At 40.7% G+C, this 144,179-nt stretch overlaps 3 protein-coding genes across 5 annotated transcripts in view; all 3 read right to left on the bottom strand.

The window, feature by feature from the left end:
* Window positions 1-24,131: 24,131 nt before the first annotated feature.
* stxbp6 (syntaxin binding protein 6 (amisyn)) lies at window positions 24,132-79,246 on the bottom strand. Of its 2 annotated transcripts, XM_030775097.1 has the most exons (7): window positions 78,995-79,246; window positions 74,468-74,576; window positions 71,719-71,923; window positions 38,033-38,163; window positions 37,395-37,560; window positions 27,768-27,925; window positions 24,132-25,503 (listed from the first exon to the last, which is right to left on the bottom strand). In XM_030775097.1, exons 3-7 carry the CDS (start codon window positions 71,870-71,872, stop codon window positions 25,480-25,482), a joined length of 633 nt encoding a protein of 210 aa, XP_030630957.1. In that variant the 5' UTR covers window positions 71,873-71,923; window positions 74,468-74,576; window positions 78,995-79,246; the 3' UTR covers window positions 24,132-25,479. The 2 variants fall into 2 exon arrangements, with proteins under 2 accessions (XP_030630957.1, XP_030630965.1); XM_030775105.1 differs by lacking the exon at window positions 74,468-74,576.
* Window positions 79,247-87,088: 7,842 nt separating this feature from the next.
* Window positions 87,089-124,041, bottom strand: fermt2 (FERM domain containing kindlin 2). 2 transcript variants are annotated; one of them, XM_030770645.1, is made up of 16 exons: window positions 123,853-124,041; window positions 122,958-123,115; window positions 110,266-110,499; window positions 102,645-102,773; window positions 98,111-98,336; window positions 97,888-97,990; window positions 97,263-97,370; window positions 94,665-94,799; window positions 94,126-94,175; window positions 93,268-93,392; window positions 92,939-93,045; window positions 92,462-92,683; window positions 90,235-90,255; window positions 89,528-89,652; window positions 89,079-89,220; window positions 87,089-88,387 (listed from the first exon to the last, which is right to left on the bottom strand). In XM_030770645.1, the coding sequence occupies exons 2-16, from the start codon at window positions 123,112-123,114 to the stop codon at window positions 88,214-88,216; spliced, it is 2,058 nt and encodes a 685-aa protein (XP_030626505.1). In that variant the 5' UTR covers window position 123,115; window positions 123,853-124,041; the 3' UTR covers window positions 87,089-88,213. The 2 variants fall into 2 exon arrangements, with proteins under 2 accessions (XP_030626505.1, XP_030626497.1); XM_030770637.1 differs by lacking the exon at window positions 90,235-90,255.
* A 6,273-nt stretch (window positions 124,042-130,314) lies between these two features.
* ddhd1a (DDHD domain containing 1a) overlaps window positions 130,315-144,179 on the bottom strand; it is a 23,809-nt gene continuing 9,944 nt past the window's right edge. The window contains exons 5-15 of the mRNA XM_030784023.1: window positions 142,182-142,310; window positions 140,881-141,028; window positions 135,773-135,882; window positions 135,176-135,282; window positions 134,775-135,034; window positions 134,362-134,437; window positions 133,531-133,680; window positions 133,307-133,371; window positions 132,277-132,449; window positions 131,004-131,177; window positions 130,315-130,499 (exon numbers count right to left, since the gene is read on the bottom strand). Of these exons, the coding sequence (XP_030639883.1) occupies window positions 130,315-130,499; window positions 131,004-131,177; window positions 132,277-132,449; window positions 133,307-133,371; window positions 133,531-133,680; window positions 134,362-134,437; window positions 134,775-135,034; window positions 135,176-135,282; window positions 135,773-135,882; window positions 140,881-141,028; window positions 142,182-142,310 (1,577 nt within the window). The remainder of the gene's footprint in view (window positions 130,500-131,003; window positions 131,178-132,276; window positions 132,450-133,306; window positions 133,372-133,530; window positions 133,681-134,361; window positions 134,438-134,774; window positions 135,035-135,175; window positions 135,283-135,772; window positions 135,883-140,880; window positions 141,029-142,181; window positions 142,311-144,179) is intronic.

Below are 144,179 nucleotides of genomic sequence, written 5' to 3'. Positions count from 1 at the left end.
TAGAGCTTTCTCTTCAAGGCTTTTTATTGACATATACATATACTGTAACCATTTGTGTGTGTAGTTGTGTTACTGTACTCATGAAATCTAAGTGCCTATACAAAAATAGGAATATGTCAAAAACCTTGAAAGCCATGACATTTAGCTTTTAACAAAGGCACACTAGATATTTCGAAAACCATTATTATTATATTATGATTGCTGGTCATGGTTAGGGTGAATCTTTTCTGTCTTTACTTATAGAAACACAAGGTCCTCACTTAGAATGCAGTGGAATTAAAAGTGGATGTTCTGTCTTTAGAAGGCCTTAAAACACTATAACCACAGTCACAGCAAAAGAGAGAATTGATAAGTTGTTAGTGTGTGTGCACGTGTGTGTGTGAGTGTGTGTGTGTGTGTTTGCGTGAAAAGTTAGTTATTGTGCAACTGTTCTCTCTCAAATCAGCATTTCACCCTATCTGGTGCTATTATCAAACAGGTGTTGGGATCTATCCATCACACATTGTCAGACAATATGTGTGTGTGTGTTTCTGTCTATGCCTATGAAAGAGTATGAACCATGGCGAAAAGGGTGTGGACAACTGCTTGTTGAGCATCTCATTCCAGAATTGAGAGCATTAATATGGGGTTTGTCTTCCCTTTGCCTCTGTTACAGCCTCCACTCCTCTGGAAGGGCTTTCCGCTAGACATTGCAAAATTGATGCAGGGATTTGCATCCATGCATTCACGGGAGCATTAGTCAGGTCGGGCAGTGATGTTGGGTGACGAGGCCTGGCTTGCAGCCCGCGTTCCGATTCATCCCAAAGATGTTCGATGAGGTTCAAGTCAGGACTCTGTGTTGGCCAGTCAAGTTCCTCCACACTGTTCTCGACAAACCATTTCTATATGGACTTTACCTTGAGCACACGTATGGTGGTCTTAGGCTTGTGTGCAGCTGCTGTCATGGAGATGCATTTCATGAAACCATGCAGCTGAGGACAGAGGATTTTTAATGTACTACACATGTCCGCATTCAGCGGTCCTGTTATGTTAGCTTGCATGGCCTACCTAGCTGCTTTTGTTACTTGACAGTTCCACTTCATAATAGCAGCATCTACAGTGGATCGGGGAAGCTCTAACTGGGCAGATTTTTTTTAAGGTAGCATGCTACGACAGTACCACATTGACAGTCATTGAGCGCTTCAGTACAGCCCATGTTACTGCTAATGTTTGTCTATAGAGACTGCATGATGTTATACACCTGGCTGCAATGGGTGGAGCTGGGAGAGCCAAAGCCACCAATTAGAGGGGGTGGCCATGTACTTTTGGCCATATTGAATATACATGTATCTGTATCTGTCTGTGTCTGTATACTTGAAAGCATAATTGCATGTGCACATGAAAGGGTGCGTGTGTCACTTCATATGTCTGGATTAGTGGATATGTGGCAGCTGTCTGCTTGTGTGTGTGTGTGTGTGTGTGTATGTGTGTGTGTGTGTGTGTGCTGAGGTAGAAATCAGCATCTGCAGACATACTGACAGACACCAGAGCTTAATTCAGGGCTGACACATAGGCACAAGCCCAGTGCAACACAATTACATTTAACCCATGCTTTAAGATTACAGGGCTAAGTCTAGCCCCAGGCCAGAGTTTAACTGTAACTATACCTCTAAAGCCATCTTTCATCCCATCCAAAATACAGCAGATGTAAGAGGGAGTAAACATGGGATTTGTCCTCTGTAAATGGCCCAAATACACAGCCTCAGGCATCAACGCTGCCCTGCCCTCCTGCAGATACACACATTCACCTACAGCCTATTCACCTTCAGCTGTCCTCTTTCTTTCACACTGTCTTCTCTTTCTCTCTCTCTCTCTCTTTCTCTCTCTCTCTTTATGTGATATTCTCTTACCTTGGTTGCACTGCATTGGGAATTCAGCTGAACTGATGCTTTGACTGTCTGTGCCACAGAGTTCATTCCAAATTCTGCTTTCATTCAATTCAGTTTAATTCAAGCAGTATGGAGGGTGGGGGTGGGAGCGTATCATATATTAAAGGTCAGATATGAAGAAGAACAAAGACGTGAGCTTGCCTTTTCTCTCTGGATCAGAAGCAAGAGCGTGCCAGTGTCTGTTTTATATGTACACAGCTGTGTCAACAAAAAAATACTGACAGCCACTGCAGTAAAATGATACAGCCTGGGTGTGTGTGTGTGTGTGTGTGTGTGTGTGCGTGTATATGTCTGCGCAAGTGTATGTGTGTGTGTGTGTGTGTGTGTGTGAATTAGTGTCTACGCATATGAATCTCTGTGCACACCTCAGTGTGCTTTTGTGTAAGTACATGTGTGTGCGTGTGTGCGTGTGTGCATGCGTGCGTGGATGCATATTTACAGTATGCAAATTGTGAAGCTGCATGGGAGCAGGTTTGTCAGGCGGAGAACGATAAGTGAAGGCTTAATGGGTGCCAGGCCATTTGATGCTGGGCTAGAGCCATATGTGATGGACAGCGCTTCTCTCACAGACACAGAGATGCAGAGATTCCTGTGTGTTTACAGGGCGGCTCCATACACAGCTCATATACAGCATAGACTCTATTAGGTCGCCCTCTTTTTATTCTTAAACGCAACTGTAATACTCAAACAAAAACAAAGATCAGAACAACTGTACTTCTAATTTCTAAGAACAACCATTAATTCTTTCTTTTTCATGATTTAGGAGGGGATGTATATTTGATGGGATCTTGTTTTTTTCTTTTAGTATAATGATTATTATTATTATAATTATGGTAATGGAGCACCAACAAAAAGGGCTCCACACCTGCCCAAAATGTCTTCCCTTTTCCCTCCCACAGAAATAACTAAATACATGAAATTATTATTACATTATTACAGTAAATCTGTAATAACCTTAATTCCTCAATTTTAATTTCCTGACAGAGGACCAGAAAAATCCTTTTGAAGTGAAACCATTTTTTTGGGGGGGGGGGGGGGTGTTGTCCGGTTGTTGTTTTTTTTAACATCATAAACCTGAAACGGTCTCCAAAAATCCCAAATCTACATATCATACTTGTCTGACCACAAAAAGCAACTTACTCAGTAGCATTAATTACATTTCAGAAATGCATTTTTGGATGAGTTTGTAACATTTACACGTCTTACAACTCACTTCTTAAATGAAGTGCGTGCAAATCCAGGAAATCTGACACTAAAACACTAACACTCAGTAATGTCCCATGAGAACATGAAAACAAATGAGGCATTTGCTCCCTCCTGAATGTATCTCATTTTAGCCATGAATACACCGCAGCTCCTGCAAAAACCTGTCTTCAGTTTGACTGAATGTCTTGATGGGTAACTGACCAGGAAAGTCAGGTCGCAGTCGTGGCGATATGTTTTCTACTCCAACATGATTGTCAGTGCACGTTGAAAAGTCATGTAGTGAGACATGGTCTCATTATTGTAAAAGCTTAGAGGGGCAAAATATCGAATTAAAACCAGAATCACTCCAGTACCACACCAGACCTTTTCATTAAAATGTCCCACCAATTATACTAATTAGACTGCGCAAAGGAAAAATCAAAAGTCATTTTTCATCCACAACAGTATCGCACAAACATAAACATATGATTTATTTATGAGTGTTTTTGAGAACATAAACCCCTATATGGACACACATAAAGTTACTAATGAATTAAACCTATAAAACACAAAACCATGGATCTAAGATCAAAGGTTTTAAATAGAATTGTTTTCTTCAAACATGTGGTAGGTTTTAACTGCCAATTAAGATGTTTAATGATAATGATAAAGGTCACGTATTGATTGTAGTTGAGAATCATGAGGTCAAATATTGGATTAGGTGAGAACCAAAACTATAGCCCCTTTAGATATTCAGGATAATTCTCCCTGTGACCTGACCCTGCCTGACCTCAGTCCTTTATATAGAGTTTAGGAAAAAAGAGGAGAGGTAGAGAGAGGGGAAAGAGAAGTGTGCTTGTGTCTATTTTAATCTTGCTATTGTGTATGTGTGAGTGTGTGTTCACAGAAATGTGTTTCTAATAAGATCCCAGTGGGGTTTCTCAGGAGCTTCTTACAGAAAGAGATTACATTGTCAGCAATGACAGAGGACTGAAAAGAGAAGAGAACAGTACACACACACACACACACACACAAACACACACACACACACACACACGCACACACCAATCTTCCCTGGAAAACAGTACTTTCAACCAAATTTATTTTTATTTCTTCACCCTTTTATTCATACAACCACCAAAATATACACCCAACATTATAATGCCCATTTATATCTACAAACCATTTTATCATGTCCCACCATGACATGAATATCCCAAAATATCACACTCCATCAACTTCTGTATGAGTGCATTAACGAGTCTTGATACTGCAGTCTAAATTTTCCTAGAGTAGCACAGACTCAGTGACAAGAGATCTAAAAGGCTTCTGTTTTCATGGTAACAGTTACTGAGGGATTTACATACAAACGTGGTTTACATAAATACTTATCCTCACACTAACTGCTGACTTTGCAGTATTTTTAATGCTACTCTAACTTTTGTTAGGATGCTCGCTGTTAGAGGAAATTCAACCTACATATGGAGAGAGAGAATATGTCATAGCAAACACACACACAGCCTTACATAAATGACCAAGTAAAAATCTCTGTATACTCAGAGAAGCTAGAGAAATGCTACTGAGGTAATTATGGTGAAAAAAATAGCTCCAAAATGTCTTGTTGCTTTCATTCTACATAATAATACGGTTTAAACAGTTCAAAGAGCAAATAGTGAACGTTTTCCAGGGCCTGATTGTGACCTGAAGCAAAAAGGTCATAGGAAAGAGCAGCAGTCGGTGCCCCTCTACCCAAATGCATTAGTGCTGTGAATACAGCCCACCCTAACTCCACAGTGACTCACTCAAACTGTCATCTGAGCTTGTCTATGAGGTGTACCCTGCCAAGGACAAGCAGAAGAGCATGATTACACATCGCTGTTACCAAGGGCTAGACACTCATCACACGCACACACACTTTGATAGTACATATATACATACTGACACATATACACACATACAAAACACAAACACACACACACACTTTCCCGAAACAAACACATACATGCACAAACATTCCCATAACAAATGTATAGATACACACACACAGGCTCCTGTACCAGCAACAAAGCGAATGTATATTAGTCATCGACAAAATGGTACAGGCTCATAGAAACACACCGACACACTCCTACACAACAAAATCAAACTGTCAGATTAACTTTTGTTCTCACTCTATCTTTCCCTATCTTCCAAACGCTCCTGACTGCGAGGGACACACTCATCGGTACGTTATCTTGCGGCTGGCTGTGTCTACCCCACAATCTTTACCACAGAGAGGTCACTAAGGTACAGAGCACGTTGCCAAGGCTGCTCCCTCCTCAGAATCTGATTGGCTGATTATGTGCATCTCACCAGCATGCATGTGGATCTACAGCAGCAGTGTCTCAAAAAGAGGCTGCAATCGTTACCCGCTGCTTCATATCTACTGCTTTCCCCCACACTGTCTTCTGCCACACCGCAAAACCGGCGGGTGTTACTTTCTCAGCGTAAAATCTTCTGGAATTCCAGAGAATATTGTTATGTTCCATTAACACCCTCACTGTTACAATTCTCATGAATATTTTTTTCGCTCTCGTGAATGTTTTTGTTTAAGTACTCAAAAACAGTATTCACTCTAGCGAATGCAGATTATTTAAACATAAAAAAAAAGAATTTCACAATCAACAGTTATCATTAATGAATTTTCTGCGTGAAAACAACGTAAACAAAACAGCAGAAGAGCAGCAGAATGCATGAGATTAAGAAAAGAGAATTCACGAAGAGAGTCAGAGATTTACATTCACGTATATGGAACAGGAGTGTCCAAGGTCATAAGAAGGAAAACAACGCTGGCCCTGAACGAACTGGGAAGGAAAAGGAGTGTCATCTGTTCTCAAAAATCTGCATTCCCTGTTTTCTGATTTTATTTAATTGTTTTGCTTTTTCTTTGGCCAGGGATTACAGAGCTTAGAGAAAAAAAAAAGAATGAGGGAGTAAGATGAGGAGAAGAGAACGAGCCAGCCAGACGTTCCCGTCTGACAGATGCCCACGCTCGGCAGCCGGCCAGGGATTGCAGTCTTAAGGTGAGAAGAAGTGCCATTGTAGGGCAGGAAATTGATAATGCCATATGGGCTATTCTACAAGGCAGTGGATTCCGGTCACGGAACACCGTCGCAGGAATAATCTGCAGCCTGCCTGGCGGGACATCATCATTTTAGCGCTGTTGTCTCAGATTGTTTTTCAGTAAATGTGTGTTCAGAAGGATGTGTGTGTGTGTGTGTGTGTGTGTGTGTGTGTGTGTGCAGGGTTGGGGTGGGGTGCTACTGCAGCAACATCTGCATCTTCTGTGATTTCTCCTTTCATCTGACACATCTTCTACTTATGCTGCATTTGTCTCTGTTTCATGTTACAGCGTTACAGTGAAACACACCCTCTCAAATAGCAGAGATATTGGAGCCCTCCTTTGAGGGGAGGAGATTACATATGTGTCTTGTGCCCTGTGCGATGTGTATGAGGTGGGAGACACTGTGCCAGGCCGGGGGGTGGGGGGGGGGGGTGTTGGGGGGTGTACCTCTCGCGGTGAAACACTATTAAATTCAGGAGCGATCAGTCAGGGGGTTGGGCTTAAATGGACTGCGGATGACTGGAGGGGAGCGGCTTTAATTGTTTGATTGATTGGCTGTGCTACCAGGCATATTTCTGAGATCGTTCTTCGCCGATCAATGAGTCAATGAATGCTTTGCAGAATGGATCAGTTTCTTGGGACCTGAATTCAATTAAAGTCAGAGCCCTTCTGTCCCTGGCCTGGAGTCTATCACATCTTCAGAGAGTGTAACCCATGCCACACACGCACGCACACACACACACACACACACACTACCCGACCACCCCACAAAACAATCACATGCCGTAAGTGAGTCAGAAATCGAGATACACCGAAAGGAGCACCCTCACCATGCAGGGAGGTGAAGGTGGGGAGAAGGTGGAAGCAGCTTTATTAGATTGGTAACACTACATGGTGTATCGGCCACAAATCGAGTTAGCCTCTTAATCTGTCATTTAAACAAATTATCCCTGGCCTCCATGCATCAGCAGTATTGCTCACCTCGCTCCCGAAGGGGTGGGGGTGCGGATGTAGAGAGAGAAGGGAGAGCGAGGGAGTGAGGGGGGAGGGAGAGAGAGAAAGGGAGGGTCGGCGCTAATAGAGACACAGGAGAGACTGACGGTTTGGCAGGCTGCAAGCGCGGCTGGGAGTGAAGTAGAGAAAGGGGAGGGGGGGGGGGATTATCAGGGATGTGACAGCCAAGGTGAGGCAGTGAGGAAGCAGGAGACTGAGCTCTTACCCAGCTTTTTAAATCGAAGACAAGAGTAAGAATAAAACTGCAAAGTGGGAAATCAATTGTCCTCTCCAACAGCTCTTGGATCAAAGCACTGGACATAACCCAGCGAGAGAGAGAGAGAGAGAGAGAGAGAGAGAGAGAGAGAGAGAGAGTGTGAAAGGACACACGCTTTGGCCTTTAACAGCAGCCAGCTGGAGAGCTGGATAATGGTGTTATAAGGGCAAACACAAATGTGCGATGGAAAGGGGTTTGAGTCAGGGTCAGGGATATTAACACAGCTGATGTAGCCTAAATCAGGCAATAAAGACATCCACTTCACAGCAAAACCATTTCAAAAGAACCCCAGTGACTATCAACAGCTCGAAAATATATCAAACGTCCATATTCTAGCTAGGACCTTGCTCTGCAGATTCCATTTCAAAGTGAAGGACACCTCGTAACTCCATTCAATACCTGGTGGTATGACCTCAACCCTACACTTGAACAACAAAAGCCACAAACCCACTACAAACATGAAAACTGCAGGTGGTGCACATTTTTGTCAGTTCATTTAATTTGTCTACTATTTGTTCCATTTCTATGTATATGGGTGTGAGGTGTTAAATATATTGGTAATTTCCAAAAGAATGGAAACATTTAACTAAAAGGTGTCACACCCAGGTTACAGAAAACAAGTGCTTCCACACTGATATGCTACCTGAGTTAATTAAGCCTAGGACCACTGTATTGATAAAAACACTGGCCAGAGGCAGCGACCTGTTCTTTGGTTACCATGGCTAGAGTTCAGGTTGCCATGGCCAGGGATCTTGGTGAAAGAGAGATGATTGTTGGTTTACATCTGACATGAGTCTACTATATCTGCACATTTGTGAATAAAATGGAGAAATGACAGACGGTGGTTTTTCAAGCGGCAAAAAAAAAAAAAAGAATGTTGCAGGTCTGATTACTCATTCATTCATTAATCTGTTCTCAACAAGAGGACAAATACATGTGTAAAGTTTGCAAAGAGAAGCCCATAAGCCTGAGTGCTCGCGTTCCGTGGTGAAGGGTTGAGGCAGCTCAGATACTGTGTGAGGTGCATTTTCCTGCCATGATTTAAGGTCATATGAATCTGTAGAGGGCGAGGAAAAAGGCAATAAATCTACTGCCATTCTGAGCCATCGCCCTCATCCTACGGCGGAACGTTTACATTTTCATGGGCGTGGTCTCCTCCAGGGTCCCTACTCACATCCTCTGGCACTGCTCTTCTGGTTGCCACCCTCAGACCAGACACCAAACGATGTCATTTTGTAATGGATGAATGGTATCACATCCCTGTAACAGTTGCAGTCCCATGGTAAATCTGTGGCAAAGGACTACCACCCTCCTCTGATACACTGTGATAATAAGACAATTCAAGACATTCATGCTTCCTCCTTTTGGCAGTTACCTGTACGTGTTTTTTCTATTCTTTGTCTTCTGTTGTCATCTTTGCCCCTGTAATTCACTTTGAAGTACAGTGCATCTTTGTATGAAAGAACAAAATACATGAACGAAATTGATTGATAAAGACATATTATAGGCATTAAATGTGTCTGTGTGTTAAAGTAACAAGAACCTGCGGTTACGCCATCGAGGTGAATACTGCAGAGGGGGAGCTGATTACAGGAGACTGCTCTTTATCTGATTCATAACCCCAATCCCACACACACACTTCAAAGGGGGGTTCCCACCACGTCTTGGATCCCACATGGGCTTATTCAAGTAATGGCCCTGCACACAAAACACACACACGAGAGGATAATTGGAAATGTGGGTGGCTAAATGTGAGCTATTCCTATACTGCATAAACAATCTTTTATTCCAACAAACAAATCGTAACTCTCAGGAGAGAGAAAGACAAAAGAGCAGGAGTGTGTGTGTGTGTGTGAGACAGAGAGAGAGGGAGAGAGAGAGAGAGAGCGCAAAGAGATGTGTGTGTGTGTCTGTGTGAAAGAGAGTGAAAAATGGAGTCTTGGTATGGAAAGTGACAGAGAAAGACAGAGAAAATGTGAGAGAAGAGAGATGGCTTTCCATGTGTTCATTTGACAGGTTCAGATATGAAATATGACTGACAGCTAACTGTGTTCTAAAGGAAACCTAAATGCAAATGGAACAGTGGGATGGGGAACCGGAGGCTTGCTTTGCATGCTGGGTGCTACTGGGAAAAACTTGGCTGCTGCAATTGTGCCAATGAGTAGTTAACCCATAGTTTCTTGAGGGGTGAAACATAGTACCTCTGTCTCCTTTGCTTCATCACCCTGGATGGTGTCCTTCAGAAAGAGCAGTTGTACTCTTTGGCCATGCTGTAGTTGAATAAATGAAGGATTTTTTAAAAAAAAAATCCCACAACAGCAGCTTTTGGCAAGATTTCAGATTCACCAAGTTTAGTTTTTCACTAAGTTGCTCTAAGTATTAAAGCATAGCTTCAGTTTTTCAACTTTTCAGTCTTATGACCTCCACTGATTCCAGCCAAACAGAAACCAGCCAGTAGAACACAACAAACTACCATCAGCAAACTTACTGTACTGTAAGAGTGAAATAGTCGTAACAATATTTTTAGCCTGTTCTTTTAAGCACTATGCCAAAAATTAGCAAGCAACTACTACAGCTACTGTTCTGCACTCTAATATATTTAAGTTCATGTCCTTCACTTGAGTGTCTCTGTCCGAGAAGGCATTTATTCCTCTACATCCTGCTACCTGCATCAAACTCTTTCAACGTTCCTGTCAAAGCCAAAGAGTTGACTCAAGGTTTACCTAACACACCACTTCAGACTATTGATTTCTATCAGATATGTGTTAGAGTTAGCCTCTGCTAAAACTGCTGAGCAGAGAGCAGCTCTCCATCACTCGGGGGAGACAGAAGAGCATCAGCATGTCAGTTCAGAGAACAGGGAAACATGCAGACTTCACGCTTTAAATACACTTTTTTAATGCAAGTCTTGAAATATTAATGGTAGCATTTAAGGCATGGGGAAGCTTTATATCTGAAAGAGTTTAATACTTAGAGGCATGGAAAAATGGATTTATTTCCTTCCAAAATATTGTCACCCTCCAAAAAAAAAAAAAAAAAAGGTCAACATGAGAGACAGATGTGAAGAAAACAGATGAGAAGAGCAGTGACTATTTGACCCAGGGCTTTCTCTTCCTGTGAATCACTCAGTGAAAGTATCTGTTGGTGAAGTACCATGTTCGGTAAAGCCTCTGCCCGTGTAGTCTTCTGCCACACTTCTCACTCAGTGTAACAAATATTTTACCATCCAGCACATTTCACGGTCGTGGAAAGTATAACAACAGACACATCTCCGTCTGTGAGAACAAGATGAGACAGCAGAAGAAAATGGGGAAAAAAAAAACCTAAAAACACTTATCTGATGGAATAAAACAGATGTATAAAACAACAAAGTAAATTTGCTGGCGCTGATTTTCCCCGATGTAAAATAATCTGCAGTTGCAAAGAGTTTATCTAAGAGATATTTACATCTCTATTAGGGCTTTGTTACAACTGCGTGTACCACAGCTTGCATTTGAGCGTTCTCATAATTCCATTTATTCCGGTAAGTGTGGATTAAAAAACTATTTACATAATCCACGTTAAATACTGTTAGAGCTCATTTAGAACTGATGAATTTGATATGTAGGTGGTGTTCCTAGAGGTATTCCAATGTGAAATACCACTAAATACCACAGCATTAAACACACATGCAGAGAGAGAGAGAGGGGGGGGGGCAATAAAGCAAAGACATAATGCACATTGCGTTATCCGCAATATCATTCTAGGTGCTGCTATTTACACAAACACAGAGAGAGAGAGAGAGAGAGAGAGAGAGAGAGAGAGAGAGAGAGAGAGAGAGAGAGAGGGAGGGAGAGAGAGAGAGAAAGAGAGAGAGGTGGAAACAAAGCAACACAAATATGATGTGCAAACAGAATCAATTACACTTGGGAAAAGAGACTGTTTGTTTTTTCTTTTAGTGCATTACAGCACACACTCAAACACAGACACACACACACCATTTTGAGAGCATCTGGCACAAACTGTACAATGACATTAAATAACGACCAGGGAGTATGAATTCTGTGGCACTGAACAACACTGCCGATAACAAAATGTTTCTTATGTCAGGACAATAATATGTAGAGGACAGAATGACATGACTTCATTTGAAATTATGATGAAATTCATACCCCCCCCAAAAACCATCACTACCACGACCACTTCAACAGTCAGCTTCATGTTTGCAAGTTCGTCTACTGCATTTTTCCTAAAGACCAATGCCTTGTTCTCATCTCTCCATCTCTCGCTCTCCGTCTCTCTCCATCGCAATGCAATCCCTGCCTTTCACCACCTCACTGCTCCATAATCTCCGTAATGTGACAGCAGGGGAGTTTAGGGTGGTCCCTCTGGGTTGTTTGTCTGTTTCCTCCCTCTCTTATGTGATGTGTGTGTATAGAACTACTGGTTTATCCGCTTCTGAAAACTGAAAATTATTTCTATTACTGAAGTTGCATCATCCAACGATCATTTAACAAACATTACCCCTCTATCATCCCATGAGGACTTTCTGAAATTCTGAAAGTAATATCTGATAGCAAGAAACATCCTTTTATCCTCCGGACATGCTTTGATCTTCTATCTTCCATTGCAACATACCTCAGGGATCCAAATGTTGTGTTCACCCAATATCACACAAACAACGAGTCATATTTTCAAGTTGTTTGAACAACTATTCAAACATGAGTATATTTGCTTTTCAAAACTACGAAGTTCTCAGGCTGTAATCGGTTTCCTAAAAATGTCACTTTCATGATACCAACCAAAACAAGAGAAAAGGGAGAAACAAGTGTGTTTGAACTCCTCGCTACGAGAACCGGCACAAATTTGCAATGTCATAATATCTATGACTTATCCCCCTGCCTCTACAGCTGGGATGGGATGGGTGGGTGTGGGTGAGGGGGTGGATGGCAGTCTGCTACAGATGCATAAAAATCTCATTTATCTTAATTGCTGGAGATTTATCTCCACATCCAATAAATAAAACATATCAAGTCCCGGATAATACTCAGGGATGTTCATGGCTAAATTTCAGCTATGATAAACATACAAGTCACACCAGGTATTCAGAACTATTTCACATTATGCCGTGATTAGATTGCATGCTACACGGAGCATTAAGAGGAACCATGCACATCCCCCCCCCCTCCCACTCACCCCATCCCCCTCCCCAAAGGCTGAATGCCTAATGTAATATTAATGACTGTAAAACTGCCCGACTAACCATATCACACTGCATCAGTGGGCTAGCAGGACATTACCATCTCGCTGTGAACCCCAAGAACCGAGGTCCTGTCATAAAGTGAATTTGGAAATGTCACAGATTGCCTATTATTTTCACTTTTATCACTCAGTGAGAGATGATTAGCATGAAACTGAACTGTCAAAGTTCAGTTTCATGCTAATCACTGTGGTGTGACAAAAGATTTTTTTTTTTTTCCTTTTTTTTTTCTTTTCAAGATTGCGTGACAGTGGACAGCTGATCTTTGCTTATTTTAGTCAGGTAAACCTGGGATTAATCGGATATTTCTGTCTCTCTTTCCACTCACCCCTTTGTTCTTCTTCAGTCAAAGTCATAAAAATGTTCTGTTCTTTCCCCTCTGCAGACTCCGCTATAATCAAAGTCAGATAGAATATCAATAGACTGTCTGGGACTTAAGATGTGCCCTCAAAGACAAGATTATATATATATAAATACATTTTGCATTGACATCCAAAGGGCTTTGGATGAGGTTTATTTTCACCTGCTGAACCAAAGCTCCATTGCTCTGAAAGTGCAGCCCTGTTAAGCCATGAGTAGAGCTCACTCAGAATGGAAAACACCTGTCTGCAGTTGAAAAAAAAAAAAACCCTCAGATACCTTTAGACAACAGTTTGGCTCTCAGTCATATAACACTGTCGTATCACATTGAGTCTCTGCGCGTGTGTGTTGGGGTGGGTAGGGGAGTTGCGGGGGTTTGCAGATTTTCTTAAAGCTCACAGAAAAACAACATTACCTCATTATCCTTTATTGTATGTGTGTGTGTGTGTGTGTGTGTGTGAGAGAGAGAGAGAGAAGACAGAGAAACACATTTTTAAAGCCATAAGATGTGAAGCTGTTATAAGGCATTATAAGACTTTTAGAGGCAGTTATAATATCAGTTATAATGATAATAGTATATTCTCAGTTTGTCATAATCGGTCAATCCTTCATCTTGAGTGAACTGAAATATGAAGAATCCAGGACATTAAGCACAACTGATAATGCATAACGAGTTATGAGGTAAAGAGATAATATAGCGTACAAAAATATTACAAAAAAATCTTCATGAGGACAAAGTTGATCATACAGCTTACAAACGTGAAAACATTTATCTGACCAATAAAAAACTCCATTTGTACAGTTCTCTAACATGCTCTGAATCTCTGGGAGTCAGGGAATATTCCAAAGCTGTCTCAATAAAAAAAAAAAAAAAGAAGCAAAAGAAAAAAGTTCTTCTCTGAAGGTCTGAGCTAAGGAACGGATCTGAAACCAATCTCCTTTTGAGAAGTCTGTGAAAGGCCATCAAAAGGCCCGGAGATCACAGCAGAAAGTGGGGTCCACAGCGCCCAAACCAAAATCCCAACTCTCCAGCTATTGGCCTTTGGGAAGCAGTTCCTACACCATGCTGCATATTGTTAAAGTGAAAACTGAAAAGTAAACCTGCATTGCAGTGGTCCCTCAGATACACACACACACACAAATACACACACACGCACACACACACATACTCAGTGGACTGCTTTAAGTTAAAGACAGCCGCTGCGGATACACACACACTACTCCAGAATGGAGGAGAAAAGGGAGCACCAGTATTTATTGTGGACTGGCTGTCATTACTTATCCTTTGCTTCCATGTTCAATTAGTGAGGACCGAAGAACAAGGTGTGATAATTAGCTCCCAACACCATTAAAGGGAGTGTCTGAAGGCATAGCTCATTGACTTGACGACGGAACATTGTTAATCCATTACTCATAATCGTTAGGCCTGATTAAAACCAACCCCTTCCTTGTTAACACAGGGAAACACTTTCTACGGTCAAATTCATTCTTAACCTCCATCAGGTAAGGTAAACGCCATCGCTTTGGGGACGGGCAGCCCAGAGAGGATGGCCCATAAACATAATTTAGAGATGAAACTGTCTGTGTCGCTCAGACGTCTGTCATGCAGATTTAGCTTGGGACTCGGACACCCAGAGACATAAGTTATATAGACCCTCCTCCTCCTGCCCCACTTTTCCCTGCCTGTGACTATGTGACCCACCACGGAGCGCGCCTGGCCCTAATCCGCCACCTGAGACTGACACCAATTCAACCCCCTCAAACACATGGGAGGTTTTTACGTAACGGATGGTTCACAGTATCTCACTGTGTGACTGTATTTCTCTGTGAGGGAGGTCATGTATGTGTTTTTCTGTTGTTGTGATGATTGTGGGGGGAGCGCAGGGGGTGGGGGGGGGGTGTAAACAAGGCAAAGAGAAGAAACAGGGATAATCTCTCAGAGTGGTTACATCAGCATTGGGACAGGAGCAATTTAACCCACATAAAGTATCCCAAAATGCAACACTCTCTGAGTCTGCTAATAGGGTACAGTCATAATCAGTTTTCTTTGACTAAGGCACAAACATTCACACGCGCACACACACACGCGCGCGCACACACACACACACACACACACACACACGCACACACACACACACACACAGACACACACACACACAAACACACACACACACAGACACACACAGACACACACACACACACACACACACACAGAGACAGACACAGAGCTAAGTAAGGTTAACTTTAAGATTTTCTTGCATCCCTTTTGCTGGATGTGCACGTTGTTGTTTCTCCTTGTTAGCAGAAGCACACCCTGCCATGTCTTCGAAGCACTACATCCTACACGGTCCATTAGGAAGGGTCGATCCAAGTTTACCACAGACTCAATTCAACAACAGCTGTCAATACAGCCTTCTCCCTGCCTGTGACATTCATCCATTTTCATGAGATGGCTACAGCACCCTGTCACTGCACATACAGCTGCTCTCCAGCTTTAACCGACATGTTTGACGCAATGAATAATTATATCCACAGCTCTAGGGATAAGGGGAACGCAAAGCTCCTGGGAGGAGATGGGAGGAGTAGAAAAGCATTGCGAGGAGCTGTTCACCGACCGGGCTCCTTCTCTACTTCTCCAGGCTGCTGCTATCCCTGGAGATGAGATTCCAACCCTGTTCCAAACTTTCTCTCACTTCAGATCTCTGGGTTTAAGGATGTGCTGTAGCATGAGGAGTGTGTATGCCGCAACTCGTCTGGACGAGTGACAGAGTTACAAGGGGGTGCAGACGTTCCCAAAAAGCTTCTGTTAATTTCACTCATACAACAAACTGCAGTTAACCAGGAGAGAGAGGAGAGAAGTGGATGAGACAGACTGCAGAGCTTCAGTGTGTGTGAGTGTGTGTGTGTGTGTGTGTGTATTTGTGGGTAGAAGGGGGATAGGGGTGACTCAGAAACTCTTTAAAAACAAATAACCAAAGTGCGAATTAGGTCCCAAGTGCATCTATCGGATTCTGACAAATGCAGAATTAATGTGGATTAAATTGGGAGGAGGAATATCAAATTGAATCGGAATGAAACTCTCGGAGGCGCCGTTCACGTCAGAGCTCTGAGGGGGAAGAAAAAAAAAAAAGGAGGGAAATAGTACGTGAGGAGAAAACAAGACAACTCAGCTCATTTCTACACCCTGTCAACTTTCTGGCATTTGTACTTGAGTCACAGCCACAATTCTGATACGCATTTGCTCCAAAAATTTACACCCTAGTCTGCAGAATTACTTGGTTGAGCGTTAGTGCCCCTCAGTGGTAGCCTGTGGAAATGCAAAAGAAAAAAAAAAAAAAACACCTTCACCTGAACAGCATCCTGATTAAATTCATTTCACATCTCCTTCGTACACAGAGGGGGCAGCATGTGGGTGACAAATAAAAGCTTTTTTCTTGGTACCTGTGACTGAACAAAAAATGGAACGAATAGGATTCTAACTGTCAGATAATGAAGTTTAGCCCAAGGTCAGGTCAACGCATCTTGGACGAATGTGAACAGCAGAGCAGAGACGGACCTGACTGATGTGTGATCAATCGTCCTTAAGGGCGGTGACGACAGGGACACAAAGTTACTTATCGACGCGCAGTCTTTCCTCACGGCCACGGCATACTGAAATAAATCTCCCAGTATGATACCAGTAACACGCGATGTCGGCTACGGTGATTACCCAAGGCAACGAACAGCCAAAGTAATCACCTCCCTCATTAAAAACTGAAGCCATACCAGAGCTATATCCCTGACTAATCAAACACACTGCCTTAAAATTATGCATCCATCTTTGCATACACTGGTTAAATCCTGCTTCCCTGAGCAGCTTCTGAGTCCTATAAAACTGCTAAAGAGCTTATAAATATTTAATATGATGGTAGATGAAGGTGATTTAAGGACAATATTTATGGGCTTCACTCACAAACAGACACACATGCATCTGTAAAAGACCTCCATCAGTTCAAAGATATTTTAAATGTATGAATCACGAGGCAAGCGGTTAGATTTGGTGTGTGAATTCCTGTACTGCACTGGTGTACTGTCATAAATATATATATAAAAAAAGAAAAAAGTGCTGTTGACTGTTGATCTTTTTGTTGTTGTTTGTTTGTTTAAAATATGTTCACTCTAAGACTCCAATTCCTCATCTACCCACAGTTCCGTAACACAACTGTCCCTTCCTCTTTGTGACATCACACACAGTCATGAATGCGTGTCCCAGGTCAGGGCCAGAGCCCAGGTTGGGTAAACTATTTCTGCCCGCCTGTCAACAGTACAAGGCCACAACTTAATCAAAACCAGCACCAGAAACCTTGTAACCATGGATGGACCTCTGTTATGAGACCTGGGTTTTAGTACACCATAAATATGTCAGTATTAAACAGCCCTTAAGAGTATTAAATGGAAATTATACCACCACTTCTTTGTCTTTTTTGATTTTTTTTACTTAACAGAGTAAATCTACTTATGAAAGGGTAAGAAAACAGTGTCATTTGATGACTATCTGTATCACAGTAAGTGCTAATGGAATGTGATATATAACCCCCATATAACCCAAGGAATTTTTATAGCGGAAAAGACGCACTTGAAAAATAGTTTATATTCTATGGGTTTTGGAGGAATGTTTGGCAATCCTTTCTTCTGTCCTCATGCGGGCAAGTATCTCTCTGTCCAGACAGAGGTTTAGAGGGGGTTTGGGGAGCTAAGGGTGGAGTCCACTCCATTCTGCCTCAAAGCACACCGGGACCTCAAGTGGGTCACTGCAGGACTGGTTCTGGTGTCTCCTACTCCAAGACTGCAGCTTATATTTATCTGTTCAAATGATCTACATCACACACACACACACACACATTTACCCTACAAGACAAAAAATAACTCAGGATTATTTATAGGAAATCTATTTTTGAGCTCTAGTGCCCCCCTCCCCCGCACACTTCCTAATACACAAATACACACTTGGAATATCAAGAGAAATGCACACGTGCACACACAACCACACACATTTACAAGTACATCGGCACAGAAAACTCTCACACTCACAAACACACACACAGTCTCTCTGCATTGAGCAGTGGGGAGCATGTGTATATGAGAGAGAGAGAGAGAGAGAGAGTGAGAGATAATGAATGATTACTCTAGCGTGGCTGACATTGCTCTCTGTAAGAAGCCAAAGGCAGTGTGGAGGATCCATAGCCAGCTTTAGAGGGAACAGCTGCTCATCCTCTATACCTTCACTCACATCTGCCAAGTCATCCTGGGTATCACTTTGAAATGACTCCAGGACCAGATCTGCATTGCCACAGACACACACACACACACACACACACACACACACACACGTGCAGGAATATATACCCCGAGAGACACTCAGACACACACAAACAGACACCAGGACAGGATTAGTTGTTTTAATCAAAGCTCTAGGCTTCATATATCAGCGAAGATGTTATTAGATATTAAAAACACATTAAATTTTTTTTTTTTTACTCCGCAAAGAAAAGAACATTAAAGACCACTCTATATGGTTATCTTACAGTTTCCCCTTGCCTCTGTTCAAACTGAATGTGTATTTAACAACATGTAAGACACAGATCCAAAAATAGCAATGTTTTCACTACAAAAAAAAAGAAATAAAAACAGCAAAAAAAGCAAGCATAAAAAGTAGAAGGGATAACAGGACTCATCTGAGGAAGATTAATCACTTTTGGGCAGAAGATCTCTCCTCTGTAGCGACTTTGGGAAATGAGAACGGGGGGGGGGGGGGGGGGGGGTATGAGGGGAGCAGTCATTTGGGAAAAGGGCCAGCAGAGGTAACAAGGAACAGAGTCCTAAATGTAATAGCTCTCTCACCTGACAGCCCTTCTCTGTAATCACATATCTGGAATAAGAGAAAAGGGATTAGAGATTCAAATCCTCAGACCCTAAGAACATCAGTTTGCCTCTAACCTTGGTCCGTTGGCTTCCAGTCCTCACTGAAGGTCACTTCTCCCCGAGCGACACACTCACCTCAACGTCTCAGCTTACAGCACACGGTCAATACTAAACCGCTAAGAGGATGTTTGCATTCCCCACGGAAAGAGAGTTCATTCAAAATGTAGCCAGCCGGTAAGAGAGAACATATAATACACGTACGCCGAAAACAAAACATAAGCCTATTTTTAAAAAGACATTTTGCGTAGGATAGATAGATGACTGCGAGTATTTTCTAGCATGGGTGTTATGTATTACAAAGGCCACCATGAACGTTTTATTTTCTCAGATACTAAAATTTATCTATTCATATTTCCCTTTATTTTTGGAGCAACCCTAATTTGCCAACCTTTTTTGACAAAGCAGCAATTGCATGGTGATTATTACAGTATTCTTTTGTTTGATGTACTTCAGATAATAGAAGAGTTGGGCCATATACACTCAAATTTCAAAAGGGCAGTGATTTCACACACACCTTTGCTGATTTATGTGGATACATGACCTGCTGAATTGCTAAGAAGATGGTTCTGTAGATGCTGCAGTTTTTCAGGACCCTCGCTCTAACCAGCCAACACATTTTCTAGAAAGCTTTTGCGCCCTCTAGTGGTTTGTTCTAATACTATCTTAAATGGACCTCACTGGCCCACCTATGGGATAGTAGCAATGTGCATCTCAAAAAAAAAAAATTTAAAAAAAAAAGGAGAGAGACAGAGACAGAGACAGAGAGATGACAGCATTCACCCTGTGAATAAGTACTTTTTTTCTTTCTACCTGGATGAGGAGTACTCAGTACTCAGGCTAAGTCGCAAAGAAAACAGAGGCATGATTGAGAGGCTGGCTCAAGAGTTATGATACATGCCTGAAGTATTTCATGCAGCTTTCAGTTACCCACCCAAGCAAATGAGATAAATCATGGATCTCAGAGTCTCCTTCATACAGCTCCCCTGAGGTATCAAAGTGAGTATGTCATTAATTAATACGTGAAAGTGACATTAGAGTTGGGAAAGACCAGCAGGATGAGACAACCACGGGGACAAAAAGTCATTGCGGCACATCGGCATCCACTCAGTTAAACCGTAGTCTTCCTCCTATGTCTCAGCCAGCGTTTGCTGCTACAGAGCTAATGCATACACTACTATGGCAGTCTGATACTATGAGATCAAACTGCACGATGCGACAGAAGCACTAAAAATAGAAGAAATTCAAAACTGCATTTATAGTGGCAAAACACTGCCCTGCACAGTATGATGGCTAAGACATTGTTATCCTCCAGTAATTTATATTTTACAAATAGGCCTCCTGCTCATTATGCGCACAGAAAAAGAAAAGTCCATATGTGTACACATGAACTTTCAGAAAAGGAGACAGTGACAGGAGTGAGCGATAGAGAATGAGGTGATAGATGTGGTATAAACCATTACTCATTTGTTAGGCTCATGATGTGTCATTTACACGCAACAGTAACATTAGCTGATACTTAATGGTGTCTACCTTTCACCCCAGAAAAACACAACAGGCAATGGAAAGGGTCGTTTATAGACTTTAATTTACATTGTGTTATTGGCAGAGAGAGAAAGTTTTACTGGTCACAGACAAATCAAACAGCACACATACCGCTTAGGACAGGCAACAGAGTCACTGTCACACGAAAGAAAAAATGGAAAATAACAGAGAAAGCTTTCAGATACCTGAACACTGTATACTAGGCGTAGTGGCAGTGTGAGAGGGAAAAGGTGTGTGTGTGTGTGTGTGTTAGTTTGTTTAAAAAAATAGCTGCTTAATTGGAACTGCACATTTGAAGGGACATCCACACATAAGAATTTGTAATGTATGTACGACTTTCATGGTTAAAACATTTTCAGAAGCATGATGTAAAAGACAAGCACCAACAAAGAGCTTCAGAAGATTTTTATGTTGTTACCGTTAACAGTGACATTCTATGACTGCAAAATTCAATGTGCTTGTTCTGGGTAAGTGCTATTACTAAGCGACGCCAACATCCCGATGGAATGAACACCAGCTCCACACAACCCAAAGCAGTGGTTAATCTGGAGTGTTGAATTATTTTGTGGAAAATGATCAAATTAATGAATGGTTGGATACACTCCAGTTACAATCCAATTAGTCCACATTAGATTTATTGCATTTTGTGTAAAAGTGTAAAATGCTTCCAATCGCAACCTATGTTCAAATGAATAACATTAATTCACCGTCTGAGTTGGGAATGGGAAAAAAATTAAAAATCATAAAAATGAAATTACTATGAGACCACGACCACTGTAATCAAATGAAATTCAAGTCAATCAGATGACTGTCACAATGGCTTACTGGTAACAATTTTTGATGATGCTCCACTCACAATTCAAATGCAAAAAACTCCAGTGAATATACATTTTAGTTCCAATTTGCTGAATATCCAATCCAAAGAAGACATCACAGAGAGCTGGGCCTGGTTGGACAGTTAAAAGAGAGTCAAGATGACAGTCATAGATGGACACAAAAAAAAAAAAAAGGAGAGAGATGCAAGAAGTGACTGCACTGACACTATATTTTTAACTGTCACATGTTCCTTGACGCCTCTGTCTCTCAAAGAATAAGCCTCATGTGCAGACAAACTTGGGCTCAGCAGAGTCATTTGAAACTTGGAGTAGCATAACAAAACCACAGGAGAAAAAGAACTGTTCATACTCTTGAGATGAAACTGTGAAATAACACAGTTACCAGAGTTTACATAAGGACAGAGCTCTTACTCCATGTGTACACCATTAGGAGAGAAATGTGTTTGTTCACTTGGTACAATAAAAACAACTTAAAAAGTCATAAGAGAAGGTCCCAGAAATGTCAGACAAAGCCCGTTGCTACCAAGCAACGAAAGTGAAAATGATGTTTTAAGTGTACTTGAATGGATTCATTAATTAACTGAAAATTGTTTGAGCTGCATCACTGAAAACGAAGTTGAATTTTTTCCTTCTCCTTTTTGTGGGTCAAGAAAAAAAAAAAAACGCTTGCCATTAATGTAAATTCATTAACCCGCACAATGCAGTACGAGTCATTACAATGAGTCAACAATATAAATAACATACAAAAAGCATAGACATTTAATGTGAGTATGGTAATTCAATACACTGAGTACCTCATGAGCAGACACTGAAAACGCACACAGAACACACAGACATGTGTAAGTGATTATACACAGTGAACACAAGACAGTGACAACCAGAACACACATGGCCGGTCAAGTGAACAATGCTAACAGAGAGAACAGGCTCTGGACAGCGTACAACATGACACTAAATTATTTCAATTTTAGTAGATACACAGCTAAGAAGATCTATAGAAAAAAAAAAAGATCCTTTCAACAACAGATGTGTTACTGTTAGAACTGACCTTACACTCAAACCATAAAGAGAAGAAGAAACTGGGGATGGAGATTTTGGTGTCGGTTGGGCTAGGAAAGATTCTCTCACTGTGTGTCCATCTTACCTACAGTGCACCTAAATCTACAACTGTCATCCAATGGCTTTCACTCAAAGCAGAGGAGACATCTAAACACTCAATGGAGGCTCCCATGTGGGAAATTTTGACAAAAAGACAAACTTTGTAAAAAGAAGGAATGTAATAAGATATGATTCGTTAGTTAATGTTGACACAAATTTTCAACAGACTTCATAGACTGAGAGTGAAATGTATGTCTCTTCAGGTCTGTGGGAAACCAATTTTACAAAGTACGGAGGCGTCTGCAGAACATTCAAGCAAGATGCTCGACGAGGGGATCTTTTTTTATCTACATGATCTGATTATTGTCTATGAGCAGATTGTTAGTAGACAAAAGTGTGACCAGTGAAACAGACCATGCGTAGACTCACTATAAACATAAAATGTGTAATAAATAAGTAAATAAAACCACACCTGGTATGACACTCACCACTCACTTTAATTTAGTAATAGCTAGCATTACCCTGCACTGCCATGCATGTATTTTAAACATACTTATTCAAAAAGAATACAAACTATAAATCAGTTTTTGTTTTGCTTTTTTTTGTTGTTGTTTTTTTTTTTTTGTAAAGGCACTGACTTTTAATCATTGCACGCACTTTTAAGAATTCTGTAAGCCAGACAATGAAAAGGAGAACAAAACTGTGAGCCGAAAGGCAAACGTCTTAGACTGCCAAAAACAGAATTACAAACATAAGTACTAATCTAAATAACTGCAACATTCATATTTACAAGGAATGTTTCAGAATCAGTCACTACATGGTCTGTGCACATGTATAACTATACACTGCAATACATACGTTGAACAACAGAAAATAATTACTGGTTTGCCACTGGGTCAATAAGAGTGACTTTATAAAGAGTTACTGTTGTGTTCAGTTGAGCAACAAAGATCAATTACAAGATGTAAAAATGATAAATGTTGACAAAAGTAGGATGTAAAGACACATACAGCTTCTGCAATTCAAAATATAACAAAAGTTCAAATTCATAATGACACAACATCAACAAGGTACATTACACGTTTCAACATTTTATTACAATAATGAACATCCAAAAATATAGAACATAAACCTTTGAAGAAAGAGGCAACCAGTTTTAGAGCTCTTTGGGGAATAGTGCTCCTCAGGATTCAGTCAGTGCATTGCAACATCATAAAATGTTAAATCATAGAATAAGAAGATAGAAAGAGGGAAAAAAATATGTATATATATTGAATGTTTGCTTCTTATTTTTGTGAAAGCGAACATTAGGTGGTGAGTTACATGTGCTGACGTGATTAAAGCCACAGAATGTTGTTGCCAGTAAAAAGAGTTAGTTCATCTAGTACAACATTTACAAACATGGATACCAAATTCTAAAAGTCTGTCTAATTCTACGAGTACTAATTTTATCGTAAGATATTCATGTCTTTAGTGCTTTAGCTTGTTCCAAAGACAAAATTAAAGATTTAAACAGAAAAAAAGATGTAAACAGAATATATATATATATATATATATATATATATATATATATATATATAAAAAATGATCCACTATAAGAAACCAAAGCATGTGACACTACATACCGTATCTGATCTGAGAACAGAGTTATCATTTTCAGCCACTAACATCCATTTAAAATGGCAGTATAGCATGGTAATTATTTTACAGTTAGTCACTTCAGAACTCTAGTCCCTTATGGTATCTTTCACATATATGTTTTTCTATACTTCCGGCTCATATATCATTACACCCAATTTCAGCATGTCAAATGCTGACTCTAGTGAAATTGAAGGATCTGAGGAGGCAAAGCAATGACTGGCATTTTTTCAGAACAAAAGGAAAGCAAAAAACAGAAAAAAGAAAAAGTGTTGGTTTTAACTATCTATTTACATGTATCAAGTATTCATATTTGGCTCATTAACATGTGAAGTCAACAAAAAAAACACACACTTTACAGCTCTTTTGGTTTCAAAGAAGGATGAAAATGTCTAACATTGATAAGAACATCTCTTTCAATTATACGAGTAATTACTGTAAGACACTTACTGTATCCCTTAATAACATGGCTGTTACTGGTTTCTCTCATTTCTACTAAAATGTTATCACCTGAACTTCATTAGTAACTAGCAGAATGAATTAGATGTCTTAGGGACTATGATGCAGTTTGATATTTTGTCCATGGTGGATTGAAATGCAAGCAGCCTACAACACAAAACCATGGATGGTATTCACTATGTCACTCCATCCTTTCATGTCAGTGTCCATATTAGACAACAGAATCAATTCTCAGTCAAACTAGAGAGGGGATTTTAGTCGGGACCCTTTCTGAGAAATAAAGCACATCTGTTAATGAACACATCCCTCCAGATGTACACAATGTTCACCAACTGTCCCCCTCTTCACACTCATCATACAACCTTCGAAAGCGTATTTGAAAATACTAGTCTGAAATGAAGCAGACAGACAGTTGGTCCTAGCCTAGTTCCCTTCAACAAGAATGAAACTGCCACACATGTGACAAAGAATGAGAAAGGAACACTTGTCTGTCTGAAGGAAATTCTGTCTGATGGCTCACTAACACAGTGCGCCATCTTCCCAACCCACAGCGTCACAGTCCCTCCCAAGACTTCCCCGATATTTGGTGCTTGACGAGAGGCAGAAAGGAGAGATGATCTCAGTAAACTCAAGGCTCTGTAGAATAGACTATTTCTTTCTCTCTTCAGCGCATTCAAATCTTCAGTGCTCGAGGGCACAGATATCTCAGGTGGACCACAAAATTGACAACAGTTGTTAGTTAAAATACTGATCTTGTTAAAACCTTAAAACATTTTAAAAAAGAACGATAAAATGTGAAATTCGGGCCACTGTACAAGTGGAAGGCGCCGTTGGCAGATCTTCCAGGATATGGCAATGGTTTAACACTTGTGTTTCATGGCCAACTGCAGAAAGAGAAAAAAAGAGAAAGAGAGAGAGAGAAGGGTGTGAGTATACTGGAGGTCATCCAAAGCCTATGTGTGACTGACACATTGGTGAAAAGGTGCACAATCAGTCTTTAGTTCAGTGACGCAAAGCTAAACCTATGTTGTCCTGTAAGAAATGTTCAAAGGACAGCAGATACTGAAAAAAGGACATTAAGACAGAGTAGTGAGAGTGAGATTAAAACAGGAATACCACTCTGGTCTGCTCTGGTGTCATGTTCTCAGAGGAAGATTCATTTTTTTCTTTTCATTAATCTAACTAATGAAAGTATTAACGGGCTCAGTGGGAAGCTTATTAGATAAAGGTCAGGAAAACCATTTTTGATCAAAAATCAGTGAACGATAGAGGAGTGAACCTTCACTGGTCTCACAATTCGATTACGATTCAAAGGGTAGCGACTCGATTACAGAACTCGATTACTTGCTCAAATATATGCACTTTGAATCTCTGGCTGTTGGATAAATTCCTCTGCCATGTTTCCAATCACACTAGGCACATGTGTGTGTGTGTGTGTGTGTGTGTGTGTGTGTGTGGGGGGGGGGGGGGGGGTCGTGGGAGGTGTACTTTTTAGTTACTTAGCCTTCCTAATTTACAATAAAAACAGAACGCTGGCATGTAGGTTATTTAATTACAATTTTTATAAATTGATTATTTTCTTTTTCTGCATCGATGCGGAATCCTTCACTTTCGCAACACGATGCATCGTAAAAATGATTATTCTCCCCAGCTCTAGTGAACCGGTTGGTATCTTTCTCTCCACTGACAGAATAATTTTTCATTGCACTGAGATACACATAGCCGACAACTGGGGGCAGCAAAACAGCATAAACAGGCTGTACAGTAAAACAATTCATTCAACAGCCCTTCAAAAGGATAGCATTAGATGGAATAACACTGCTGAACACAAAACATCCCACAGCCAGTGAAAGGGTTACAGTCCCAGGATCTTTTGTCAAAGATAACTGTTTAGACTCTAGAAAGTGTATGCTCCAAAGGGCCTAGTCCAAAAAAGCATAGCCCAACTGTCTTACTTGTCTCTTTGCAATTTATGGGATGAGTTCTCAGTTAAATGATTTATCCTTTTTCAGAACTAAACTGCCAACTGAAGCATTTGTCCCTTATAAACTGCAATTTAGTCAAAAGAACAATTTTAATCCTTCACTGGAAAATCGACCCAATAAATTTTGGTTCTGAACTGCAACATAACTTGTGTGGGTAATACTAAGACCAATTATTAAAAAAAATCTTTCAAGAGCAAACTAAGTTATTAGCTGGCCAATGAAAAATTAATTCCTACATAATTTCCTCTGAAGGTTATCCAGCCGTGAGTCTATTTGGTTGTTTTGGAAGTGCTTGAAAAATCCTTGAGAGGAACTGCAAGCTGAACAATTACAGAAAGCAGGCTGAAAGAAAAAGTCAAGCAGTCAGTAGTTGGACGGAAATGAGAATTAAATTGAGTGGAGGGCACCACTGTGAGGTTTTCATGGTCATGCCCCTGTGTGGTTAAAAAGTTCACACTTTTCTGCATTCGACTCTTTAGTTTCCCTCTGTGAGAGCGTCACGAGGGAGCAATGAGAGTTTGCTTCAATTGGATTTAATTACGCTCCTATTATGTTGAAGTATTATTCATTTATGAAGTCATATTTCATAGGGGAGATGTGAATGTGGACTGCTTTATAAATACTTTAATTAAAATTCCCTGTTGTGGCGCACGTCGGCTGGCCATGCATGTCATTTTTAATGACACAGTGCACCAGGTGAGGACAGCATGGTTTTTTTTTTCTCTTTTTTTCTTTTTTTTTTTTTATGGACCAAAGGGGTTAGAGTCAGGTGGAAAAAGTTATTAAAAGTTAGAAAAAGGAAATACATAGATAGCAGCCTTCGTGGTAGACAGGGTCTTTCCATCCTATTAGAACAGGAAAAACAAATTAAGCTAATGTGTTTATGTGATATGCAATTAGTATGGATGGATGCACAGATGTGACACCTGAGGCCTTTTAATACAAAGACATTGCTCCTGTGGTGAAGGGAATAACCAAACAAAGCTATACACTAAAGGCCATTTCTAATACACTTGTACTTAGTCATAAAGTTTTGCCCCACGTTTTTTTTTTAGAGTGTTCATTAGCAGGATTATTCTCTCATTAGTGACCGTCCAGACGCACCGTGTCAAACCGAGGGCACTACGGTCTGAGTGTGTTGTTAGCAGGCTTAGCTTGTGTACCTTGTGTGCCGTATCTGCAAACTGCTGAGCGCTGTTCATCATGTCGCCGGTCTTCTCCTCCACGCGACCCAAGCGTTCGCCGCGTTCGTTGAGGGCCTGACTGGCTTTTTGCACAGCACTGCTCACACTGTCAGCTGCAGAGTGTAGGATGCTGTTACCTGGGGGTACACACAGAGACAAGTCAGTGTCTACAGCATTTTTTCAAGAAACCGAACCAAGGCGGAACGGACAGTAAAAAAAGACAGAGCCCTCCTCTCCCAGCTTTACCATCGCCAGTTCGCGAGTGTTGATTTTACAGCGTCAGATGTCTCGGAGTGCCATTGCTATTTTGCATTTAATTAACAACTGCAGTGTTACAGTTATTCATGAGAGGGCGCTGTTGGAGCTGTCCAATAATTTCATTTATTCTAGTGAGTGCGCGTCATGTGAGCATAATAAAAGTTTTTCATAATCAACAATTAACACAATTAGACCTCATTAAGCACAAGAGAATTAAATGCGTGCACACAGGGAACTTTCAAGGACAGTTACAGAGGGTCCCTGTTTCACTGCCATATAAGGAGATTTACATGTTCATATCTGCCCTGGAGAGGATGGAAAAGGAAACGCTGCAATTTATCAGGAGTTTAACTAAAGTAAAAACCAACCAACCAACCAAACCACCACCAACAACAACAAATTATATATATATATATATATATATATATATATATATATTCACACATGCACGCACGCACACACACACACACACACACATTATGATTTTAGGTTAGCATTATATGCAAGCCCACTTCCCTTGAGAAATACATAACCCTGATTTCTTTAACTGCCACTAGACATAGTTTGCATTAAAGTGCCTTTTTACTTTGCACATTTACAGTAGTTCAGTGCCCAAGCACCTTAATTCAGTTGCAGCAAACTGAGGAGGATAAAAAAAATGTGTAATTTGGATGCATTCCACGAACACTGTGTTTTTCTTCCAGCTACTTTTCCAGTTTGCTGCCCCTTTTTTTTCACCCATCTCGTAAATGTGAGTGGGAACAAATGGAAAAGGATGTTCCCGAAGTTCATCAGGCCAGCTGTACTGCTCCAAAGAGAGAGAGAGAGAGAGAGAGAATGAACACACACTCTTCCGCTGATAGCCAGAACCCTACGGATGTTTCCACTGGCAACCTATTAATCTGAACCTCTTTTTCAGGAGAGCTACTGCTGCTTTGCTAACTATCAGGCCTATGCAAGGGACTGCAATCCCTCTGTGCATTCACTTCAGAGTCATCCGTGGGCATGAAGCCAGAGTGTTCTAATCCATCCCCTTATTCTTTTCCGAAGGCGGCGTGCCACTTTCCACGGACACTCTTGCTTTGTTTTTCTAAAAACCCGGTTCCATTGTTACCATCAGCGGCCTATAAACGCTCCAAAAAAAAAAAAAGAAAAAAAGAAAAGGCTTGTTCTATCAGGGTCGCAAAGTTGTAAAACAAACCCATTCTTTAGGAGGATAAGGGCACAGAGACACCAGAATGATCCATCAACACGACGGAAAAAAAACTGCCAAAGAGGACAATATACACTTTTCAGAGAGCTGGGGAGAGGGACGGGGGAGAAGAGCAATATCATTTATATAAAAAGTCACCAGACCAAGGTAGAAGTGAAGGCTAAAACATGACATTTTCTCTCTAATGGCTTGAGTCCAAGGTGTTTGGAAAAGACAAAATTTGGGAAGAAAATGACAACCCAGCGACTGCAGAAACTTCACCGCTGGACTTCCCTGATGATGCATCTCTTTTTCCTTTTTATCAAAGTTTTTCAATTTTCAGCAGAACAGCTTTTTCCACACAGGAGGTCCATCGATTAAACACAGTGAGGTGCGGACAGGTAATCTGAATGTTTGGGAGAAGCGGCGGACGACCACTGTGGGGTGTATGACAGCACAGCCGGGGGCATCGAGCCCTTTTCATCTCTCCTTCAAACCAAGTTAACTTGATAAAGTCAAAGCAATCAGCCAACAGCCTCCGTCTGGTTATCTGGTGCTGTTCTCTTGATTCTGAAGACAGAGCCAAATTAGATAGTGCCAGCGGTGTGTGCTCTCTCAGAAAGCTCTGGGCACACTTCTCAGTTACAGCACATGAATGTCAGTCAAACAGGTGAATCGACCTTTCTTGTGATGGGAAAATTGATAATTGCACATGTTTGTGATAGTAGACGTTCTGTGAACATTTCTATGGAAGAGACATTAAAAAAACAAAAAAAAAACCACACACACCTTTCCTGCTAATTTGTAGTAACATATTTCCAACATATGTGTGCATACCGGTATATTCGAGAGAGAGAGAGAGAGAGAGAGAGAGAGAGAGAGAGAGGGGAAGAGAGAGAGAGAGAGAGAGAGAGAGAGAGGAAGAGAGAGGCAGTAGAACGTCTCCTTGTACTTTCTACAGAGAAAAAAAAAGGCAGAACACTTCTGTCAGCACAAAGTGAGTTTAGCCTTTTCTCCTCTCTAATCCTTCCTTGGGGTGAGCTGCCATAATACCCCATCACCACACAAAACATACACACACACACACACACACACACACACACACACACACACACACACTCACTCACACGCTGCCTCCCACGCACACAGCCCTCCAATTTTCGTTCTCTCTCCCTGCTCCAGTGGGATGCAGGTCTTGCCCATAGTGGGAGTAATTAAAGCATAAAACTAGCTAGACTCTGACCAGCGCGATGACCTGTTGGGCCACACAGTGGGTTTGATTCAGGTGCACTGAGGGCGGCTGGGGGATTTGTGGGAGGGAAGCGATACAATGTACAAGCCTCTCCCTGAGTCCCCGATGAGAAGTTTTATCTTTGAGGAATGTATGAGGCTGCTCAGTCTTCTAAACAACAGACACTCCCTCTTTCACCAAAGTCAATGGCGTCTCTTCAGGCTTTGCCTCTTTGCACGTTTTTCGAAAATGTGTCTAAACCAAATTTAAAGAAAGAAAGAAAGAAAGAAAGAAAAAAAAACACCCATATTTTAGACGTGAGGCTTGACATTCATTATGCTAATGCAGTTTTATTTTCCAGAAATCAAAACAGCAACAAAAAATTTTGTACTGATTTTGTGCCTGTTGCTACAAAAGAGTGTGACCTTTTTACTATGCATCCCACAGTGGAGCTTACACAGTGAAAAGCCATTCAACTTTGGTCTCAGAGTTTCAGGAAGAGGCTGTGACAGCATCCCCCCACCTTTCCCCTCTATCAATACAACTAGGGCGTTTCTTTGAAACAAAAGGCTAGGAGCGCTTCTGGCAAGAGAAAACAGAAAACAGAGCAATATCCTAATGTGAACCTCTTTTATGAAAAAGAAAAAAAAAAACGAGATCGTGCAAACTGGCTCTTTTGAAGTATTCTAACGAGCATTAATTACTGGGAATAACGCTCGGCAAATATCCATCTTAAATAACTGTCATCTAACAGTTAAGGAGATGACATAGTAATTCAGTGTAAAAGCCAAGACAAATGTCTTGGCAGGTGGAGCACACGCAAAAACACAACAACACACACAAAAGATTTCTGAGGAAAATTTCTTTAAATATGTAACAGAAATTAAAGTCTTGTGTTAGCATATCTCCCTGAGGCACCCTCTTTAAAAGGCTTTCAAAGGGAACAACCTGAATATGTATGGTATTATTTTGAATGTGGTTTAAATATTTAATAAGCTATTACAGTTGCAAAGGTTGTTCTTTCTGTTTATCAAAAATCCCCAAAACGACAGCTAGACAAAATAAACAACTGCAGCTTTTTAAACATTGTAGAATGTCCAAAATCGGTAACAAATCAGAATTTAAAAAAAATAAAACTTGACTATTTGGCTGAGGTTACTGACTAGACACCTGACTGAGGAGAAATATATATACTAAAAAAAACACTTTGGTTCTGCAATTTCTCACTTCTGCTCTCAAATTACTCTGTAAGTGTGTGAGACTGTCTGTTCTTTTCATTCTATATACACATGAGATACAGAAACAGTCAGGATATCGTTGGCTGAGCATCATACATTCAAAACAAAAAAAAAGATCTGCACCAGAGCATACGCAAAGCATTCAAGTCCATTAGATACAGAACAGTGCATGAAACAAATCAATGCATATCAAATTCTTCTATGGTCAGCTACAGTACCCTTCCCATTCTCTCGAGCCTCACAAAAGGAACCTCAAACCCAACTGCTCAGCAGAGAGAGACTGATTGTCACGGGTCACGGCTAATGTCGGAACAATCGCACGCCCTTGAAATGGTGTTCTCTTCAACAGGCCGACAGTCCAGAGACAGATGCATCTGTGACCATAGCCCTGCTTAAATATGCTAGGCCCAACTGTCAAACAACAAGTCCTTCTATACTTGGCTGATTAGGACACAAGAGTGTACCACGTCCCCCGTGCTCAAAGACTCCTCTCTGTCACTCTCTCTCTGTTGCTCTCGCTCTGTCGCTCTCTCTCTCTCCGTCGGTCTCTCTCTCTCTCTGTCTCTCTCTCTCTCTGTCTCTCTCTCTCTCTGTCTCTCTCTCTCTGCATTTAATTCATGTAAATCTTGACATTATATTATCTTTAAATAAGAACTGTCGGCAGTCTTTCAGATTTTGTGGTAGGGTTTAACATAGCTGTTAACTGTTGTTTTACATCTGGAAGTGGTCTGCAGGTGTTCTGTTTTTTGGGGGCTTTTTTTCGTTCCTCGACCCTGACGATAACTAAAGCAAAAGACAGAATTCTTTTCTGACATTTCAACATGATAAAGATGTCGACCTTGCTTGTAGCCTTGCCCTTTTGTTTTGCGTTTCGATAGCAACTACGCTAATGGAAAGTACGTAATAAACAGATGACATTAATGTATTCAAAACTTTCCTCGTGGCAAGAGCACTAAGTGAATTTTTGTGCTAATTTTGGTTAAAATTAGCACAAAAATGGTTAAAAAGTTTAAAATATGAAAACATTTAGAGGAAAAAGTTGAACAGCCATTGAACAACCCTCAAATTTCTGAGACCGTATTTACATAGCTCACCTCCTGTATTTAAAAAAAAAAAAAAAAAAAAAGTGAAGGGCATTTGCTGAAAACTTTGGTTTCTTTTTGATTTTGGTGTATATCTGGGCTATAATTTAAAAAGAGAACTGAGTCCAGTGTCCAATATTGAGGCTTAAAGTAATTCTCTGGGATTTACACTGTGACAGTATTGTGGTTATCTACTGCATGTGGTGCTACATGATAGGGTTCCATCTTACATATGAAAAGATTGTTAAGATCTTGTTTTGAGAGAGGGGGTGGAGGGGCCTTTGTTTCTCCTGCTTACCTGCATGGAGTAGAGCCCCTGGGTCAGACACAACCATCTTCCTCATTCTGTTCAAAAAGATCTTGCAACGCAAAACGACTGAATTTACTGACTGATCTTCTGCTACAGAAAACAAAGAGAATGACTTAAATTTTATGGCTGCTTTAAAGGCATTGTTTTAACCATTTTCTGTTAATTCCACCCAAGAAGCCTAGAAGTTTGCACCTTGCGCCAGATTCACCAAAGTAACATTAAAAGAACTGGCGAACAAGAACCCTTAAGAACGACCAACTGGTCTGACTGCTAAATAGTCAACATGTTTGAAATTGTAAATAGATGAATCTGTTCATTAAAATTTAAGCTTAAGATCTTGATTTTTCTTCCATCATGGTGAGCTATGCATGATTCAGCAGCTTAATTAATTGCTTCATCATCTTCACAGCCATTTTAGAAAGCTGGCCATATGGTAAATCTGGCCAAAAGTGTCATTTTAAAACTGGCATGCACAGACTTATTATAAAACCACTCTGCGTGTTAACTAGAGTTAATCCTTTAGCTCAACGTCAAAGTTAACTCGGGGAGAAAATGAATGTTTTAGGCTTAAGTTTGATTAGGAATGTTAGTGGGTAGGTTTAATATATTGCCTTTATAGTGCGTTCTCTACATATCTTTCTGAACAGGTATCTTACATAATTCATTGACTAAATTAATTCACTGCTAATTCACAACTTGAGGATTTTCCAGTAACTACTATTAAAATTGAGACCGCAAGAGAAGCCACAGAGATCATTAGCATGTGATCGTGATAGCATATCTTTCTACTAAAAACTTCATTCTTTCCCTGCTAGTGCTGCACATTACAGAACCATGCCATTCATGATGAAGCATTCAAAATGCAGTAAAGTTACCGCACCAGACAAGTTTTTAAGCCAGAACTAGGTCACAGTTTGGGAAGCTAGTTACCATGATCTATAGGTCATATGTAAAATGAATTATACATACCCACTGTTTCTAGGTCAAAGAATTTCCCATTTTAGGTAATATCACTAAAAGCAAAAACTGTCCCATTATCATCTATTTTACACTCCATTTAAGCCTTTTCACACTAAAGCAAGCAGCCCATGACGTGCATTCAATGTACCAAGTGTTATGTCTCTGCAAATGGCAGATGACAAACCAATTATCAAATTAGCAGAGTAGCGTCCCTTCCACTCTAGCCCCCTTATAAAGTACCACAAAACAAAAAGCTTACTCTGTATTTGTGAACAGCTTGTGAGTATTTCACAAGTGTTTGAGGTGAGCAGTGAAATATATTTTCAGTTTCTTTGTAATAAAAAAAAAAAACAAATTAGAAAATGATGTTTTTGATGTTCAGAAAATATTAAGTAAGAAAAACAGCATTGCTTCCTTCCCATCAGAAACACAGCATGAATTCAAGTTAAAACTGAACAATATCATCAATCACAATGGATAACAACATTTTGGGAAATCTGATCTGTGCTTTAGAGCAAATGTAATGGAAGAATACTATGAACAGGCTAGGGAGAAACCTCTTCGAACACTTCTGACCTTGAAATGTCAAAGCTTTAAAATCTTTACACTGCTCTGCCTGAGACTGGCAATTAATACTGTATCAGCCCTGTCGCTCTGCACTAGGGGATGACATGGACATACAATATGCATTACTTACATTCAGCCTACAAAAAGCTCATCTACTCACTAGCAATAACCTCACTCTGTGGTTAATATCTTTTTGAGAGAATCCTCTCAGATGCTGGCTTTTGTGGAAAAAAAAAAACACCACCACTGTAGGCGTAATACATGTCTATAATACACAACATGGCAGCTCTCTAAAGAGTCATTAAGACCCAAGCTGTTGTCTCGTACCTTTCCATTGACTCAAAGCATACTCTTGTAGCCACAAAGGCTGAAAGACAGGATGGACATCCTTCAATTTTTCCATATTTATTACACCATGAAGCCCAACATAGGTACTAGCATTAAAACGGACACATTTGACAATAACTGCGCTCTCATGGCAATTTAACTGAGCCAAATGCCATCCTGGTAATTCTCTGTTTCATTGAGAGCCTATAAACTGCAGTGCTGTACATTTACAAGGCATCTAATGAAATTAGTCTCTACTATTCTGCAGGATACAAGCACAATCACATGACTTGGTGGCTTAATTTAAGGTACGCGTGTTAAATGCATGTCTGGCCCTGGCCACATTGGATAAAGATAAAAGTGATTTCCAGTTTTCCTCAGGGGGGGTATGTGCGCGTGTGAACGGATATAAAACAACATTCTCTGGGCCTCTTTTATGGTAACCCGTTTCCAGCAGCTCATGAATGCAGTTCTATCAAGTTCATATCTAATGACACCATGGTCAAGCTCAGTACTAGCTATTATTTCCTACAATAATTAGATCCAGTCCACTGAGATCATTTCACATCCTGGCAAAAGGTCCCAAGCTAAAACATACTGGGGTAACATTCCTTTCATGATCTTCCCCACCTGCTGTTGCACTAATGAAGGCATTTCCACTCCACCAACAAAGGAACAGTACTCTGATTTTCCTTGTGGATAACCCTTATTGATAATACTCGCACAGAACAGCGTATCTTAATCAGTCTTTGTCTAAGAATCCGTTTAGTTCATTTAAATGAATCTCCAGAGTCTCCCCTCCGTGCGGTACACTTAGAGTCTGGTCTCATAGGTCTTTTTATATGGCTAATAATGGAGTTGCTTAATACTGACCCATGACAGGGATCAGAGAAGCAGTGCAGTGAAGTGGTCTCCGGAGTCATTCTGAGGACGTGTCCCGCACAGTTATTGTCCCACACCTGAGCAGCTTCATAATATTTGTTTTGCACTGGTGTGAGACTTAGACTGGAGGGGACAGAGTGAAACCTCCTCCTTCTTCAGCACGTCAAGGCAGGATTAAGAAATACAGTACCTTCGTCTTCTATAAAATCGCACATTTCACATCCAGATCTCCAGACGAGACTCTATGCAGCTAATCGATAGTAAAACTTGGGATCACAGGCAGGTGGATATAGCAGCGATTATGGAGGCACAAACCCACTTCATGCTTTATGTATAAAACAGATACCACAGCACAGCTGTTTCAGCTCTGTGGATTTAAGAATCCTAATAACATTCGAAGTCCACATATACACACGCCAAAAATCTCTATCTTTCAGGGGGCCCTCTGAGGAAAACATGAAAAAAAAGGAGAGGAGTCCAAGTAACATGGCTGTAGTTTACTGAGTGAGAGTCAGGTTACGACATGGTGGTAGACAGAGAGCAAACACCCCGAGGGCACCTGAGTATAGAGAAAATCATGTGAGATCCTAGAATGCCTAGGATTACACTTCCATTTTTAATCAGTGCCCAGGTTGGCTCCTCAAGGACCAGAATCTTGCTGTTTTTTGATCTCATCCCATAATTAGAGGCTGACCAGACACAAGTACTTTTTTTTTTTTTTTTTTTTTGGACACATACGAAATCAAGCATGCAAGTAAACATGTGCTGGCAGGAAACAGCAGGTTTAGGACACAGAATTTGATAATATTACTCTTCCCACTGATTAACTGGTTGCGCCTCTGAGCTAATATGACCAAATATCTAATCCAAAAACAGCTTCATAAATAATAAATAAGCCCAGCTATTGCTCACAGCAGAGACGGGGGGTAAACAGATCAATAAAAAGGTGAGGATTCTTAGACTCCTCCATTCTAAATCGGAAACCCATTGAGAGGAAAGCTTTTGTATCCTGTGGAACGCTGTGGGTTTTCCATACTGGCCCCACGGGACTTCCGAGAAGTACTCAAACATCAGTACCCCCATGTTTTTCAATTAATGGCCACTGGTGAGAATTTAATTCTGTATAAACTTTTAAGTTGCACTGTTAGAAATGGCATGCATTAATATTCTTTGGTTGGAAAGTCGTTAATTGCAAACAGGCTGGTTTTTCAAACACAGTCAAAGTAATGACCTTTTGCGATACTGTCTTTCATTCTAACAAGCAGTGTTTCAATCTTAAACAAACCCACATAAACAGAATAAGCCTTGAATGCTCTAGGCATTACTGAGCAGTTTTTAAATTTATGCGCATCAAAATATTTGAGTATGTGAAAAATTTGCATTAATGACAAAAAACAAATCAGTTAATGATTTCTCTGAGGTTTCGTCAAGTTGGAGATTTTTTTTTGTTTTGTTTTGTTTTTGTTTTTTAGATCATGCAGAAAAAAACAGCCTGAAAGGGTTTTCAAGGGATTCTGGGGCAACAGATAGCAAGGATATGTTATGGACAGATTTCTCACCTCCAAGCAGTTTGGACTGACAGTTGACAAATTCTGGCTTCCTGTCTGTGCTATGCCGCTGGCAGGTGTGGTGAAGGACCTGAACGAATGTGCATTTCTCACCGGCGGAGCCTGCGACCCACTGGTCAAAGGCGTTGTCAAACATGAGGTCGAACTCGGGACAATCCTTTGACAGTCCAAAAAAAAAAAAAAAAGGGGGGGGGTGAGAAAAAGGGGGGCAAGAGAAAGAGAAGAACAGAGATGACAATAACACAACATCTTCATGTACACCACAGTAGCTAAACACGTTAAAAAGTAACTAAAACAGGTTCAAAAAAGTAATTAAGTTGGGGGAAAAAATGGTTCGAAACCAATGTGAGCAGTGACGGGACCCAACAAAGCTGGAAAAAAGGGAATAAAGGGCAGAAGATCAGGGATGGGGATTGGGGATAAACATGACAGGAACCTACAGGGAGTTGAGTTTCAGGAGACAGCCCACCACTGAGAATAAAAGATCACAGAGATCAATCAGCCCATCCCCCTTGCCCTGTTATCCGGACCCCCCCCCCCCCCCCCCCCCCCCCCCCCCCCCCCCCCCCCCCCCCCCCATTACAGAGACAGAGCTCCCCCCTACAAAGACAGGATACAGAGACACTCACTCGATTCGGGTCGATGCCGTTCACCTGTCGAAGTTGGTCGATGCTCCACTGCGATCTCCGGACAAAAGACGAAGAACCTTCAAACTGTTTGACCTTCGTGATAGACACCTGGGAGGGTTTCTTGTTGGTCACTGGAATAAGAGAAAGAAAAGGGGTTAAAAAAAGGGTACTTGATATGGGTGTCAGGTGCCTTACTTGTTAGGATTAATGACTGGGACCAAAATGGTCACTATTTCAATAGCAAAGTGCACAGGCCTGCAGGTCTTAAACGAGACAAACCAATAAGTTTGTTATTAGTCCTCTCCCACCCCCCAGGCAGTCACTGCAAAGCCAGTTCATTAAAACTAAAATGAATTTCTTTTTCCATAGCTAACTGTCTGAGGTTGGGAGGTCATTTTCTGTGACTATGTGCGAAGAATTTTTTGGACTGAGTTTCAATGTTTTAGAGAGCACATGCTTTGACCACAGTCATGAGAACTAAAACAATGGGAATGACCAGCTTCCTCCTGCATGAGTCACAGAAACGGAAATGATTCTGGTACAGCAGAGCTTTCATTTCACAGCTTATGAAAACCTCACAAGTTTACAGGAAATCTCAGACATGAGACGGCAATCCAAATGTCACCAGACTGAATGCCATCCAGAGTTTACGCGGGCCATTCTCATGATACCACAGCCTTAAGGCAATATTAGCTTGTAGTCTCTTAATACAAATGGGTACTTGAAAGAATTTATACAATAAACGGCTAAATCAAACAGAGCTGTAAAAACACACACACACACACACACACACACACACACATACACACACGCATACACATAAATCCATGGAACATAAGACCTCATACAGTCTAAGCAAAAGTCTTATGGTGTGCCAGTCATCTCTCTACATTCTTCTTCTCTCTAAGTTTGTACATTCCAGAACATTCCATTTTGGTGAGGGGATCAAAGAACAGTGTTTACAGATCACACTGCTCCCAGTTCCGCTGTGGGGCCACAGACCCACTGTGGCTTCTCAGAGAGAGAGTTCTGCTTCTGTGCTGTTTACATAGCCCTGTGGGCTCTTCACTGTTTCCACTTTGTCTCTCTCTCTCACATGGGCCGGGTCAGCCCTGCCTAGGACATCTGTGCTATGAGCCACACTCTTACACAAAAACAGGTCTGCCTGTTTTGCTTATCATTACATAAAGCTCTTCACTGGAATCCCAAACCAAACCCTTTCTCATAATGGCTCCCATGTTCTTCAGAGAGGACAGTGTGAGATATCAGCATTTGCAGGGCCCCTGTATCTTGTGACCTAAGCAGAGCACAGTGTTACCCGTCTTTGTTAAGAAGTACCTTATACTCTCATATAATCCTGCAACTTCAGTGCACTTGTATGTGTGTATTACAGCACTGCAGAGGTAGCCTATTAACTAATCCCTTCTCCTGCTAGAATCGGTGGGAAATGACTAGCTGGTGTAATGTGTCTGTATGAACCTCAACACTGTACCTGCCCAGGAATCAGGTATGGATCTCTAACGCCTTGATAGAAATTGATTTTATTTTATGTTATCACAAGTGTAAAATGAAAGAAAGAAAAGAAAGATGAACTTCTGTCTGACCTTGGAGGCAGTGTACATATACAGCGGCTTCATAAATCAACAACACAGAAAGAACGAAAGAGAGAGAGAACAATTTTCAAGAAAACAAACCAACCATGCCATTACTTTACAGCACTGCACAGACCCTGCCTGATGAGGCTTAGTGTGAGAGGATTCAGTGACAAAGAGATGGATAGAGAGATCAGAAAAAGAGATGGGGGGGGGGCAAGAATGCTTTTGCTGGAAATGAAAACACTAGTGGTTCTACCGACTCTCCTCTGGATACAGTGGCAATGAGTTGCTGAGCATGATGAAATCTGTGACCTGCCTGTTGATGAGTCACCGCCAGACACGACACAGCGCTGCCACTTACAATGTTCTCCAAATATTTATCGCCTGGATTTAAACTGCCTTGACAGAGCATGGACTGTGGCAAGAACTAAACGGTAACATATAACACATACTGCCAGGCATGAACTTTTTTTAAAAGAGTTATTTCATTTGAGGAAAACAACATGACTGAACAATGTAATTATTCTTGGGCTCTACGGACAGTTCTACAGATAGAGCGTGTTGTCAGCTTTGACTGACTCAACACCATATTCCCACAGATTGGCAGTATATAACCACAGGATTTCTTGGAAAGCTATTTCTTCAAAATATTCAGCCTGATGCCAGGGTCTGAACAGCACTTACAGAACACCAAGAAAAAAAAATGGAAAGCAGAGACAGCATTAGGGGGGTGGGGAGGGGGGGGACATCTTTAATTACCCATCTGAGAGGTGAGACACACTTGAGCCGTCTGTACTGTTTTTGTCTTTAAATGGAGAGCAGGCTACGAATTTCCAACCCCTCATTTAGGTGAGTCACAGTTAACCACTCAGCTCTCTGGTACAGGCTGTCTCTTTTTATGCACTAACACGCTTATCTGAAAATGCTCAAACACTTAAGTTTAAAAGTTTACCAAAAAACATCATACCAACACCACTTTGTCTGATCTAATCAAATCATCTCAGAGAGAGAGAGAGAGAGAGAATTTTATAGACAATTAAACAATTTCAAATACTCATATTTCTTGCAAAGAATGAAAACAACTCATCATATCTGATTTACCACTAATTGTGAACAGATGCAGTCCGCATGTACTATGTCTATCATGTCTACGATGAGGTAAGGGCTAGTAACTGTAGTGTGAACACTGCTGGAACCATTTTGTCTTCAATGCAAAGTCAGTGAATGGGTATGTGCTCGGATGACACCATTTCATTTCTTCGGCAAGGCCACCTGGCTGTTACACACAGACACACACACACACACACACACTCACACACACACACACACACACACACACACACAGCTTTTCCAACACTTCTCTCTCTGACAAAATATTATCATAGTGGAGATTTATAAGAAAGGAATATGAGGAGCAAATGGCCAAGAATATAAAAACAATTAAAGGACAGAAATTATTTTTACTTGTAATGTAACAAAGGTCCACATATTTCATAAGGGTAAGTGGACAACAGCAAACAAAGCAGCAGAGAGGAGGAACCAACACAGAGCTACGAGCCAAGCTAAATCAAAGCAAACCCAACAACAGGCCTAAAAACAACAACAAAGTGAACCAGCCTAATTTAAAAAGACAGATTGTTTTTTTCTGTTGTGTATTTTTTTTTCTGTGCATTGGGGACCACCAACACAAGTGTGAGATGGAGGAGCACACTGATTCCATTAGATCATTTGACTGGCTCTCAGGAGTCCTTAACCCCCCACCCCCACTCACGAACACACACACACACACACACACACACACACACACACACATGCACACATTCACACACACGCAAATACACACACACACAGACACACGCATACACACACAGACACACGCACAGACACACACACAAGCGCATACACACACACACAGACACACGCATATATACACACACACAGAGACACACGCATACACACACACACACAGAGACACACGCATATACACACAGAGACACACTTACAGTACAAGGCTTCTGTTCAAAAGCAAAAAAAACCCCAGAAATCTCAGCATGGCTTTGCCAGTACACATGCTCAAAACCAAGCACATAAATGAACCAACATTACTAATATTTTTTTGCTGCTGTCTTCTGACACTGTCTCACATAACTGCTTGAATCCCTGGACCCTGTTACACTACATCTGCTTTGGATGTCCAGAAAGGATCATCTCATAAGATAACTGACTTTCAGAGACAATAACAACAGACTAATAATGACAAAGAGGCGCCATTCAATCTGCACTATGCTTTTTCACAGTTGTGAGACTGTGTCTGCCCTCTGGCAGAGGTCAAGCCAGACACAAGTCTTGACCCAGACTCAAACCCCTACTAACTCATCAGCAACACTTCATGTATCAGCTTCTATCAGCTTTCCCCACCAGACGAAAGGTGAACCACTTTAAGCCCCCTGGTTAACAGCTCTTTTCAAGTTTAAGACAAGATGTTTGAACTGTTGTAAGATTTAAAAAGCTTAATGACTTCCTACCATCCTGAGTAACAGTAAACTCAATGTAATGTCAGTCAAACAGAGGAGCAATCCCAACTCACGACTCACACACTGTAGCAATATTAATTCTACAACTGACATGCCCTACCCAGACCAGAATCCAGTAGCCACTGTGTTGTAAAACTCTCACTGCCCTGTGTGTGTGTGTGTATATGTGTGTTTTTGTGAGGAGGGGCCGTGGGGGGTCATTTGGTCCGTTTATCAGTGCAGAGGGAACGGCAGACTGGCAGACAAGAGGGAGAGAGAGATGAAAGAGCTTTTTGATTTGAGCAGCTCAGCTCTTTCTCCAGCCCAGCATGTTGAATTTCAAAGCAATTCCACCGCCAGGTGTGGCAGAAGCCCTCTCGAGAAATCAGACCCCACAGAGATACCCCTCTCAAGGCTGGCACCGGCGCTGGGTTGCCATGGTAATCTCATCAGCATTGCAATAAAAACACCTGTTTAAAGGGGCTGCTGCCTGATACAATAATGGCAGGAAGATCACGTCACACGTGTTTACCCAGACATCAACCTCAGGCTTTGAAAAACTCCCTTTTCACTTTATAAATGGAATTCTCTTACTGAAGTTAATGCGCAGAACTCAACACTCCACACGTCTGGATGATCAACATCCCAATGCCCTTCTCTTTTCTCCCTGAACAGCCAGATGAAAGACACCAACTCTATTCTGTATAACATCATGATACCTATCCTCATCATAGCTTAACAAATAAAAAATCAGGCAAAAGCAATCAAAACTATTTAAAGCGTAAAATGTTAAAAGATGGCAAACATTTCAAAATATAGATGAGCAAGCTGCAGTTTCCGTTTTGGATTTGGCCTACCCTATTTTTTATAGTGTTTTTGGTAACGAGTTTGTTTTTTCCTCTTCTTTTGGTCACTTAATGATGTGGATGTTGCAGGCAGGACATCCTTTCTACCAACAAAACCTAATTCCCCTCCAGAAATCAGTAGCTGATTATCTATCATATTCTCTTTGATGCACCAAAAATCACATTTAAACAATTTTTTTCCCCCGTGAAATATGTGAGTCAAGCAAATGTCACATCACAAGAATTCCAACACTTTGACCTCAAACATCTCATTAATCTTGTTTTTACTTTTTTATTTTTACTTTTTCTTCTGGCAAAATGAGTGTTTTGCAGTAGAGTCCATCGTGGGGTGGTTCTGTCAGCGAAACAGGAGTAACTGATGCTATGACATCAATCTATATGTCCATGAAAAAGAACTCTCACACAAGTTGGATATTTATTATGCTATCTGTGTACAATTATTACTGTTTTTTATGCATTTGAGAGTCACAAATCAGCTTTTACGGAATACTAAGACTGACCTCTCTTACTGTTGGTGATCATCTCAAATTTTTAGTTTGTGCAAAGCAGATAGTACCTTTTGGACAACAGAATACAGCTGAGGTGAGCACAAGAACAGAGAGGATGAAAGAATTGAAATGAAACAGGATGAAGGACAGGATGATCTCCACTCAGTTAAACCCAGAGGCCTTGAACAGACATGCCTGTTCGCTTCCAGAGCCGTTATTAGACCAGACTGTGCTTTCCCTCTTGTAAACACTTTTCCAATCACACTTTCTTTCTCTCTCTCTCTCTCTCTCGTTCTCTCTTTCCTTTTTCTCTCTCTGGCTGAGTCTGTAATTACAGATCTGTTATAAATGATGGTCTCTCAGGCAGCAAAGGAACACTAAGTGATTCTTTAACCGGATTTGTTGGTAGGGGGTGGGGAAGGGACTTTGTTGCCGTTGGCTAAACCACCCAGAAAACAATCGCGTACAGTTGATTCTCTTTCTCACACACACACAGACACACACACACACTAACAATTGGGGGTGGGGGGGCTCACAGCATCCAGGCACATGACCACAAGAGAATGGGCAGATGAGCAGAAGCCTTTTGGTTTAGGAGGGGGGAAGACAATGACTCACTCAGTTGTCGTTTGACCGAAAAAGAGCAAATAAATCACATGGGGCATATAGATCAGAGCCTCAATAGGACAAACAGTCTTACATGACTAGGTCCTGCTTGTCTATGGCTGTCAAGTCCACCATGGGTTCATTCATTCAGACAATTTTCATATTAATCACTCCAATGCCAAACAAATGGATCAGGCGATGAAAGGACGACTGGAAACAAGACACATACTCAGAAGTCACCCAAGCATGTTTGCTTTGATTTTTTTTTTCTTTTTATCTGCTGAGAACACTCAAACAATGACACATTCAAGGTTATTTTTACATTCTGCAAAGCTCCTGCCATTGAAAAGGCATATAATCTTGTGAAATGGAAATTAACTGAGAGCTTCTGACCAAAAGTCTTGTTTTATCTTCAGAAATGTCATTCTTTTTGTTATTCAAATAAGGCACATCCTAACTTGCAACAAGGTGCCCAAGACCAGGATATAATGACATATTACATTTTAATATTAATGACTTCTACTGTTTCTTTGGACCAGTTACATCTCCTTTAATAAGAAAACATTCCTTGACAGTTTGACAGTGTCACCATTAGACGGGGAATATAAAAGCCTACATCCCGCTCCTAATTGATGTATAGGTCAGTTTTCCATTTTCTTGAGCAATATGATTTTTCTACCCAATTACCCACATGCAAAATATCAATTATACAACCGGGCTAATTGCTTTTAAGAAGCGCATGTGGCAGCCAAAACACATACTACAATGACAACAAACCATTTACAATAAAGTAATACCGGAACATTTTGGGGTTTAATTGTGTGAAACCAATTTCATTTAGCATGCACAGTATGACAACCTCACAGGGGAATTCTTCAAAACATTCCAAAAGTTGACATTATATAAACTTCTTAATGTTCCTATGAGGGGAACTAAAAAATATCTAAACAGAATGCAACAGTTAGGCTGACTTGAAGACTGTAACAGCAACACAAATAACTGACAACTATTTCTTACACAAAAGATGTAAGATGTATGTATTTTAGTTAGAAAGGCAAACTCTCTCAATTCCTTTAAAACAAAACTAAAGACTTATCCATTTTCTCGAACTAATGCATGATATAATTTTGATTTGACTTTGTTATAGACATGTAAAGCCCTTTGAGACTATAAATAGTGATATTGGGCTCTAAATAAATATTATTATTATTATTATTATTATTATTATTATTATTATTATTAAAAGATGCAGAGAACACCCTTCAAGACTCTAGTATTTCTTACCCTGAGGGCAATTTTCACCTTGTGACTGGTTCCAAAATATACAAAAATGGGATTATAAAAGTACTATATTCATTAAATGTCTAGTACTAGTAGTAGCAGTAGTAGTAGTAGTTTTGTAGTAGTAAAAACAAATCTAATTAAAGCCTCTCTCGACCAACAGGACACTAAAGAGACTGAAAGTTATTGGGAAATGATGTACAGCAGCAGCCTTTTACATGAATAGGGCAGTCCTAAAGTCGGACGCCTAGAATACATAACTACAGAGAGTCCTCTAGAAAAGACCTAAAGCCTTCATGAATAAAAAAAGAGGCTGTTTAAACCCTTTATGACGTGTAATGCAGTGAGGGTGTCACTGCTACTGATTAGCACTTAATCAGAGACGGTGTTGATGAAGTCGAGAAAGCACATGGGAGGCAGGTAGGAGGAATAAAACAAGACATGGCGGTCTGAATTTTTATTGAGTCTGCCCTGAACACCCACGATGGACCAAGGACATTGTAAAGAACACTTTCCGCTCCAAAAACAAGCAATGAAGTGTTTAAGAGAGCCTAAGCCTGTTAAGGAAGAAAGCGGAAAAGTGAGAATCAAACCATTATACTGTCAAGAGTGTCATTAAAACAACACAAAAAGCAATTTCTGCAGCAAAAACTGTTACCAAGGCACTCAGACTTGATTCCTCTTATCCGTTGTCTGGCAAATTTACACAGCACATAAAAGCTGTCCTCCAAGACTCCAAATGTGCTATGCAATCTAAGCACGAGGTTATGCTTTACCTGAAAAGCAAACTTTTCTATGTAAAATTAGCAAAAAGGGATTTAATGAAGGATTAAATTGCTCATATAGAAATTCTTTAATTATGTTCTCCTGGTACAGTTGAGACGTTTGCGTCAAATCAGACACACTTTTTAAAGGACCTTTTTGTGTTTCAAGTTCAATGCAAAATATCTTGCAGTGTGAAAGATTGTGGCATGTAAAGTGCTTTGGTCAGCACAGACTCAGTAAACTGTAAGAGCATGTGTATTCAGTCAGATGAATAGTCTGTTGATGTCTAGTACATTTCAGGCCATTTCATTATCTCTTTTGTATTACCACAGCAGGGGACAAGTCTGTGAGAATTTAGCTGGACAGGGCTCATAACAAGACAGTTTGTTAGGTTCATAGAACAACTGTAATCCATCAAACACCAGGCTGACACTACCCACAAGAGTATTCATCTAGAGCACGGCTTCCCAACCGCGTCTGTCAACTGAATCTCTTCAACCAAGATTATTTTCCTAAACCACTCCCTCGAGTTTTGATTTATTAAAATGCATATTAAAAATAAATTTAATCTGACAAAAAATGAATCATATGTGGGGTAGAGTAAAAAGTAAACAGAATAAACTTGATGCATTAGTCAACACCAAAATATGGGGAAAAACACAAAGACTTCAGCTCTTCCCAAACATATGCAAGCAAAACATTGAAAAATGTCATGAAAGAACCATTACCAGGCAGAAGACCACAGAGCTACACTGTGGGAACAGAGCTTAAGACATTTGGAACAGGAGAAAAAAAGTTAAATATATATTTATATATAAGAAAGTAGGAAAGGAAAAAAGAATTTAGCTGTGACTCAGTAATTCATCAGGGGATTGCTGGGTCCCTTACCTCTCATTTTTTCCCCCTAAGTTTTCTTTCTGTTCAAAATGAAACAAAAGCTTTACTGTGCAGCCCCTGACAGAAAACCAAGGACCTGCTGTTCATTTATCAAATGCTGCACCATGCAGCACTTCATAATAAAGCCATTCAGCTCCAGTCGTTGCTGGAATCTGAGTGTTCCTCCTGAGTCACTGAATATAGCATCAAATAAGCCTTCAATACCCACAGAGCACCGGTACCCCTCCATCTGCCACTTGTCTTGTTGATTTGTCTTAGAGCTGCAGTTCTCTTCAGCAAAAAAAAAAAAAAAGGAAGCAGTGATTAAAGTAACCTCAAGATGCTAAACTGTATAAAGTCTGGGATAAGTGATATTTGCATAAAACTTCTAAGGTAATTCAGTATGCTGCAATAAATAATCACATTTTTGCAGACATAAACAGAGATTAAAGCTATTCTGTTAACTTCCTTGACAATGAAATGAGAGAGAGAAGAATTTACTTATGCTATGTCACAGAAGTTGACGTGAAGTGTATTTGTATTTGAAAAATACTGACATAATTTCCGACACACCACCTGTCATTCATTGTAAAAACAACACACACACACACACACACACACATACACACATGTATTTCATCAACTAACTGTCTCTCAGAAAATTCCGGGACAACGTTAAAAGATTATGATCACTGATGAATTCCAAGAAACTTCATGATGGCTAATATTACAGGCCGTGCCACATCATGAGAATGATCCAAACAGAGATTTTTAAATAAGCAGATCTGCACAAACACCAACAGTTTGGCAAGAATACCACAGACTCCACAAACTCTAAAAGCTCTCCAATATGAGACAAAGTCTTTTTTTTCTTTTCCCCACCATGATTTCAATGAGACACCCGTTCCTAAAAAGTAGGCCCCAGATGGGGCCTGGCAGATGTGCCTGGACCGATTTCAAATACAGTCTTAACCTCCAAACGTCATTCCGACATGTGTTTGTTAACCAAGAAACCTTCAGTGATTACTTCATCAAAGAGTCGCAGCATCGCCCGCAGGATGGACAAATGTTCAAAGCCAAGAGGCTGAACAGAAAAAGCACAAGAAGACAAGTGTGTGTGTGTGTGTGTGTGTGTGTGTGTGTGTGTGTGTATACAACAGAGACAAATATGTGCAGCACAGTACCTGTCCAGAGTTCAGTCTTACAACGTAAAAACACACACGCAACCATTTAACGTTTCTCTAAGAAAATTCCAAAAGGATGAATTCCAGGAGACGTCCAGGAAAGTATCTTAGCAACACTGTTTCATTTCAAACACACACTACCGAGTTTCATGGGGCTGATATCACTCTTTTTGATCATCTGTTTCTTTCAGTTCAAGTAGTGAAATTTTCAAGGTTAGACGTATAAAGAGGAGCTGGATGTTCAGCAATGACTGGGATTTTGATAAGCAAAAACCCTTCTCCTATTCATATGGTGCAATACTAGACACTGAATGACACGGACTATCAAGAATAATTATCTTGTCAGGAAACATTCACCTAAAAAAAACCCCCCTGGCCTAACACATAACAATGTTTTGATTTATCGCAGACCAGAAAACCTAAGCATGCAAAAAAAAATACGGAAATAAAGATTTGCTTAGAAAATTTCACTTAAGACAAAGGAAGAAACAACGGTCAAAGCTCAAAATGATCAAAGTAACTGCGATGGAGTGTACTTTCCGTTCTGCTTAAAAATTTAATAAACTCATTGTAAACTCTTTCATGAATTATTTGATCTCAATTTTCCACACCCTACTGAAAATATTTATGAATTTGGAAAGGGCAACCTGATTTCCCTTCAGTATATTAAACTCTAAAGGGACGGGGGGGGGGGGGGGTGAGCAAAATTAGTTTTGCTTGAGCAACAAATGATAGCGATGAATATCTACACACAAAATGAACAAAGGTTTTTGAGTTTGACAGTTTCTGCCATATACCCCCACATGAGAGCCAAGAAAGCCACCATTTTTTGACCACAAAAAGCTGCTATAGGAACAATCTTACAGCCTGTTTCAAATTATGGGCAGATTATTTCCCACGTGATGAAAAATGCTCTGCTTTAGGGTCTTCACGCAGTCTGTGTTACATTTGGGACACCAAGCATTACAGAGATCTGCCTGTCTCAAAGCTCTATTCTCAATAGCTCCAGTTCTAACACTCTTTGAAGACCAAAGAGCCAATGAAATGTTCACTAATGAGGCACAAATCTATCCAAAAATCAAAACACCGTTCAAAGCTCTGAGACTATACCCTTTGGATATCACTTGTGGCTGAAGTGCACACAATGCAAAATTTCTTTCTTCATACAATATCATGACTCACCAGTTTTTTTAATGACATCCCAACCAGACACTTTATTTAAAACAACCAAAAAAAGTCTGACGAGTCATGAATCCTAAACAAGGACCACCACTCTCTCCATCAATTCCTTCACCATCTTTCTCTCCCTGCCTCAACAGGGACTGGTTGTCTAGCTAGCTCCACTTTTTCAGCATTACGCCGAATAATTAGAGAAACTAATCCCTGAGTTGCCTATCACGCACAATGACTGGAATAAAGGAATGAAGGAATAAGGTAGAAGTTCAGTCATGTACCCTCTGACGCTCTTCTCCCTCCCTACAGGCAGATCAATACTTATTTCAAGTGTCCAATTAGCACTGCCCATGCCCCCCAAGAAAAACTTCATCCCTCTCACTGACACATTACCATGAGCACTGAGGTCGCAGGGAATCATGGGAGAGTCCCTGGAAACAAAAAGAGTTGATGTGACAATATGTCACGGCTCCAACTTTTTGAAATGCCCTTTGACATTTTCCCTGGAGTCAGCTCACATCAAGAATGGCAGTCCGCTGGTGTTTCCCTGTACTGAGTAGGAGGTAAAATCAGCAGGAGAGCCTCTGAAACAGAACGGGCTGATAGCTAATATGTCCCTAGACATGGCTCCCCGTGTCGCTCTCACACACGCACACACAGCCAGAGACAGGCAAAATGTCCTTGGATAGAGGTCGGACAGCTACCGTGACAATGTGGTTGATTAGTTTAATGTAGTCCTTTTTTCTTTTTTGACTCCTTGTCTCTCTGTGCACTATTTCTTCATGACATGGAGAACAGTCATTAAAGAAAAGGAGGAAGGACAGGGAAGGAAGCTCCTTGAAAGTATTTCCTTCCTTGGAGCAAATGACTGAATTGAAATCAAAGGTGGATTATGTAACATGGTAAAAAATGAGAATAAATCAGAGGCAAATGATTACACAAAGGGGTTACAGTGACAAGGTGAGTTTTTTTTTTTTTAAATTGTCCACTATACATGCTGCACTGATAAAGCACAAAACACTGAAGTGCTTTTTCTAACTGAAGTATAGTCTCACAAGTCCGTCTATATTTTTGTCATCGTTTTCCTACTTTAAAGCAATAGGATCATGAAGCAGAGAAATACCTGGTTCTTAACCACGCCGGATTTCAGTCATACCCAAACGGTTTCCGGCAAAAAGGGAGCTAATGACGGCAATTTGAAGTTTTCATTTTAATTTCTAAAAAGCCAATGAAATGTATCAACCCCTCATCTATATTTGTTTTAAAGTAAGAACACAACTGTGAAAAGATAAAAAAAAAAAACAAGCAAAAGAAAACAAAATCACAAGGTGCAAAGAAAAAGTAGAAAAAATACTCTCAGATATATTGTAGCTGCTTGCGAAGCAGACAGATGAATGGATACTGCTGTGGCACAGACGTTGCTTTGTAATACCAAACAGATGATCTGACCATCAGCAGTTCACTACAATGTTTGGCTGCTCTAACACTTGAGCAGCAATTCATCTGCTGACACTGAAATTCCAGCAAGATAGAAAATCAATACACAGAGGCTCACACCCGCATCTCAACATTTTGGACAAGTAACAAGAGGGGGAAGAGAGGAAAAAAAAATCATCCTATAATTTCAATCACAAATGTCATAATGGTGCAGAAGATAGAAGAGAGCAAAATCCCTACATCCTGTGGAATGGATCTCAAATCTCTTCGGTCATGTCATATTAAACAAAATATGCACTTTTAATACATTGGAAACGACTGTGTGCTATGGTAGGATGTTGGAATAAGCCTGTATAGATCATGTCACAGTCCTTGGTGAGAAATGCCAAGGCCAGAAATAAGGCGGCACACACCAGGACACAGGGAGAGGAAGAGAAATGTCTGACATCCTGTGGCGTCCTGACAGCAGTCGAAATCTAAACAGGAGCTTTCACTGAGGGAGAAACGCCTGTCTTAATCCCGTCTAACCTTTACCAGCGACGCGCCTGTCAAAGACAGGCCGGCGGCCTGGGCAGCTGTCCGGGGGAGGCACGGGGCAGTGTTCTGAGGGACTCTTTTCTCTGACACCAGTGCTATGTGGGCTGGGACACGCATTCCATCTGTATGTCATTGCCTGGTCTGCACCTCCACATGGAGCAAGGTGGTCCTCACATATTAAGACACTCAGACACACACACACACACACAGACTCACACAAACAAACCTCTCAGTGCTTAAAAACAATAAAGATCTCAGGGAGACTTGATATGGTTAAATAAGGGTCATTATCAATATTATTATTACTATTATCATTATTGAAAATCCCACCCCTACTTTTCTAATTTTTTTTTTTTTTAAACTTTTTGTACTCCTTAAATAAACATAATATACATAACAAAGGCAACATATACAACTATAATTAGAACAAAGACAAAACTTTGCTCTAAACGTACAGCCTAAAGGGTTTTGATGGTACAGCTTTCAAGTTGTAGTTAATTAGCGCGGTCATGTCTGAGCCCGGCTTGTGTGTGTCTTTGTGCTGAGGTGCTATGAGTGTGGGGTGGGAACATATGGCATTTTGAGGACCCTGGTGGGCTGAAGCTCCAGTCCCAGCCCTCCTGCAGTGTCTGTGTGGAGACAGAGAGAGGAGGACCAGCTGCTACTCAGGGTGACCTTCATTCACACAATTAACACTGGCATCAGTCAAGCGCTTTAAAAAACTGCATGCAGACCGCATGCAGTTTCAAAACAGCCAGCTTGAAGCTTACGACTGCGCCAACACACTCACCTCAAGTAGATAAAAAAAAAAAAAAAAAAAACACAGGTTCTTTCTAGCGTTGGCAACTTTTGATTACTCTGATTCCTGAGCCTGAAAAGTAATACCCTGTTCACACTTAAAGCTTATCTGTGGAAAGGAGGCAATGGACTCACATGTAATGCCAAACATTCTGTATGATATCTAAAAGGAAGAGACATAGAAGAGTGGATTTGTTTCTGTAGTCCATGCACCAGATGCACTGAAATTGGCTGTCAGGCACTGAAAGTAACGCATAAACTCACATAACTGACGGCACTGCTCGACAGCTCTGGCAGAAAGACAATGTGAAGAGGGCTTCACTATAAGCGACTGGGAGAAATCTCAAGTATTGCAAATCAGCTTTGGAAGGATATTACCATATCCTTTCTATTTCTTTATTGCTTTAAGCTATTCAGAAGGATCTTTATCATACTGTGAAGAAAGGGTAGGAAAGGTTGACAAGTGATGTCTGGATGCTTGATCAGTCGCTTTAACAGGGAGAATGCATCAAGGAGAGGGCCTTCCTGACACAGACAACCCGCTTTTGATTAATCAAATGAAATGTCAGCCTTTATAAAATTCCATCTCTTCACAGTTCACTAAATTAGCCTGTGACTGTTATACCAATAGACTGATGTAATCTCAAGCTCTCCAGTCAGTATCGGACTGGAAATGAAATACAATTAATCACATTATTCCCGACGGGAATATCATAGGATAACATTCCATGCAACTGTTACAGTGCGATTTGGCTTCTAAATTGTTATTTACAAGTTAAAGGTTCATTGGCTACATAGAACGAACATAAACATAGCTTTGCCTAACTGGGCTTTAAATGACCTTGTTTCGTGAAGGAAGGAGAGAGATGAGGGGAGAATGTTTAGCCAGTAAATACGATGCATATCAGCTCTCAAAATCAATCTCACAGTCCAACAGGCTGAGAGTGAGGAACTTGCTAGAAAGAGAACTTTGTGGGAAAGAGCAGATGTAGGCATGGGAAGTAAAATGACATGCAGGAGATGGGTATGATGCAGTTTGGTTTCAGAAAGGAAACATCCCTGATGGAAGTGAGAGTGCGTGTTGTGTGCGACAATGTCACCAACATCCTCTTCTTTAGGTATGGACACAAGCATCCACCAACTGTGGCGGCCACAGGTTAGACTATAAGGGACTAAGATGTCAAACAAATCTATTCCTTCTGTAACCACCAAAAAATAAAATGAAATAAAATAAAATAAAATAAAATCAAATCAAATATGCGCCGGAGAACAGCTAGGATACCTTGTATGCTATCGATGTCCTCTTAAGCAAATCTGCATCTCCACAGATATAATACAGACAAAGGAGTCAGACACGAGCCAGGAAACAAAGTTCTGTGGCAAAATGGATAATTTTGTAAAAAGCGCACTCTAAGGACAGACGAGCATTAACACAAACATAGATAAATCAATTAAGCCCAAGTGCAGATCAACATAAACTAGTATTTGTCTGTTGAAATACCTTCCTTAAAATAAAAGGGATTGTATTTTTGATAGGATAAGGCTGTTCTGTAAACATGAAGAGTAAAGATAGATTTTAGCAGAGTCGCTCCTCCAAATCCATTCTTCCTCGGAGAAGTCACGACCAACGTGACGGCGAATCTTATTTACCGGTCTGTTTAATAAATGGGAGACAACCTTTTAAAAGCCGCACTACACTGGTCTTTGCCCCAGGTCCATTTTGAGGTTTACTCTCAGTTCTAAAGGCAACATCTGCTTACATCTCCTGACATCGTGGGAGTTTAACCAAGCTGTGGCCTGGAGCTTGATAAGAGACGGGGACACAAAAGGTATAATCTGGGGGAAATACTGCTGCTCTGCCACTGTGGCTCCTTTTCTATGAGGTGTTGGGCACAGATACCCCACATGACACTTCCATCATCCACATGACCCTCCTAATTTCCTATTCCTTCCTATGGGGTTAGGAAAGAGTGTAGGACAAATAAATTTGGATAATTTCATCTGCTCACTTCACGATCTCGGTGGGTGGCATATTATATATAATCCGTCCAAAGACTAAATGATACGAAAATTTTTAATAGATGCATTCTGTGAGATATCCGTACAAGGGAACTGGCTGTCCAAACAACGAGATGATTTATAAAGAGCCATGTGTTTACATTGCTGGAACATGGGTGCGATGAGTAACACTATGTCTTCACACTAGCTTCACAGCCTGGCTATCAAGAGCATGCTCAGAATTTCCCGCCCCAGGATATGAAAAATTAGTGCTTGAGTTTTCATCCTTCTTCATTAGTTCTTACTGTTCTATGCGACTAATCATGTAATATTGTACTTGGAAGGCACTCTGAAGAAGAGGGACAAGTTCCCTTTCATGATATTGCTCATGGGTGGGTGGTGGATTGACATCAACAACTTGTTCTTCACTAGAACAGCATCAGATTTCAGATACTGCTGTACATAAGGCTCCAACGCCTACCTCACAGATTAAGTAATTTACTGGATCACCATGACCAATTTCCTGTCAAACTTTGTCCTATATTTCTCTGTTTTTCTCACCATGCAGAAGGGGTTTTTGTTTTCAGAGGGGGGAGAGGGATTTGCTGGTATGTATGATGTGACACACTGCAGAAAATTTAGTGTTGTGCAGTTGTAAAAAGTTCTGAATATTTTATGAGCTAAGCGGTTCACCCTCCCCTACACCCCCCCAATAATTTTCCCTTGAGAAGAGGAGACAGGCTTAAATCAAGTCAACCACACTCATAAAATCTAAATCAGTCAAGAGCTCTGTCAGGAGAACAAAGATGGGTGGATTTAATAATATCAGCTCTGGCTAAAATTCCTGCTTTCCAGGTCAAAGGTCTCAAAACAGTGGAAAACACTAAAGAACCTGAGGTCAGACTTCGACAAACATCAGAAAAATACATCTCTGAGTCACTATGACATTGTCTCCAAATAAATCACGACACTCTGATGTAACTGTTTAAAACGAGTGACTAATTTAGCTGCCTTTTGATGTCAATGGCATGCAAAGCACAAAAACTCTGCTATTAATTACATTTGGCCCTCTTAATGATTGGGCTGGATATTGCGGCACAACAACAGAGAGCAACTGGGAACAAATCACTGTCTACTAAGGCTGCTGGGAAAAAAAAAAAAAAAGAAACATGAAACTTCGAGGAAAGACAAACAATTTGCTGGAAAATGCACGGAACAATCTGAGGAAAAAATTCTAAGAACAATGAAAGGAAAGAAAAAACAAATCTGCTATCTAGATCAGAAAAAAAGGAATGACATACAAGATATAGAGGACAATACATGTTAAAATTTGTTTCTAACAACTCAGGAACAAAGTAATGAAGTAAACAATACAACCTCTTGTTTTTTTAAACAAAAGAGATGACATTTAAAGATAAATTCAGTATAAATGTCACTGTCCAATGGGAGGTCTTTGGATCTCTTTAGTTTCTTGCCAAGTTACATGGTTAACATCATAACACAGCTAATTATGCCCTAACCCGATATGTCTCCAACAGAGTTGAAAACTAGCTCTACTCCACCAGCCAACAATTCAAAATTAAACATAATAACAGCAAATAACCACTAACCATGGGTTATGGGATGGAATTTTAGCTCTATCTAAAAAAAAAAAAAAAAAAAAATGTTTACAATCTGCTCCTAAAAGACCAATTACGCAGCCCCTCAATATTCACAGCAAACAGATTCCATCAGTTGAGAACCACAGCTTGGGGCTGGAGCAGTCACCAAACCCCAGCTGTGGAACTTCTTTAGAGGATCCACAGGGGAAACTCCAAACGCCACACATACGACCTGCACGAGGACCGGCGTCTCGCTGCAGCTGACAGGGACTTGGATTAAGAGCAGCGACCAGATCTGACACTTATAAAGCAGAGCCAAGACTAAGACAGCTGTGCATACTGCTGCACGTCTGTCTCTTACTGGACTGAAGGTTTTATTGCAGAGCCTGCCTACTGGACGTGTCCCAGCCAAGGCCGTGATCCATGGAGGCTCTGGAGCACAGCCGAGATTTGTAAGTAAGCATTCCTGGTATTTACATCCAAAAAGGACTCAACAATACACATGGAAGGTTTCTGTGGAAACCATGATATTTCACAGAAACCCCTCCCACTGAGGTTACTGGCAGGTCACCCAGTATATGCTCGAAGTGTTTAATGAAATAGCCTTTCAAAATGACTCTCATTAAGATGTGCAATATGAAACTTAGTAGAATCTCTATGGCCGACAAAAAAAAAAAAACATGATAAAACAGTTTCCTTGGCACTGTTCACTGTGAGAAATGGAACTTAGATTTTGCTTTACTTGTTTAGAGAGCGGTGAGGTGAACTTCGATAAGACTGTAAAAGAGAGCAGAAAATGCTCATCAGAACATCTATACACTTAGATCACAAGATGACTTGCTTCATGTTCACCCCACCATCATAAAACATAGGTATATATCCAAACTAACAGCACAATCTTTAACAAGTTGTAGATAATCAATACTACAAAGTGACTTTAGACTTAAGTAATGCTTATAAAGTTACCTTGCACAGCTTCATACAACATGCGATAAAGCTTGGAATCATCAAATTGTGCTTATTTGGACTAATAGAGTTCACTACCAAAGGCCTGATTCAGCAACTCCACGCGTGCTTGGTTGTCGAGAATCAATGCAGCTTCAAATGATATAAGCCTCACCTGAACAGCACACGTCACCTGAATGTGACAGGGCTGGAATTAATTACACATCTCAGAATATCAATCCAAGCATCCCATTTAAATGTCCACGCTGGAGCTCTATTCCACTGCAGAGCTTTAAATTTTCTGTGTCTGTAATAGAAGGAACTGAGGGATCGCAGTGACAGACTGCCATAAACCCAGCAGAGAGACATTAACGGGGGGGGGGGGGGGGGGGGGGGCAAAAAATAGGCAACAAACTGAGGATGATACAGCATTCATACCTTAGATGTATTTCATTTTTACTACAGCGTCCTCCAAAAGCATCACCTTTTTAGTTGTTTCTTTTTACCCCTTTATCTTTTATGCTGCATCCTATTCTGCACACAACGGAGCTGTTGACGTCTAGACGTGACTGAGGTGTTTTGATGTGTTGTACCTGAGTACGTCAGCAAAAAAAACAATAAGAATAGTCTAAGACTGAAAGAAAGACCATTTTGAAGATGAGTGACTAGAAAATCACAAAAATAAATAAATAAGTAAAGTTGGTAAGACTTCTGGCATTACCATATCAACAATTTGGATTGTTTTTTTAGAATAAAGAAGAACCGGAGAAGTCATGTCTAGGTGGAAAATAAATTCTTCAAAAAAGAAAAGAACTATGAATGACAGAAAAATGTTTTTCTCTGAGGAGAAAGATTCAGTGAATAATAAAAGCAACAAAAGCGCATAATGCAAATAATAAGGAGCATAATCTGAGGACGTCTTGAGAGGCTGTACAGCGAGATGAAAACACAGAGCAGTAAGGGCAGACTAGCACCTAAATACAGAGGAGCCACAGGAGTACTGTGTTAAGGCTCTAGAGACCTATAAGATCACACCAAATACACACTGATGTGAAAGAGAGGCAAAGTGTGGAGAAAAACAAGAACTGCTCATGTTCATAAATACACCACCTCATTGGTAGAGCATCATAGTCAGACTTATCATGTCATGGACATAGCTTTGCTGCTGCCGAAACGGATCCAGGGCTTAACCCAAGATGGCATCAGTGACGTGCCAGACTTTCAGATTAGGCCTGATATAAGTTATAGGATTTTCATTTGGCTGTTATGAATTTTTGGTGTCAACTGTGCAGTTCACCTGAATGTCATGTGCCATCATGCTTAACTTAATTCAACTACGTTCAATGATGAGTTCATTAATTGGTGCTGATGTTCAAGACCACTGCTCTTAAAAAGCCTAATTCACTTATGCTGAAAATAATGTCAATAATGATTGCAGCAATAACAATTATGAGAAACCAGGCACACCACCAAAAAAAAATTTAAATAGTCAGTTGCTTTAAACGTTTACTTCTATAATGAATTGGTTAAATCTGTCTCCTTCTCCTCAAAATAGGAAAGACTGCATCACGCAAAGTCGAAAGCCTCACAGAACTTTCTGGATTACATTAGCTGTCTTGCCACATGGCACACACACGCGGCAAGATGTATTAATGGCACCTCATGGTTGCAGGTGATAACAAATGAATAAAATAAACAAGTTGTTTTAACCCCAAATAGTCTTCCAAACCCAAACAGTCTTCTTGCAATCCTCCATGAATATTTGAGAAGAGATTTCCAAATAAGGAATTGTTATACGATGAGGCCAGTGTGCGGTCTGTGTGGCTCGTATTTTTTGTGTATTGGGAATCCAAAGCATGTGTTCAGTGAAAAAAAAAATTGTAACAGAGCACACACATGATAAGCTCTGTATGTTTGTTTGTCTTCTGGTGATAGGAACCCACAGCGTATGGAAGTCCAAAGGGAGGCACTGCAGGCATGTAACGGCACCTTTCATGCGTTGGGGTGGCACACTGGAGGAAGACGTGCTTAAGTACTTTTGACGAAGCTGCAGTAATGAATCTGAAATAGCTTAAGCAGATGTCTCGCTGTGCAGAGCAAATGAGTCAAAGAGTGAGGAGCCTGTGGCGTATGAACACAACTGTTTTACTGTAGCAAAGGCAGACCAAAATAATCTGAGTGAGAATGCTTCATAGACTAACTTTTCATAAAATCACCATTTCTGTCTCCAGTAGCAGAGTCAAACAATATTGTAATATTAGAGGCAGGATGCTGCAGTTTATGATAAACTTGACATAAACTATTAAAATATTAGTACTTCACAGATACACAATTCTTGTGAAGACAAACAGTAACACTGAACACCCACTTCCTGGAATTCTTGAACTTTGGCTTTGTAAGTATCCAAATCGTGAATGGCATCATAAAATACCACAAATAACTCTTTTCCAGAGCCTCTATATGTGATCTTTACAAACATATCAAAGTGTTCACAGATCAATAAAAATATAAAGAGAGACTGCTACGCCTGACATCACTAAACCATTCCAAAAACTTGTCTCAATGACCATAGAAAAAAAAAACAAAAAAAAAACCACACAGAACACAGATATGATGACTCAATATGGTAATCAGGTATATCTACTGGCCATAACAGACACAGTATTTGAATGAACTTTAGCAGCTCTCAGACAGCAGAAATGAAATCTCAAACAATACTGGGCCCAGTGCTCCAATTCACCTCGCATTACAGCCCCGGAGCCAGCGAGACTCACATTCCTGCCTGTTTGCCAAGGCAACAAAAAGTGCCTCCCATTTGTTATCTGAGCTCAAGGCCGGACTAAAGGATAGTAAACATTTGGTGAAGGGAGCCCCATCGGATTTTTCAGCAAAGGGCAGATCAATGTTGCAACAGCAAATTGAAATCAGCCAACAAACCCCATTCATACTCCTGAGATACTGGCTCTCTGACCTTCGTACTGATATCCAAGGCAGCGTTTGACAGTTTGGCACCTCAAAAACATCTCTCAGTACAGGACTGCTGCTTTACCTAGCTAAATTAGTATTCTAGGAAGGACTGTGTTCTGTAAATCCATTCGTCTCCGCAACGTTTCCTTCTCCTCTACAAAAACACATTTAGAAGGTAATGGGAGATATCACAGTCCTTTGTTGAATTTGACAAGCACTTTGATGTGAGAGTCTGTCTGAGACTTGAGTGCTTTACTCTTGCCGGCAAGTTTTGAAAAGGGTCGTTTTGGCTGTGATAGAGGGGAGGAGGGGAGAAAGGTGAACGAGAAAACCGAGTGAAGGAGGGTGGGTAGGCTGGGACACAATAAAAATGGGATTGTGAGTAATTCATAGCAGTGTCACTCCATCCTCTCACATCCCTTTTCGGCCTTCCCCTCTCTTGGCCTCGGTCTCTCCCTGCGATTCCATGGTGGAGGCAGGGTGAAGAAAGTGTGTTTGTGAATTGATCGGCTCCTCAAAGCCAGGCAGATGTTTCCTTTATGCAGCTGCAGGGACCTTTTTATATCTCTCTCATCAGATAGAAGGTGTTAAATCAGCTATACATACCAAGAAGTCTCTAAATGATAAACACAGACGTGCCTAAAGTCAAGAACCGACTCAACACACCGCCCCAAACCACTATAAAAACCCATTTAAGATTGTGGCCCGATGATTTGTCAGGGTTGGACCTTGAAATACATTACAAAAAGAAGTTTTCACCTCAAGTAATAATGTTGGTGCGAAATGTAATGAAATCCACCTTTTATCAGTGAAAGATTTTTGGACACAATTTTGCTGTTGCAATTAAAGGTCTACATTAAGAAGTCATTTAAGGTTCTGAGTACTGAGGGCTTGATTCCAAATAGCAGGGAGTACAATGACATCATCAGCATGTGAATGCTCCAGAATGCATACATGACTTTCAAATGGGAGACAAAAACAAAACTTAAATAACAAACTTAATTAAAAGAAGAAAAAAAAATCACGCCATGTTGTACTGAACAAATCATATGGCACAAACAGGAAATAATTTTGAACTCAAGGAACCAAGAGCCAACAAAAAAAAAAAAAGAGTAGACTTTCAAGAAAAACACTTGGGCACTCCCCAATCCTGGTCTCCCCAAAACCCAGTGTGAAACAGCAGGCTGTCCCGCCTTTAGCCGTTTTCACATATGAACTACGGACTACGTCCACAGAATCAGGTTCAGATTTTGTCTGAAGTTGCCCTTTCACACATGTAACACACAACAGGAGACTGTCCACGTCAGAAATGTTCTCACCTACCTGAAATACTCCGTTTGGTTTAGGCAAGGGGTGGCACCAGGGCAGGGCGTGCAGGAGGCAGGACACGACTGCAGAAATCGCAGGGTTTTGTTTACGGCACATCGAAGATGGCAGACCGGGCTACCGACTTTTGTCTGACGATTTCGACGTCAGCCCTCACCCACAGAAGTTCCCGAATCTCGTCGTCTCCCCAGTTAGACATTTTCGTTGGCGTGTTCGTATAGGTGACCCTTCTTCACCCTCGGATGTTTATATTCTTCCGGTTTCGAACACAAGTCGCATGTTGGAGGCGGCATCAGCACACCCACTTGCTCGCTGTGCATTCTCCGGATTACAATCCGCTCTATTCGCACATGGACTCAATCAAACATACAACAGACTTTGTACCAGGGAGCTGGTAGAGTAAAGTCCGTTCAGGGTCCGGTCCGACTGATTCGGACGTTTGCGTTCTCACATACAGCTCCTCCGGTTAGAGTCTAGACTACAGGGTTGCAGTGCATGTCTGAAAGGGGCTTTTGTCACTTATGCATGGCATAGGTTGAGGGGTGAGAGAGGGCACTGAACAACACAATGTGTAAATCCCTTAAAGATGAGCTTAGTATTAAGGGTTTTCAGCAAGCTTCAGCTAAATGAATGATTTCCACCCCTCAGTATTAGACAGGCAATATTAAAACTGAGGGACAGATTTCCCATTGCAGCAATAAGGGATCCAATCAAGAGCACATGTGCCATAAACAAAGCTAGGGCTATTATTGCTGCCTGTTTATTGTTATCTTACTGAATAACACAGATGCCTTGCAGTGGATAGCAAATCATATATTGAAGATAATCACAAGATGGTGATGTGTGTGAGACAGTACCACGTGTTGATCCAGTTTGTGATCTTTGGGGTGTAATAAAATCAAGGGTTTATTTCTTCTTTTAAACAGAAACTGGACTTCTTATATTAAAATATTTAATCAGCATAAACATTACACAATATCTTTGTAATATGCCTTAAATGTCTCTTCATAAACAGTAACACTGTTACACTGACATAACGAAGGCCAGAGAAACTCAAAGTTATTTCCTGAGGGCAGCACATTTTCCCCCTGAGCTTTCTGTCCCTGAAAAACATTTCTGCAGGGATTTGAAAAGCTATAGGTAAAAAATGGATATGAACTTAATTGAAATCTGTAAAAGCAGCATTTTTATTATAACAACCTGTGTGACAAAAAGGAGCACTGGCTAATTATCTGCATGGCTGCCTTTTACAAGAGCCAGGCAGGAACCCTTTCGAACAGCTCTCTCTTTTTCCATTCCAGATTCATTTCTTCCCTTCATTCATTTATTTTTCATCCAGACGCACTCAACATATGGCCCTCGCTTCTTTACCGCAAAAGAAAAAAAAAATTAACAAAAGAAATTTCCTTGGTGCTGTTAAGCATTTAAAATTCATAGGATTTCAGGACAATCGCAATCAGCTTGAATACAAATGACCTGAGTTCACAGGGGGGAGGACTATCATTTTCTCAGAGATGATGTCCAGTTTTTCATTAAATCACCTCATCCTCATTCCAGCCACTACGCTTCCACTTCACCTCCCACCGTACCCACTCCAACCCCTGGCCATCAGTGACTTGTACACGCTAACAGGATCGACGCCCATTAGATGAGCAGAGACAAACCTGTGAAATTCTGACACTCACTGTTGAGTACGCAAAGCAGACCTGTATCCGAGTATGAGCTTTACCTTAGGCTTCAGTGCAAACTGTATCACTGTGACAGCTGGAGCTTGATGACCAATCTGATTATTTTGACTTTAAAGTGGTACTTCAACAAACATTCCTCACCACCAGATCATCAAGATTTGTACAAGATTTGTAGAGAATCAGTCGTGGAGGCGTGGCAATATCAGAATTGTGGCAGTCGATATCAATACCAGTGAAATTCCATGATTCTCTACACCTTATTCAAAAATAGAAATACCATTCAGAATAGGCTGCATTATTACAAAAAAAACTTTATAGCATGTAACTTTCAAGTGTTTAACAGTTAACTGTAGACAGCAGCTTTGAAATATCTCCTTTATTATTCAAGCAAACACTGGCATACAGCCTTCAAAGTAGAAAGAAAAAAAGAGGCATCCTGACACAATATTGATTTAAAATATGAGGAAATGGACCAAATGTGTGGCTGTAACAAGTTTTGCAGGTTTCTTTTCGACGAGTGTTAAATTTTGCGGGGCAATACTTCACAACACTTCTTGTTTCTCATGTTTTTCTTACGTGCCAGTGAGCATGCAGTACTGGTTTTGACTTAGTGTTAACGGTGCTGTAGCAGAACTAACAATGTTACATTTTCTGAATTTTGGCGTTGACATGACATCGAAGTACCGGTTCTTGTGACATCTCTAAATCAGGAATATTTTCTCTCTTTATTTCACAGTCCTCCTCCACTATTTCTCTTCTAGCTACTGTACCCCTAAACCCCTGACTATGTGTTGTTGTACTTAGTGACAGATCATGTCTCAAACATAGTGATATTCACTATGTGAACATATAACCTTACCATTTCCCAACACGAAATCTCCTTAAACATACCACTAGCTCAGTACCAGCCAGGTTTACTTTCTTGTTTTGGGGTGTTACAGCACGGGCTCATTTTCATCAACGCCCACAAAAATATGAAGCCAACTAGTCCTAATTAAGGGCCATCTGTCACATTTAGTGATTTGCTGTGATGAACGTCAAATATTTTTAAAGAAGAACAAAACAGCCCTCCCGATCCTTAAATACCAATAATAACCAAAGCCTAACAAAACCAAAACAGTGAATCTCCACGTTTGTTTGCCACTGCAACGTTTCACAGCTCGTTTCAGGGTTGTTTTACATTCCACCAATTGCATACTGTAGGAGAGGGAATTATAAACAGGGAAAAGCATTTGTGTCATTCAAATTCAGTTCATTTAACACCGGCAAAATTGCTCTATGCAAACTAAGCACCTGGATACATGAGTCTAGCAGAAAGGAAACGGTGGGGAGAGGCAGCCAAAGGGCAAGCCAGAGTGTGTCAGAGAAGGGCGCCCAGTTCAGCACAAGCATTGCAACAGTGCATCCTGTCCAAACAGTGAATTACTGCATCATCAGGGAGATATTCTGATAGGTCTCACCTAGGAGACTCATAAAAACCAGACGCACACTGCGTTCCTTAGCCAAAAGCATGGAAACGCAGACATCCTGAAATGCTCAAAAGTCAAGAACCGTGACAGCACACGGCACAAAAGGGAGAGAGAGAACCAAAGGCAGATCTGGGAGTGAAGGAGAGGAGTGACGGACACAAATGACTGAGAGTCGAGCAGGGGAAAGAGAGAGAGTGGGTCTCTCTGAGGTAAACCACCAGGCTTTCAGAGGCTTGTTTAATGGCTTCTCATCAGTATCCCCTCATCGGGGACAAAACTGAGCAGGCAGCCGCCAGCACACCATACACATATCACAGATCTCCATCTGTGGTGTATTAACACACACCTGTCCCAATCATAGCCACTACACCATTACAGGAGATCAATGGGTTGGACCACTGTGGTAAACACCACCTGCTAGAGCACATCCAAGAGCTATTAGCAGAGAAAAGAGTACTGTGGACCAGATTTCTTACTCTCCCTCTCCATTAGACTCATCCGTTCAGGTCCTTTCCAGGTCAGTCTGATCTTTTTCTGAAAGAGAGGACGAGCCAACGTGGGGTGAGGTGCTTTTTGTGAAATTAAAGGAGTTTTTTTGGCAGGCTTTTTTGTAGTGCGGCAGGAGGGGGTGGAGATGACGACAGCAGATAACTAAAGCTTCAGTCGGAGTTCAGCCTCAGCGACAGGATATACAGTCAGCCAGATTAAGACGAGCAGGAGCATCTGAGGCATACAAATCCCCCGTCTGCAGATTCAGGGAAGGAGCTGGAGGACATCCTCATCTCCTGCTGACGCGGCTGGCAGGGGGGGAAGCTTTCTGTTTGAAACCTCGGTGAATTGTGGCCAACCCCTTGTGCATTGTAGCAACATTCCTTACCACAAACAAGGAAAGGGGGCAAATATGTTGTTAACCTAAAGTGCTAAGTTACATAGTTAGTACATAGTTTATGGCAAATCTGCAACTTGTCAAGTAGTGGATGCACGAGCTGACATAAACGGATACATGACACATAACTACATTACATCAATCCAATTTTCAGTTACATCACATTGCACGTGTGATTAACTCCACAAAATCGTGACGAGTTCAACGTTGACAAGTCTTAGCCAAGTTTAGAAAACAAAACAAAAAGAAAAAACATTTAATTTATGTCATAATGACCACAAGTGAAATGATCTCTGACAACCAAAGCACAGCCAAAAATACAAAAACAACAGACGTAAGGCAACGCTTCTTCTACAATGTGTCTGTTAAGATGTTACTGCTCTTAAACAGAATTTTCCAGGTACTTTCCTAAGGGCAATTTTAATCACTACAGTGAAATGCACCCCCCTTGTCTTTTTCAGCTACATAAATATGCATCTATACCATCCATCTGTGGCTTGTGGGGTCGGTGTGATCTCTGAGGCAGGGTGCATGAATACTGAACATTAGCACTGAGTGATTTATCAGACCACATTCACAAGGTCAGCAATCTTCTCATCTCTCTGTAATGCTAAACAGATTAATCGAACTTCTCCTGGGATCACCCAAGCCATCCATCTGAAGGCTGAGACCCCAATCAATAATTTATAAGTTGAAAGAAGCAGTCACTTTGACCGCCACACGTGGATGTTCACCTACGTGCATAGTGTGGCAATGTGGTTAACATTATGTTGATATGAACTCCATGTTCAGTAGTATTGTATTAATGTTCTACCTCAGATGTAGATTAACTAACTTGGAAGTGTTTGTGTGTGTGTGTGTGTGTGTGTGTGTGTGTGTGTGTGTGTGTGTGTGTGTGTGTGTGTGTGTGTGTGTTTACAAGTGCTGGGGAGCTAGTGGGGACCAGGCCAAATATGCTAAGGCCAATAATAGACTGAAGATGTCCAGGGTCTCAAGTCACTTGACCAACTGGCCCCAAATAAAATGATCCAAATTAACGCCTTTCCATTTCTCTGTGGCTAAAACACTTTGTACATATTAAATTCACAAGAGAATTGAGCGGGCTAGCATAACGGTCAGTGTGGTTATGCTTGGAAGAGTGCTTAGAAGGAAAGGACTGGCTTTGATTACTTTGGGCAGTGTTTCAGAGACTTGGCTGTGCATGTTACTAAGCCAAGCCCTCCCAGGTATGCTGTCTCCTCATTTCCTGAGACTAGGGAACATGAAACCTGTATGTGCATTAGAATGGAGGTGTACTAAAGGAGTGGGTCTGCGCGTGTGTTTTTGACTTACCTTGTACTAAAGGAGGACCAAATGGTGGGAGGTGAAACAAAATGAAAATGCTAAACAAACGAACTTTGTCCAATTATAAGTGTGGCTGAATTTTTTTTTTTTTTTTCCTGGAAATGTTCTTCAGCTTTGAGTGCATATTGTGGTATACAAAGAAGACACGGCAAAAAAAAAAAGAATTAACTGAAGTATACCGTTCTCTTTTGCATTACATTTCCTCTTCATGTGCAGCTTCAAACACTGCAATAAAAGGAGGAATACTCCAACAGCAAAATGAAAAGTAAATGTACTGCCCCTCAGTCTCTGTGTGACCAGCAGAAAATTTGGAGTTTAATGGCTGTGTAAATCAGTTCAGCCATGACCGAGGCTGGCTGGACTGCCACTGGAATCAGAATGAGAAAGGTACTTTGGACTTTTGATGTTGAAAATTGCTGGCTTTCCTCCAGCACATTCTTTCCTGTTCTGACCTCTGTTGCTGTATGTACAATTAAAACACCCAGCCATCTCTGTAATATAGCCAAACTAAGGAATATGTTGTCCTTGCATGATGCAGAGAAGATAGCACATGTATTAAGAACTGCAAGATTAGTAGATTACTGTAACACACTTTTTGCTGCATGACCTGTCATATACATACACAAGCTTCAGTTGGTTCAAAAGGCTGCAACCAGAGTTCTTATAAGAATTACAAGTTGGAGCATGTCAGTCCAATATTATCTAATCTACACTAGTAACCTGTTTGGTTTCATAGAGGTTACAACGTCTGCTTTTAACATACCAGGTCTTAAACAGTCAAGCCCCTAGGGCCTAAGTGACCTGCAAACAATTTATAGTTCATCTCACCAAAATGCATGTCTTCTTTCACTATACAGAAAAGCAAAACCTACAAATGAGGCTAGATGCTTCTCCTATGTTTCTGCTAAATCTTCAGTCTTCAAGCCAGTATCTAGGCTTCAGGCTTACCTATTTACCATAGCCAAAGGGGTAGAGGTGGTAGACCATGGACATGGAGTGTTTTGGTGAACTGAGGCATTGGTGCTATGTGCCCATCAGAGGAGGACGGGTTCCTCCTAATGTCTCTTCCTCTTTTTAAGGTGTTTTCCCTTGCCACTGTTGCCTTGGGCTTGCTCACTAGAGGTTAAGGCACTGATCTATGTAAAGCTGCTTTGAGACAATTGTAAAAATTGTTACAAATAAATACAAATAAATTTCGATGTGAATCTCTCTCAGGTTCCACCCAAAGTGATCTCAGCTAGTCCAGCTACAAAGGCAATGTTGAGGAATCTTCAGACAACAAAATTTGGCCAAATTCACACAGGATCAGAGATCAATGTTATAATTAGAACAAACCCTTTCTAAAATGCCAGCATGAATGACCCAATTTCTTTTTACCCAGAGAGCTATGCAGCAGTTACAGAAAAAAGAAGAGAAGGATAAAAAGGAATAAGACAGAATAACATAATCAAACATTAACTAGAAAAAGAAAAACAGCATATCAAACCAATTATAAACCAAAATTATTTCCGGTCCAAATTTGCACAAAGTACACGACAACTGTTCCTATGAGTAACTAAAGATATCCATTTGTTTTTAAAATGGAGTAGTGCAGGGCTTTCAACCGAAATTATTTCCATTTACTGATCACCGATGCCTTCCCAAGCTGGCTCCCGCTGCCACTGCCACTGCGTGCTTCTGTATTCTGGAGAAAAAATGGTGGAGTCTTACAAAAATGAAGCAAACCAAACGGCACCAGCAGCGACTGTCCGGCTTCATTTGTCTCTGTGATGAATGCCCCAAACAAATCGCCCTAGGAGGACAAAACCCACACACTGGAGACTTCTGCTTTGGAATACTGAGCACACACTGACCTCCACTGAGATAGCTTCACTTGACAATGTGACAAAATAAATAAATTAATACGCAATACAGTTCTTCTTCTTTTTTTTTTTTTCTTTTTTTAAAGGTGTGACTGAAGTCTTCTTGATTCTGGCTGCTGCAGACAACGGGAAACTAAGCAGATAGAGGATATCATACAGCAAAATTCATCAGTCTTAAATGATCTTCTAAGATAGTTAATTAAAGATTACACAAAAGCTTTGTATTCTTTACACAATTCACACTTGCTTGAATAAATGCAATTACAGCAGCATTTGGAATCAAAACCCTCTCATGAGTAAACGTGGTAAAGTAGCTGTTAGTAGCACGTGGCCCTACTCTGAAAGAACATCACTTGTTGATTTGCAATGTCGACCATGAAGTAAAAGGCTGTCTCACTAACCCCATCCCCCACGCAACTGACTCGACAGCGCGGTTTATGAACTCAAGCCTGAGGCTTATTCTGGAATCAAAGACATTATGCCACAATGCCCCTCAGTCTTTGTTTATTGTATTGCGTAACACCCACACCACCCACCCACAGACCTCACTGTTGTCACATGTAAGCCAACAGATTTGGGGAGGGGGGGTTCAAATGCTCTGTTCACGTTTGACTCATATACTAACCAATCACCCTGCTAATGGTACAGCACCTCTACGGTACCCCACAGGTCTCTGGTAGTCCCAAATGAACCATCATTGGGCATAACAAAGTCACAGAGCAGAGTTCAAAGCCAGCAATGTGTATGTGCACAGCATGTATGATATTCAGTGACCCGCGTAGAACTGGAACTCCCATTATTCCCATTCCAAAACCACATCACAGAACAGAGAGTGTCACGATTGTGGCTGAGAGAAAAAAAAAAAAACAAAAAAAAAAAACCCAGTAACTTGGACAGTGTGACTCCTAGATTTGGTCTAGCTTGTGTGTCATGACATGGTTGCTTGTTTAAAAACAAAGGGTTTAAGATCACTAAACAGATTGTTATGCATAAAACTGAGACAGAAAAGAAAAAAAAATTACTCATTCAGGATAACGACCACCTCACCCACTCACACAAACACCAGAGACCAGCAGCTGCTCCCCCACGAGGAGTTATATAAAATGTAAATGAATGGAAAAGAATGAAGAGTACAGAAGGACATGCCTTCTCAACACATTCTTTGTCAGTCACTGACAACAGAAGAGATGCCTCGATCATCACTTCAAGGATGACAAAGTAATAGAACTTTTCATCCTCTTTGTCAACATAATTTTACATCCTTGAAAACATGTACCATATATATCTCAGAATTCAGCGTCTGAAGTATCTATTGCCTGGCATTAATGGTCAGTTCAAGTACTAGCAATTCTGAAAGAGCCCAAAGGAACATCTACAGCATTCTGCAATATTTGGTGGCGTACTAAATCACAGCAAACTGATGTCAAAAATAGAAAAAAAGCAATATTTTAACACAAGGCTGTGGTATTAAAATTTCACTGTTGTTAAAATTTGTACCACCTTCTAAAGTTAATCGAATTCCCCCACATACAAAAGCCCCACCCCCCACCCCCCACCCCGGCCACAGCCTCAGCTCATGGCTTTCCATGGGGCCAGGTACCATGGCCAGAAGATTAGACTTGTTTCACTGAGACTAAAAAGAGGCCTTCAGATGATGAATAACAGGGTAGAGGGGGTTTCAGACAGCCGCAGGGACCAACAAAAGGCTTTCATGTGCAACTTCATTTATTCCTTTTCAGATACAGAGGACAAAGATTGCCTCTGAAGCCACAGAGGTAGTTTGGGGTTTGTTTTTTTTTTCCACTGCACGTGGTTTAAAACCAAATAGTGTTCTTCACCTCATTAAGATTTATAGGCAGAGCCATGGGTGAAAACATTTGACGCGTCATATTCATTTTCCTGTTGCGTCTCAGGATTGTCAAATTTTTTGAGAGGCAGTTAATAAGGCTGTGCTTGAAGAAAATTGCTTGTATATTTGGAGTGGACACCCATGCATCAAGTTTAGGGACAAGAAACGGTTCATAAGATTTTCTCTTTCCTTTGTCATTTTGCTTTTACCTTAAAACAAAAATGGCTTTGACAGCCGAGGTTCAGGATTCTATCGTTAGCATCCTCAGCTAGAAACAATGAAAGTACAAAAGGCCAAGACATGAACAAACCTTTCATGCCAGAGGAGTGCACCCTCCCCCCTTACACAGGGCTGTTTATGATACAAAAGCCTGAGAGTAAAAAGATGAAAGATTGGTGAACCTTCACTTTCCTTGATAGAGTCTGTTTCATCTTTCTTACCATAGCTTTTTCTTAAAAGTCAGTTGTAAATTACTACATACAGCTGACTTCATGGACTTCTAAATCCAATTATTTCTAAAACTGAGAAAGCAATTCATCAATCATTTAACAACTCAATGTTTTCAATATAGTTATCTGACTGAGATAAATCCATTTAAGAGGCATTCCACCCATCCAAGGCATAAATTGGCCTAGTTTACCCTTAAACTGGCATAAAAACCATAAACACAAGCGTCAGCAGCCCGAGGCATAAATGGAGAATTCGGGCTGGCATGTGTTGAAACATGACTGGATTTTCCAGGCTGTTGTTTAGTCATGCACTGATAAGACAGACATGGAGGCAAATCCCCATTAACTTGATTTAATAGCCGCAGGGGGGAAAAAAAACCCTGTGTCCTGTTCCCCCACGGACCACTGATTCTGTTACTCACCAGAACATCACTGACCAATGCTGTAAATGACTATAGATATTTTACTATTAAGATGGGTTTAAAGGGAAGTGGCATAAGTGGAACAAAATTTGCAACATAAGTTTGTAAAAAATTATTCTTTTAGCAGGATTTTGAGGCACTTGGCACACCATGGATTTGTTTACGTTAAATGAATACTGGTCACGTTCACCTAGTTCATACATACAGTTTTAGTGTTAATTTAACACAGGAAAATTAACCGTGTGGTTGTCTTTTGAAGTTAGTGCACAGTATTTTATCAACAGTTCAAGGAACTCATTTCTGTCTGTCTTTCTTTTTTTTTTTTAACCTCAAAAGTTCTCATTTTAATCAGCCATTAACCCTAGGTTAATGTTTCAGTATCCATTAGTACTTTAAGTGTATCTGTCCCTCTTTCCAACAGTCACTTGGCAAGTCAAGGCAAGTGCAGATAGATCATGCTTGCTGCATCACATAAGAAGCTAATCATTGAATTTTTTTTTGCACTGTGAGTTCAGACAAAACATATTGGGAGGAGAACAGCATTTACTTAAAACTACGTGTAACCACATAGGAGTCAGTAATTACTATTCTGCAGCGAGTGTTATCTTGGCCAACACACCCACCGAAGAGAATATGAGCCAGTTTCATTCCTTTGCCATCTGAAAATGTGGCCAAACCATGTGTAAGACCCGTGAGAAAATACAGGGGTTTGCTTAGAGCCAATGAGTGCGCAAATGCAGGGAGTTGAGACTACAGGTTACCTGATAGGCAGATGTAGGTAACGTAATCTCCCTGTCCCCCTGTGGCCAAGAATGGAATCTTCTTCTTGGTCCTTCTTTTCACTTGTACAGCCACAAGCATCTTCTCATCTTGGGGGGTGAAGACCTCCTTGTTGATGGCTGATTTGGCACTCATGGTGGAGAGGTGTCAGGGGCAGGTGCCAGAGTAGATGTGTTCAGCTCTTCACTGGAACAGCAGAAAAAGTATGATCAGTTACTGAGGGGGTGAGGGTGGGGTGGTCACTGTAAAAGTCATGGCAGGATGTTTTGGGCTAGAGGGCATCTTAGACCATCAGATAGGATAGAGATTGGTTCTGCCAGGTACGGGGAGAAAGCATTAGAAGAGCACTGAGTGTGTGGATTTGATAGGCAGCCTAGCAGTGTTTTGAAGTTGTTTTAGATACCCTGCAGTATAACCTGTCAAAATAAAAACACTCAGAACCAATTTCAGAAACTTTTTTTTTGGGGGGCGGTCCGCTGAGAAATGCTCCAAAAAATATATCTAATGATAGATTGCCTAGTGCTGGTGTGCGACGTGACCATCTACCGAGAATGAACAAGAATATCTGTTCAAAATATTTGTTTCATGTCATCATCAAGAATATCTGTTCAAAATATTTGTTTCATGTCATCATCATAATATCTCTCTCGCGACCTTGCTACCATGATTAAATGGCATGCCATAACGATTACACCTCATTCATTTGCATGAAAATGAACTAATCTGCTGTCAGTGAAAGTGGCTCTTGTCAAAGTAATGATACAAACCGTGCTTTTACACAAAAGAGACTAATTGGTTCCAAGCATTTCAATAGGTATCCATTTTTCAAGATGCCAAATTACATGTTTGTGCGATATATGCATTTTTTTTCCCCCATCATAACAAAAGCACAATGAACAAAACAAAGAAATATTAAATGAGACAAGAACACAGCAAAACAAAGCTTTTTACCAGTCTGGGTCTTTAAAATGATTAAGCGTACAGAAATTCATTCTGTGCACAGCAGGATTTTTGATGGCAATCTAGAGAGATATTGAATTGTTACATGGGGGCCAGAAATCTATTCCTACAGACAGAAACTCAACATTCTGCGAAGCAGCAGCTCTTACTCCGAGCTGCTACAAAAGGGATGATGTTGAAATCGGCCTTGAGCGTCATTTCTCTGATTAAATATTTGATATGTTAAAGGACTATCAAGAAAATTCCAGAACGGGGTGGCTGTGAGAAGAAGCCATTCAAACAGACGAGGCACTGACCAGACTGGACTAATTGGCCATGAAATGAGGGGAGTATTCGAGACAGCCTGGTAAAATCTGTCAGCCCTTTTAGATGGCAGCTCTATAACTTGCTTCAGTGTTTAGGATTCTGGATGCTTGTTCTAACACGCTGCTGACCAAAGCTGAATCATTCCACTTGTTATTTGTATACTGTTCTCAAAATTGTTGAACCTTCATCATTAATCTTCATCTAACCGTTTCCCAGACCACAGAATTACTTGGCTGACCAAACATAAACTCACCGAATTATGAATGGCAGTATCTAAATGCTCTAACTTCAACAGTCTGATCCAAATTTCACAGTCCCCTTTTGAGCATTAGTTCTGGGGCATTTTGGGTCACAGAGCTGAACACCTAACTTGACGATGTAAAGAAACATTACTGGTTCAAAATGACAAATATGTTTTATAATGTATGCATCTGAACAATTTTAAAAACATCTGGTTCACAATTAAATGAAAGCTGCTTAGTACACATGAATAAAAACACTAACAGGGGTACCCATTTCTTAAACTCCATCTGAGGAGCAGGGATTGTTTATGTTGCATAGCTAGATGAGAAGCAGAGCGCGGGGTGATAAGCTACAGAGTTTACTGAAAACTAAACCATTTTTCTCCCTGAAAGTGATGAGAAATATGTATGTTATACCATCATGTGGAATGCTGAAAACATCCCAGCACTAAATGCATTGCACCACAAAACACGCATACCCTGTCAACAGCAGAGCAGGGGCCTGGTACGATGGCAGCCACCCAATTAGCTTCTCCATCCGATAAAAAAAAAAAGAAAAGAAAAGAAAAAAAAAAAAAAAGAAAATTAAACGGCTCCGATTTTACAATCGACTCAATGCTGCAGCCTCTATCAGCAGAGAGAGAGTGGAGCGGATCTTTTCATATGCTGTCAAAAGGTCACTCATCGTGTTGCCACAGTGGGAGGATTTAAAAGGAGGCTGCAGATGGAGAGAACCAAGCATGAGGGACTCCCAGCAGCTCCTCTTCATGCAGAGCTAATCCACAGATAGTTCACTACTGTGCTGTTCCTCTCCAGCTGGGAGAGAAAGCTTCCCCGTCTTTCTCCAAGCTGTTAGCAAGAGCCAGGGAGGCAAACCCCCCCTCGGGTGGGTAACTGATGTGTGACCCTCGCCTTTCCTACAGCTTTTCAGTCACCAATATTTCCCTAGTTGGCTGTTAAAGCTCCTCTAAAGTCCAGCACGGCATGTTAACACTGGACACTACAGCCTTTTCCCACAAAACCTTGTCCACTTATAGAGAGAGCTGGAAAAATAACAGCTAACTGGGTACTGTGCCCTCTACAAAAATGCTAAGATTTCACTCACCACTCTCCCTGGCATTCTTCACACAACACAGAGAGAGAGAGAGAAAGAGAGAACCTGTGAATTAGAAAACAGGATGAATGTTTTCAGCACATAGACCCAGCTCTTCCAAAAACTCACCAGGCAGCCAGACAAAGACAGTCTTTCAGAACCACGGGCAGAAGAGAGAGCTTTGCACACGGATCAGAGGAATATGACTGGCATGGAATGCATATGATTCCCAAGGACCCTGAAAAAATAAGCCAAGATAAGCTGATGGAGACACTGTCAACATTGAACACAAAGGCACAGGCTGTATTCTCGATATGTCTTGACAATTGAAAAGAGGATTCCTCTGATTAGCACAGGTTTTCACATTCTTAACCTTTTAAAGGAAGTGATAGTGCTGAGCCAATGTGTATTACTGGCTTGCTCTCTCTGTTTGAGCGTCTGTGACATGACATGAGTGTGTGTGAGAGGAGGTGGGAGCAAGAAATAGAGAAAAACACCAACAGAGAGAGGGAGGAAAAATCCAATTGCTGTGGATTATCGGCCATCCACATTCCTATGTACATTACTCTTTATACTCTGTGTGGGGGGGGGGGGGCAAGTCCTTCTTAAGAACCTTGGAGAAAGACCTCTCTGACAAAAGAAAAAGAAGGAACAACATGGAGGAAAGGGATACTTAAAAACACCAACAACCTACTGCTCATGGAATCTTGAGAAACTGCACTTTTGTTTTTGTTCCAAACTCTTGCCACACTCCAATCATTTATTTACCTGAATGAATATATGTAGTCTACAGTGAACATGAATCAAACCACACATTTTTCGATGTAGCTGAGATCTCTTCATTTTTACGTGGTTCATTTTGTCTGCAGAGGCGCCGCAAATTTGTTTCAGTATACTGTGGATTTTTCACGAGGTATTTTGCTAACAACACAAGTAACTATGGAAGCAGATATGAAAACTAAGAGCTTTAAAAGCTTATTCAGTGTCACTGAGCAGTCCGTACATACGTACAGAACTAGTGTCCAACCAAGTCAGGTCCATTCTGTTACTGTCTGTCCTTTTCAGTACATCTCTCCCCCTACACAATGGTAACTAACCTTGATCTCTCCTGCTCTCTTTCACTTCCTTCTATTCTATGGGTGAATTTTATCTCATTTTCATCTGTGATTCACTTCTTAGCTTTTTTCTCTCATCTGAATTGACGATCGATGCAAACATGAGGATGTTATTGCCCTCCGAGACTAGTCTAAAAGCGTGTTCAACAGAAGATAAATTACAGAGAATATTTACAGTGCATTCTAAGCTCTGGGAAAGGTAAGTGTTTGGTGTTGCAGTGAAACATAATGGTGTGTTTTGAATACAAATCACACACTAACACCAACACAGATGGTGCTTGTTACCCTTCATAAATTATTGAGCAATCACACTGTCCATCATCCAGCTTGTTGCCGTCAAAGGCTATTAATGACTCATCCACACCTATGCTAACTCCAGAAATCGGCATGTGGCTACAGATGTTCCAAAATCTGAGAGAAAACGAAGGAAATGTGCACCCACACATGAAGTAAAAAAAAAAAGGACATCTATCTTTGCTCTATATGCAAGCGCTGTCTACAGAGGATTTGTACTGACTATTAAGAACTACACTAACCTTGCTATACAGGGATTTACCCACGAATCACAGTACTGAGAGATCTGATACACCTGTGTTTCCCCATCCTGCAACTGAAGGTCTGTAGCCAAGTCCATTTTAGGTCTTTTCCTGCTCTAATCAGGGATTGAAGCTGATTAGTCAAATCAGGTGTGCTACAGTACGGACAGACCTAAAACCCATAGTTCCGTGGGCTTTCAAAAGCAGAATTGGGAAGCACTCTGATATACAGTCAGGATAACTTAGCACGGTAAAAACAGCTTGTGAATGAGTAGAATTTATTCAAGAGAGCTCAAAGACGTAGACATCAGAAGCAGACAGACATTTCAGCACCGGCATCCTAAACATCCCCATCAGTTACCGCATCCAGGGCGCTTTAGACTGAGCCCAGAAAATGTGATTCCTTTACAAATTAAATAGGGGGGGGGGGGGGGTGCTGCACATTTAGTAATGGCATATCTAACAGTGTGTGTACACACAAAATAAAAGGAGGCAGTGGCTGAGGCGGCTGACTCAGCAGCAGGTGAGTGTTTGCCAAGAATCCAGGAGTCTGCAATGAATCACCACGGAGCAGGACACGGCCAAATAAATTCATGTTGCTTTACAGCAGAGCTCGCTCAACATTAACCTGCTGAGACGAGAAACTTCCAGAGAGCTTCAGAACAGCTACATGGGAATAATAAAAAAAATGTTTTAAAGGTCAGACAGATTAACAGAAGTGGGAAAAAAAGACAAACTTATTTTAGGTCACATTACAGTCCTATGCTGCTTTGTGAATGTATGTGCGAGAAAGTGTGTGTGTATGTATGTATGTGAGTGAGAGAGAGAGAGAGAGAGAGAGAGAGAGAGAGAGAGAGAGAGAGAGAGAGAGAGAGAGAGAGAGAGAGAGAGAGAGTGTTGTTTGTGTGTGCAAACATTTTCTTGGCTATAATGACTCCTGATGTCATTTGAGTAGCGCAACAGCAATATGGGACTCTACTTTCCAAATGTCAAAACAGTGGAAACTCTTAGCTTGTTTTTCATTCCACTCTCGCCATTGTACGGGCCACTGAGGATACTAAACTCCTCCCTCATGACATTTCTATGTATTTTTTTATAAGCATGTTTGGGGAAAAATGGAAAGTCTTTATGGCTTAGCTGTTTGCTGTGACAATGAACAAGAAGCACATACTCTTAATGGAAACCACCTCCGTCTCTGTAATTAAGAAAACAATGTGATGCCAGAGACGCTCTACTGTCTTGCTAAAAGTCTTCACTCTCCAGACTTTTAAATGATGTCTGCACGAGCCTCTGAAGAATTCCTCCAAAAATGTAAGGCAAAAAAAATTGCTTATAAATAACATCTTAGAACCAAATATGATTAGATTTGGTTCTAAAACAGAAGATGTGATAAATGAAATCCTGCTCTCTCTTACTCTTTCCAGGGCATAAAGGACACTGTTTCTAGGGAAAATTAAGTACTGCAAACAATGAACTTAATGTGTCCCATTAGCTGAACAGTTCACCAGAGCAGTGAGGCAATGAAGCAAATCAACACATTAGCCCAGCATGATGATCTAATTGCAGATTTTTTTTTTTTTTTTTACCTTGGAGGAACAATGAATCCAATAAATTCCTTGTTAACAGTATTCAAGGGACTGCTATACACACAGTGCGTCCAAGAACAAACATGGCTCTTTAAACAGATCATTTATTGTTTCATCCTGCTGAGTGTTTACAGAACGGTATTATACAGTCTTCACAAAATTCAGTAGTATGAACCAACTGAACAGTAGTCATTCAGGATTGTAGTATGTCCTTTATATTTTTTGAAACCATCATTGTGGTTAGAGAACAAACATCATATTTGCCAGAGGAGCCTGCATGTATGTACAATGAACTTTTCTGAATAAATGAATAGAAACAAAAGAATTGGCTGCCCTAGTTTAGTACTGCCACCCACCTTATGTAAATAGTGTCTTTCTGGTATATAAAACATAGGCATCAATGAGACTTTGTGCTTCAGGCCACGAAGAACCTTGACTTTATTTAGAAACAAAACACAGTGGTCTTTCCTTATATTAAGAGCACATTTGCTTGACTCGAGCAACATTATACATACTAATCAGGACATGTAATCAGAGCAGAATAAAGACTGTATTATTACAGTTGCTACATCTTACAGCATTCTAGGACAATTTCTTATGTAACTATCTTGCAAATGTACAATTTTTCTTATAAATGGCTTTTGAATAGTGTTGATTTTTTGCTGATTCTCTTGAAATGTTGAAAAAAAAATCTCTAAGGCAGTTCTCAACCGTTTGTAGCATACCTGACATGCATTGGACGTACTTTATTAAACGAAAAGTTTAAAAACGAAAAGTCCTTTAAATATGCTGTTTCATATTTTGTAAAGCAACCATGCTTCCCTCGGCAGAATATTCAAGTGTAGAGGAAGCATTTACAAACAGCAACCGTTTGCATGGTTGTGGTCAGTCACCAGACATCCGCAGAAGTGACAACTTCAAAACTGGGAGGAGGAGTACTGCAGTCTATGGTGTTTTACATGCTATAATGAACACTCAAATTACATTAAATGACTTATTTTAATATTATACAATGTATTACACGACAGAGAGGGAAAATTCTGTGAAGGTCTCGTCACTGTCTGTCGAGTTCGAACGCACTCGTGAGGGGCACCTATTTGTTTTTAACCACGTAAGCATGCGTCTACAATTTCCTTATATTTCAATCAGATAACAAAGACGCTGCCGGTCAAAGTCATATGCACATTTTCAATTATATGTTTTCAGTGCTACCTTATGTTGGACTAATCTCAAAAATAGGTACCCACCAGTAAGTGCTTGAGTGCCAACGGGGAAGTACCTTAAACAACAAATTCTGTTTACTACGTCAACATACCATAAGCTTAGCAACCTTTAAAAATGAATAAATAAAAACAAAACATGCCTTTCTGTAGCAGAACAAGAAGTTGGGGAAGACTGTCATACAATGAAGGCACTTACCACTTTCTGGAACGGCTGTCTTTCGCTCCACGTGTAGCTTTATATTTTAGCCAGATGTGACTTGTTAACTGCAGTCCACCAACTTTCAGATCTAAATTGATACTGTTATCTACAACTGAACGATAGCATTTCGCATATCGCAAAAGCGATACTTCGCGAAGCCACGAAACAGAGACGTCTAAGTCAGTCAGAGCTTGGCTTTTCTCCTCTAACGGTTCGAGTTCTCGCCTCTTGAGCCAGGTGGTTCACAGCTTGCCACAAACGCAGTCTCTATGGAAAAAAGAGATGGAAATATCCCCGCTACTCTTTGACTTCGCGGAGGCGCCAGTCACGTGGAGTAAACGCTGCGACTTCTTATTGGACTCATAAAACAACACCTCCAGTACTGCACTCCTAAGAGTGCTAATATGTAATTAAGCAAAGAAGAAGTGTCTTTCTTTTTACCATGATTACGAGTGACCCTGCATTCTAAATCAATGGTTCTGCAAAGTTACCGCGGTGATTAAATTTAAGTCTCACGCACCATTGCATCCTTCAGTGAAAGCCGCTCCCCTAGTACACCTTTCAGCGGAGAGATAGAACTATCAGCACCGGATCTCCCCAAAATTAATTTTCATTGGTTTGTTTGTCCCCATGGTACAGGGAGCGTCAAGACAAATGACACCATTACTGAACTGCAGTAACATATGTGATAAGATGTATCTGCAGACTGTGTGCATGTAAGTCAACAGGCTTTTACAGGTTTCAGATAACCAAATGAAGTTGCTGATTATTTCTGGCAAGGTGACACTAGTCATTTATTCAAAGAACAGATTTTTTTCTCCAAAGTCACCAACGCAAGCAGCATGGCTTTGGATTAAAATGCTTCTTCTTTTGACTGACTGAGAAAGAGGACAAGAGAAACAGGAAGTCCAGTGATCATTTTTGAAGCTCGAGGTAAGAGGAAATTTGAGGTGAAGAAAGAACGACACGTAATCAAGTAAGTTTATGTTCCAAATAAAAGAATTTGAGGCTAAAAAATAGTTTAGTTTATTATTTTGGTAATTTAAAAAATGCAGTCATGAAAACTGAGGAACGGTTGTGGTCATTTAAGTTTTATTGTATGAGCTGTGGTTCATTTTTTATCAACAGTGAAATTCAGAAAAACAAACCGTTTGGGGCTGTGTGTCTGTGTGTGTGAGAACTTGGAGTCACCCTCCCACAACTATGGACAGAAAGAACTTCCTCCCCACATTACATCAGCAGAGAATTGGGGGGGGGGGGTCTCTATGGAACAGAGGGTAAGTAGTATCCCGCCAGCATTTCCCTCTCCTAATTCTCATACACATGCACACACGAAACTTCCCTGCATTACTCCTCTCACCTCTAGATGGCTCCACAAAATCCTTATACCCCTCCTTGCCCTGAACAAATCCTCCTGGTAGAAGTTATACTTGTAGGCTAATCTCAAAGCAGCTGTTATGACCTAAATCCTACCCATAAACACTTTAGAAGAAATGGCAAAACTTATTGCCGTTCAGTGGGAAATGGTAGTTATTTTCCAAGTCCAGTGCCACTGCATCATAAACAAATGATCAGTTTTAATGTGACTACTGAAAAATGTCTACTGAGTTTGAAAATTAACTGGTATCAATGCACAAAATTTTTTATGACTCTTTTAATGTCACTGAACCCAAAGTGCTCTCTGACTTTTAGATTGTTAATGCATTGCCAAGGTGTGTAAACACCTTGTGTGTCAGCTGTCTCGGCCTAAAGGAAGCTGAAGAAAATAATACCACATCTACTTTAATGTGCATGCCATTTCCTTTAACTGGAGAATAATATGTGAATATATATGAGAAAAAAAGGTCATACCTCAATATATATGTGTGTGTGTATATATATATATATATATATACACACATATATATATTTAGGTATGACCTTTTTTCTCTATGTCTTGGAATCTTTCATTTGCAAGATCTATAAGATTTTGTATGATTTGTAAGGTTTGCTATTCGTTCTAACAGACCATCACAGATCAGTTGTGTCAGCTGTGTTAAGAGCTCTTTTTTTAATTCATAGTACACTGTGTTTTTATGCAGAAGAACAATTGATTTTTTTTTTTTACATAATCAAGCATTCCTGCAATAAAATGCACTATATTTCACACGGAGTAATCATATTCTGTTGTGGCATGCATTCGGTACATCCCAGTTCAGTAGCAGAGCCAAAAAGTAAAAAGAAAAAAGAGCTATTCTCAGGTCAAGGTCATATTTCCTAAAGAATCTTGAAATATGAAACCATCTTATCTGACAGCGGTAAAAGATTGAAACGTTTGAAACCTCCCACGATATCCTTTTTGACAATGAAGAAAGACTTCAAGACATCACCACAGAAACTATCTTGTGGTTTGTCATAGCAAATTTGCAGTCAGATTTGACTGGAATGTGTACTTACAAAATCTCATTCATCAGAACTACAAACCACAGCAAAATGCAACAGTCAGAATGAGGAAATGCATGGTTCACGATCTTAAAGGTGTTTCTTTTGTTTGCCTTTTTGTTCTTTTTACATCCTTATAAGTGAACGAAAACTAGATGAGCAACATTTTACACATTCTGTGTTCTGCATTGTTCAGAAAAATAACAAATATGTTTCCTTTACTCCTCTTCCTAACCTGAAAGTAAAAGTGAGCCGGTTTGAATCAGGATTCAGGCTGAAAGACTGAGGTGAGGAATCAACAAACCAAGACAGAAAATAATGGTGTCACAAACAGGATTAAAAGTTGCATTATTTTACTCTCATATTTCTCATTCATCGGCTATTTACCAAATTAGCAATGCTTCAAACTGGAGGGGAAAAAAGCATATTCATTGCTTTACAGACAAGAACGATACTGTGAAAGCGTATGTTATGTTCCTGTGAATGTTAAGTAGACTGGTCAGTGAACTGCCAGTTATCTAATCTGGAACACCTTTGAGAAGAATACCTGGTATTGTCCATTTGCAAAAAAAAAAAGTCATCTCAATGTCCTTAAAAAAACTGTCCTTTGAACACTCCTGATTGTCCAAGGTTCACTTTAAAATTTAAAAGATTTCCCTTTTTCATTCTCTTTGATGAGGTTCACTTAGCCTTCATGGGCGGTAACTCACTTGGTTCTCTTCCTTTATTGTTTTGCTGTCAGATAACCTTCAGAGCTCGCTAATTTAGCCCAATCGATGATCTGTCGCCCTTGGGTATTCTGGAGAGCTGAGGATCCAATTCTGTCCCCCCAAAGTTCAATTCAGTCTTTATTGCACAGAGGGTCTGATATAGCCTATACCAAGTCCCTGGCCAGTTGAAAGGCAATGGAAGGTTACCTTAAGTCTTAGTAAAGATTTGTGTTTCTCTTCAAAGTTACATCTTTTTTTAAAGAAAAAATACACAGTGAATAGTAGATTATATCTCTCTGCAAAGTAGCACTTACATTCGTTCTCTCAAGACGGTGGCTATGGATTCAACTCTGAGAGATTTGAATTGCTCTCATTTCAGCCCCTGCAGTCTCTTGCTAATCTGATTATCAATACAAAGCTTCTACTGTGATTTACAAAATGATCTGTATGGCAGAGAATGATGCAATTTAGGACAGAAATAGTTGAGAAGGCAATCTTACACAGTGAATATCTAAACGGAGGGGAAAAAATGCAAAAAAATAAATAAATAAAAGCCTCTAAACATTCTGATATAACTAAATATTCCCAAGGTTGTCTTTGATAAAAGTGTTTCTCTTTCCTCTTCAACACAGTCCTGAGAAAACAAGATGATTAAACATACAACGTGATCCGATGTCATAGCTATGCCTGTAGAATGAATATAAAGTGATGTGCCCCATTTGCACATTTGCATGGCTCTCTGTCCTGGCTCAAACTCTGTTTCTCAGTGGATTTATGTTCATGTTAGTCTCCATCAACTGAACGCCCGTGTCTCCTAGGCAGAATGAGTCAAAGAAGATATGTTTCCATAACAGCCCCAAGCTAAAGGAGTTTCAGTCGCTCCCCTGACACTGCTGAAGACCTGCCACTAATCCTAATATCTGTAACAATTTCACCAGCGGGTGGAAGTGCTTTGACTAACAAACCCGTCTTATTTGAGGGAGAGAGAGACAGAAAAAGAGAACGCAGTCTATAAGAAATCTAATGCCAAAGAATACTTTACTACAGATATTGAGTGAGGCAAAATGAAATCTTTTAACCATATGCAGATTTTATGGAGTGCAGATCTTTCAGGTTTTACGTATTAGAAGAATATGTACATGTTACGTTTGGAAAATGAAGAGAAAAGCCACAGGCTCAGCTGACAGTCATGGTTCATCCCCTTTAAAAAGGTGTGTGTCAAGACCTCATCTTCTCCAGACCTTTATTTCCATCTGTGTCAAGCTCACACAAGGGACACATGTTGAGGACATCAGGCGACAGGGCCGTCATTAGGGAAGGTCAGTACGGGAACAGTCCTGGAGGGTGAAAGGTTGAAATGGTTGATTTGTGGTGTTTGGGAAGAGTAATAGTCTAAGTGGTGACAGGGTTAATGTATGACTTAATTGAGCTTTTAAACCAGCTGAGACCCAGTAGTCTTACATGGAACAGACATCATGGGGGGAGAGAGAGAAAGAGAGAGCGCACCTCAGTATCATAACAAATACAGGTTTTTTTAGCCAAGACATTCTCAACCCTATAGGCCTTTTTTTCCATTTTTAATCATTTCTGTTGCATCCATAAATATTCTGTTAATTAGCTAGAAGAGTGTGCTTTTAATTTCAAGTCTGTTTATTGCCTCGGTTATTGGACCCTGATGTGTTATATTCAATTTTCCAATAGACGGTTGAAAAAAAAAAATAGTGTTTTCTGCCAAATACTCTTGGCTTCAGTAGCCATTCTTGGGGGGATGTAAACAACACAGCGCCAGACTCAGAAGACACTGAACTCAGGCAATGACGATCACACATAGAAGAGGCCAAGTCGGAAAGATTGGGGCTTTACCCTGCTGTCATCACCATCAATGGATTATTTGAATATCCCCAAAACACAAAAGGTTATACTTTTGGGGAGAGAGGATGTGTCTTTGTGAGAGAGCTTGTAAGCTCTTCACAAACAAAACACTCTTCGCTGGTGAAGAAGATCAATCCAAAGCATTCAAAGGTCCAGTGCAATTCTTATGATCTTTAGGAAATGCTCTTTTTGATGCTTAACCAGGTCAAACAATTCATCAGAGGAAGTGTGAAGTATTCAGGTTTGGGACTCAAAATCCACTCTAATAGAATCTGTTCTTTTTCACATTACAGTAAGATTGATGAGCCTTTAATATAATGAATGTTTCATGAAATGCGTTTAGCATCATCAAAAATCCTACATCTGTTTAGCTCTGGATGGCTTATTCTCCTGATCACACCATAATTCCATAATTTAACAAGAGGCAAGGCTTGCATCTTCACGTTCATGACTTGAAAAAAAAAATCTGTATGAATAGACAATGTGACGTGATGTTTCTCGCAGATTGTTCTGGAAGGTTAGACGAGTGTTTTCTAATCAATTTTGTTCAAGGTGGATGGCTTCCAACTTTTTTTCCTCTGCTGAGGGTTACAGGACTTACGTGACATGAAACGATATCGTCAATAGTGGAGGACAGTGATTTCCATTCTCGGTCTCACGGACAATAGAGCTATTCCCAACAGACAACAAACTTGTACATGTAAGCAGGACAGGGAGGGACAATGAACCCATCAACTCTCACACTTAAATTCAACCTGATGCACAATGACCCACTTATTTCCTACCCAAAACCACTGGCCTCCAGTGACTCCAAACCTTCCCTACGCTTCAACTATTAATGATGACACTAATGTCAAATAAGGACAAAAATAATGTATACGTCTAATTTGTTTAAATTACTAGAATCACTCCTTCGTAAAACTTTGAATGACAGCAGTGTTGCAGATACAGTTCCAGAATGATCAGGCAGTCAGTGTTAAGAGGGAGGACAGAATCATCTTTTCCACAGTTCTTCATACGCTTGCACACTAAACTGTATGGCATCAACAGGAGGTTACTCAAAGTGTCTTTACCTGACACATTCTACTGGCATCGAAAGCTGAATTTCAATATCCCAACAGCACTTATACCAGGAAAAATGGCAATGAGACTCACATCTGGCTTCTATAAACCTGTTCTTTTACGCCATAAAGAATTTTAGCATATTGAAACTGTCACAGCCTGAATAAAACAGACACCAATAAAATTACTAGAGGTAAAAATTCAAATGCTTAAACGACGCAAAAACCGGTGAACCTGACTGTGAGATTGCCTGCCCTTCACAGATGAATTTTGGAAACTGCATGGTGCCTTTACCCTGTGGACACCAAGTGACAAGAAATATTTCCACTCCCTCAGATCTCCACCTACCGGTGTGATCTCCACAGGCAAGGTAGTGCCAGTTATACAGAGCGCTGTGTGAGCCCAGAACTTCGGCTGAGCCAGTGACGTCACTGGGCTCTCAGCTCGCCTGCCTGCAATCTGCCACTCCAGCTCAAAAGGACTTCAGTCTTAGAGGCCTTGGGAAAAGTTCAATCATCATCTCATATAGTGAAGAGCAATGTTTGGTATTATTGCCCTCTGCTGCTGGCTGAGAAGAATTGCATTTCAGGGAGAACACAATCACTGCAGCAACTGCAGTGCGCACACACACACACACACACACACACACACACACACACACACACACACACACACACATAAAACTGGACAGAAACACTATCCTCACAGTAGTTTAAATAAAAATTATTTTTTATTTTTTTAAAATAAATGCATTTTTACAGTCTAAAACAGCAGGCCATGCACTGCCATTCTAGACATCTGAGGCAAAAAAAAAAAAAGGTTGGGGAAAGAAAAAAAACAAAACAAGGCTAAGCTAGCTTTAGTTTTACTTCATTTTGTTTATGGCAACTTGTCTCAAACTCCAGGATCTGAAGAATCTTCTTCATAAAAAGACAGATTGGTTCTAAAACCATGTTTATGAAGAGGAAAAAACAAACAAACAAAAAGCTAAACGCAGGCATGTAGTGATATGCATGAAACATAAAGGCACCGAACAAAATATGAAATACATTTTTTTTGCTGGAAACTTCTGATAGTGTAAAAATTGAATTAAAACAAAAACTTGGCAAATGCACAAATGCAGCATACATAAATGACACCGGATATACATATGCTTTAGGCACAGAGAAATCAGAAATGAATAAAACAAAAAAAAAAAAAATTGTAAAAGCCCTTCTCATCAATGTTTTAGAATAAGAAAATACACAATGTCTCAATTTAAATTTTTAATTTCTTCAAACCTGGAGTCTGAGACATTTTTTTTTATCTCCTCATATATATTTATATATACCTTTAATCTTAAAAACTCAATAAGACCTTAACATTGGCAGACACAAATTTTCATACCACACAATGCTGAAAAATGGCTTTTTTCCTTCTCTTCTGGGGAAAAAAAACACCCTTCCACAAAAAGACAGGAAAAAGCAGCGACAAAACAACTGTACAATTCTATAAAACCTGTGTTTTTACATTAGTTACAAAAAAAACTAATACTTCATTTAGCATTCCTTCATACTGAGACCAAAAAAAAAAAAAATTGAAGTTGCATTTTTATTTCTTTTAAAACTCTGTGACCTATTGCTGGTGCATAACAATAAAATGTTTTTTTTTTGGAGTAATACTATATGGTTTACGATCAAGAGTGACAGTTAAATAGCAGGCGGCACTGAGAAATGGAAAACGCTTGCTTGCCGTTTCTTAACAGCGCTTAGTGTGGGTGTATTTCAGCAAAGACAGCTGTAACTATTCTTCAACATTTCCAAAAAAAAAAAAAGACCAGAGGATCTCACAGACAGGACTGCTTGTTACCTCTGCATACAAAAAAAAAAAAAAAAAGACATTTCGCAATACCACCAAATGCATTTCAAATGACAAAGATTCTATTGGGAACTTCATGTATGTCGAGAAGACAGAAAATCAGAGCTGATCCAGCCGCTTCAATGTATCTGATTGTTGCGCTCTATATGTAGTCATATATTTTTTTTTTTTTGTAATATTTTACGTTTGTCTACATCGAATTACAAAAAACATCCTTGCCATAGAGTACACAGTCAAACAACAAAATGCCTCTAAACTACAGCTTATTTCATGTAGGGACCTTCATTCAAGTGCTTTCACCATACTTCATTTGGACTGATGAAAATAAAAAGTAGTATTCTGGTTTTTTTTTTCATCGTTGCTGTTGTTGTTGTTTGTGTTCTATACAACCAACTTCTCACAGTGATTGTATTGCCTGCTTGACAAACTGTGCAGCTCTAGCCTTCCACTGCTTTCTCGTCTCTCTGGTGTAGCAACATTACATGTGTTGCCAAGATTCCCTGGGTTAGGTTGGTGCTAAACACTAAAGGAGCATGTGTATTTCTAATTCACATGGCGATGGTATCGTCTGGGACAGGTCTAATCAAAGGCAGCATGACACTCGTAGTCAATCACAGTGAAGAGGCACGGAAAAAATGACACAGAATCGACAACGCATATGAGCACCAAGAGAGCCAGAACACAGCCCCCCTACCCTCATCCCCAATGCCCCCCCCCCCCCAAAAAAATGACAGAAAGAAATGTAACAATTGTGAGTGATGAATAAATAACTGGATGCTCTTGGTGAGAAAAGCTTGACTATAGTCATGCACGGTGGAAGGTCACACTGTGGGTTTTTTTTGTTGTTTTGTTTTTAACATTACATGGATTCTACTGACAAAGAGAACGGGGCGATAGACGTCCCTATGTCATTGGCCCCAGAGCATTCTGGGAAAGCGACAGGCAGGACTGCCGCCCATTAAAGTAGTTGTGTTGTGTGTTTCATGAAACATTCTCGGACAAGCCTCAGGTGGAGAAGCGTGAACCTCGTTTGCAGAAGTCAGTCTGGACTAATTAGTGTTCTAAATGCATTTGTCAGCAATAACAAAGAAAAAAAACAAGTCATTTTGCAAATAGTGTCAGCTTCCAAAACAATCCTAGCGTGCCACGTCAGACTCTTGGCATGGCTGAAAAATAAAGACAAGAAAATGGGGGGAAAAAAGACAAACACCGCCCCCCCCCCCCAACCGCTTCACCCTTCTCTCCTCTCCCCCTGCCCTCCCTCTGTCCCACTGGTGTTGGGAGGAGTGTGTGCTCACACCCATCCGCTAGTCAGCTTGTAGAACATTTCTTCGTCGAGAGACTCGTTCTGGTCCTTGGCACGCGTGGACAGGAAGATGTAGCCCCCGATGAACTCGTGCACCACCTTGCAGTCCACCTCCGCACAGATGAACGACAAACTGGGTTCATCGGCAAACTCGACCGTCACCTAACGACAGACAAGAGGGTTTTTGTGAGGGATGCAGACATGTTAGTTGGTTCTTGGTCAAAGTTTAGTCTCAGATCTGAGATATGAACACATCTAAAGGTTGAAGTCAACACTGAGATTAATATGAAAGTGGATTCAGTTTGATGACATTCAAAGAAATTCCACAACCAAGAGAGGCGATATCTGCGATTAATAAGTATTTAAAAATGGAATTTGTCATGGACATTGCAAATAAATATTGTTGCACATTACACAGCATGAAATGGGATGCTGAGTTTCTGCTGTAACCCTTGTCCACTGCTGTGTTGTGACCTCAAATGAAGTACACTTTAGAATTAACAACTGACCTAAATGTTGCCAGAAATTTAATTTAACATCAGTTTGACCCCAAATATTACCGTAATGGCTGGACTGATTTCAATATAAATTCTTTATTATTTAACTTTACAACATTAAAATACGATTACTTTAGAGCTTCCACATACAAATCTGTATAACAGCAGTTTATTTAAATGATTACATTTAAAATGTTTGAATTTGACTTCTCAAAACTGCATTCAAGTACATCCGAACTGCATTTTTTTTTTTTTTTAATTTCCACTCAAACATGCAAAACAGTCCCAAGTGTGTCTGACTGAGGCAGTCTAAATGAAGAAATGTCACCATGACAGCTGTTCCAAGAGCATCATACCATCTTGATTTCCCAATTGACGTTCCATTGCTTCATGTTGCTGAACCTCCAGGTTTTGATAGCATCTCTCGTATGAGCATCCACGCGGATCAAACGGTTGTAGGTGATCCCGATCAACTCGTCTTTCTTTCCTCCTTGGAACCTGAGACGGAAAAAAAGACAGAAAACGCATCTAATGAATCGCAGCTTGATACTGTCTGACTTACAATGACAACACAAAACCAGAACTATAAGGGATTCTATATAAAGTTCATATAATGTGAAATTTTTTATCAAATTTGTGCAACTCAAAGAGTATTCTTATAGAAATACCGAAATACTCATAGTTTCAAAACAGCCTTGAACACAGTGTTGAAGTTCTCACTGATGGAGCTGTGATGGGTGTTGGAGCGTTTAAGGACTGGAAAATGCATTAAAACAGATAGTCAAAGAGAAGACAGAGGACTCACTTGGCGAGGAAGTGAGTTATTCCAAATTCTGGCAACGACTGCCATGCCTGGATGAAACGCATCTTGGCCTCAATAAGACTCATCTGAGCCACGTTCTGATGGGCCTCCAGGATCCGGGCTGAGATCTACAGAACGGTACACAAACAGAGTCACTCCCACAACTCACACACACACACACACAATTACACAAACACACACATGATCACTCCGTCATCCCTTCCCCAACTGCCACCTGGACACCCCAGCCGACTGATCCCAAGAGCATCTGTAACAACCTGGCAACCATTTTCCCTTCTTTCTTCCCCGGAGACGTGTCTAAAAGGTGATGAGAGTTGAGAAACTTCTCATGTTTCAGTGAGACAGTAGGGTGCTCAGCCGTAACAGGTCCAGCCCAAAGTATGTCAAATCAGTACAGGAGCACAACACAAACACCCTTCTGAGTCGTGTCTTTGTCTTATTTTTCCACATTCTTGATAAATGGGTAGAACTCATACTAAAGCAACCATCACCATCACCATGAGTTTGTCTCTTAATGAAAAGTGTTAGTCATTTTAAGAGAGAGATACAATAATAGGTGTCTGTTAGGGAGTTGCTGGCCAATCTTTGATCTCGGACTATTCTACAATCTACACAACCCTAAAGTTACAAAGGTTAGTCACGGTACACAGGAGAAACAGGACAACCAACGGACAAACAAATTCACTTACCAAGTCTCTTACATAGCCTGGCTGAGGAGGGGCAGGGAACGAAAGAAAGGAAGAAAGAAAAAGAACAAAACAAAAAGGAGAGAGAAGCTAAGTGAGAAGGTCGCAAAATAAGCAGAGGATTCAAGCTTTAAATGAACATAGCAGCAAGTAATTCACAGAGCTGTAAACAAACCAGCAAAAACCAAACAAACAAAAACAAACGGGAGAAGGGTCAGGGTCATGCAGCAGGCTGCAGATAGAACAAGGAGAGCAGTAGAAAACAAGCCCGGCTTTGGAAGCAGCTTTTCGTCAAGACACTCGCCGCATGATTAACACTGCAGTTCCACATCTCCTCAGCGTTAATTACAGGCACTCCCTGCGACATTACTTTTCGGTGTCATGACGCCTCTATGCAATGCACCAGACATTTACTGAAGAGTTCTAAATACACATTCTCAGCATCAACAGAGTCACCATGAAAACAAAGCAAATGCTGAAAGGATAACTGTAAAGAGAAGTGTTTTAGGACATTTCAAGCTCAGATCTTTGAGTCAGCTGGATGTAACATGGACCAGCTCCTTTGACACAACCTTGTCAGGTTTACTTCAATTCCACAAAAGGAAAGATGAGAAACACAAAATCCATGGGACTAGCTAATATCTTTTAAGAATGGAAAATAAACCAGTGTTTTTGTGAGGCAGATATATGACTGAGAATTCGTAAAAGCGTAGCATAAATTGTACAAGTAATCCAAGTTTTTTTTTTTCTTTCACAGCAAAGTACACAAAAGTATGTCCTCATGAAGTTGTAAGACATAAGTCATCCACCAGGTGGTGCTACATACAAAAGAAAAACATCACAAACAAACTGTAGCCCTGTGTTTGTTAGTATTGTGCTTTTGAAATTTCCTTTTTCCTACGGTAAAACGTTGTTGGACTGAAAAAAAGTTAGCGTAGACTCCCACTGATATTTATAACTTGATTAATGTCCACTGGGATTAAAACATTAACCAACCAGTGTTTACAGAGAGAGGAAGTTCAGCTTGAAGAGAGGGAAAAATGGGATGAAGGGGAAGGGAGGGAAAAAAAAAAAAAAGCAAAATTCAGCATCTCTCATGCATAGCTGAGAATGTCTGGAGTAATTTTCCCAGACTTCCAGACCACTCCCCAGCATTCCCAGGCAGAGCTGTTTCCTGATGTTTTCCCGCCTGTTTTCAGCGTCCCCACTGCCCCCGCAAACCCTCTCCCATGTCCGAAAGTAGACTCAGGGGATCCAATAGGATCCATGGGGTGGAGAGCGTCAGGGAAGCTAAGGGACTGGAGTTATGCCAAGACCAACGCCCCTGCACACTCGACTACACACACATAACACACTCACACTCTGTGGGGCGGGTCTGACTGGACACACGTAGTGTCCATTCTTTCTTTCTCTTTCCATATTTATGAATGTCCAAAAAAACTATCCAACAGTAAAAAAAAAAAAAAAAAAAAGCCATGCAAATTTTGAAACTACAGCAACGCAGACAGGATATTGTTCCATTCAAACATTGGTATGGTCGTCTTTTGCTAGGCTACAGAATTGTTTTTCTCCGTTCAAGTATCAAAACATACAAGCCACAAATATTTCAAATGACACATTTCCAGCTGTTTCCTGTGTCATTTTGTCTCAGCCTTATACATAGACTCTCTTTCCTTGGTGGTTTCTGGGAACCATGAAAGCACACCAAGCATAGGATAGTCAGTGAGGACTGCACAAACCTCTGAGTCATCATTTGGAAACCACCCCCCCACCCGCTGCAGACATACACCCCCAGTAAACCCTTCACTCTCAAGCCATGTAATCAAAAACATATGGAGCACATGGCATTTCAGATGTGTTAAAGCAAAGAGTGAGGAGGGTACTTTCCTCTACTGAACAGTGAGACGAGAAGTAGCCAGCCAGGTGCTATCAGCAGACTCCAAAATCAAGTCATAGTGCAGAAGCATTCAGGAGACTTCATCATCGTCATCATCATCATCATCATCTTTCTCTCCAACTCCTTCTCTTCTTTCTTTCTCATCCTTGCTGCCTAGAATCCTTCTACCCTTTTTCCCACCCACACATAGCCTAAGATATCCTTTAAAGACTCTACCTTCCCCAACTGTGTGATCTCCAATCCATTTATTAGTCAAATAGGAAAACACGACAGACTTTCTCTGCACGTAAGCACTGATCCCAAAATCCCTCAAATGTACATGTCCACACTTACCTGTTTGTTCTTGTATTTTTTCAGGTATCTTGGTGACACCAGACACTCAGGGTTGATGTCAGTTGTGATTGGCTCGGCAATTAACTGCGGGTCAGGGTTCATGTGCTGCATCTTGAGGAAGGACAGAATATTCTGGACCTCAAGATTGTAAGAGCTGTCTGCCATTGTTTTTCCTTTAGACGCCAAACGACAGGCCGCCATCCAGTGGGCATACTGTTTCTCCTGCAGGATGGAGACAGACAGACAGAGAGACAGAGAGACAGACAGACAGAGAGACAGACAGACAGAGAGACAGACAGACAGAGAGAGGGAGGAAAAAAAAAATGTTAAGAATTATTAAACGATCATCTGAAAGGTCATCATTAGTGCCAGAGATTAATGTAGTGTATTTCAGTATTTTAGGTAATAATTATTCATGGCCTTACATTGACATAGATCAAGACAATAACTGCGTGGGAGGGGGGGGTCACAACTTACAGTGTCACACCGCAGCCAAATCTCATTCATGCCATCAGCTACTGGGATTAGCAACCTGATGCTGAATTTCTGACCTGAGATGTTGACATCTGGTGTCACCTCACAGCCTGCAGAGAAACAATGAGAAGCAACATGATGCATGAGGGACGACCTGTGTGTGTGTGTGTGTGTGTTTATGCCCTAGACTAATCTGGTGGGACTGCTTATGCACACACACAGACGTGTGTGTAAGAGTATCTCACAGATTAATCTGGTGGGCATATATTTGTGTGTGTTTAGCTCCCTGATCAATTTGGCCAACTGAAGAAAGTGTGTTGAGGTGTGTGTACCTCTTAGATTCATCTGGTGAACTGGTGTGCCATGGGCTTCCTCACGGCTCTTGTAGCAAGAGATTGTGATGTCCTTGAATGTACACCAGTATGGCTTATAGACTTTCAGGGTCAATTTCTTGGGCCTAAAATTCAAACACAACACAGATCGATCAAACCAACAGTCAAATAACCCTGCCTTTATCTTAACAATGAATGTCAACATTTAATCAATATTTGATCATCATTTCTGTTCTGTTCCATGAAACAAAGTGTTTTTCTAGCCAAGTGCTTACACAACTAGTAAAATGAATCTTAAGTCTTAATTAGATGGAAAAGTTGCTCAGTTGCTCAACTCAATTAAAAATGTGCTTTGCGGTGAATTGCCAAGATTTGAGTTGAGAAACACTGGGGTAAAAGAAGAAGTCTTTGCCCTCAGCAGGAAGAGAGCGAGACAGAGAGAGAGAGAGAGAGAGAGAGAGAGGGAGCACGCACACTGAGTCAGCACCAATGCGCCAGTAACTTTTTCCCCACAACTAAACTGCAGAAATACATTCACAGTAGATTATCGTCTGATGAAAAAAAAAAAAAAAAAAAAAACAATGCCTATAAACAACCTCAGTTTTACAAAGGCAAAGGGATACCTCAATCATCATCCACCCACACAAGTTACGGACTGTCGTCCTTCACTTACGAGCATTCATCAGTTCCCAAACTCAATGAGAAATTCCCCTTCTTTCCTCTAATGTGCAATGCAATATAGACTGAACAAAGCAAGTCTTTGAATGCTTCTTTCCAACTCATGACAGAAACAAACATCTAGAATGAAACACAGGAAATCAGCCACACATGATTTGCAATTATGATAATTTTACTCACTTCAAAATTTTTATATAGTCAGCCAGTTCAGGAATGGATGTGATATCGCCCTGAAAAAAAGAGAAAGAGAAAGAGGGATGTGAGAGGTCAATGCCTTCAGGAAATTTCTGATTAAGCCAGAAAAGTTCAGCAGTTTTTTATTTATGCATCTCCACCAGTATCTGTTTTTAGTGTGTGTTTTTACATATCAACACCAACTCAACATTCAGTTGATGCCCCATACTGAAATGTTGTGTGCATAAGCTTCCATGCAAACAACCTCCACAAAATTCAAATAAGCATAGATGAGATTCCCTCGTCAGTATGAGAGTAGAGCGGAAAAATACGTGACACATGTTCTCATCAGAGGCTATAGTCTAGGGTGTCTTCAAGTTTTTGGGTGTGTTTTATTTTTTTTTTTAAATGTTTCTTTCTGACTGGGAAAGTCAAAGCACAGAGAGAGAGAAGACTGAATGAGTCAGTGCAGGGACAAGCAGGCTTAAGAGAGACAGGGCTGACAGACAAAGGGCAGAGAGAGGCAGGAGTCAGGAGTCAGGTACCAGTGTGTTGGATGTCTTTCCTCCCTCCAGGGTGATTTCCAAATCCGACAGCGCAGCATCCACCTCATCCACCTCTTTCTCACTGTTATTCATGTGATTGTCTGAAGACATGATGGACAGCTTGTCGATGTGATACTGTAAAAACGGAATAAATCAATAAACAGGTGGCGCGAAATTCAGTTTATATGTACATGTCACATTTTCATGTCATCTAAATCATTTTGGGGGTAATACAAACTTTGGTTACAATCCCTGTTACCTGAAGAATGATAATATCATTTCACTACAATTCCAACACAAATGTATTTAAACACTGAGCATTACTGTTTACTAGAAAATTTATTTTTAACTGCACTGTTGAGTGTTCTCACAATTCTTCAAAATAATTTTGAATACCCCAAAGTCTCCCTCATCCCTTAAATGACTCAGTACTACTAAATACAACTTGTTGACAAATGGTATTTAAACCATGCCCTCCTTCAACCCCTCCCTTCCCTGCCTTGCTCATGGTATATGAATGAACAGCTGGGCTAAGAGAGAGGGAGGGTATATCTCAGGACACTGTCTTACAATGTCAACCTATAGCCAACTTGAGCTTCTAAAATGGAGGACAAAGACATCTCCATGCCATCTTGGACTCTGGCTGCGAGGCCACTGGCTCTGAGCGTGTGGCGTCGTCGGCTGTAATTCAGCACGTCCTCTGTCTAGCTGCTCTTCTCTACGCTAACTCAAGATAAACACACGGCACTGTGGTTGAGTTGCAGACCTAATGGCAGCGGTGAGACATTTGCATGTTTTGAAGAGCAGGCCACTGACACACACATGCTGTTTTAGTATAGGGTCTACCCAGAGACACCCATCCACCAAACCAGAGACAGCAGGGCAGCTTGAGAGCTAAGCCAGCCTCCGCTGCCTGATCCGCTGGACAAAGCCCACAGATTTAGAGGGGCAGGCTGAACTTATTTAAACCCACTGTAACCTCTGGCTCTTGAGCAGGAGAAACACGAAACCCTGTGTTACATCTCAATAAATGCCCCGCTGCTAAAAAACTAACACCTTCAGTGATGGAGATGGACGGATGTGGGCTGGGTGGTCTAGTGTTTTCAGATAACCCCCTCCCCTCCAAGAATGGACCTCTAATCTATATATAAACTGGGGGTGACGACAGCATGGCGTCCCCATGTCTTGTCACTCAGCTCTTTATGGGGTCTGAAATAGCAGGACCATCTCAGGCTGAGGAAGGGGGAGTTACGAGAAAATGACAGATGAGGTGGGGGGGTTAAGAGAAAAAGACAAGAGAACAGTAGCTCATGTCACAGCTAAAAAACCTCTAAGATTCAGTACGTTATTTCCCGGCTGGTGGAACCCCTTCACCGTGACACACAGGAGTGTAAGCCTGCATTTTAAGGAGCTATACAGAATAGTGACTGGAGAGGATCCATTTTTTTTTGGCATGTGTTAAATGTAATAAACACAAAGAAGAGAAAGGACCTACTCAAAAAAAACAAAAAAAACCCTCATTGAATTCTGGCTTATTTAAATTCTGCTCCTCTTTCTTTAGCTTAAGTTTTTAGAATTACAAAATCCACGTTAGTATGGATTCTCAATTACTAAAATTCCCAGTTACCATACAACTGTATGCCAGCGTTGCCCTTAGCATTACATTACATTACATTTATTTGGCTGACCCTTTTATCCAAAGCAACTTACAATCGGGGAGCAAGGGGTACCTGGGAAACAAATCTTTATAAAATTGAAAATCTATTAAACTATTTTACAATGGATCAATAAATAAACCTTACTGACAAACTGAAAAATATTGTCATTAAAATCTGTAACATTTAATGAAAAAGCTGAAAGGGCATTCAGCAGCTGGACGTCTCTTGTTTACATCACATAAACATGAGTTAATTGGCTGCATTTGTGAAAGTCATGGTAACCACAGGCTGTAGCTGAGAAACTGAGAAACTGTGGCGCAAGGTTTTGTAATTTTAGCGAAGTGTGCTGCTTGGGAAACATTCATGTAACATAAATATAATGATAACTATTAAAGAACTGATTCAAGCATGATATTCCACAGAATTCTTTGACCTAGGGAAACCTGGCAATCCAGAAAAGCAGACCAACGTCAAAAACAAATCCAACTCAGCACACTGTGAGGAAAGCTACACAGGCACCCATCTGTAGACTGCGGAAACTACAAATGGCCAGAGCTTGGCTCCAGGCTCTAAGCCCATCCAATTCATTAAGAGAGCAGAGAGGCAGGAAGCCTGGAGTTCAAACTACAGTCTTTTACAGCAGCAGCAGCTTAGTAAGCAGAACTAAAAGAGCCCAATTAGAGCGTCATCATCTCAACCTATCTGGAACACTTCAAAAGGCTGCAGAGGCACTAATACACACGCACAGGCAAACACACATGTACAGTCAAGAGCACAGTCTCTCTCTCTCACACACACACACACACACACACACACACACATATACACACACACACACACACACACACACACATACACACATACACACATACACACACACACACACACACACACACACACACACACACACACTTAGTGAGTCTTTGCCTTCCCCTCTCACCTGCAGGGCAGCAAACATCATCATCTCCTCCTCTGTGCACTCTATTTCCTCCAGGAGAATGGCCCATTTGGCCTGTTCATACAGCTGGTTCACCCGGATGGCATCGTACTGCAGGGGGCAGACAGGACATCAGCATTACCCCTCCCCAAACCCACTCCTCACTCCCTCTTGTACAGCTCAGCTGAGCAAACAAGGCACCACTAGGACCACTTCCTCTTCCCCTGTGCCTCTCTGTCAGCTGCAATAACTCACTCACTCACTCAGTGCTTGTTGGTGCTGGTGTGAGCAATGTCATTTTTGCCAGTTATAAAAAATAAATACTGTGAATTTACTGTTATTCTAATGTGACACTGAAAAGTATTCTTGTTGTTATCAGGTAATGACCGGATGATTTGTGAGGTGAGGGAAAATATTAACACAAAAGCGATAAGTTACAACAACTTAAAGACAGAACAATTTTCCAAAAAAAAAAAAAAAAAAAAGACTTGATTTTACATTCATTTTACATTTTTTTAGGAAATGAAAAACTCAAGTATGATACTGCCAGGTTTCTGTACCTAATAAAGTAATACAATATAATGTCAATCCCAGCAGTGAAAAAGTGGAAAAGCAAAGCCAAACTCACCTTGGGGTTCAGGTCAAAAAAGCTGTAATACTTAAATCGCAAGAGCAAAACGTCATTCTCTTTCACATCCTGTTCCATCAGAGACCTGGAGGAGTCTAGCCACCTTGATATACAACAAACAATATATTACTATCCAAAAAACCAGACACAAATCTTTCCTCAAAATGTAGAGATTTGCATTTTCAACTGGATTCTCTGGATGCAAAACAGTTGCTGGACTCACCCTTGGTTGATTTTAGCTTTGTCCAGAGGAGTCTGGGGTTTATAAAGTTTGGCCAAAATGTCTGGAGAAGAGATCGGTTGGCTGACAGCAAGGATGCTGGGGTTTCCTTCAGACAAGGGGCTGTCTCCAAACCAGGCAGAGGTCGGGGACAAGGGGCTCCCATCTCGTGAGTCATATGTGGGAGTCATAGTCTTGCTATAGAGTCCAGGACTGGAGTAGATGCTCCCTGAAAACAAGAAAACACATCTAGATTAGAATCTTACAACCAGCAGTACAAATCACGAAGTGATCACAAACAGGCAATTTCTGAGGATGCAGTGCCTGTAAAAGAAAAAAAAAATGTCCACAACAACAACAACAACAACAACAACAACAACAAAAAATGACTCACAGTGCAGATAAGTAAGAACCAAAACAACTCAGGGAATAAAACATAAAATCAATTGTAAAACAGCTGTGGAACTTGGGATGAGCCAACATGCAAAATGCATACAAGAGGCTGATTTCAAACTGGAGGGTGCACACACTGCAAACCACAGCACAACCAGAAGCACTGGGGAGAGCAAGGGAGAGTCCTAAATGTGAGGAATCAAAAACTCAAAGGCTGCCATTCACGTCTTTGGATTGAACGGTTTGGACTTAATGGGTCAATTCACACATTAAAAGTCTATTTCAGTTTGGAAACAAAAATTGCAATGACACTCAGTAGTGATTTAAGAAGCAACAGTGTTTCAATGAATCACTCCTGTATTAGAAAAGTGAATGAAGAAGGACTTGAACACAGCTGTACAATGGACTTTTTCCACAGTGAGAATACTTGTAATGGGATAGCCAGTTTATCGGTCACTTTATAAAAAATAAAAATGCAATTTTTGAGCGTTGTTTCCCTTCCGGTCAAGATGTTAATGCATGGAAAAAAAGATCAGCGGGGGGTAAACGAGGCTGTGGGAGTCAAAATTCCACAAGCTGACCTCTGATCTCTCCCTCACCAGACTTAAAATCATCCTGTTTCCGTGAATCTAGCCTCAGCTCAAGCTCACAGAGTACAATGCTTACTGTAAATAACATTCTTATATTTAATTCATGGAGTAAAAAGATTTCGAAACTCTTATAATTCTCTGAAAACCCTTTAAAGTTGGAAAGTTTAGCATAAATGGATACGCTAAAACCAATGTCCCTTAAAGCCTCCTTACTTGACCAACCTTAAAAGTTTAAAGAAAATATATCCCGTTTAAGCGCACCAGTCATTTTTCTGAAACTGTCGTGACTCAGTGACCAGTCACAAAATGGACTGGGATTTGAGAGGCACTTAAGCCAAACCTCTGGTGTGGCGGTGCAAACCACAATAATCTGTAGGGACAGGAAATGCACTGTGAGTGTGTGAGAGTGTGTGTGTGTATGAGTGTGTGTGGTCATGTGAAAAGAGAGCCAGCTGAAGAAAAAGAGAAGGTCGTCCCAAGGGGATTTCGCAGAAGGCTCTCAGAGGTTCTCCTCAACCCAGGGTTAGGTCACCGAGGGGTTTCCGCTCTGTGAGGTCACATAAGGAATCTTAAACACGTACAAAAAGTCGATAAGGCAGTCCAGTGCCTGGGTGAAAAGACTAGCAAGTCAGAGTGTTTACTTTACCCTACCCTGTTTACAGCCTACAGATAGTGAACCAGAGTGTTCTGAAGAAGAAGAAGAATGTCAACATCTCTTAATGCTTTGTCCATGCTAGGGATACAGAGAATCTTCATTTTAAAACTGAAAAAAAACAAAAAACAGACCATTGTTTTGCTTGCTTCAGCTAAAGCAAACAAAACACGGAAACTATTATTCCAAATTTACACATAAACAGCTTTTCTGTGGTATTTTATTTATGCGAGGCACTTAATATTGGGATCCCGCTACGTGAAAAATTCCTATGTGCTAAAGTGTGGGAACGAGAAACACTGTGAGTGAACACTGGATTACTCCTGTTTTCTCAATGCTAGCAAACCTTACCTCCCTTGAGTGTTACTGACATATTTTTTGGGAACTCTAAAGTTGCAGGGTATGCGGGGCTCAGGCTATGAGGTGAAAAGCCACAAACAAGAAAAAGCACTGTGAGCAGAGCCTATCAAAAGAAGTGTTCTTTCTCATTCTGTCAGGGCACAGCCAACCACATGATTCTGTCAGCTGAGGTCCAACAGAAACAGCCTATCACGTTATCAGGTGACCGGAGCTTGGGATTTCCTTGGGAGTCTGCGGCGGTCAGGTGACTGCTCCAGCTGTGTGCGTGTGTGTGTGTGTGTGTGTGTGTGTGTGTTTCTGTGCGTGTTTGAGATGGGTGACAGGGAGGAGCAGTGCAGATAGGAGCGTAGAAACAGGAACAGCCTTACCTTTCACCGGCCCGATGTAAATTACCTCAGAGGCTAAAGTAGAGAAAAAGAGAGAGGGAGAGGGGAGAAAAGGAAAGAAAACAAAGGAAAAGAAAAAGAGAGAAGGAAAAAAAACAAGATGATAGATTAAAGAGATTAACAGAGAGGTGGAAGGAAAGGAAGGGGTTAAAAAAAGAACACAGAGATCGAGGGAAGGACATCCTCTTTTAGTGGAAAGCTAATTCACTCACACAAATCACTGAAAGACTGACTGACTCACTTGGTCCTTGTGAGACAGTGTGAGAGCACTGCCTTAAAACTGAAAACTTCCAGACCACTGCCACCCACTCAGCTGGACAAATGATTCACCAAGAGGAGTTCCATAACTGCAATGGACTTACCCTGACTACTACAACACATTTACATGTGCCCTACAAAATTCAAATATCGTGTCTAACCCTCACTTACAAGTCTGTATCATCTTAATATCAGCATCAGCATCTACAGGGTAAGTGGGTCTTTATTCCCCCCCCCCCCCCCCCCCCCAGAACGTAAAATGGGCTCTTGTATTTCACTGTACAGGCAGAGAAAAAGACATGAGTGAGAGAGAGAGAGAGAGAGAGAGAGAGAGAGAGAGAGAGAGAGTAGGGCTTTAACAGGTCAAGCGTGGGCTTTGCTTCACACCAAATGCATTACTGTGATTTCTATGGAGTGGCCCAGGCCAAGCCTTTTCCAAGAATGAGGAATAAAAAGGAGGGCTTGAACTCATTTTCTGCTGTAGGGGTCAAATATTTCATAGGAGCTTGAATATAAAAAGTTCTGGTTCCAGTCCTGCTTCCCTCTATCATTTCAGAAAGAACATCTTTGTCGAGCAAAACATGGCTTACCCATGCAGGAATCCTTGCTCTATTCTGATGAAGGTCAGCCATGGGGGTTAAACTGTAGCAAATGCAGGAACAAGAGCAGAATTGACACTGGAAAGTCACAATGTCAGAACAGCTTGGCCCTGCTGGATGGCCTCTGTAACCCCTCCGCAGTGGGCCCTGGGCCCATAAGCCGTGTACGTGTGGGATGGCTGGTTTGGGGGCCTCGGGGTAGGGCATGGGATGGGACAATGGATCCCATTCATGGTGCCATGGCAACAAGGCTGTCTTAGATAGAGGCTGCTGCTTCCCTATTCCTCTAAAGACAGGTTTTAACCTCTTAGCTCTAAGAGAAGAATGTGGGAAGACTGCTATGGTTTGGGGTTTTTTGTTTTGGGTTTTTTTTTGTTGTTTGTTTGTTTGTTTTGTTGTTTTTTTTATTTTAAAAACCGGCGCTGCGACCAACTATGCATGGAATTCCAGCCATTCCTCCGCCTTCTTCTACGCCAAACACCACTTGACAATGTCTGTAAATCATATATGTTTGCGCTTTAAAAAAAAAACCCACAGATTTTTTTTATGTTCACTTTTCCCTCACAATAACAACGCCTTTTTGTTTCAGTGCAGCTCAACCACAGACACACACACACACACCCACACACACACACATACACACAGACAGGATACTATATCAGGACTGAAACAGCAGCCGTTCCCTAGGAACCAAAGGGTCCCTAAATGGTGTTTTTGACACAGCACTTACAAATGACTTAAGATTTCATTTGGAGCAAACCATGTAGGAAAAAAAAAACAGCAAGGCACCACAGCAATAGCAATAGCAAGGCACTATTTCCTTGCAGTAAAAATGGTACTGATGTGCTAAAAAAATCCTTTGGTGATCGGCTTGGCGCTACATCAACACTTCAGTGGTCCCTTTGGCACTGGGTGGGGTCGACAGAACCATGTGAAAACCATGGGAGGTGTGGAGGAGGGGGGTTACATGAGAGGCCTGCCTAGAGCACTAACTAGATTAGCATACAGTTGACTATTCCACAATTTCAAAAAAAAAAAAAAAAAAATCCTTTCTCTCTGCAGGGACCACCAGCTGTTTCACATATTTACTCTGGGCTTGAAGTAACAAAACTGCTTCATCTAATCAAGGGGCTTGATGATTGGCTGACTAACTGAATGAGGTGTGAGCTACCAGCAGACATCTGATGAAACTGGAACCTGAGGATACGCTTAGCTGACTCAAGAGAGCACACAAACCTCTCAAGGGGGAATGGGATTTCTACGTGGTACTGGAGTTGTTGGTAGGAGGAGGTACAGTACCTGATCCAGGTGTGAGAAGTGGGCCCTCCAACTCCAGGGCATCTTCCTCTGTCTCCTCCAACTTTTTTTTCTTCTTTTTGGGGTCACGGGGCTTGCGCAGGAGAGAGAGTTCCTCAGGGTGACGAATATCTGCAGAGGAGACATACAAGGCATTAGCATAAAACCTCAGCTCTGAGTACAAGGTGACCACCTCAACAACACAGCCAAAAGGCAGCAGAAAACTAGAGCCCCATATGAGACTTTGGCCAAAGAGAAGAGCTGAAGATGGGTCAAAATACAAAGGTGAAATTCTGTGAAACTGAGGGGGGGGGGGGGGGGCAGGAAAGGGGAGGGGGTTCATGGACAGAATGAGAGTGTGAGAGAGAGACAGACAGTGACACAAAGAGAAAATGGAGGAGAGACACGAAAGTGTGAAGAGAAATCCAATCACAAACAGCTGTGTGCACGCGAAATGGAAAAATACAAATTCCATTTCTCAAGGCCCCAATACCACTCAACCCCTTTCCCCAAATAAGGAGATGGGGTTTGAAATCACTGTAGACACATATTCATACGCAAACAGAAATCAACATTTACAGTTCTATTATTTTTCATTGATGAAGGCACGATAATCTGAACCCACGGCTTATACACTGATACTGCAGTTCTTTATTTACGCCATTGTTAAATTATTACAGAAAAACATTACAACATTTACAGTCTCTGTCTAAACAACCTAACCCTTGCCAAGCATACCAGCTGACTGGCCAAATATACAAAACCTAAACGTAGGAGAGATATTTATGCAAGTGGACAAATGCAGCTTTAAGCAAGAAGACGAGAGAAGCATGCATTCTTCACACACTGCGAGATGACAAAACCAGACTGGCTCCTTTTCTCTCTCTCTCCCATCCTCTCACTGTTGGCAGAGGTAAGAGGCAATACCAAACAGCATTAATAATTCATTTTCAGGTATTTTAGAAATGCTTTTTCAGGCTAAGGGTGATTCTGCCAGTGGGCATCAAAAGGACCGCAAATATCCAACTTAGATGTTGATCTTGCACATTTGTCTATGTAAACACATTCGAGAAAAGCCAGAACTTGCTGCTAAGGCAATTTTAAAACAAAGTTCAACAAAAGTAATTTGCTGCATCCTTAGAATTTCTCATCTCCTAATTTCTATGCTTTTAACTCTCTCTCTCTCTCTCTCTCTCCTCCTCCTCTTTCTCTCTCCCTCAGCTTACACTCTGCTACTTTTCCATAGCCAGGGATGAAGAAAAAGAGTATGTCAGAGAGAGAGAGAGTGTGTCAGAGAGAGAGAGAGAGAGAGAGAGTGTATCAGAGAGAGAGAGAGAGAAAGAGACAGAGCGAAAGAGAGAGAGAAAGAGCTCTTGGCTTGGCCAGAATTGCTTGTTTAGTTTGTGTTACTAAAGCAAAAGCATTCCAGGGGTTTTAAGGACTACCAGATGGCAGCTCGCGCTCTCTCTCTCTCTCTCTTTCTCTCTCTCTCTGTCTCACACACACACACATTCCTGCTCTCTCTCACATTCTCTCTCACTCACACACACCCTCTCTCTCTGGCCTTATACAGCCATATGAGAGAAGGCCTGCTGCAGACCTGTGGAGTGACTGAGCTGTATGTGTGTGTGTGTGTGTGCGCGTAGGGGTTGGGCACTCTAAAGCTGTGAAAAGGACATAGAGGGGAGGTGACAAAGGGAGGAGATGTCATGGTTAAATTTTGTGGCCTGCATAAAAAAATCCTCAATAACACTTCTCTAAAACAGTAGCCTCAAGCCAGTGACACTATCGACAATACATGCGCTCTCTGTTCCCCTTCCGGAACAAAACATCATCCTTTTGCCCCACTAATAAACGGCATTCCGACAACTCCCAACCAACTCCCTTATTTTACAAACAAATATTCCTGTTTAGAGTGATGTGCTCTGCTGACATGCAAAGTTCAAGCAAAATAAAAAATTAAGCTTGCATTAAAGAATGATAACGAAAATGCCAACTGAGTTCTTGGAAATGTGATAAAATTCCTGTTGCTGACTGATATGCTAACCATTTTATTTCAACAGCAAAATATTTTTAATTAAACATTTCTTCTATATAAACAAACATACACACACACAAGCCCACTTGTAGTTCAGTCCTAGCAATGGCTATAAATTATGACCGTTATTTATTTATTTATTTTGTCCAAAAGTGTTGACATAAATAATGAAATACGCTTAAGTGGCTTGCTCACTGCAAGGCCTCACATGCATTGCATCATAAGAACAGAGTATAGTATATGCATAAATCATAGGGTAGTTTAGTGGTTCATTTAACAGGGACCGTGCACCACAGTACAGCTTCACTACAATTAGCTAGATCACTACTTTGCGCTATATGGTCTAAATAACTATGAACAGTTCATATGCATGACACCTACATAAGCTCACTCTACTAGTCTACCGGCATCCCATAATACAAGAGGAACCTCTTCGACTGCTACAGAGCAGAGGCACAAAGCCCTAGTGAAGTTGCCAGCCAGCAGGGAGAGGAGGAGGAGGGGCCAATTCTCATCCTTCTGGCACCTGAGAATAGGAGTGAATAATAAACAGAGAGATTCTTTTCATCAATCACATGAAAGGGAGGGCCGAAAAGCAGTAGTAATGGCAGGAATGCAGGGCCTGATGTTGGCTTGCTACGAGAACAGAAGCCAAGAGTAATATAAACAAGAAGAGAACCCAGGTTCACGGCAGGTGTCAGTATTCATAGTTTTCATTAGAAAATACTCCAGAGAGACAACAGGCAGCCTCTGCTCCCAGAAAAACAAGGCCTGAGATTTTGCTAAAAAAAAAAAAAAAAAAAAAAAAAAGATTGGAGGGTTCTTGGCACCACTCTTCACTTACTGTTACTATTGCATAGCTGCAGAGAATAAGTTCGATGGATCCTAATTGGGGAGGAATTGCAAGGTTACACGTGGTCCATAAACTAATCACTTAATCACATTTAGGAAGTCACTAAAATATTCATTCAACACTTACAGCACTAAATCTAGAACCTACGCTGAACTGTCAAAGACAGAGCAGGAAAAGGTAGCGTTAATTTTCCTAACTCAATCTTATCTGAGACCAATTTACAGCTCAGTAACATCAACTATACTCCCAAATATCCTACTTCAGACTTAGTTATCAAGTTATTCAAGGCATCTTAAAATTACTTTTGGCAAATTCTGTACATACAGAAATCTGAAAGACGATAGGGTTCAGTATCTAATACTGTGTTGTGAAAGAAATACATAAATCATTTGAAATTCCATAGGACAACACAACTACTTAAGGGGAGAATACTCAATGTGAACTCAGTGAACCACTGAAGATATGGAGAATGATTTGTCAATTACACAATCAGCATTTTCTGGAAATCGCCTGGTCCTGATCTCAGCCGTCAAGCTTTCAGTCTGAGAAAAGCACCAGAACCTCCCTGCACAGATCAACTAGGTGCAAAGGCAAATAAACCAACACTGTAACTTTAGTGCTGCGACAGGAGATATTTCTAGATCATTCTCTGAAGAAAATGAGGAAGATTTAAAGTGAGGTGGGTTCGCGAAAAGTTAAATGGCTTGTTGCCACTAGGCACAGGGGACAGCAGGACACACTGGAGCCACAAAGTGAAACGGCATGACTGAGATTAGCACTAAATGGTTGGCCGTCTGAGTACTCTTCCCTCAGATGGAGAAGAGTTTCTCCTTTGTCGTGGCTGAAGCTCCTAGCTCTTCAAGTCACGCAAAAGTCATTGGCAGTGCCCTGCATTCACCGTTTGCTCACACAAAGCTAAGCACAGCCGCTATGCACGACCAAGAAGCTGTCCACTTGGCATGAACCCCTTCAGATGTGGCAGTTCCTTCCCTAGGGTAGTGTCGACCAACAAGGCCTGACAGCCACATTACCATGCCAGAGAGATCCGGAAATCACCACTTTTCAATGCCAGGACAACAAAAACCAGGCAAGCCAGGCTTGTTGAAGAAAAAAAAAAAAAGGTCAGGTCAGCAATTTCTCCAAATCTTTCAGATACAGTCTCTACAGAAAAGACTAATAATTCATGACATAACCTAAAATTTGATACACTTTTTTTAATCAATGGCATGTGTAGCTTATCTAATATAGAAAATTTATTTGTCTACTATCCATTTACACATTTATTTTCGGTGTGGTAAACAAGTTTGGAATGTTAGCAATCTGAGAGACAGGCACTAGCATTGTTACTGTCTAACCAAAATAAACAGAGAAATCATCAGCTAAAAATAAACTTAGGAAACATCTGCTAAAAAAGAACATGGTAACGCACTAGAGATGCTAACTCTAAAAACAGCCAAAAACTGTTGAAGAAAAAAAAGAGATTAAGAAGAGGCAACTTTAAAGACTGAACAAAACATGAATTTTGCGTGTAACAGGCAGAGTATTCTTCCAGATATGAAAGCGATACAGGTAAAACCAGCTCAGAGAGTGGTTTCTCAATCCACACTGTTCTAAGCACCACGGCCCCAAATGTCATCTGAAGCTGCCACCTCAGTGAGACAATCCTTCAAAAATCCATGCATGACATAAACAACACCTTGGACAACTGTGATAGTAAATACTTCAATCCTAGAAAACTCAACAAAAATATATAATTTGTAAAATCAACTAAGCTTCTTTTAGCAGAAATGCTTGGTGGGGAGGACAGAAAACAACACAAGAAGTTTTCTTGGAGAGGGCCAAATTCTGTCATTTCACAGTCACAATCATTTTTTGCAGTACTGGCTCTCGCTGTAAGTTCATATGTCTTGGATTTTAATGCATATTTTGAGCAGCTGCTGATTACATATGATGTATTTGTAACAGACAGAATCAACCCAGGAGACATTCCCAATGTATATCGTCCCACACAAACATTCCTTTGACAAGTCCGCCCTAATGAATTTTCGGAATGCCCTTTGTGTACTAGGAAACGGCTTCTGCACGATCAACTGATTATACAGGAATGAGAGAGGAACTTCGGCATTTCTCAAGAAAATTAAACACTGTAAGAAGGCAGTGGGTGAGAGAACAGCACATGAGAGCTTGGACACTGAAGGGTCATTGTCTTTCAGTCTGTATTTCTCTCCCTCTCCCTCTCTCTCTCACACAGACACACACACACATATACACACACACAGCTGCATACAGATCCACAGTTCTGTCTGTCTGGACTTGGGGCCAGTTGGACTGCTGCTATCTTCCTGTCCTTGTTTGATTTCAGTTGTGTTACAGTTCAGCATGAGCAAAAAGAGACAGACACAGGATATTGTGAGACTGAGAGTAAAAAAAAAAAAAAAAAAAGCTAATGAAAAAAACATCTCAGACAAAAAGACAAAAAAAAGACCAAATGGTGAATGGTGCCAGCAGACCATGAACACAATAGACCCTGTCACAAATCGGTTGATGTCTTTAATGTATCCACGAAATGCCATTAGAGCAGAAGTCTCAGAAGGGATTGAGAAGGATGGATGGAGGGAGAGTGTTAGCGCTGGCTAACATTACCAAATGTGAACAACAAAGCGTATAAAATGGGCCTCTATGGCCACCGTAAGTTATCACACGCCAGTCTGGTACGCGCAGCGTGAGCCAAAAGCAATTTGTCCTGAATTTCTAAGAAGTGAAAATAGATTTATTATTGTAGCAGCAGGGGCATTCCAAACTTGGACAAGGGATATGGGAGTTTATACGCTCCATTACTATTTAGAAAAACAAAAGGTTAAAACTTTATGTATTATTTCAAAAGGTTTATTTGTCATACCTTCAGTTTAGTTGTTATTTATGCCAGAAAAAAAAACTAAAATTGCGAAGATATCCAACATATTGGTATCATTATGTTGGATACATGAACTAAAAGGGGAAAAAAAAGAACATTTATCCTGAGGGCTAAACACAGACTAAGACAATAAGTCTTTAAATTGCTTTTGAATGGCATCCACCAGGAGGGAGAGAAAAAAAAATATTATCAGGCTGAATAGCTGGAGCCTGATGGCTTTCTAATTTAAAATAGCAGCGATATTGGAGACATGAAACATAAGTTGTGGCCAAAATTGTAAGGAATTCCATGGCATGAGGTCACAGGCCAACCAGATACAAGTGTCTAAGTGTCAACCTTTAACCCCTAGTTCAGAGGGCCTTGAGCAGAGGCAAAATGACCAGATATTGATGCTGGAAGAATTTAACCTCTAACTGCTTGCCAGGGACATATTTACTAAATAAGGATGTGACCAGGGGTGTCAGTCGGTTTGCTGATTACGCTGATAAGACCGTTTGCAAAACAGGATTTGGTGTAGATTTTGACGCGCGTCCAAAGGCACACTGACAAGGACAAGTCATCCTAAGGTATTACGTCACGGGACGGAACGCATGAATCATGTCAAATCTCTCTGTGCGATCAACAAAACAAAACTACTGGGGAAAAAACAGACACCTCTACCGCAAAACAAGAACACGAGGTCAAACCCTCTTCCTAATTTTTACCCATAACAAATAAAACTGGAAGAAAGAGCATAGAACCATAGTGAAAATTATCCAGAAATGAAATTTGTTCAATACAGCAGCCAAACTCAACGTGAAATGTGTGAATCCCATAGCCTTTGTGTCTGCATGATCATGTCAACTCAGCACCCTCACACACCTTCTCCACCAACTCACCTCACCTAACTCACTCAGGCTTGTTAAATTCATAAACACTACATTCCCCATAACAAAATCAGTGATTAGAGGTCATTTTGTGAATAAGGTCTTGAACAGTAGTGTAGAGTCAAAAAGCAGAAACACTCTGTTACTGTACTTCAGTATGTTCCAGGAATATTTCTGTGTCAGTCGGGTATACATGTTTGTGTCAACTTTCACTTTTACTTCACTACATTTTCAAAAGCAAACAGCTACGTTTACTCTGATACATCTTCATACTGAATATGAAATCAGTGTTAAACAGCAAATACACAAGTACACACAGTGCCTCACTCAATGAATCTCTGTGCTTAATTACATCCTCTCATGTACTAGATTAGTGTCCTCGCAGTTACCATGGTTATCACTAGCTCATGCTGCATGGGTAGTATGACTATGACTCACGTCAGCCCTGTTCAGTATCAGTATCTTATTTAAATCATCATATTAGCTAATATACTTAGCAAAGTTATAGTTATTTCAACTATGCTTGTGTGACTGTAACAAGACTCTTAGACAAAAGGGTAAAAAAAAAAAAGGAAAGACAGAAAAAAGAAAAAAAAAATCAACCATTAGCAACTGGTTAATGACAGTAGATTGGATTATTTTGAATTTTTTTGTTAACAGTTTGTAAGATAGACTCTTTTCAGCAAATATAAACCATATACAAACAACAAGAAGATGTCCTACTGCTTTGTCATTATGTGTCATTTACTTGTACTTTGATACTCAAGTGCATGAAATCTCTGATACTTTAAACCTCTGACTTTGGTAGTTTTCTCCTAAGTTACTTTAACTTTTGCTGGAGTCATTTTCCAGAGGTATTTTAACTTTTACTCCTGTAAAGCTGTTGGGTACTGTATACAACAGTGGTTAGGACTTTTATCTTGTAAGAACTTTCTATGACTTTCAGCACTTACTGAAGGTCTTGCAGATGTCTGAGACAGCCTTGAAGACACGGTCAGAGAAGTTGACCTTGACCCTCATGTGTTTCATGTTGGGCAGCTGCAGACGCAGCAGCTTGTGCTGAGGAGTGAAAAGTAGCCTTGCGTCTGCCTGGATGCCGTATTTATCCAACGTCCAGTGAGTCTTCAACAGCCAAGTTTTCTTCTTCTCCCACCAGAGCGCATGGTCTGACCAGTCCTTCTTCACATCTGTATACAGAGAGAGAGACAGGGACAGTTAGAGACTCTAAAATGTTCCTTCTTTCAACCCCCTGGGCTAACACCAGGGCACAACAGGGCAAAGAGCGCGTGTCCATACAGTAAACAGTGCAAGAGTGCACAATAATTCATCAAAGGAGCATCTATTCAACATCTAAAATGAAAAACTGAACAGTGTGAACACAAAAGATATGGATAGAAGGTTTGCAAAAATGAGGCAAAAATATCAGTTTCAGACTTCAGTAATAGGGGGGTGGAGGGGTGACTGGGTCAGACATGAGTATGACAGATGACAGTGGCTGAGAAAAGTTTATGTCCCGCAGTAGTCCATTAGAAAAAGTCAGAGATACAGATTTTTTACACTGAGGAAAAATAACACAAATTTGCAGAGAAAACCATATCTGTCCCTCTGGAGTACTCTGAAAATGTGATATGACATCACCAAATGTGCATGGGCATTTATGGATGAGGGAGGGAGAGAGAGAGAGAGAGAGAGAGAGAGAGAGAGAGAGCATTTAGAAGGCAGGCAGATAAACAAGAGTTGTACTTTGGGGTGGGGGTTGTGTTAAACCTCTTGCTTGCGTGACACTGCAGAAAGATATCAGTTTCAAACTTCTACTCCTTTGTTCCAGAGCTTGACATGGCACCCAAAACCTGTTTGTCTCCCTGCAGCTGTGAGGGTTAACAATAGATGGAACAGGGACAGGCCGTGCATGCGCACTGCACTGCGGTACCACTTTGAACACCCCTCATATGGGGAAGATCAAATACCCAGAGATTTGGAGAATTCAAAGCAGCTGAACCACACATTATCTACCAACCTGCCTGCCATTTCTCCATGCCCGGTAAGGGTGGAAAGGGTTTCAGGGCTTGTATTCAGATGCTCTTTTTGCTATAAAAGTCCTGACAGCCAGATAATAGTTGGCATTTGCAATGCTTCAATTCTTTCACCAAAAAACAAACAAACAGGTAGTTCACATGGAACATGTTCCCAAAATGACAGACACACTGTTGTACACAATAGCTTTTTCTGTGTTAGTTAATATCTAACTAAAGCCCCAATCTCTTTATTCACAAAGATTAGCAAGGCATTATACACAGTTTAAAAACTTCCTGTTCATGTGTAGTGTGAAATGAATTTACACCTCTAAATAAAGAAGCAAAAGTCATCTTCTTGTCCTCAGAGTAAACATGACACAGGCTCAGTGTATCTGAGTGAGAGGTGGACCGGAGAATGTCCTTCCCTCTAGTGACATTAGTATTCCTACATGCTTCCAGGGCAGGCACAGGGAGAAGCACTTTCCTCAGCAGTGTCCTGTTTCCCTACCACATCCCACCTCCTCCTTGTCTCTCCCTCTCTGTGTCTCCTTCTCTCTCTGTCTCCTCTCTCTCTCTCTGACACACTGACTCAAACACCCTGACTCACAGTTTCTCCTCCATGCTGACGGCATTTTCTAAACACGACTGATTAGCTACGCTGCTTCCATTTACAGAGCCTTTCACTCTGTAACAGCTGCGCAAAGTATTGGATCACTTATGACCAAATGAATGCAGAAGACTGAATTTTAGCCATATATTACAGATGAAAATGTCATCTATTGATTTTTCGTGACATTGTCCATGATATGTTATAGAAAGAATCCATGAAAACACTTAAGACAATGGCAAGTGTAATTAGGAAGTCCCAGAGGATCTCTGCGATCTCCTCACCCTTCCCTGCTAAGTACCGAGACCACACACACCTCCTTCAGCCTGAAACAAACGTCAGCTAAGAGACATAAATATCCTGACAGCGGTAGGTCAGCTTGTGCACAGGTTTGTGGGGAGGGAGGGCAGGGGGATAACCCAGTCTTCTGTCCAATCATCTCTCCTCCCACCACTTAGCACCCCCATCAATCAACAGCTTTCTCCATGCTAACCCCACTCCAGGTGTTCACACAGACTGTCAGACGGTTTCGTGTTGACACAGCAGGAGCAGTAAGCCCTGCTTACTCACAGCAAGGTAACACACTTCCCACTACAGGGAACAGAGTATTTACAAACTTAACTGGCAAAAACATGAGAGGCAATGAGAGTGTGAGTGAGAGAGTAAGCAGTTTGCAAGATAAATTCGCAGCAAGAAGTTTAGTAGACGTGCAAGTACAACTGCCTCGGTCTAAAAAGGACAAATGACATTTAAAGACATCTTAAAAGTTTAGAACCGGAATAATGTTTTGAATAATGTGACGTCTTAAGGCACTTGAATTTGGGAATGTAAAACAAGTCTTTGGAAGTCCTACAGATTGATCTTTTTAATGTGTTACTAAAAAAGGTTAGGTTATGTGGTTGTCAAGCAACCGAAGGCTTAAAAACCACATGGACCACAGTTACAGTTCTGTTGACTCACTTTGGGTTATTCTCAGAACATTGCTATGACTGACAGGAAAAATGACACTGAAAATAAATGATGGCCAAACTGTTTCCTTCAGTCTGATAATACATCTGTGTTAAGGCTGTATTACGGAAATACATCAAAACAGGCTCTTGGCCCAGACACAAAAGAGCGCATAATGTATGCATGTACACGCGCACACACACACACACACACATATTACTCAGTCTCAGGACTCCTCCATACCCCTCCCTTACTCAAACACCTCCATCCTGTGACATCACACCACTGTTTCTAGTAGTGGGCGCGGGGTGGGAGGGGAAGATGGGCGATTCCTCCGGTTATCATCTATCAAAAGTCTCAATAACTGCTAGTAATTTAATCTGCCTGCTAGCCAATGGCATCTCCTCCGCTGACTAAAAATACTGCCCTGCCCTGCCAGGGGCTGACGTAATGCAGGAGAGAGAGAGAGCAAGCGGGGGAAGCTAAATGAAAGCTGGAGCTAAGTAATTGGGTGCATTAAATGAGGGTACACGCGTCCTTTCCGAGGGTGCGGCGGAGGAGAGAAAGAGAAAGATGCGGGGGTGTTTTATGACCTCTGCAGCCACGTACGCATGTGGTCATCAAAGGAGAGGCAGAGAGAGCGGACGAATACATGTCCATCCATCATCATCTAACAGCTTCTGTATCCTCCACTAAATGAGCCTTCTCAATCCATTTGCTCTTGTCAAACAGAGTGGCCATAATACAGGGGGGAAGGGAGAGACTGTAAACACAGCTATACTCGCCATAAGAAGCATACATGAACATTCCTATTCATACTACCCGGCTGAGATTTACAGCCGGAAAAATAGAAAAAACACTTCGTTAAGAGATTAAGACACTTTCAAAACTCCCCCACATATGTTCAAATACAAGTTCATGAAGCAATTACGAGGCAAAGTGAATTTAATACTCAGTTACACCGCCGGAGTGAAAAGGAGCATTGAGACAGTCTGAAGGGCTTTGTCGGAGCTCTACAGTAAAACTTAAAATGGAATGGGAGTGGAGGTTACTCCTCCCCCCTTCTGGACTGTCAGGCTGTGTCTCTTTGTTTACATTGGGGGACAGACATGTTTATATAGAGAAAAAGCAAAGGAGAGGGGAGTAACGGGCAATAGAGAGGAATATAACACAAATGTGAAGGTCAAAAGGGTAGCAATGCTGATAATTACTGCTAATGGTCATTCTAATGGAGACACGCTGAGTGGCTGAAGAAGCCGACTGAAGTTCTCTAAAGGCAATGTATGTCTCGAATAAAGTAAAGACTAGTAGCACAAAGCACACACATGGAAGCATTGTTTTCACTGAATTAAAAAAGGCGGACAAAAAGTGCAATCAGTGCTTCAGATGTGGATAATTGATTATCCGTTGCAGAATCAATTTCATGCACTTTAGTACGAACGATTTTCTGACTGCGTACTGTCCTGTCTGGGGCAGGTATTGAACTAAGCTATTTATAAAACAAGATCAATGATGAACACGACACACAGAAATGGAATAAGCTTAACGGCCAAGAGTACATAAATTTGTACTAGTCCATGCAGTTTCCCTGGCTTACATCCACTCAGTTCTGTTTCAGATGTCATTGTAATAGACTTATGCTGCCTGAAACTTTCTCTCAGAGGATTCACACACACACACACACACACACACACACACAGCTGATAAAATTGTTATACTAAGGTAAAGGATAGTCACAGTGTGTAACTCTGTTTCCCTGGTGAGCTCTAACAAACGCTAACAGGCAGTGTCAGAGTGTACCATTGTCAGATTATAGTATTTGTGCATTAGTGCACTGTCTCATTAAAAAGTTACCTCAATTAAAATGCCCTCTATCCTGAATTCCTGCTTGTTTCGTATTACACGACAGATGCAACCATGCAGCGACTTCGCTTCCTAAAGTAGCTGTTTGTGTACTACTATTGCCTATTACCTGACTCCAGAGACGCGCACTGCCTGTGTGCGTGCGTGCGTGCACACCCACGTTCTGTTTTCAGAAAAAACAAAAGACGAGCACATTCTAAATACCTAAGACTCACTAAGAGTGTGACTGTTTGGTACGGATGATCCACTGGCTGCGTGTCGTGGGTAGACCTGAAGTCAGTTTGCTGATATGCATCTTGTACTCTACAGCATGTCACGCAACTTGGGTTATACTATGCTACGCAGGTAAAGGCATTGACAGGATTAGCATGATTAAAACCAACAGGCTCTAGAAACATTTATTAAAATGTTGTCTAATTTTCATTTATTAGTGCAAAGTTACTGCATCTTTTGAGGAAAGTTGTCAAAAAATGTAACTAAAATATAACTGTTAACAAAGGTATAGAATGTAAAATCTGGCTTATTGGGAAGGAGAGGCTAATAGACAGAAACATATTCTATCACTTTAATGTTTATCAGCAATCTTACTTTTGATTTAAAGTTAACTCATTGCATCAAACTGTTTATGCCGAGCTGAAATCTGTTGAAATGACTTATATAAACACACACCCAAAACACAACCTATAAACATGCCAAGAATGAAAATTCAAATGCAAGCTACGAGGACCACAGATGCCAAACATGACTTCAAATCTTCTCTCCTTCACGGGGAGCAAACGCTTTCCAGTTCCAACACTCCCATCTCCAGCCTGCAGCTACAATCACCTACATACTATACCGACCTTTATTTATTCTAGCGACAAGAGCGCTTTATCACTTTTGCCACACAACGGCAAGGTTGAAAACAGAAAGCTAATTTATATACTGCTGGACCAATGAATCAAATATAAAGTTTAAATGCTAAAGTAATGTGATCGGCTTTCTTCAATTGCCAAGTCTTTCCACTACGAATGCACCGAATGTTCAGCCATGAAAAATATTCAGCCGAAAATAGAAAAGGGGGAAAAAAAAAAAATTCGGTAGCACCACCGAGCCAGCAGCCTGTGCTGTTTATTCCCTACCCCTGCTCTGTAAAAGTGAATAATGGCTATTCTCAAAAGCAACCGTGTCAGGATCATGGAACCATTTTACGGTTTCCGATAAAGACACCAGATTAGCAATTTGTAAACACTGCTCATCTGAATTATCTATAGGGGGGCTTCAGCATCAAAGCACCTCTGTAGTACAGGTTTAAAACACGACCCGAGAACACGACACCCACACCGATATAAAGGGTATAATAAAACGACAGCAACAAAAAAAGAAAATACCCCCCAGCACACAAACTCCATCTGAGGCCACAACACAAGTCTTTGAAAAAGCTTAACAATTTGCAAGTGACGTTGCCAAAACAAGACATAACTGAAACAAATAATGGAATTTTTGGCCTTAGACGTATTTAACAGCTTAAATATTTATTTATTTATTTATTTGTTACTTAAGGTTGTTTTTTTTCATGACAGCTTAAAAGGAACGGCTGTTCAATAAAAGTTTTGTTATTCAATTTTATTGGAAAGCATAAATCAAAAAAGCAAAATACAAAATTGGTTTAATTTAAGCAATCGCACTAAAACAAATTGGCAAACAAATTAAAAAAAAAAAAAAACCCACAAGTGCTTGGTATTCTGTATTCCGCCCAGTGTGTCCCAAATTACGTCTTCAGCCTTAGCCAAGAACTTTCATTTCAGTGCGTCACTAATTCCCACTGCTCTTCTTGCAATGGAGCAGAAACATTTAAACCTTTCACTGCACTTGCTTCACGTGGAAGCAAGGAAAAAAGAAAACCCAACGCAACGACCTTCAAATGACCTTGAACCTTCTTTCTTAAAGGAGATGTCTCAGAGGATCAAGGAGGGGTCATGTGCATCCAGAGAGCAGCTCTGATCAATATTAGCTCTTCTGATCTTGTTTTCTGACACTCAAAGCTCCCAGTGGGCTTCCTGCAATGATATTCTTAACTCGATCAAGGCGGATCAAGACACAACACACACACACACACGAGCAAGAGAAACATTGCCATCGGTTAAGTGAGCTGAAAGCCTTTATGCACATGGTCCTGTATCAGTCTACTACAGCCCTCAGATTATGGAGGGAGTCAGGCAGATCCCTAAGGATTGCCCATTCCAAAACCACTTCAGTCAGCCTGGCTTTCAGGCAGCAGACTAGCTGAGATGTTTGTAAAAGTATACCACCACCCGGCAGACTGACAGGGATGAGTTGGGGATTAAAGGTAGACCTGAAAGGAGAGATGCCTTCAACTCAAAACCTTTTAGATTCAGTCATTTTAGATGGATTTCAACGTATGGTCAATTCTCATTTCAGGTTCCTATTCAACCCACTGCTGTATGTGAATAAGTACACACACATTCATAATTATGCCTTTTCATTTATTCATTTAACTAAGGTTACTGAAAGCAGCTTACTGTATTTTCCTGTGTCATTTCCTCCCCCTCTCTGGAGTAACCTTGGGGTTAAGAGCCTCATTAAAACACAAATCAGCAATGCACAGCCATGTCACCACGTCAGGTATAGAGCCCTCCGGTTTCCAAGCTGTTTCTCTTTCCGCTCAGCCGGTACTGTCAAAACCGACAAATTCCTATTTGAGCTATCTCCCTAACATTCAGTTAAACTTGAGATAATTACTAGACCTTAAAGAATATTCACCACTCCACTGCTGATATGCTATCACTGCTCTTGAACTTGAACTCTGTGGAACCTGTGGAGTGCCGTTCCCCTGTATAGTGGCAGCCACACCACAAGTCCTACAAATGCTACAGAGAACAGCAGTACATGGACATTGCCCCTCAAGTTAAAAACAAGTCAATGACACCCCTGAGGTATCATCAAGGTAGATGTTCGTGTAACTGATATTCTGACTTGGCCTTTTCAATCTCTCTTTTATTACTCTGGAAGACAGATGCATTTATATCCATTTTGCATTATGGTCCATACACAGGAAAGCAATGGGCCGATCCTACAATACGCACAGCTTTATGTAATTATGTGATGGGGCTACAGTCCTGTAATGATGTTAGATTATTTCTCACAGACATAGATCAAGTACAGGGAAGGCCCTCCGGTCACTGAGGTAAGGCAGATGGAACTCATCCACCAAGCTGGCTCTCTGTCTCCTCTCTCTGATCTGTCTGACAATTAGGATTCTCCTCAGAGAGTAACACCACAAGGAGCTCTGATATTTTACAGCTTTGTTTGTTGGGTAAAGACAAACATTAGGGCGGAGACTTTTCCGACAGGAAAGCGTAGCAGAGTAGGACTGATGCCACTGCGAATGTTATGATTGGCTATTAAGTCCTCATTTCTGAATCACTTTTATCTACACACGAGACTGTGAACTCAAAGGTGGGCGGAGGGTCAAAAGTTTAGGTTGACCATTACAAATACATCTGCTACCGTGTTTCTTCCCTCTTTGAGTAAAAGAAAAATTACAGTTAAAACAAGGAATGAATTTGACCCAGAGAGCTGGGAGTATTATCGGGCATCTAAATATCTGAAATTGTTCTGAGCCGCACAGCAAACAGATGCTTAGATACAGAGGAAGCAGTGGATCACCAGAGGTCCACTTCAGCAGCACATTCTATAGGCCAAGCAAAACCAATTAAGCACTGATTTATTCTCGAAAAAATGGAGGGAGAGGGGGAGGGAAGCAGGGAGGGAAGAAGGGAGGGAAGAAACAAGATTACTGTGACATCTAAAAAAAAATAACAATCATCCTGGGCAATGGAACGTCAAGTCCCAGAAATCTCAGTCGTTTCAGGAATTTGTACACTTCTGACATCTCTACGGATGACGAGATGACCGCAAATCTAGCAAATTCCTCTTGTGATGACACAAGCCTGGTTGCTTGTCATTCTTCCTATAGTTTTAGAGGTTCTGCTCGAGTGGGAAAACCACAACTCTAAATCACAGTTAGATCTGATCAGCGCTACCGGAAAGCTCAACTTTGGGTAGGGCTCATGTTTATCCTAACTACTTCCTGAAAAGTTGATAAGAATGAAGCATTGAAGAAGCAGAGCTTGGACCACATTACTTTTAACGGAGGAAATACAAAACTCTGGTTAAGATGGAGTAATGCATAAGTCTGTCTACAGCATTTAAAAATTTGATCCGTGCAAAACTTACAGTTAAATGAGCTATGCGTGTGACTCTATTGCAGATTGTCTTCTACCGGCAGGGGGAAATTACGTTTTTAATAAAAGCATGCTCCCCATTTCTGTTTCCCTGTTATCTTGTCTGCCATTAAAATGTACATAAATCCTGTCCACAAATTCAAGAGAATTCCAGAAAGCCCCTAACTGACAGAAAGAGGCGGGGGGGCAAGAAAAATTACACAGGAACTCTTGCATCCTGTGTTAAATCATGTCCGTTTCCTTACAAGCTCCTACTCCATTGTTGACTACAAACCATCCTCCTCTTGCTGTAACACATCTAAGATAGTAACAGGCAGAATGACATAAATGGCAAGTTCTTACTGATCCAAACTGATGACTCAAGTAAACCATAGCAGTCAATATTGTCACAAAATTAATACATTCTCAACATTACCTGAATGTCATTAATTATATTTGAAGCCATATCATCTCAAGGTTAGGCAGGAATTTAAGTAAGAATTACACCACAAACTAAATAAAAATGCTTCAGGTCTAAAAAAGGAGCATTTCATGACACGCAAACAGAGAGGAGAAACTGAGAGCTAAAGCAGGCAGCAAAAAATACTGGGATGACGGCAGAGTCCAGGGAACATGCCAAACCCTGGAAGTCATTTCCTGTTTGACAGAAGACTTTTATGGAATTCTATCGGAGCGTCTCACGTCACACAGTAGGGGCCCAGAATCTTTTTCCTCCTTCCCCTCTTTACTGCCCCCCCAATCCTACTCACAACCCTGTGTTTGAAAGTTTATACAGCCAACACGTAACCGGAGGTTACAAACGCAGATCCGTCTCAATAATTCCCTCTCATCCCTGTTTATTAATGACCGAAAGCTCACCAAGCAAATGACAAATCAGAATACAGGCTTTCATATAAGAACCACTTTTTTTATAATAGGCTTTTTTGCTCTCCCTCTGACATCACCGTGATCTATCTTTTATTAGAGGGCTAATTAATAGTTTCCATTTCTCTGTGTAATCAGTCTTTTCTGCCCCCCCCCTTCCCTCCTTGACGACAGCTATTGCAGGGCTAGAAAAAGCCTTTGGTTGATCTGGTTACCTCATGGATATGTTTGTATTCTGTGTGCTCCTCTGAGAGGAGGTGGTTTTTGCAATGCTGGCAGAGGCGTACGCTGCATTAACGTCACCTCGCAGACACTATTACAGATTGATTCACGTTAAATGTACCCAAGAGTCTGTACAAAATGTGCCACGCTCCCTCCGTTTTTTTTAACAGTGTCTCCCCTTGAAGTATCTGGATTCCAGAGATTTCAGTAACAGCGCCCACTGTGAGAGTACAAAAAAGAGAATGAAATGAAAGACACAATGTTCCAACATCAGCAGCTTCAGCGGAAGACCACAAAATGAAAAACCTGTCGGTGAATTAAACGCAGACACTATGCTTAGGTAAACGGGTGAAAATTTACAAAAATGACCTCAAATGGACATAGTTTAGGTGGGACCTCGGGGAACTCATACTGCCTACTCATACTACATTCTTTCCTTGTGCACCTCCCAAATAGATGACACACCAGAGTCAAACTAAGACACAAGGGCTAGGAAAAGAGGTTTTAGAACCCTACTGGATGCCACCATTTAAAGGTGTGCAGTCATCTCTTGGAAGAATTTGCAACAAATACACAAATACTTCACATTATAAATTTTAGTCCATATGTACAGTACACATATAGCTTTCATTAAACTCACAGACTACACTTCCTGTCATCTCCCCAACAATCCACGAGACAACCCCTTAATTCACTTTCTCATCTCAGCCATAAGGCATGGGTGCCTGGTTCAAGTTATCAGTTCCAAACTGCTAACGTGATCTGGAGACACATAAATAACTAAAGCCCTGAAGGTGATTGTACTGGGTCATAAAATCCTAAATATCCAGAAAAGCTTTCAGGGAAATGCACTGTAATCAATGAGTAAGAGCTTTCCTGGCATTCATATTTTTATCCATTAAAGTCACCATCCGATCATTGCTTGAAAAAAGAGAACTAGAGGAAATAGGGGCAATACCTACAGGACCCTTAACAATGCAAAGAAATGGAGATGAACCGATTGCATTTCTTAATTACAAAATTACAAGTTCTTCATGGGGTTTCATTTAGTATATCCACCACAAACCTCCAAAAAGAAAGCTTGACAGGTAGATAATAAATATACTGTGACTAAGGCCAAGTACTCCGGGACACAACAGACAGAGGACAGAGAACACATTTCATGAAAAAGAGGACATGCATGCCAATAGTCTATGCATTATCTGTAAATCACCAGTACTACTAGACAGGTTCGAAAGAAACAGTAGTATGGCAAGACAGTCATGTGATCTCAATCCAGCAATCACTGAGGTCCACAGGGAACATGTGACCAAAACACACGAGGACAATTCAGAGATCCCTGTTTTCAAATATGCTGCAATGTCACACAGCTGGTGAAGGGGAAGGCCAGATTAAACAAGGTCAATTACGCTCAAAGCTGTCAAAAAGGACACGTAGTGGACTATCCACTATAACCTAATTAGCAACAGAAGCTTTATTAGAACAATAAACCTTAGCATGCAAGGACTGACTTTCAAACTGAAGTGAACTTGACATAAAGAAGCAGTCTGAAGATAATTATGGTTTGGCATTGTGTCTGTCACCTCAGCAGTAGGGATGAAACTTAAACAGACATCTTGTTTACCACTGTCACGCTGAAAAGATAAGAAAGAAAAACTAAACCAGCTATTCGTCAGGCCACAGTTCAGACTGTTTTTCATCTGCAAATGTTGGTCAAACTGAGGGGAGGAGTTACTTACAGGAGCTAACTACAATGTCAAGGTCCAAGTTTATCTTATGCAATTACAGGGGACGATAGGAGAAAACGGTCTGCAACACAAAGCTTTTGGCAAAGGGTAACTATCGTACAGCAACAGGTCTCTAATGCTAACTGCTCATGCTTCAATGGTTTTTCAGCTCCACTTTAGTGGAGTGCCCTACCTTAGCAATGAATGATTGGACTTAAGTCACAAGCTAAAGGTTACACACATGAAAACACACATATACTGTTGATATTCTGAAGAAGACCTGAATCCAAAAACAAGTCAGAATAATTTGGTCCATCTATTTTGTGTTGCAGTTTAACACAAAGCCTATACAGCCTATACAGTTGTGCCAGCAGAAACATGACAATGCTTCCACATTAAAGATAGTAAAGAAAAAAAAAGAGGAATAGCGTATTTCAATGAGGGACAGCTAACACAATTGATGCCCCCTCCTTTCCTTAACACATACATACACAACTTTGCTATGACCCTGACTTGCACACATGTCACCTAGAGGACAACAGAGAACAAAGCCTGTAATTATATGGAGTCTGACAGGTGGAGGCAGAGCATAAGGAAACGGGAATGAATGGGACATAAAAGTTGGCGTACAGAACGCAGAGTTTCTGAGAACATTCGATATAATACTCATAGCAAGAAGCTTATGGTCTAATCTTCACAACATACAAACCCCTGTGGGATGTGTCATTCAACTGTGAGTTAACTGTAGTCATATGACGTAGAATTCATGTGGAGAAACCAAAGAGCTATTCATATTGCCTTGATGGAAAGAAAAAACTAGGAAGCAAACACTACAAACACCAATCCTGTTAAAATGCCATAATGTTAGTCTACCTTACAACTACAGCAGACTTAACAGCCCAGTAAAATAAAACAGATGATAATGGTCTGAAAATTAAACTCTAAAAACAACAGATACCATAAAGGTTATATGTAGTCATCTTTGCTTTAATATGAATCACAATCCATTTAGTATGGTGTTTGTGTCAGCTTTATATTTATGAGTATACGAAGTCTTTCCACAAAATGGAAAATGAAGACAACTTTTGCCAGAGCTTACAGCACATCTTTTAAGAGGGCGGAGGTTGAAAATCGGTGAAGGATTCTGCTTACCGAGTTTTTCCACGAGTTTAAGCATGACTCCACCAATGTGAATTTCACCGGTAACTCTCAGAGATACGTCTCGGTGAAGGTCCGTTACATGCATCTTCAGTTCCCAAGTGCCGTCGGCGTAGCAGCCATCGGGCATTCGTATCCCGTCCAGTGCCATCCTTTGGAGAACACAGTAACCAGTCAAAGACACATTAGTCAAGAGATTTCATTCACAGAAACCTTTCAACTCACCTTTTGTCTAAAGGGAGTAAGAGGAATACCGGGACAGGCCATGGTCTATTTTTTTCAGAGAAGTAAACAATTAATGTTAAGACGGAGTAATGAGGAGTAAAACTTAATATTTTTCCTTAAGAATCTACACAGAGCATAAAGCTTATGTCTGTGAAATGATATGTTCACAATTTAATGTACTTCATTCAAAGAAAACTGCGTCATTTATCCAATAAAAGAACAAAGAGTAGGCCCGACGCAGAATTACGTTAACATAAGAGCAAACTAAACAAACCTATTATAACATCAACATATGTGGCTGCATTCACCTGCTCTAACTAACGGTAACGTTAAACCGAGCCACAGAGTAGATTGCGTAAGAAGCCCTAGTCCACATAGCAGAGATCATAAAGCGAACTCCTCTTTCAAACATGGTAGTTTCGTCCCCTACGAGGCAAATGTTGCACAAACAGCTGAACTTCAAAAAGAATTGTTAAGGGCAACAAGTACACACAAAGAAATCAAAAGTGTGTGTTTTCTATGCGCAACTATTGGGAAAGAGGATCTGTAAAATAATAATAATAATAATAATGATTCATTTGTTGAGTGCGCAGAGAAACACAAGCGAGTCTTGCGCTTTAAAAGAACGAACGAGGATGAAAATTACTCATAGCGTTCAACTCACCTTCACAAATACACAAACCCAAATCCAAAGAGAACCACTCAAACGTCCGATATTTCAACACCTGATATATTCTCCTATTTATATCATGAATTTAATTCTAACATGGAAAAAATAAATCCCAAAAGAACTCGTCCAAGTAAAGTCACCCAAACTCAGGGTTTCGAGATAATGGAGTCCACTCTGGCCGTCCCTCTCTCTCTCTCCCTCCCTCTTTCCAGGCAGATAACGTCACTCACTCCTCCAATCCTACTTTTCCTTTCGAACGGTATGGGGTTCATTTCACCTCTTTCCTCTGTTGGTCAGTCTTGCGGGGGGAGTACGCCTTTTTTTTCGAGAGAACACGCTTTTCAGCTTTTTGGCACAGAACCGTTTTCAAGAGCCTAAGCACAATGTTTCACTTCTGTTCTGATCTCGCTACTAACCCTAATATTTGAGACAAGCTCTTCAGTGTTGAGTTTATTTGAATATGTTAGAAATATGTTTGATTGTGTTCGCTGTTAAAATAATTTAAATCTAGGGTTAGGGCCCCCAGTTGCATTGTAATTTAATTCACTTAGGGAAAAATTCAACAGTTGATGTACTCAGCATGGAGGGGCATACGACCACAGCCACTACCTTTTATGGAAGTGCTACTGAGGTTGTGGTGGTACATCCGGGGATCATTATCGGTAATTCTCCATGGGATTTTCGCATAATTTCTCGTTTAGGAAAAGACGCGGTTTCAGTATTTACAGTAAGCACGTGTGCCGCATGAATGATAGGGTTAAATATTCCTGAATCAATTCACAGTGTTCATGTATCATATATACAGGGTCAGACCGAATGCCTGGAATATTACAAGAGCTGGCTGATAGGTACTCTTTGCCTCAAAAAGAAATGTTAGGAAAACTTTTTTCACTTGGAAAAAAAAAAAAAGTTGCTCACTATTAAGCAAATCCTTAAATGGATACCAAGGCTGCTCCTGACATCTCATTGCCCTTTTCTGTTCATTTCTGCTCCATACAACACAGCAAATACAAAAAGCCTGAAGTTCACAAAAAAGAAAAAGATAAAAGTTGGCAGGATCGTTTAAAAACATACTACCAACAACTACAGGCTCTGGCACCGCAGGCTCTCATTTTAGCTATCTATGGTGCCGAGAATATATCTTTAAATATCATTGGCTTCGACTTTTATTACTAATATTCCAGATTCTACACCAGCAGAGAAAAACAAGAAACATCTTTATCAAAAATTATGTTTTCCAGTGTGGATACAACGACATTTATCCTCCTCATTTGTAATCTTTAAGATGTTTTATCAGTTAATGCTCTGAAAACCATTATTCAGCCTACAATAAAAGAAAGAAAGAAGGAAAGAAGGAAAGAAAGAAAGAATACAGTTACAACTTAACCATTAGAAATGACTGCCTGTAGAAATACTCCCAGCAATAATGTCATCCAGCTGACACATTTCATGAAACAGCACTGTACTGAAGTGAGGATACATTTCACTATGTGGTACATATTTATCTATAAACCTGCAATGTGATTTAAATAAATAAATAAATAAGCTTTTGGTTAGACCTCACATTTAATCATGTAATATTTTAAACACATATGTTGCTTGTGGGGAATTAAGAAAAGAAACTGAAACGTGCTCTTTTCTCTTTTTTTTCTTTTCCTTTCCTTTCTTTCCCTTTTTCCACCACTCTTGGATGTGCTTTCGTTCTCTCACTAAGTGCCGTGCAGGCCCTCCTCAAACAGCTAGCAATGAATCATCGATGGTGCTGCTGGCTGCAGTTCTAGAGGGAGGAATTTTGGGGGGATTTATAACCCCTTCTCCCTGCTGTTCTGACCCCCCCTTATCCTCTGCAGTCTGGCAACACACAGCCATTGCCTTTTATAGGCTGTGTTTTAATTACGGTGTAAACAGCGAGCATGAGGGAGTGCTGGAAAGTGAAATTGGGGACTGCAGAAGAAGGACAGACACTGAAGCGGAGGAGGTGCCCAGACACACTGAGTCAGAGTGAAGAACCCTTCTCTACAAAATGGAACAGTGCTGTCACCTTTGGCACAGTGGTAGACGGAAATATTTCCATGTATTCCTCGGTCAAGCTCCTTTTTTGAACTGTCATTGGCGTTTCGCTGTTATGAGGGGAAAAAAAAAAAAAGACAATATTTGGAAATTCACACCCAGTTGCTTTGGTTGTCCTCATAAACTGATCAATTTTAATTTCATTCTCCCATCAAACTACCTTGCTGTGGTTTTATGGAATATGTAGTCCTTCCACAGGCTATTTGAATTTGGTACTGGTAGAGGTGAAATAGAGTATCTGGCACATTGCAGTCAACATTTGGATATAGCTTGTCTTCTGTGGATAAGATTGAGTTCAGTGTATTTAAAGATTATATAGCTTTCTATCCTGACCATGTGTGTAAATCAGGAAAGGAAAGTGAGTAAATCAGTGAATGGATTTGGGTATAAACTATAGCTTTTGGGCAGTGCTAATGATACGTACAGTCCCTTTCTGCGATTTCAGTAAAAATGCAATGGTCCAACTGCCATCTAGAGTCGATATCTAGAATTACACACAGGGTCATTCTAGGCTGTCATGCATACTGGATCGATTTTTGCATTTGTTTGTGGACCTAAGTCAAACAAACATTCAGACACTGAATGCTATGCTATGCTACTTTGTAGGAATTGCATCCAAAAGCCTACAGTTACCCTCTTTAGGCTCTAGTATATTTTTAGTCTATGTAACTTGCATTCTTTATAATTAGTAAATCTCTTGATTCTTAAAGGTTTGAGGTGTTCTTAGATTAATCTCTATGTGCTGAAGGTTGTCAACACTGATTGGTTTTTATGTGATAAGGTGGATAAGTGATAAGTTTGTGTGTTTGATTGTGTTTTGAATTGTTATCCAGTGGAACTATCCAACTGAACTGAGTTTCTGAGAACTGACTTTCAAAAGGGGCTTGTAATTAAATTTCACTTCTCCTACATTTCACTCCTCCTAACACATTCCAGCACAGTTCACTTACTCTGTTCATACAGGGTTTTTTTTATTAACTATCATCATTAAACATGGGGTTCCAATTAAGGACAACAACTGGAGAAAGAAAAAAGGTATATATATATAAAAAAGAAACGCTTTAATACATGTAAATAAATATAGTGCATCCGAATGGCAGTTAGAATCAATCATAGGCATGGGTTATTGCAGAGCAGTCCTTTAAAAATGCTATTCATCTGGTCTATTTTTAAATAAGACTCACTTTGAAAATATTTCCTCAGAGTTTCTCTTTCTGACTAATGACAAGAGTTTACATTATTATGTTCAGTCTTTGATAGAGGACAACATGAATATGATTTTCCACCCGGTTTACAAACCAAAGCATGGAAACGGATTCTGTGAAACAGATTTGTGATAGATCTCATTGTCTATCAAAAATCAAAATATCAGACTTAGGGTGAGATGTAGTCATCAGTTAAAAATATAAAAAAACTTCAACATCCAGTCTGAGCAAAATGCATATCTTTACTCCAGGATTTTACGCTACTTCAAAGTGAGTGCACTCATTATAATGAAGGCAAATCTATCCAAATGATAACCAGATGATGTGAACAGACTGTTGATATATTGTTGGATCTGTGCTTGTCAGAGGTACAGCTCAGCATGAGAACGTTACTCCGTTGAGGTAAGGATTTCTGTAAGAAGTAAAAAGCATTACACAAACCAGTGTGTGTAAAAGCACATACAAGCCTCTGAGGCATAGTTATGCATGCACTTACAGAAACATGGCATGAAGTGTAACAAAACCTTTGGAGGGGAAAATAAAAGGAAAGGATCAAAGTTCTATAAGTCACTTGTCATGCCAGCTTTAAGTGGAACAACTTGCATTTCAACACCAGATCATAGGCAGGACATGACTCAGCAAATTTTGTACGTAACCTGGACAGCTAAAAATAAAAACGGGAAAATATGAGAGTATCAAGCATTTTTGTGCAATTTATATCCATACAGTATACAGTAAGTTCTGGCAACAACTGTCAGTTTTTAAACCCTTATTGCAAAGGATTTCTTCAACAGTTAATAAAATATATCCTTTTTTGCCTCCCATTCAAAGTGAAAAAACCCCACACAGACCTATGAACAGTGAACTTCCATGGCTTTATGGTCCAAACAAGGCAACCTGGTCCATTTGATACATCCATACCAGCCAAAACTTGCATACTGCACACATATATGCTACGATCTACAATAAAGACCTTTATAGTGATCAAATGTACGTCAACTTTGGACTACAGTACAGCCCTTTGTTCAAACGAACTGGAGAATGATTGCAAACCAGTTCTAACAGTACTCCTAAGACAACAGTTAGAGAACAAAAATATCCACAATCTTAAGAGACTTCAACCAAGACGATACAATTTACAGTAAATCTTTAGACTTGATGCCATCAGTCACATGGCAATCAGCTCCAATTCTTTAGCCAAATTGGTAAAAGCTGTAGGGATGGAGAACTGAGCCTAGAGAATGGAAAGAAATGTTCTTTTTCTACCAGAAGAGGCGATGTTCCATTCGCATATCTTACTCATACACGTTTGACCAAAATAAAGGACTTGAATCTCAAAACTCTCGGCCAATAAAGCCCACAACACTATTCCCATTTTATGAGGGATTTTTTGTTTGTTTGTTTGTTTGTTTGTTTGTCTTGTTTCTTTTCCAGTTACAGTCACTTTGAGTGAAGCTTGCATGACAGAGACAAAAAGAGCATTTGGCTTTCTAATGAACTGTCATTCTCAAAGAGGATTGTGCTCTGACAATCCATAAAATGGCAATACATCTTCTCTTTCTCTCTCCAGTTTTCTGGGTAACAATATCAACAGAGGAAGTGCATGAAGATAACATCTCAATGGTGACACTCTTTCAGGTGCACTGAGGGGAAGGTACAAAGCGCAAAGAAAGCCCATCTCTGACCAACAGCTGTTTGGCTCTAACACACTAAAATATTTAAGTGATCTTGCCAACTGATTGGTCAGTATGAATAGGACCAGATAAAATGGGAGACAGGATTATCCTGTTTCAGAAAGATGTCGGTAAAACGACCAATGTCAAATGAAGGGAGTTAACTTAAAAACACCCCCAGTAACTGGGATGAGTGCAAACAGGTCTAACTCTGAACTGGCCAGTTTAGAACAGTTTAGAACTGATTAAAGTTCAGATGGTCCATGATAAAGCACATGCTACAGGTCTTTTGAGGTAAAGTTGAGTTATTTTAGTGTGAAAGACAAAGCCAACAATAAAGTTTATTCACCACTGTGTTACCTGCTGATTAGTAACAGTAAAAGTTACAGTAATGGACCACTTCATCAGACTCAAGTTTCATGTCTATACGGGCACCTGTGTCATTTTAAGGTCACACCAGTGACATGAAAAAGTCATGTCAACATTACACTTGTGACTCTACGTCAGAGTGTTCAAGCATATCTATTTGTTTAAAAATAATTCATATTTATACCAGCACCAAGTGATTGTGAAACCAAACAAGCATGAGAATGCTGATATATCTATGCATCATACAAAAAAAAAAGGAAACATTTCTTTTTGCTGATAAAGTTCACGTCGGGGGAAGTTGACTTGTGTCACATGAAAAAGTCACGTCTTTTCTATGACTTGAAAATAGAGGGGTGGTATTTTCTGTAAATGCAAAGCAAAAATAAACAATCTGTGTCTTGCTATACATTTTACAAACGTAACAAAAAACAACCCAGACTGTGCAGGACTCGTTTCAGGGGAATATAACCTGACGTATCCTTCTAGGTACATCTATCCATCTAAATATATAACCACATCTTTTCACCTCTTTGTACATAAGTGTTACCCATTACATTTGATGAGTAACATTCAGTCTTTATGTGCAGGTATGTAAACCTTCTTAATCCACAACCCAAAGTGTTTCTGACGTGTGCAAAAAAAAAAAAAAAAAAAAAAGAATGGAAATCCAAGGGGACATGGATGTCCAGGCATATGTAGAAAAAATGTCTTTGTTAAGGACTGTTGTGTTAGAGTCAAAGCTTTGGGTTGGGCTGCATTGCTAATGCTACATTAGGGGAAAAGGGAAGGCAGAGGCAGAAGTACAGACAAATGCTCTCTGTGTTTGTGTGCGTTTGAGTGAAAGGACGTATTCAAAATCATGCTGGTTTTTGCAAAGCCCAGCTTCCCCCAAAGAACAGCACAGAGGGGTAAAGGAGAAAGGACGCAATGGTTCTTGAGGCTTTAACGCCGTCAAAGGCGTCAGTTCAGGAGATCACTCAGATCTTAGGAGTCCTCATACAGTCATTTCCAGTCCAGTGGAAATGTCAAGTTATAGTATGACAGTGAAGCACTATGATGAGTGTAACAGGGAAAGCTGGGAACAATTTTGGGAGCCGTTTTATGTGAGAGGTGCGTTATTGTGTGTGTGTGTGTGTGTGTTATTCGGGGTCAGGATTGTCTTGAGTAGACTGAGTTGAGCTCTGTTGCTTGTATATGAAGGTCAGCAGGAACAGTGCCACGTCGAGAGATGTCCAATAGCCAGTGTGTGACGTCACTGCCGACCAATAGCGACTCTCCACAAGACCCTCCCTCAGCTCGTAGTCGATGCGATGTTCCAGCTCAACTGTAACACAGCACACAACGCACAGTCAGTCTGGATGGACAGAGAAGACTCATCACACACACACAAAAGGGAATGTTATGTACAGTGCTCTTATATACAGAGAATCCAGAGAAAAAACTGCTAATGCTTGCATACAACGGCATGTCCTTAACTGTAGTGAGTGACAGAAAAGTTTACCATTAACGGCACATCAGACAAAGAAATAATTCAGAAACAATCAATGACTTTTAAGCTGTAGACAACTCCTCACTCCTGTTATCAGCTACCAAATTGAGTCCAATAGTTTAAAAGGTGACTGTAAGTGACAAGGTGTTCTTTTAAAATGGAGACCAAAAAAACCCCTCAAAGCACAGCAGCACAATACATACAGGATGGCTTTATCAGTCATAAAATATTCAAATATGGGACACGCACTACATCTGAATTTTGCGACACTCCCATCTATTCGTTAAAAGCAGGCGAGAGTTCCTGGCAAAGTTTCATTGTAGAGCTGTAGCTCCTAACCTGTGGTGTCCATAATGGTGGAGGTGGACTGGGACATGGTGGAGAGGCCGTAGGCTGACTGGCTCTTCTCCTCACTCTCCACCACCCCACTATCCACCCCTGACGGCTGACTGCTTGAACGGGAAAAGCGTGAAAACAGCATCCCTCCAATTCCCTTCCCAATGCTGGCAGCACCTGCTCCAAAACAACAAGATAACCAATCAACACCATCTACCACCCAATCAGTCAACACCATGTCCATCTAGACTAGACTGTCACAATCCCTGTTGCCTTTTACAGAACGAAACCCAATGCCATGTAAGAGAGAGAATGATAACAGGAAGTTTTCTCCTGGGGGGGTGGGGGGTGGTCAAACAAGAACAGGAAGACAAACATTTTCTTGAGTGCTGATCCTTTCAGTCAGTGATTGGTTGTGAGAATAGTTAGTCAAATTTATAACCTAATGTTTCTGTAAGAGGCAGTTCTATCCTCCACATGTCATCCGACGATGACGATTAAATGTCATTTGTTATGCACCAATCATAATCATTCCCTGTTTAATGAGTTTATTTCCAGACAGGATCAGCCTAGAGGAGCAGGCCAAATAGCAGTGAACAATGAGAAAGACAGACTGTATGAAGCAGCAGTTTGATACTAATAACACAGTGGTATTTCCCCCTGTAAAAAACTGCTGGCCACAGTAAATCTGGAAAGTGCTGCATTGCAGGGCAATTCTACAGAAGATCAGACCATTAAAGGAACTGCTGAGAACAGCTGTACCGTTCACTTTCCTTGGCTTGATTCTGTTGTATGTCTTTGGCAATGAGAGAGGATGTCGGTACTTACTGTACCTTTGACATTAATTGGAAAGAACAAGAGAAGGACACGATTCCAATAAATGCCACAAGAGGGCAGTAATGTGGCTCGCAGTCCTGGTCATTTCAGGAACATAGCTGATAGGCCAAGCTTTGCACTCTCACAAAACAGCTTCATTCCAAGCAGAGGAACTTGTGGACATTTTTTCCAAAGTGAATTTAAGTTATTTAAAAAATATACAACTGATTACATCTGAATATTCCCAAATTAAATTCTTCTTTTTAGTCTGACAAGTCCCAGCAAACTGACTTTCCTGTTTTCACCATTCTGTAAAAACTTAGAGTTATCATGACATGTTGGTAGTGTATCAGTGTTACAAATTATGACATGGGCCCAGTTCCTTGTCTGACTAGTAGTGTTGACATAACTCCTTAATTGTAAAAGTTCCAAGGTTAAAGACATGAGGCTGTGTGTGTACCCAGTATGCCGGCTTTGCCGAGGTTGGTAATGGATTCTCCGTAGTGTCTTCGGGCCAGTACGGGAGACGTACTGGGACTGGGAATACTCTCTGTATCGGATGTTGGCTCCTTTACTGGGTTCAGAAAGGTGGGTCTGATCTCATCATAAGGAGTGGGGTTGGTTGTGTTCCACCTTAAAAAAAAAAGAAAAAAGAAAAAAAAGATGAATATCATCCACAAAACTGAACAGCACAGTTCTTACAGGGTATGAGACTCCTTTGTGAGTTTTCTTAAGGCACCTAAAATAAAGCACATTATATTCATGGTTTATTTTTATTGAATCCCCCAACATGGGGACAAATTTATTCAAGCGCTTTGTGTATGATAATTCATTAAGCGCACAGAAAGCCATGTCAAGATCTGTGACATGTTAAAATACTGGTAGTATATCAACTAATGCTCGTTGTTTTACATATTCAAAAAAACCCAAAATATATACAAATTATGTTTACATATCTTACAGTAGACTGAAACCAAACAATTCAAAGGAAATGTAAAAAACAACAGAAGCTTTATTTAACCAGTAAAATTTGACACGTCTCACACATGCATACATTACACACACACACACACACACACACACACACACACCACATACAAACAAGCCTACTGTTTTAAAATGCAGTCTTTTACGATGTTAAAAACAATTTTGCACAAACCATACTTTGTTGTGCCACTAATTGTCTTGAATTGTCTTGAGTTGAATTGTAAAACCTCTTTATTAATACCTGGCAGTGTAAGGAATGGCAAACTGGCATTGTTACAACATACGCAATAGGAAGCACTTTGCAGAAAAGGCGAATTCAGCTGAATTCCTAAACAGCAAATGTATTGATGAAGGACAGTATTATTCATTGTAAAAAGTAAGTGATATGCAAAAAAACTACTAAAACCAGCTATGCAAATATGACACAGCATTCTGCTGTTACTGTACACATCATGAGTGTGTGTGTGTGTGTGTGTGTGTGTGTGTGTGTGTAAGAGACTTACCAGTGTATTTGCACAGGTGCTATATTGCTGTAGTGTTTCAGAACAAGCGGTTCTAACCTGTAAGCCTTTAGAAACACACACACACAGGCGCGTACACACACATACACACACAGAAAAAGAGAGAAGGGGAGGGAGTCAGTACCTGCACTGCATTCTGTTCTCTAACAGACTATGAAATGTGACAGAAGTTTGAAAACTCTGAGAGACAAAGCAGAGGAGCTCACCACAGGGTCTGTAGGGTGGAAGATGTTGAAAAGACGTTGGCAAATGAATTTGGGCATGATGTGGTCTTGTTGTCCGCTGTTCCCCGGTCGAATCCCACGCAACGCCAGAAACACTGCCAAGGGAGAACCCATACAGAAGAAATTCTCCACCTGGAACAAAAACAGAGTACACACTGCATGATATACAGCACTCAGTGCTAACTGAACTATAATATACACTAACCACTGTAAATGTAACAAAACCTGCAACCTATTACAAGCAAGTGTAATGGAAATAAAATGTATGTATGTATGTATGTATGTATGTATGTGTGTGTGTATATATATATATATATATATATATATATATATATGTATGTGTGTGTGTGTGTGTGTGTATACATACATATATATATATGTATATACAGGGTAAAAAAGGAAATCAGCACTGGGGAATCTACTGTGCACAGTACAGTATACTAAAAACACAGTTCACCATCTGCTTGTTAGATTGTGTAGACTTGCAAGGAACAGGACATACTGAATTTAAAACACAAAACCAAATAAAGTTATATAAACTTGACTAAGCTTTCATGTTCTGAGTGACTAGTAAAAACTGTTGACTATCATGCCTTCCAGAACAGTAAAAGGTGAAGGCAGCATGACAACCTACTGCCTGCTCACAGTCAGACTGAGGTTTCAGAAGACAGTGGACAAACTAAAGAAGATATTGAGATTACTTACGCCACCAACTAAGCTAACTCACATAGCTAACTGAGCTACATGATGTGACTAGCACTTTTATTAAGATTTACTAAAGATGTAGATGATGCTGACTTCACTGTATTATACCTTAAACTTTAGGACTGGAGGGGCCAGAGGTTTGGATGCCTCCAGACCTTGGAGTTGATCTTCTAGCTCTAGTAACCTGGTGCAGAAAGAGGAGAAACAAAACACATCAGATTACCTCAGACAAAAACCAAAAAAAGAGGTAGACATAACTTTCAGAAACACAGTATCGGGTCTTCACACATATGTTTAATTTCTGTGACCAAATATGTGACAAGCTGCTGCAAAACTGACTAAATGTAAACATTTGAGACCAAAATGACAATGAAAAAGGTTTATTTCATTTTTTCCCAGAGAAACCTTAAGTTACAGTGTTTATTTTTCTTTCAGTATGAAAAGGATCCGAGTGCTGGATGGCATGTCTAATTGAACAGACCAGCTGCTCGTTCTCATTCTCACTCTCACAGCTGTAGTACCTCTGTCGTGTCATCTGCACTTGCTCCAGTAGGTGGCGCTGCTCATTGCTCATGCAGCATAAGACCTTCTCATCCAGCTCCTGCTGTACCTGCAGACAGAACCGTACAGGATCCCAGCCCGTCAGGATATCGAAGGCGATCACACAACCCAGAGAGTGAGAGACAATGGACACTTTCCCGCCCTTTTGCTCAAACTCAGGGTTCCGCTGGCAAAACAGTGTGTAGAGTCTGTTCAGCTCTTGAGTCAGACCTTTGGTGATCTGAAGAGAGGAGAAAAACTGATGATTTACTACCAGTTTAGAGGGGCAATAATAAAATAAAAATCAAACTAAGCCAACTCTGGATAACTTGAAATCACTGTGTGTGTGTGTGTGTGTGTGTGTGTGTGTGTGTGTGTGTACCTCATCTCTGTACAGTGGGCTAGTGTAGTACATTATGTCCATGGCGCTGCTGTTAAGGAGATCTCTCAGTCCTCGCACTTTATCCGGGGTGATGGAGTCAACCGTGTCTATGAACCAGAGAAATACTTTTTACCACACCAAAGTTTCACTCCTTGTCACGCATGCACAATTAACCAAATATAAAACCGCTTAGAACTTTACTTGTTTAATTTAAAACAGAAGGCAAACACGGCAGCCTAAACTTCTGTACTGGCAACCCCGTTCACATAACGTTTTTGTGGTAGCCCTAGCACCCATCATCAGCAAATCGTTCAATTAGTTGAATTAGTTGCATTTGTGCTGAATTAGACAGAACATATTCTGTAAAATGAGGTTCCCAGGGCTGCAGCTGGGAGATAGAGATTCAATAGACAAAGTGAAAAGTATTGGCTAATGAAATCACTCATGTGAGACGGCGCGATGGTGACCTAGATTTTTTGCGGTTTTAAAAGCCGTCTGATAGTGTGCATCGGCCCCACTGTGCTGAAGGCAATTGAAGTTCTCTGGACTGAACGGACGGGGGGCGGACAGCCCAATAAATCAGAGGTGCTGTATTACCTCCGTCTAAAGTCAGATTAGAACGCCACTCCACTGGTAAAAACTCCACGTGCTCCTCTGTGTGATCTCCATAATGTTTCTCCTCCATCTTTCTGACAGCTTCCCTCATCCTGTTATACACACAAACACACAAGTACACACACACACGCACATACACACACACACACACAAATATGAAGACAAACACACAAAGTGTTAGTGTATTTTACAACTTTTTGACCAGGACATGCCACAGTAGGTGAAAAAGTAAACGGTATATTATCACATAGTATTGTATTTCCTGCACATTAATTTTTATCTTATACCTGCAGGTTACTGAAAGATAAAGAGCGGAGTTATTTCTGCAGTGCAACAGGTTTCTTCCCTTTATCCACACTTTATCTGCTATTCATCAAAGAAACTTGATCAACTGATCGATTTCACTGCTGTTGATCAACTAATATGATTTCATTCACTGATATGAGTCATTCACAAAACTGTAGCTGTGAATAACCAAAGTCACACAAAAAAAAATCCAAAAGAAAACAGTCAAATAAAAAGAATGAAGTGGTGACAAATAGAATGACACAGCCTAAGAAAGGAAAGGAGTTCCTACAATGAACTGTGTGATCATTTAATAGAATGAGTAAAAGGCTTAATCTTAATCAAATTTCACTTTTGGGGCAGGTTTTTATATTATTAGGGATGACTTCATTAACCTTGTGGCCTTGTGTCAGTAAGATATTTTTATTCTGTTCTAAAGGAAAGACCTAGAGGAACCTGGTGAGTCAGTGCTCAGCTGTAATGTGCTATGCAGTGAGTGAAACAGTGAATCGCTCCATCTGGTGAACCTACGAAAACTCCCTCTTTACCTCTTTCACCTCTTTAAAGAGCTTTTGTTTGAGAGTGGTTAAGTCAATTTCACTGTTCAATGACCTTGTTCCTCTAAACACACACACCCCCACACAAATACACACCCTTGATGGACTGGCAGCTGCTGTTAACGGACAACAGTAAACAGAGAAAAAGAGGCTGATGTTGACACGACAATTGAGGAGCGTCATTGGCCTTTAAGTGAACTGTGACGCGGCAGTCACACACACACACACACGCGCGCGCACACACACAGTTTACAGTTAGCCAGCCTCACAGCAGAGTGATGTCATAATGTGGGCGGATCACTGTGGGTGGGTCATTGTGGTTTCCCTTGGCCAACAGACACGAAGGACCTCAGAGCTGTATTTCCTCTAAACACTCCCGGTGGTTCATACTCGTACATATGGCAAAGTTTCTTATTCATCCACTCTTCTCAAGATCACACACTCATCAAGGGTCTCTCACTGAGAACTCACTCTGCGGCTACTGTCTGTGAAGTGTGATTCAAGAGTACCCTACAGCTTCACATATGTCTTCACTTCTGTAATGAATATTTAGCACACATAACATTTGGTTCCTGTGAAAATACGAGGAGATAATTCCCCGCCTCAGACAGAAAAGTAATCTTGCTATGCAAAGAAAGGGCTCAAATTAAGTCAGCTGAATTAAACTGAACGAAGTTAGACACATCAACTTTAATTCAACTTTATGTTGAGCTTTGAAATCTTTTAAAGATGAAAGCAAAACAGTTTCTCCAGGGTAGGGGAAAGGGAGGGAGCGAACACAAGAGCACGAGACAGGATGAGAAGAGGAAGAAAAACTGGCAATGATTTCGGATGAGAAAAGAAAAGAAAGTGGAGATACAGGGTCAGAGTACGCGTGAGAAACAAGAAAAAAAAAAAAAAACAACGGGAAAAAAACTGAATACAGGCAGATAAAGGGTTAGGAGAGCGTGAGAGAGTGAAAGAGAGAAAATGGACATGATGGTAATGCTCCTGTCTCTTTATTGCTGAGAAGTGGCTAATCTATGTTGTGTAGGGGTTGGGGCTTAGGCGAGGCCTGGATTGGTCTACTTTACCGTCTTACCACTCTAAGCCTTGGTCAGACAGCAGATGCTAAAGCCTCCAGCTGGCAAACATCACATTCTGCAAAGACCTCTGCAATTTCTTTTCTATTTTTTTTTTTTTTTTTTAGAAACCATCAGGTTGGAAGACCACATACATCTGTACACTGAAACCCTGAGTAAGTCAAGATAACTCCAAATCCTTGTGAAAACCAATTACCTCACAAAATATAAAGTAACCAAAAATAGATCAAAAGTTCCAATGAGGTGCGATTTAAAAGACATAGTTGTTCTTTGAAAATGCAGAGTCAGCCTAGCTTTTAAGTAGGGCTGCCCCCAACCAAAGATTTTCTTAGTCGACTAGTAGTCGTTAATTCAAGCCATTAGTCGACTAGTCATCACGGATTTATAATATTAATTTAATTATTTAAATATATATATTTTTGGGGCATCGAAAAATGGTCTGAATTCCAGGGCTGAGTAACACTGTTAAGACTATGCTACATTACAGAGAAATACAAAACCATAATAATCAGCCAGTTAAATATAAAGTTTACTAGCACGTGCACAGAGCAATGGCTACCATCTCTCTCTCTCTCTCTTTGACAACTGTCTTTGGATTCACGGCGAGTGGGCAAGGAAATCGGAGAAAACCATCTAGCAGGACCAGACCTACTCCTTTTATAGGCGTCAATAGTTTCTGTCCGAATGACACTTTTTTGATTTACCCATCAAAACTTTTAAAAACAGGATAACAACGGAAATTCTGTTAACAGTTTCCCTGCTTTTATGTGCACAAGGAAGAAATTGGAATAAACTGAAGTGTAAAATTAAATTAGGACCACAGCATAGCTTGCACTCCATAACGGTTTCTAAACTGGATAGCCAAAGCTATCAAAATCCAAAATACTTATACTAATACAGATAACAAAATTCTTAATCTTTTGGCACATCAGCACCACATTGCGACAGGCTGTTCTTCTGATATTTCCCCTCTAAAATAACACGTAGTGTAAAATTACAATTTTATTCTCGCGATATTATGACTTTTTCTCTCAAAACTATGACTTTATTCTCATACTATTACGACTTTTTCTTGTAAAATTATGACTTGATTCTAGAGGCAATTTCCTCCAAGTTCATGTTGTTCTTTCTTTGGAATAGGCCGTTTTTTTGCTCAATCTTTTCAACGTCCTGATACTTATGATAACGTGGTGCTGATGTGCCAAAAGATTAAGTATTTCGTTATTTGTGAAACCTACACTTAAGTATGATTTCACAAGATGCTCCATGTTCCTCATTTTAAGGCAGGCGGCAGGCTGCTCTTCTGACATTTCCCCTAAAATAACAGGTAGCCTAAAATTACGACTTTATTCTCCCAATATTTTGACTTTTATCTTATAAAATTATGACTTTATTCTGGTCATATAACAACCTTTTTATTTCTGAGACTAACCAATGAAAACTTGGTCGACTAAGACTCTTCTTATCGACTAACGGTTTGGTCAGCTATTAGGGGGCAGCCCTACGTTTAAGATTTACAATGAATCTGCCCGAATAAACCCAGAGGAAACACGAGGCATAGGAATTTTAAACACAGACAGATTCATTATAGAGAACGCTTCTCACATTATCACTGTGTTCTCCTGCAGTGAATCAGTATACAGTCAAAACCTATTCTGGATCATATTTATTTGTACCAGGCGACCACAAGACACAACTGACATTGTTCAAAGAAAGAGGAACAAACTTCACATCTCATGTGGAAAAGTCTGCGATTATGTGTCAGCAAAACCTTTCTGGAACCTACCCTGCTGTAAACAAGTCAACCATCCCTTCCACCTGAAAGAGTCCCTTTCAAAGGTCAGCTTTTTGAGAATCTAATACACCAGGTAGAAACATAAAGGACAATAGACACAAAACAGAACTTCAAATGCTGTGTTCAGTACAGTAAAGTGTATGTAGGACTGAAAAGTTTGGAATGGTTCAAATCAAAGCCCAAAGGCCCAGGTATAAATGGTTACATGTAATTGATGTTGTTTTGAATAAGAGTGGTGAGACACAAACTGCTTCATGAATGCGAATGGAAAATTACTGGCATCACCTTATTGTAAAACCCACTTACACTGCTGTACTGCATTCCTTAGAGTGTGTGTAAATGACTCCTAATCCAAGACAGCACAACTGGATTAGTAATAAGGGTATTATGAAGACAGACTCCTCATTTACTCTTATTGGATTTTACTTTTATACATGTTCAACTCCCCTTCATCTAGCAACCGTTTAAAGGACACAGGTATGACACCTACCAAAAAATACAACAACACAACACACATCCCACAGCCGTAAGTGCATTTCTCTATGAGGTCAGGCATGTAGAAATGCATAAATCAAGTCCCGTGCACTTTGCAGTATGACTCTCTTACGTACTCAGAAAAGGAATCAATTCCATGTAGTCTGCAATTTGATCTTCTTGAAATCCAGTGCTCAAATGTTAAGAGAGGGCAGCCAAGTACATTTAAAGCATATGGGAGAAAAGTATAGGGGGAGGTGCTATATATGCTGAGTCACAAACCATTATCAGGTTAAATACGTATTAGAGGGACTGGTCCTCTCCTAGTACTCCTTTTCTCTTACTCTCCATTTGAGCAGAATAGATTAGTCAAATCATTATGCAAAATAAAAAGAAAAAACACACACATGGCCTTGACTTGGCATCCAGAAAGAAATCTGGTCAACTGTTGTTTTTGTACCTATTTTACACAGTGTTTGTGCATCACTGACAGAGGGAGAGAGACAGAGAGAGAAAGAGAAAGAAACAGACAGACAGAGGGTGAAAGAGTGAGTGTGAGAGAGAGACAGACAGACAGAAAAACAGACAGACATAGAAAGAGCGAGCGTGTGAGAGAGAGTGACAGAGAGACAGACAGAGAAAGAGTGAGTGTATGAGAGACAGAGAGAGAGAGACAGAGAGAGAAAGAGAAAGAAACAGACAGACAGAGGGTGAAAGAGTGAGTGTGAGAGAGAGACAGACAGACAGAAAAACAGACAGACAGAGAAAGAGCGAGCGTGTGAGAGAGAGTGACAGAGAGACAGACAGAGAAAGAGTGAGTGTATGAGAGACAGAGAGAGAGAGAGAGAGAGAGAGAGAGACAGAAACAGAGGAGAGAGAGAAGCGCGTTCTGCTTACATGCCAGTGTTCTTGATGATACGGTCCTTGTCCATCTTCTGTCCAATGCCATGCACCACAAACACAATGTGTGTTGTCTGTGGAGGTTTATCCTCCAGAGATGCCTCCTCTACATAACCTCTGTGCAACCTTGTGCCACTGCTGGAGGCTAGGACCAAAACATACCAAAATATACTTTACACTTACACTTATTCATTTAACAAACACTGTTATTGAGATTATCATTTATTCTGACAGGCCAAAGTGGTGATGATATCTTCAATTTTTAGAAAAAAAAATACAAGGCTCAAAAATGGTAAAGTAAGAATCGCCATGGCTTGTAACAATCACAGTTCAGAGCATATTATAATCTCTAAAGAACAAGCCTACTCTTGAAAGCAGAGGGTGTAAGTACACATTTCTGCATGTCATTTTTCTTTTTGGATGTGTTCTAACACTTTGTACAAAGAGTGCCTAAATATATCATTTCATCTTTCACATTCTTTTTGAACATGAATTTTAATTGTGGTAAAACCAGTCTTATAGAAGCAATATTTCACACTGAATCAGTGTTCAGAGGTGGAGAGGTTTGTCTTCTTAAGTCAGACATTTACTTTTGTACAACCTGATCACAGCAAATTTACAATCTCAGATGTCTAAGTACTGCACAGCAAAAATGAAATCTACTACAGAATGACAGTTGAATCAGTATTGAGACTGGATTCTAGGCCACCGACTATGGTTCAGTGGCCCTAATTATAGCACAGTTACAAGTCATCACTAGCCACCATTGAAAATTTGGATAGACGTCTGAGGACAGAGGTAAAAGGATTTTTCCCTCTGTAGGTTTGTGTGTCAGAAGAGGCTGTGCTAGCTTGTGGCCACTCAGTCACTGATCCACATTAGCTAAGAGCAAGATGTCCGATCACACGAAAAAGAATTTGTAGAGCACTGATCCTGAATTAAAAAAAACACATCACTAAGCATGTTTACCATCGATTTCATGGAAAGAAGTCATTCCATAAACAAAGTATAAACAGAGCTGTAATCAGGGACAATTGTACATTATATCTGGAGATGATTCATAAAGCAGAAAACAGGCTGCCAGTATAAACATGAGAATCTAAAAATTCACATCAATACATACACTTCAATATGTACGGGCATCAAAAAGTTTTACGCCCTGAGTGCTTGAAACATTTCCTTCCACTTGCACAAAAGGCCTGAACATGAAACATTGTTATAAAAGAACTGATCAGAAACATAAGCAGAATAACCTTACATTTCTCTGGAGTGGGTGCTTTAAAGAGGGGAACACTGACCTTTGGAGAAGCCCAGTTTCTGGGTGACAGTTCGGGCAATTTTTGAGGTGGTGGCATCACTGTAGAGATAGACTTCATCCACACTGTGCCAGTCAACATGACTCCGACTCAGTTTTAGACTATGGACAGCTGCAAGGTGGCAGAGGAGAGGAAAAAAGAGAGGAGAATGAGAGGAGAAGGAGGAGAGAGATGGAGTGTGAGAAAACGGACAGAGTGGAAGAAAAGACAACAGAAGAAACGACTGAATATTTCACACCACATGCAAGGCAATTACGCAATGACATGATCTTGAGTTTGAATGGGACTTGATCGGACTACAGACAGCAGAGCAGGAGAAGCAGAAACGCATGTTGTTTTAGTATTTCCGTTCATACCTGGTACCATTTGACTAACGGTCATTTTCTACATTCTGGCACCGAGGGAAACTGTCGTATTGAAATTCTGCTGACTATATCGCAAAGGACTTATCACACGGGTCCATTTTCCAGGTTCAGTGGCAGCCGCTAATAGTGCCAGAATGCATAGAAATGTGCCAAGTAGGAACTGAAATACTACACGCATAAAGAGTGAAATTAAACGTCAGACTTTCACTCTTATTTTCTTCCTTCCCCAGAAAACATGGAAAGACATGGAAAAATAAATGAAACTGGGTGAGGGGATCGTATGAGCGAGAATTTGGAAGGAGTTTAAGAAATGCCCTTTGTACTCAGCTAACTAGCATGGGAAGAATGTTTCACGACCAGACAGGCTGTGCTTTGAGTCTGAGTAACTGAGATTAAACAGGCAGCTGGAGTCCCGTCCAAAAAGACAAGAGGGGCAGACGCCAGGTGCGTAAGGGGCTGATGTTAAAGCCTGTATTGTGAGAAATGTAGTCTTTTTCACTCTCTGAAACTGCATGTTAGTAGTCAGTCACCTACCAGCAAAAATGTTGACAGATAGAGAATTTTGCCCTAAATGAACCTGCTGAACTAGATGAAAATTTGCTGAACTAAATGAATAGTTTGGCAATATGTGCAAGGAATTTAGATCACTCAATTTGCATTTAGCAATCTGGCTTTTACTGGTGTCCACGTTTAAGACAACATACCATACTCCCTGTGCCCTATCTCACAATTGATCACACACCACAAGGGTAAAGTGTGTGTGAGTGAGTGTGTGTGTATGTGTGTGTGTGAGTGAGTGTATGTGTGTTGGACTTTGCTTCTATTTCAGGATTCTCCTCTGAGCTGAATGTCCTGGCTCAGTGCCTTACAGGAGAGTGAAATGATATGAATGAGACTGCTGCAGGCCACTTCACACAGACATCACGGTGCTCTCCCGCACGCTCGTCTTTGAAATAGAAATCAGTCATAAACCTGTTTCGTCAGGACCACGGGCAGGCCAACAGAGTCGTGTGGAAGAGTGCCTATGCTTACCGGACCTGCATCAGCCTCTCTTTCCCTTCCTATTCATCTGTCTAATTGAAGGCATCTGAGTAGGGTGTTGGGGGTGGAATGCCTTTGGACCAGTCACATGGTCGGGTGCACTGAAAGCCTTGCTGTGTTTATCTCTGGACCAGTGAGGGCATTCATCCCGCCTGATTATGTTCTCTTCTGAGCCCAGCCAAGGGAAAAGAGAATTGGGCCCCAACATGTACAATGAATGACAATCAGTGGTTGTGCTGATTAACCCTACAAGTCTTGGTATAGTTCCATTTTGTTGTCTCTGGTGCATGTAAGTTTTCCTGGAGGATGCTGTCTGCAGAACCTGTAGGTTTTTTTAATGTTTTTTTTTTGTTTTGTTTTTTGGAAATAAAAAGAACTAATGCAAAACAGCTGCATAAATATACCAGTTTTCATTTATCACAGCAGAGAATCAACTAATTCCTAAGTAAAAGAAAATCACAAGAGGTAATTGACTTTTATAATTGACTCTAAATCTCAATTATAAAGATACTGCACCAACGCAGAAGCAACAGGAGATTAGGACGAGGAGCACACATCACTACACACCTAAGAT

This window comes from Chanos chanos, chromosome 1 (genome assembly GCF_902362185.1).
Source record: "Chanos chanos chromosome 1, fChaCha1.1, whole genome shotgun sequence".
Classification (NCBI taxonomy): domain Eukaryota; kingdom Metazoa; phylum Chordata; class Actinopteri; order Gonorynchiformes; family Chanidae; genus Chanos; species Chanos chanos.
This window is presented reverse-complemented; position numbering and strand designations above follow the sequence as displayed.

Bases quoted from the DNA above. Each gene is read 5' to 3' on its own strand.
- stxbp6 (XM_030775097.1), bottom strand. From the start codon at position 71,872: ATGAGTGCCAAATCAGCCATCAACAAGGAGGTCTTCACCCCCCAAGAT. The intron at 38,164-71,718 runs GTAACCTGTAGT...CTCTTATTCCAG, and splicing joins TACCTACATCTGCCTATCAG to TGACCAACAAGAAACCCTCC. The intron at 37,561-38,032 runs GTGAGTGTCTCT...GGACTGTCAAAG, and splicing joins ACGGCATCGACCCGAATCGA to GATTGTCCCGAGTTCGACCT.
- fermt2 (XM_030770645.1), bottom strand. From the start codon at position 123,114: ATGGCACTGGACGGGATACGAATGCCCGATGGCTGCTACGCCGACGGC. The intron at 97,371-97,887 runs GTGAGTTTGGCT...TGCCCCCTGCAG, and splicing joins TTTTTGACCTGAACCCCAAG to TACGATGCCATCCGGGTGAA. The intron at 93,046-93,267 runs GTACACACACCT...GTTTCTCTGCAG, and splicing joins TCACCAGATGAATCTAAGAG to GCTGTGAGGTGACACCAGAT.